Raw genomic sequence first — 121,065 nt, 5'->3', positions numbered from 1 at the left:
GTTTTAATTTGTTCATTTTTATTTTTAGTGCTCTAGACACTGTTATTAGCACATATTAATCATTTAGTTCTGTCAGTCTCTCTTCTCAGGTGTATTGTATAAGGGCGTTTCCTTAGACGTGATGGGAGTGTGTGTGGATTCTTGGAATGAAAGCTCTTCTAGTTTAGTAAATATTAAGCAAACATTCTGAATCTACACATCACACTCAAATTATATCAGTTGTTTTGGTAATGTCCTTTATGGCATTTTTCTGTAGTTCAACATTTAGTCTAGGATCATGTATTATATTTAGTCTCTTAATCTGGAAAGAGTCCTCAGTCCTTATCTTTCACAGCATTAACATTGTAAAATAATACAGGCTAGTTATTTTATAGAATGTTCTCAATTTGGGTTTCTCCAATGTTTCTTCATGGTTATGCATTTTTAACTAGAATACTGCATAAGTAGTAGTGTCATGGTATCACATCTGGAGGTACATGGCATTTTCCCCTTACTGGTGGTATTAATTTTAATTACTTATTAGGGTGCTTTTTAAATTATATCAACCTGGTTATCCTTTTAATTCATAAATAATGTGAGGGGGAGATACTTTTATTATATAAAATATATTGTTCCTTATAAAATATGACATTTTAGATTTACCATCAATTGATGGTTCTTGCCTGAATCCATTTTATTCTTATGGCTGCAAAATGGTGATTTTTTTTTTCTAACTCTTTTCTATATTTGTTGGTATTATATTGTAAGGAAGAGTTTTCCTTGAAGGATGAATGTCTGATAAACAGGTGGGTGCTAAGAAGAGCATAGATCAAGACAGAGAATTATTTATAGAAAGCACAGGGGGTGTTTGAGATGGTGGCAAACAGTTGAGTTTACTTGGTGCATAGTATATATATAGGAGAGTAGGTGGCTGAAAATGTTGAGGTCAGATTATAGAAAGCTTTGAAAACCAATCTGTGGAATTTGGAATTACTTTATGGATTTGTTAGAAGGGAAGGACATCATTACAGTTTTGTGATAACTGTGACAGTGTTATTGATAAAAAATTTCTGTATCTCAGTTTGCATTTAGAGGACTGTGAGAGTAGTAGTATCAAGGGAATGCTGGATCTAGTTAAGGCAAGAACGTGGAAGCAGCCTTGGAGGAAAGGTGGGTTTTATGGAGGAGTTTGTTCTTAAAAGAATGGGAATACACCTTCAAGTTACTAAATGAAACAAAACAAAAAGAATCAAAGACAAATTTTTTTTTTTTGAGATGGAGTTTTGCTCTTGTTGCCCAGGCTGGAGTGCAATGGCACGATCTCGGCTCACCACAACCTCGGCCTCCCGGGTTCAAGCAGTTGTCCTGCCTCAGCCTCCCAAGTAGCTGGGATTACAGGTGTGTGCCACCACGCCTGGCTATAATTTTTTTGTATTTTTAGTAGAGACGGGGTTTCAACAGGCTGGCCAGGCTGGTCTCGAGCTCCTGACCTCGTGATCCACCCACCTCGGACTCCCAAAGTGTTGGGATTACAGACACGAGCCACTGCGCCCCTCTGACAAATGTTATAATAGAAAAATGGGCAAAGGACATGGCTGGTCCTTTTATAAAAGGGGAAACAAGAAAGGTCAATAAATAAAAGAAGACAATGAACCTAACTTGTAATTAGGGAGGTGGCATTCATTTCCATCAGATTAGCAATAATTAATACTCCTGAATAGTGTTGGAGGTGAAGAATAAATTGTTCTTATTTAATTAATTTTTTCATACAGCGCTATTGCCCAGGCTGGAGTACAGCATGATCATGACTCACTACTTCTTTGATCTCCTAGGCTCAAGCAGACCTCCCACCTTAGCCTCCTGAGTAGCTGAGAGTACAGGTGTGTGCCAACACACCTGACTAATGGCTTTTTTTTTTTTTTTTGAGATGGAGTTTTGCTCTTGTTGCCCAGGCTGGGTTCAAGCGATTCTCCTGCCTCAGTCTCCCTAGTAGCTGGGATTACAGGCATGTGCCACCACACCCGGCTAATTTTGTATTTTTAGTAGAGACGGGGTTTCTCCTTATTGGTCAGGCTGGTCTTGAACTCCCGACCTCAGGTGATCCACCTGCCTCGGCCTCCCAAAGTGCTGGGATTAGAGGCATGAGCCACCGCACCCGGCTTACTAATTGTTTTAAAATTCAGTTTTTGTAGAGATGGGGTGTCACTATGTTGCTCAGTCTGGGTCCGGAACTCTTGGGCTCAAATGATCCTCTTGCCTTGGCCTACCAAAATCCTGGGATTATAGACATGAGCCACAATGCCCAGGCCAGCTCTTATTTTAGAGAACATTTTGGCAATATCTAGTAAAGCTGAAGCTGTGTACAACCTGATACCTAGTAAGTCCACCTCTAGACTTAGGTGGTCTTTGACTAGTGTATCACATCTGGAGGTACATGGCATTTGCCCCTTATTGGTGATACTAGTTTTGATTACTTAGGGTGGACCCAGTAAGTCCACATTTAGACTTAGGGGTTTCTCTAGACTAGGAACTCCCACACTATATACAATATTCTGTGCCTTATAAAATTGGACTCCTATAGGTTTAGCGTTAATTGCTGATGATAAATACATAAAAGGTGTTTTTTTTGTTTTTTGTTTTTTGTTTTTGAGACGGAGTCTCGCTCTGTCCCCCTGGCTGGAGTGCAGTGGCGTGATCTCGGCTCACTGCAAGCTCCGCCTCCCGGGTTCCTGCCATTCTCCTGCCTCAGCCTCCCAAGTAGCTGGGACTACAGGCACCCGCCACCGCGCCCGGCTAATTTTTTGTATTTTTAGTAGAGACGGGGTTTCACCGTGGTCTTGATCTCCTGACCTTGTGATCTGCCCGCCTCGGCCTTCCAAAGTGCTGGGATTACAGGCGTGAGCCACCGCGCCCGGCCATAAAAGATGTTAAATACAGCATTCATTACAATGTGAAATACACCATCGTTTCTAATAGAAAAAATCTGAAAACAGCACCTATATATATCTATATCAGGAGGGAAAAGGTTTAATAAATTGTGATATGTTCTTACTGTTGAATTCTACAGCAGTGAAAGTGATTTTTGAGGTTCTTGATGTGTACTCCTATTTAGCAGAACAGATGAACCAGTTCATATTCCAACGAGCAATATATGAAAATGCCAGTCTTACTACACCTCATAGTTCCCAGTCTTCTAATTATTGACAAAAGGTGCCTCATTATTCTCTTAATTTATATATTTAGATATTTAATGCTTTTTCCATATGTTCAAACTGTAGGGAATAATAAAATTATCTGATTTGAATTTGATAAGCCAGATAGTAAATATTTTAGGCTTTCTGGATGTGTAATTTCTGTTGCAGCTACTCTGATGTTGTAGTATGAAAGCAACAACAGACAGTACGTGAATGAATATCACTGTGTGATATTTATTGGAATAAAACTATGGAGAATGAAATTCAGATTTCACATGTCAGGAAATACAGTCAGCCCCCTGTATCTGGGGGCTCAGTATCTGGGGTTCCACACCCACAGATTCAACCAACCACAGATTTCAAGTATTCCAAAGAAAATCCAATAAAAATAATACAATAATGAAAGATAATATAAAGAAAAAACAACAGAGTATAACAATATTTACATTGTATTAGATGTAAGTAACCTAGATATGATGTAAAGTATGCAGATGAAGATGTGCGTATATGCAGATACTACCCATTTTATATGAGAAACTTGAGCATCAGCCAGATTTTGGTATCCTCAGGGGGAAGTCCTGGAACCAAACCCCAGCTGATACTAAGGGATCACTGGATTATTGTTGTGATTTCAGGTTTTTTTCCTCTGAGATGGAGTCTTACTCTGTCACCCAGGCTGGAGTGCAGTGGCACGATCTCGGCTCACTGCAACCTCCGCCTCCCAGGTTCAAGTGATTCTCCTGCCTCAGCATCCTGAGTAGCTGGGATTACAGGTGCACGCCACCACACCCAGCTAATTTTTGTATTTTTAGTAGAGATGGGGTTCCCCATGTTGGCCAGGCTGGTCTCAAACTTCTGACCTCAAGTGATCTGCCTGCCTTGGCCTCCCCAAGTGCTGGGATTACAGGTGTGAGCCACTGCACCTGGCCAATTTCAGTTTTTTACCACTTGTACTTGAATCTAGAAAAGCTACTTTTTATATTCCCATTCTAACTTAAATGATCACTTCATTTGCAAGAGAAGGTCTTAATGAAATGTCAGTTTTTTTGGCTGTTACTTTTTCTTCATAGCAGAGTTGATGAAACAGCATAATATCAAGGAATCAATAAATTTAAATAGTAATCTTTATTCTTCCAAAGATTTTTTTTTTTTTTTTTTTTTGAGACGGAGTCTCGCTGTGTCGCCCAGGCTGGAGTGCAGTGGCGCGATCTCGGCTCACTGCAAGCTCCGCCTCCCGGGTTCACGCCATTCTCCCGCCTCAGCCTCCGAGTAGCTGGGACTACAGGCGCCCGCCACCACGCCCGGCTAGTTTTTTGTATTTTTAGTAGAGACGGGGTTTCACCATGTTAGCCAGGATGGTCTCGATCTCCTGACCTCGTGATCCACCCGCCTCGGCCTCCCAAAGTGCTGGGATTACAGGCTTGAGCCACCGCGCCCGGCCTCTTCCAAAGATTTTTAAAGTAATCCTTATTACTTGTTAGCTGTTTCTTTAAACTTAATACATGAATAATACAAAATTCCCTCGTGAAGCTGTTAAAGATTTTTCAAAGAAAATGATTAGTCACAGCTGAGCATGGTGGCTCACACCTGTAATCCCAGCACTTTGGGAGGCCGAGGTGGGCGGATCCCGAGGTCAGGAGCTCGAGACCAGCCTGGCCAACATGGTGAAACCCCATCTCCACTAAAGATACAAAAAATTAGCTGGGTGTGGTGGTGCGTGCTTGTAAACCCAACTACTCAGGAGTTTGGGGCAGGAGAATCACTTGAACCCATGGGGGCAGAGGTTGCGGTGAGCTGAGATCGTACCACTGCACTCCAACCTGGGTGACAGAGCAAGACTCCATCTCAAAAAAAAAAAAAAAAAAATAGTCACATTCCTTGTCCAAATAAAATCCACATATTTTTTTCACTTATTATTACTTGGTTCTCAGCTAAAACATAGGAAATGAGATGAGTGAACCCAAAATACAGCCCAGCACCCTGTTTAGTGCTTTGTATATGGGAGGTAATTATTTATAAATGATTGTTGTGCCAACTCCAGATGCAATTACTAACAACATAAAGTAGCCTAGGCTTCAAATTAAATGAGTGGTATAATCAATAAATGCTTTAATAGCTGGAGAAGTAGGGTAAATGGATTTTTTTTTTTTTTTTTTTGAGATGGAGCCTTACTCTGTTGCCCAAGCTGGAGTGCAGTGACGCCATCTTGGCTCACTGCAACCTCCGCCTCCCGGGTTCAAGCGATTCTCCTGGCTCAGCCTCCCGAGTAGCTGGGACTACAGGCGCCCACCACCACACCCAGCTAATTTGTATTTTTAGTAGAGGTGGGGTTTCACCATGTTGGCCAGGATGGTCTTGAACTCCTGACCTCAAATGATCCACCACCACTTCGGCTTCCCAAAGTGCTGGGATTACAGGCATGAGGCACGTGCCTTGCCAGTAAATGGATTTTAAGCTGAGTTTCTGAGGGAAGAGTAGGACCTGGACTGAAACAAAAAGGGAGACAGAATTTGTGTGGTTGGGGAGAGGAACCAGATGTAAACGATGGAAAAGTTGGTGTCACTTTGAGAAGGATTTTTTGGAAGGGTTTTGCAATGTCCAGTCTGTATCTTGGGTTAGCACTAATAGATCAAATGGAGAATAATTTGAGTGTCACTCATTCCTACCAATAGAAAAATTTTTAAGTAGCTTGGGCTGGGATTTTCTTTTTCTCATGTGCCATTGTTTAAGTGTCTGCTACTTCATTTAGTTCCCTTTTTAAAAACTGAATTTTTACTAGTTCTGTGCAAAGGTTAAACATTTTTTTAAATAAATAAATAATGGAATGTTTAAGCCTTCCTCAGTAATAAGTATAATCTTATCTCTACATCTGATCAGGTGGGTCAACTATATAGTAACTAAAATAGACTGTAATAGCTGTCTTCGTCACGTTAGTTTTTATTTTCACCATGCCTGTAGAATGCTTTATATTGTAGTCCCTTATGATCTGAGGTTTCATTTTCTGATGTTTCAGTTACCTGTGTTCAACTGTGTCCAAAAATAGGTGACTACGATATATTTTGAGAGAGACCACATTCACATAACTTTTATTATAGTACATTGTTATAATTGTCCTATTTTCATTGTTAATATCTTACTGTGCCTAATTTATAAGTTAAACTTTATCATAGGTATATATGTATAGAAAAAACATAGTGTATACTGTATGGGGTTCAGTATTAGCTGTGGTTTCAGGCATCCTCTGTAGAGGTCTTGGAATATATCCCTTGTCGATAATGGAGGACTACATATTTGAGTGGTTGGTGGACTTAAACTAAGGAGACCTTTTCATGACTCTTGGTGCTAACAAGGTTGACTCGGAAAAGAAAAACAATTTATATCAATAAATCTAAGGTAGGCTTATATGAATGCTGCATACTTTTCATCACTGCAGTGTTACGGAATGAAAAGTAGTTGTATGGGTTTTATACTATACAACATTAAACTCAGTTATTTGGAATATGAGCAACCAGGAAAAGAAAATAACCAGCTATTTGGTTTGCTTTACATAGTAATCTACTTTTAATAGTCATGACAGGATGAGGTATGGCATTTTAAAAAAAGTAATACCTAGTGTATCCTAGGTTTGGTACATACTCGGATTAGGCTACATTTGCAGGAGTACTATACAACAACTGTTCACTTTGATGAATCTGAGGCCTTTGAGGTTCAGAACTGCTTTCCCTATATTAATTGTTTTTTTTTCAAAAAAGGCTTTACAAAAAGATTTAACATTTGAGTATTTAATTTTACATTGTAGGTACTGGAAAATATTTGTTGAAGAAATTAGATTATAATTCCTTAAAACTTTATTATTGAGGCCAGGCGCGGTGGTTTACGCCTGTAATCCCAGCACTTTGGGAGGCCGAGGCGGGTGGATCACGAGGTCAGGAGATCAAGACCATCCTGGCTAACGCGGTGAAACCCCGTCTCTACTAAAAATACAAAAAAAATTAGTCGGGCACGGTGGCGGGCGCCTGTAGTCCCATCTACTCGGGAAGCTGAGGCAGGAGAATGGTGTGAACCTGGGAGGCAGAGCTTACCGTGAGCCGAGATTGCGCCACAGCACTCCAGCCTGGGTCACAGAGCAAGACTCCGTCTCCAAAAAAAAAAAAAAAAACCAAAAAAACTTGACCATTGAGTTAACCAAAACGTTACCAGATCTCAGTTCTTAGCTATTCTGTTGTGAAGAAGTGAGAGGTTTACTACCATTAACAAAGCTGCAGATGTACACTGCTACTGGCAGAACTATCCCTACAGAGTGGCAAAACTTTATACTTCCCAAGGGAACATATCTGTGGGTCATGCTTTGCTTTGGACTGGAGACAGTAGTAACTCTAGGAGGTGAACACAGAACGTTCTACATGTTTAGAAATAGAAAAAGAAACAGCCCTTAACAATTATTCCCACACTCTCACCCTCATTGCCTCTTCATTCTATAGATGCTCTCAAGCTTCTTGTGACTTTTGTCCCAAGATGTTGTGACATGGCATCTGACTTCCTATTGATCAGCAGGGTTAAAATCCTCCTGGGTTTTTCTGTCCACAACGTTCTGTGAATTGCTATATTTAAACCAGCTTTTTTTTCTTTTTTTTTTTTTTTGAGATGGAGTCTTGCTCTGTTGCCCAGGCTGGAGTGCAGTGGCACACTGTACAGTGGCAAATGAAGACATATTTATCCGATCCTCTGATATAAAACCCCCTATTAATAAACACCTTTCTTAAAAGTTCTATATAAAAGTATACTTATAATAGGAATGTTTCCTTTAACTTGTCTATAATTGAATGGGAAATAGAGGAGGCAGGGAGGTTCAAAAAACAAAATAAATGGAAAGGGAAATTGAAGGCATCCAGAGACTTTTTTTTTTTTTTGAGACTGAGTCTCACTCTGTCACCCAGGCTGGAGTGCAATGGTGTGATATCAGCTCACTGCAACCTCCACCTCCCAGGTTCAAGTGATTCTCCTGCCTCAGCCTCCCAAGTAGCTGGGATGACAGGCACCTGCCACCACGCCTGGCTAATTTTTGTATATTTAGTAGAGACGGGATTTCACCATGTTGGCCAGGCTGGTCTCAAACTCCTGACCTCAGGTAATCCACCCGCCTCGGCCTCCCAAAGGGCTGAGATTGTAGGCTGAGCCACCACGCCCTGCCTAAACCAACTTTTGTGACATGGCTTTTTAAGGTAATAGCATGAACCACTTCATTCCTCTGCCAGGGTCTGATTCAACCCTTCAAAAACATGGGTGGACCCTATATAATGTGATTTGATTCCACATTGGATCCCCACAGAGCTAGTCTTGGCTTTTCACTTGGAACATGCCCAATGCTGACACAAAGTAAAGACTCACTATAGATCTTATTGCTATCCATGGTACATTATAAAACTTGTCTAAATATTTAAAGGTTTAAAACAAGCCTGAGCAGTGGGTGTCAACAGTATAAGTCAGGTATATTTCATAGTAAAATTAAAATGCCATTAAAATTTTGTTCTTGTGGGGCTGGGTGTGGTGGCTCATGTCTGTAATCCCAGCACTTTAGGAGGCTAAGGCAGGCAGATCACCTCAAGTCAGGAGTTCAAGACCAGCCTACCCAACGTGGTGAAACCCCCGTCTCTACAAAAAATACAAAAATAAGCCAGGTGCTGTTGGTGGTGCCTCCCAGCTCCTCGGGAGGCTGAGGCAGGAGAATTGCTTGAACCTGGGAGGTGGCGGTTGCAGTGGGCCAAGATCATGCCATTGCACTCCGGCCTGGGTGACAACAGCAAAACTCCATCTTAAATAAATAAATAAATAAATAAATATTGTTCCTGCTTTGTAAATGCTGCTTTCATTTTTTTCATTTTGGAGTGGGGAGCCTTGCTGATAGTCAGTGACTTGTATATTTGTTTACAGGCATTTGATAGGCTGCTCTTCATCTTGCATGAAAAGATAAAGACCTAGCCAGTCTAATCCTACTGGGATTCATATCAGTGGCCTCGGGGGTTGAGATGCTTCAAAGCTGCTGTTTAAAGGGCAAAACTAAGTATCTTACTTGGATAATACTAAAGTATGTCCTTTATGGCTTTATTAGAATCTGAATTGTAAACATTTGGTACCGTGGGTTAAAGTTCCGCTTTAAAATTAATTTCTGAGTATGTGAGATATGCCTTTTCTTTGTGACATTTGCAGTGCAGTGAATTCAGGCTGTTTTTAAAAGGTCAAGTTTTTAAAAGGCAGGGGCATTAGTGCCAGGGCTGCTTGAAGATGAACAGCTATGGAGAAATCCTACAGTGAAAGAGGTTGGTTTTTTGTTTGTTTTGAGGTGTCATTCTAGGATATATATATACATATATATATATCCTAGTTGTTGGCATAACATTAAAATTAGTGACACAATACAGGTTTCTTGTATAGGTTTTGAGAAACTAGCAGTCCTCAACAGACGAAGCAATGTAGTTTTTGCTAATGGCACTTGCTGTGACTCATGATAGGGACTTACTGTTGATGAGCATTCCAACAAAAATAGCTTTAACTTCACCATTTATTAACATGGCTACCTTGTTAAAACATTTTCTGAAACCAAAAGCTAGGGTGATCATTCATAGCATTGTCTTATTAAAAGACTATGTCATACTGTATCATAGAAAAAAACATTCTGGGTGGTAGAATTTGCTTCCTGGTCTATTAGGTTATCTGTTCTCCCCTCTAACTTAAGGTAATGTCTGAAAACAGCGCCATTCAGGTATTGCTTAGGTAACTAAACCAGTGAAACCAGTGAAACTGCCTTTATACTGTTACCAAGAACAGCAGACTCCCATTACAAAAAAAAAATCTCTTATTACCCTACTCAAATTATTCATCTTTAAAAAGGCATAGGGTTTTTTTTTCTCTTGAAAATTTTTGGATTAATTTGAAGATCATTTCAAAATGATCCAGGATAACAATCTATTTTCCCTTTTCCTAAATTATTTCTCAAAACAATGTAATTTCTGTGTGTGATGACCTAACAGTCACTAACAACCTCAGCGCACTTTTTGGTTAGATACTCCACACCCTATAGCTAAAATCAACTGCTTTTGGGATTCTAAAGTTACAGGGTATGAAAATACCAGACACATTAATAAATTAAATTTTGGTGGCCCATTCATGATATGGCTCTTGTATCTCCAGATTCTGAGACTGAAAATGTAACTTGATCAAGCTATTAAATTACTGTAATAAAACAATTACTCCCTTAGAATTTTAATTTAGAATTTTTCTACTTCCAAAAAGGGTTTAAAGCAGTTACTATCAGACTGGCATTAGGTCATTTCAAACGTTACGGAACACAGAGGATCTTCGTGTATTTAGCTTAACAATACAAAAAGATATTTTGCAACTATAAATATTCACTCTTACAACATGGTGGTAAGACTTTTTCTTTGCAGAACAATCTTTGCCCTGTTACCTGCCAGATTCTTCTCTCGTGCTCAGTATGAGACAGTTAAGTAAAAGGGAAAAACACTAAAAGCAACTGATTGGCAAACTTCTCACCCTAACTCAAACTTAGCACACAAAATTACTGTCTACCCAGTAGGGTTTTATGTCCTTTAACTGAAAAGGGCACTAAAAATAATTACTGTGGACTTGAGCTTTTCTCTTTCGGGGGAGGGTGGGGAACCACCTCTCTTACAAAGATAAAAGGCACAGAATTAAAGTCTTTCATCCTTTTTTGTATTGGTGCGATTATGAAATATTATGGCTTATACTTTAGCAAGAAAGTACTGGGAAGGTTATTATTAATCGACAATGAATGCCGTTGATACCTTCATGCTCTTTGAAGACATGATGCTCCGGCTTTGAAGCGCTGCATTTCTACACTGCTAACCTACAGGCACCTATGTTGAGGTGGTCCCACGGAAATACACGACTAACAGTTCATCTATTTCCTCCAGGAACCTTCAGGTTTTACCAAGCATCCTTACCCTAATTATCTAAATCTTTGAGACATAAATTATTTGATGTGGCTAAAAATCCTCCTGCTAGAATTTGAGTCCAATCCTTGTACGTTCTGATACTCGGTTCTTTAACGAAACTGATCATTGAGCTAGGCTGACGCATGTCCGCCCGCCAAAATGTCCGCAGAAACGTTAAGAGAAGCTGTCATAAGGCCAGCTTGAGACACATCATAAATGGCCTTCGCTGTCCTTTGAGCTAATTATCTAACACCCGAAGAGAGTGCCGGTTCTAGTTAGAATCCGCGCGTCAGGTTCTCCAACCGTCAGAAGGGTGTGTGTGAGGGCAGGGAGGATTTTAAACCCCGTTTCAGGCCCCCTCCCTAGGCTGTAGGAAACCACCCAATCTGAAGCCCGGCGGGGGAGGAGTGCTGCAGCCAGCTGCCGAGGGAGCGCTCTGCGGCGAGGCCGTTTCCCTGAGTCACGGAGAGGGCGGGAGGCTGCCCCCGTCTGCCCCCGCCACGTCCTCCTGTAAGGGGCTCAGTCCAAACAGGCAGGGGTCGCAGGGGAAGGAAGCGGCACCCGTCATGCCTCAAGGTGGCCCAACAGCCACTTCACTCCCAGGAGACGCCGCATTTCCTTAAAACGCGCTCTCCATTCTGGCAGCAATCAGCCGACCCTTCCCCATCAGTATCACGTGCACCTGGAAGTACGTGGGTGGGACCTAAAGCGCCCACGGAAGTGACGTCGGTCGCCCCGAGTCGCATGATGTGGCAAAATGCAAAAAAAAAAAAAGTGGGGGTAGAAAAGGAAGATTGGCGAAAGTGATGAGTCTAAAAAAGTAGTCCCTCCGGTTCCTCTGTTGCCCCCCGTGTGGCGTCAGAAGCGAGGCTCCGGGCGCACAGCGCCCGGAATTCCTGCGCCCGCCGCACGCACCGCTCCGTGGAGGGGTACATAAGGCAGAGGGGTGAGGCGACTGGGCGGAGTTCTGTCGCCGGGATCCTTCCGCTGGGCTCAGCCGTTTCCGGAGTCTGCGCTGCGCCCGGTTCCGCCATTGCGGCTCTCCTGGCCCGTGGAGCCTCCGCCCCCGACCCGAGCTCTTTCGTCTGCGTGCCAGTTTCCTGCGTCCCCGGAGAGGATCCTCCTGAGCCCAGCCTCCCCCCTCCCCTTCTCCTCCTCTCCCTCGGAGAGCCCGGGCAGCCACTGCCCCGCAGCCCCAGTGACAGGAGGAGACCATTCCCCCCGACAGCGCCATGGCCCAGATTCTGCCAATTCGTTTTCAGGAGCATCTCCAGGTGCGGCCGGTCCCGGGCTGGTGAGGGCTGTGGAGAAGGTGGTAGGAATAGTGGAAGAAGCTGGAGTCTGGGCCCGAGCAGGATCGGAGCTGGAGGGGTGGGGGGGTTGTCGGTCTTTGGGGTAGATGGAGGAGGGGGCACTATCTTAGAAAGCTTAAACGGTTAAATGATGTGGGGCTTGGATGAAAGGACAGGAGTTGGGGTGCAAAGGGCTGCAAAGACCAAGCCTGGATCCAAAGGCCTCTCGATCTTGCTTCCTCGATGGCCAGAACTGCGCGTACAAACTCCCTCCTCCCCATTTTGTTCAGTTCATTCATTTGGGTAGGGGGAGTGGGAGGGGGGATTCTCTCTTGTTTCTACCAGAGCAAGGATTCATATCCCCTGGGCCAGTGCGGGGCTGTCACCTTCCATTGCTCTCCTCTTTCCCTCTTCGTGTCTGCACCCAGGAGTTGTGGGGCGGGTGGGTTGGGGAGGAGCAACCTTTTTTTTTTCCTCCCTCTGCGGCTCTCAACTGAGAAAGGCACCTTCTCCGGTGGTGGGGGTTGGGGGTGGTGGTGAGGCGGTGGCTTGTCTCTTGCCTTACTTGAGGCAGTAGGGACAGAAGGTCACTGAAAGAACGAAACGAGGGTAGAATGGGAGAACGCATTTCTCAGAGCGATGTCAATCTCAGAGTGTGTGGGGTCGAGCTCCCTAAGGAAACTCGCCTCCCCTCCCCACTTTTTTTTATTTCTTTGGGGATGTTGTGGCTCTTAACCCCTCTTTGGTTCTAGAAGGTAGGAAAGAGTGATACAGAGGTTATCTTCTAGTCTTCTCGAGTAGTAGCAGGTAGTTTTGAATATCTTCCTCAGGATCGCATGGAATTGAACAGAGCCCTGGGGACAGAGCACAGCTGCTCTGAGACCTGCGGGGCTATTTGGTCTGTAACTGGCTTCCCTTTAGTAAGTTCTAGAGTTCTTTCCCATGGTTCCTTATCCTGGAGGCAACATATTGTTGTCTCATCTGGCAGCATGCCAATCGCTGGCCTAGGCAGGTGACCATTGGAAGGCTTCACTGAATTAAACCTCTTCAGAGCTTTTGATTTTCCTGTGTCACCAATCCTGATTTTTACTGTAGCTGAAATAATTTATTCCTATTAATTTGCTTTCTTCCCAAATATCCCCTTAAAGAAACCTGCCTCAGCTCTATCGTCTGAAGGGCTAATTCCATAATGACAGAGAATGCAGTGGTTTGACATGACACTAATACCAGTGACTTATTAGACACTTTACCATTGAAGACCATTTTTATTTACATTCCCCCATTGGTATAACATACATAAAAGAGTCTTGTTAATAAAAGGTTTTAATATTCAGGCTATAAGTGACATAATTTCATATTTCTTTGCAGGTATTACCATGTTTGCACTAGCAAGGACTTATTTTCCTTTAAGGCTTGAAATGTAAAGAATAATAAATCTTTACCCATAAAATGAGTTAAATAATGCACTTTCTTCAGTCATCTGTAATTTTCAAATAACTCATCTGAAGTAATGGAATATACCTTGGCATATCTTGTCATATATATATATATATATATTTATGCCAATAATAAAAACACTTTTACAGAAGGTTAAAAACGTTAAATAACAAAGTGGAATTTTTTTTTAATCAATCCAAGTTTAATTGCTTTAGTTATTTTTGTTAAAGTGGGGTGGCAAATGAATGTGGAGAGTTGAGAAAGTGCTGTTCTTAAGTGTGAGGGGAAAACACGGGCTTGTTTTCATACTAAGCTGCATCTGAAATATCTTTCTGCAGACAAATGTTTATAAACCACACAAAGAATCAAGTACAGCTGCTGTTTATTTTCCATGGCAGATGTATAGCTCACTACTAAATCTTGTGGTGGTTCGAGTAATAGCTTTTCATTTCTTTTAAAGAGGAGACAAGAATTGTTAAATGATGCCAGAGATTGGAACCCAACCTTGTCACTTATTGAAGACAAATTTAATACATGTCTGTTTTGTAACTGGTTCAAAGTTTCAGCAGATACTTGAATGAAGCCATTTTCTTCTCAAATAATTTGAAGATTTTGAATATAAAGCAGATTTGCAAATTGAAAAATTCAGCCCTCTGTGTTTTGGATTGCTATGTCATGCCTAAAGTTAAGCTTGCTTAGCTAATATGACTGTGTGCTCCAGCTGATTAATTGCAGAGCGCAAATAACTACAGCCTCTTCCATGATAATATATCTCCTGACTTCATTATCTCCTACCTTTTGAAAAATTAGTAAGGTTTTTGTTTTTTGAAGAGACAGGGTTTTTGCTGGAGATCAGTGGCACTGTCACAGGTCACTGCAGCCTTGACCTACTGGGCTCAAGCCATCCTCCCACCTCAGCATCCTGAGTAGTTGGGACTACGGCCATGAGCCACCACACCTGGCTAATTTTTGTATTTTTTGTAGAGATGGGGCTTCACTATGTTGCCCAGGCTAGTCTCGAATTCCTGGGCTCAAGCAATCCTTTGCCTTGGCCTCCCAAAGTGCTGGGATAATAGGTGTGAACCACTGAGCCCAACTAATAAGGATTATTTTAATTGGCGTCTTAGGTCTCTGACCTCTGAGCTTCTACCAGTTTGCTAAGTAGCAGAAAACTTTCTGAAACACGTAGGATTAAAAACTGGAAACAAGAAATGAGGAACTTAAGTATGAGTATAGTTAGCTTGTGAAACTGTAAATGAACTTATTTTTATACCCTTTAACTGCATTATCCAACTGAAGGATCTGTTGTCATCAAGGCATGCACCTACAGCAAATGAATGTCAATAAATGAAGATTTTTTTCCTAGACTGTTTAGACTGATAGCGGTTAATAAATGAGTGCCTATTTGAGCAAGATATTGTTGGAATTGCAGATTCTATAAAAATCCTAGGCTACATGTATAAAATATTGCCTGTGATTCTCAATTTTTTGGTGATTCTCAATTTTTTGGCACATTAACTATCTTTAGACCACTTGACACATACCAGTGTATTCCTAGATTCTTTGGGTCTTCAATTAAAAATCTCCCTACCCTGTTCTTTCCCCATTGATGCATAAATGCAGGCATGGAATGTGTTGTTGAGTCAAATGTTAGGGATTCTTGCTATAGTTAGTTTGGGTTGCAAATAGAAATCAATGCTAAGTACTGGGATTTACTACATGCTTAGTTGTACTCGCTGGAAGAGGTAAACTTCCTGAAATTATGCTGCAGCCTCATGGGAATAGCTTCTAAGTCTAAAATGTATCATATTCTTCAGAATTTTCTTGATGGTCAGTTTACTCAGTGTGTGGTTAATTTTAGTGAAAGTGCTTTCACTCTGATTAGGAAATAAGACACAGAATGGTGTGTGTGTAGAACACAGTCCTTTTCATTTGAGTATTTAGGAAAATTCACATTTCTGGAACCTTGGTAGTTGCTCTTGGACAATTGTTTCTTAGCGTAATTGGAATTTGTACCTTGCTTGTAAAAGGTTCCATTTATATCGAGTCCTCAGCTTCTTTGCAGAATTGTTTTTTCCATACATTTGTTTAACTCTATATGTTATTCAAATTATATTTAACAAGATGTTTTTCCTGTCATTGTTAACTGTTGTGGCTTTTTCTCTTTGAGTTATTGTCCAGTAGAACTTTCTTCAATGATGGAACTGTCTGCTAGCTACATAGGGATATTGAGCACTTGAAATGTGGCTGATGACTGAGGAACTAAATTTTTACTTCAATTTCTTTTTAATTAATTTAAATATAAATAGCCACAAGCGACAGCTGACTCTCATTGGACTGCACAATTATAGGCCATGCTGATGTGTTTTGTAAGTTTGAAGATTTATTTCACCACTTATGTTTATGTATTTAGAATATTTCTTTAGCTAAAATTAAAATGCTCGTTCAAAAGTTTTAACTGAATACTGTCTTGGAAAGTGGTGGTGATGAACGATAACTAGCAGCAGACTTCTTGAGACCTTATTATGTGCTGTAAATTTGGCTAGGTACTTTCAGATCTTCACTCAGTCCCCCTAGACACCTTTCTAAAAAGTGAGACTCAAAGTAGTGGGAATGCTGTCCGAATGGGATGTGTACCTGAGTCTTCTGACACAAAATATTTGGCCTTAGAAAGAGAAGTTATACAGTATCCTAGAGTGCTTTTTTTCTGTTGGACTTAGGCCCAGAGAGGTGAGTTCTCTCTACTTGTTTATAGATTAACGATGTGGTATAGTAGACAGAACAGGGCTTTAGGGGTTGTTGAAACTAATGCTGTCCAACAGAAAAATAATGTGAGCCACATACTTTTTTTTTTTTTTTGAGACAGAGTCTCACTCTGTCACCTAGACGGGAGTGCGGTGGTACAATCTCGGCTCACTGCAACCTCCACCTGCCAGGTTCAAGTGATTCTTCTCCTGCCTCAGCCTCCTGAGTAACTGGGATTATAAGTGCCTGCCACCACGCCTGGCTAATTTTTGTATTTTTAGTAGAGATGGGGTTTTACCATGTTGGCCAGACTGGTCGTCAACTCCTGACCTCAAATGATCTGCCCACCTCGGCCTCCCAAAGTGCCGGGATTACAGGCATGAGCTGCTGCTCCTGGCTTCACATAAGTAATTTTAAGTATTCTAGCAGCCATGTTAAAAGTGAAAAAAACAGATGAAATTAATTAATTTTGGGTTTTTTTTGGTAGAGACAGTCTCGCTGTATTGCTCAGGCTGGTCTCAAATTCTTGGGCTGAAGTGATCCCCTCGCCTTGGCCTCCCAAAGTGCTGGGATTACAGGCATGAGTCACCATGCCCTGCCTAGATAAAATTAAATTTAATATATTTTATTTAACTTGGGCTATGCAAAATATTATTTCAATATGTAATCAGTATAAATTTTACTAATGAGATACCTTACATTCTTTTTCATACTAAATTTTCTAAATCTAGTGTGTGTTTTTTTTTTCTTTTTTTGAGACAAAGTCTCGCTCTGTCGCCAGGCTGGAGTGCAGTGGCAGATCTTGGCTTACTGCAACCTCCCCCAACTAGGTTCAGTCTCCTGCCTCAGCCTCCCAAGTAGCTGGGACTACAGATGCGTGCCACCACACCCAGCTATTTTTTTTTTTTTTTTGTATTTTTAGTAGAAATGGGGTTTCACCATGTTGGTCAGGATGGTCTCAATCTCTTGACCTTGTGATCTGCCTGTCGGCCTCCCAAAGTGTTAGGATTACAGGCGTGAGCCACTACGCCTGGCTATATATGTTTTATACTTAGATCACATATCAATTCAGACCCTGTTTTCATTGGAAATCCTGGTCCATATTTAGAGTTCATAAAATTTACAGTTAGAAAGACAGATTTGGGGCTGGGGGTAGTGGCTCATGCCTGTAAACTTAGCACTTTGTGAGCCAAGGTAGGAGCACTGCTTGAGCCCAGGAATTCGAGACCAGCCTAGATAACAGAGTAAGACCTCATCTCTATATTAAATAAACAAAAATGAAGAAAAAGAAAAGCAGATATGCAATACTTCAGTGATCCCAAACATATTTAAGTTTTCCAGTAATTGAATCACTTATTGGTTATTATTTAATTTTAGTTACTTTAAAATTATGGTAATCACATTTCAAGTGCTCATTATCGTATGTGGATTGTGACTTGTGGTTACCATATTGGACAACACAGGTTAGGTCTAACCTCTTGCTTCTTTTTCTCTGGGAAATGGGCATACTATCTCACAAAGTTATTATGAGGATCTGAGATCATGTATGTGAAAGTACTTTATGTAGCACTTTAGGAGCATTAATTATTGACTAAATAATTTTTGTCCAGTACATTTTATTCAGATATCTCAACCAATGACACAATATTCATTTGCAGATCCAGCATTTTATGGTGTATAAGTATTTGGGGTTAGTTCATTTACCTAATATTTGAGTACTTACTGCAGATTAGGAACTGTGTTAGACCTTAGGGACAAGGTGGTAAACAGGATGTACTACACCTTGTATTCATGCTTCCATTGATGAGTTGGCAAAGGCTGTTCACTTGTCATTCCAACCATCGATGTTGTCTACTTGATTGTGGATCTTTTATGTATTTGAACATTTGATATTGTGCACAATTTAATACAAATAATTGATGTGATACAAAGTTGATTACACTCTGAAACTGCCCCCAAAAAACTTTTAAATAAACCTTTTATTATGTCCCATGAGTCTCATTGTGTGCCACTGGTACATGTTAAATTAGGGTTCCTTGATCAGACATATTTGAAAAAAAATCTTAATGAATCATATCGGATAAAATACCCATATGGAGTGCCGGTCAGGCCTTTGTTAGAGTTATTGTATGTGTCCTTTTTTAGGGTGGTAGTGTTGAAGTGAATCTTCTCACTTAGATAAGCAGTAGACTCATAGCTAATATTTTACTCCTGTATATTAGAATGAGGCTGCTGCTTTAAGTTCATGTACGTATATGCCATGCGAAAACTACTTCATGAAATAAACCTGTCTTCTGAGCTACAGCAAAGTTTACAGCTCTGGGTGTCTTGTCTTCGCTTCTTGGTCAAGTGCCCGTGGCTAATGCTCTTAACTCAGGAGATGGCTGTAAGCTTGGACCTAAATGTATTATGCAAAACCCATCTGTCAGACTTTTGTGAGTCTCTTCTTTTGTATTATCTCCTTAAATTAAGATATAATTTAAGATATTTTGTCCTATCTTTTTTTTTTTTTTGAGACAGGGTCTCACTCTGTTACCCAGGCTGGAGTGCAGTGGCATGATCAAGGCCCACTGCAGCCTTGACCTCCCTGGGGTTAGGTGATCCTCCCACCTCAGCACTCCCCAAATAGCTGGGACTACAGGCGTGCACCACCAAACCCAGCTAATTTTTGTATTTTTTTGTAGAGTTGGGGTTTTGCCATGTTTCCCAGGATGGTCTCAAAATCCTGGGCTCAAGCAGTCTGCTGCGTCAACCTCCCAAAGTGCTGGAATTACAAGTGTGAGACACCAAGCCTTGTCCTATTTTTGAGGCAATAACTCTTCAAATCTTAATTGTCCTGATATCTATTCCATAAAATCAAAATACATTGGCCATTATAGCTGTTTGAGCACCTGTTATGTGCCAAGAACTGTATTAAATATTTATGTTTATTATCTCATTTAATTAGCAAGGGAACCCTTGTGCTTAGGTCGGATTAGCCTTATTGTAGAGATTGGGCAACTGAAGTTCATAGCAGGTAACTTTTAGAATCACACAGCTAGTGAGCAGTCAGATTTTTAGTACTTGTTCTTTCATTTGGCTCATTGCCTCATTTGGTAAATGGTCTGTATCATTTGAACTGCAAAATATACCACAATTGTTTGTATCTATGCTTTGATGGTCTTTGATTCTAGTAGTACTGTTGTTTGTTTTTCGGGAAATATTTTTTATATTATGAGAAAAGTAGGAGACAGCAAACTAACATCTGACTTTATGCCTTGAATGATTATTTAGGTATATATTTTTTAAAGACTTTATCCTATTTCCTATTGGAAAATTGTGCAGGATGATTGGGATCCGGTTAACTTGTAACCAGGATTGTCAGAAGACTGAACTTGTCACACTTTCCTGTAGACTTTTTCTTTTTTTTTTTTTTTTTTTTTTTTTTTTTTTTTTTTTTTTGGGACGGAGTCTTGCTCTGTCGCCCAGGCTGGAGTGCAGTGGCCGGATCTCAGCTCACTGCAAGCTCCGCCTCCCGGGTTCACGCCATTCTCCAGCCTCAGCCTCCCGAGTAGCTGGGACTACAGGCGCCCGCCACCTCGCCCGGCTAGTTTTTTGTATTTCTTAGTAGAGACGGGGTTTCACCGTGTTAGCCAGGATGGTCTCGATCTCCTGACCTCGTGATCCACCCGTCTCGGCCTCCCAAAGTGCTGGGATTACAGGCTTGAGCCACTGCGCCCGGCCTCCTGTAGACTTTTTCTTACGGAAAAGAATGAATGTGTTCCAGTCTGAAGCCACTTGTGAAAGGAGGAAGCTTCTGCTTTCTGTTTTACTGTAAATTCATGCTTTTGTGTTTATACCAAAAAATAGAAGCTTGAACTCAAGGAAGGCAATTGTGCATGAAGGGGATAGGAAAGGAAGGTGACAATGGAATATATTTGTTCATTTTGAGTAGCATCATGGCAGAAGGGAAAATGGTTACAGACTTGTAGGGTTGTGCTTTGGAGGCAGACTGCCAGTACTGTTAATACTTCTTGTTCCTAATCCTTAAGTAAATAAGGATTTTAAGTTCTGAAGTAAAACAGTTTTAAAGAGTATTTCTGAAACAATAGGAACCAGATCCACTAAAGCCGTATTTTGTTATGTTAAAAAATTTAAACTCTGCAGTGTGCTATTCTGGAAAATGTCTCAGATGTTTAATCTGGGCTTATCTATTTGATTCTGTCAGGTTTTCAGCTTGTCTCAACTTCCTCATTTATTAAAACAATATTTCCGGTTAATTTTAAAGTTAGACTACAGTATGTGTCTTTATAGTATAATATTTAGCCCTCAACCCTTTACAGACACTCAAATATTAGTTCTTCCCCTCCACCCTGGAAGAGTTTCCCTTTGTCCACTTGAGTTGAATATATGTGCCATACTAAAGGCCAAAAACTACCATCTATCCAGTTATTGAAGCCAAGATCTTGAAGTTACACCAGACTCTCTAATTTCTCATTTTCTGCATCCGTCGATTTCTGGAGTTCCTCAGTGATGCACACTGCGGGGTCTCAGGGTTTAGTTTTTCGTGACCCTGGGTTGAAACTGGGAGTCATAGAAGATGAAAAAACGGGAATTGGATTGGGAGTTGACTCTGTCGTCCAGGCTGGAGTGCAGTGGTGCAATCTTGACTCACTGCAACTTCCGCCTCCCAGGTTCAAGCAATTCTCTTGCCTCAGTCTCCTGAGTAGCCGGGACTACATGTGCCCGCCACCATGCCTGGTGAATTTTTTTTGTATTTTTAGTAGAGATGGGGTTTCACCATGTTGGCCAGGCTGGTCTCAAACTCCTGACCTCAAATAATCTACCCACCTCAGCCTCCCAAAGTGCTGGGATTACAGGCGTGAGCCACCGCGCCTGGCCAACTTGCATTTATTTCTGATTAGCTGCTCATCTGAGAAAGATGGCTTAAAAAAACCACCAGAGTGGACAGACTGAAGCTAAAGACTATCAGTATATATGCTGTGCTTGGCAAACAGCTGACTTTGGATAGATCTCATTATTTAAAGATGAATAATAAGGGGGAAAAGACGAGTAGAGAGAACGTGGTTTACAAAAACTCATCTCTTTCTCCAGTCTCTGCAATACTCTATATTTGGTCATATTGAACTATGAAAATCTAAGGCAGGTTTCTTTTTTGTTTTTTAACCACAAATACCCTCAGGAAAGAGTCTCCTTATGAAAAGCCTTACTGAATCTCCATAGTATTATGTCCTGTCACAGTTGCTTCTATTGTGAGCACCCAAATGCTGTTTGGCAAAGGCTGCTGCAGGCTTGAAATCAACTGGATTAGTGAGAGACAAATTTTACACATCTACAGTTCTCCTGTGTATGACCTCACAGTTGGAACTGTTGGATGTTATAAGCAGATGATTTAAATATCCCTTGAAAAGCAGTCCATTCGGGCATATTTCTAGAGATGATTTTTTTTTTTTTTTTTTTTGAGATGGAGTCTTGCTCTGTCACCCAGGTTGGAGTGCAGTGGTGTGATCTCGGCTCACTGCAACCTCCACCTCCCAGGTTCAAGCGATTCTCCTGCCTCAGGCTCCCGAGTAGCTGGGATTACAGGTGCCGGCCACCATGCCTGGCTAATTTTTGTAATTTTAGTGGAGACGGGATTTCACCATGTTGTCCAGGCTGGTCTCGAACTCCTGACCTTGTGATCTGCCTGCCTCGCCCTCCCAAAGTGCTAGGATTACAGGCATGAGCCACTGCACCCAACCTAGAGATCATAATTTACATAGAAAGATAAGGGGAAAACAACTCTCCTAATATGCAGATAGATTTGATGTTATAAAATTGCATCAGTATGATTGCACTCTAATGGATTTTTGAAAAGCATTGTGAAATGGAGATGACTTTCTAGTGCTGATGTCAAAAATGCATATGAAGAGTTTAAATATAATTTTGTTTGGTGTGTGTTGTTTTGTTTTTTTGAGACAGGGTCTTGCTCTGTCACGAAGGGTGGAGTACAGTGGCGAGATCATGGCTCACCACAGCCTCGACTTCCCAGGTTCCAGCCATCCTCTCATCTCACCTCAGCCTCCCAAGTAGCTGGGACTACAGGCATGTGCCGCCACACCCAGCCAATTTTTGTATTTTTTGTAGAAACAGGGTTTGGCCATGTCACCCAGGCTGGTCTCGAACTCCTGAGCCCAAGCAATCTGCCCGCCTTGGCCTCCCAAAGTGCTGGGATTACAGGCGGGAGCCACTGTGCGTGGCCTGATTTTAAATGTCTGTAAAGTAAGTGAAATGACTAGTTGAATTGTACATTAAATATATCTAATCCCTAAGAGTTTATGATGTAAAGGGATCAAAACTTTTTCAAATAACAAAATTAACCATTTTAAAGTGAACAATTTAGTGGTATTTAGTGTATTCACAGTGTCGTGCAGCCAACACCTGTATCTAGTTCCAAGACATTTTCATCTCCCAAAAAGGAAACCCCATACACGTGAAGCAGTCTCTCTCCCATCTCCCTCCTCCCATCCCCTGGCAACTGCTAATTTGCTTTTTGTCTCTATGGATTTACCTATTCTGGATATTTCGCATAAATGGAATTATACAATAAGTGACCATTTGTTTCTGCCTTCTTTCACTAAGCATAATCTTGGAGATTCTTCCATGTTATAGCATATATCAGACTTCATTCCTTTATGGCTGAATAATACTTCACTGAATGAATATATCAACATTTTATTTGTCCTTTCATCAGTTGGTGGACATTTGAGTTCTTTCTACCTTTTGGCTGTTGTGACTAGTGCTGTTGCAAACATTCATATACAAGTTTTTGTTTGAATGCCTGTTTTCATTTCTTCTAGATATATACTTAGAAGTGGAATTGCTGGGTCATATGGTAATTTCTCTCTTTCAACTTTTTGAGAGACTACGAAACTGTTTTCCACAGTGGTGGCACCATTTGCCATGCCCACTAGCAATATATGAGAGTTCCATTTTCTTCACATCTTCTGACAGCTTTTTGGGGTGTTGGGATGATTAGTCTAACTGGGAAAATAAGTACCTTATTTGGGCCTATATGGTATTTTTAATTCTGTGTCCACTCCTAAACTCTGTAGCGCTGCCCTCCCTTATATTGTGTGTCCTGTTTTAGATTGTTTCCATTTCTTCTGAGACACTGCATATACCCCTACATGTATCTGTGCTAGGCATACATCCCTGTAACTTTATGGCATTGTTGTGATTGCTGTGTAGCTGTTACATATACTGAGTGGAAGGGAGTTTCTCATTTGCTGTAGAACTCTCTGTGCATTAGTGTAGTGTCGGGCACACAGTAGCTGCTCAGGAATTTTTTAAATATATGATAATTGGGAAAACTACAGAGCTAGGGAGAGATCTGAAGAAATACTAGAAATTTTTTTCAGATGGAATCAGAAGAAAACTTTACAAAATTGTTGACATCATCTGTGGCATGCAGCAAAAGTTGATGTAAAAGGAACAGAAAGACCTATGGAGATAATGGGATGTAATAACATAAAACATACTGAAACAATTGGTTTTGAAATCAGTTAAGAGCAGAACTGGAATTCCTACTCTGTGGAATGAATCAGCAATGTGGAAGGAGTAATATTTTTTTTTAAGATTTTGAATTTAGGCTGGGTGCAGTGGCTCACGAGGTAGGTGGATTGCTTCAACCCAGGCATTTGAGACTAGCCTGGACAGCATGGCCAAACCCTATCTCTACAAAAAGTACAAAATTTAGCTGGGTGTGGTGGCATGTGCCTGCAGTCCCATATACTTGGGAGGCTGAGGTGGATGGATCACCTGAGCCTGGAAAGTCGAGGCTGCAGTAGGCTGAAATCATGCCACTGCACTCAAACCTGGCAGACAGAGTGAGACCCTGTCCCAAAAAGAAAAAAATAAAAATTAGAAGTAAATCCCAGAATTAAGTAAAAGTGGTGTGTGACAGAATAGGTTACAAATTTAAGAATTTTAGAAACCAAAATAATTGGAATGGAAACTCTTTTCAATGAAAGAAAACTTTTGTAATTTGAAAGAACCAAAATTAAAAGGGTTTAGTGTTTGGAACAGGCCTCAGGAAGTTGTAATACCATGAATTTAAAAAAACAAAACAAAAGAAACTCAGGAGGCCAAGGCACAAGAATTGCTTGAACCCAGGAGCTGGAGGTTGCATTGAGCCGAGATTGTGCCACTGCATGCCAGCCTGTGCGACAGAGCGAGACTCTGTCTCAAAAACAAAAAAAAATCCCCAAAACTATGAGCATCTAGGGCACATCCTCTTCCTGACCAAAAAAATCAAGGTAATAGTAGTTTTTTAACCCTGAATTTTAGATAGTGAAGCAGTGTCTATAGTTTTTGAGATGGAAAGTGTCTTGTTTTTAGAAGACATGAGTCTCATTTGAACCCCCAAAGAGCCTCTGAGAGCCTAAAACCTGTTTTTTCTCCCCTAGGTTGTTTCCTCACTAGTAATGACAAAGTTACAGTCAGCACAAAAATAAGCAAAGGGGACAGTTTCACACAAAAATCGTACATGAAATATTGAGTTTGTGTTAAGTTGCTAAATAATGGATGCTCAATATGTATTAATTGAAAGCAAATCATAGTGGTTTAATCATTTTAATGTCATTTTGAACTCCCTGAATTTGTTAATATTAAATCATTTTGAGATAATCTGTAACTCCTCATGCTGATTGTTAGTTATTTCATTCACTTATTTGAAAACAGTATTTGTGGCATTTAAGCTCACAGGAAAATACTCCAGGCCGGTTGCAGTGGCTCACTCCTGCAATCCCAATACTTTGGGAGGCTGAGGTGGGTGGATCGCTTGAGATCACGAGTTTGAGACCAGCCTGGCCAACATGGTGAAACCCCGTCTCTACTGAAAAAATACAAAAATTAGTCGGGCGTGATGGTGCATTCCTGTAGTCCCAGCTACTGAGGAGACTGAGGCAGGAGAATGGCTTGAACCTGGGAGGTGGAGGTTGCAGTGAGCTGAAATCGTGCCATTGCACTCCAGCCTGGGCGACAGAGCAAGACTCAATCTCAATAAAAGAAAAGAAAAAAAAGAAAATACTCTAGTGACCCAATTGTAAAATAAAATGGTTCTAGTCTTATAACTTGTAGCACCTAGTAGGCTGAGTGTGCTTTAAATGATTGATCTAACTAGAATAATGTGGGATAGAGCATAATGTCTAATTTCCTGGGGTCCCTCAGTATAGGGTAGAAAGATACATGAATATATATAATTGTGATAGGGTTGATGGAATGTAATACTAGGCTCCCACTTAAATGTATATTTGTGAAGTCACTGGGAAGTTGTGTCATAGAATGAAGTTTCTCAAGGATCTTTATAACTTGAATATTAAGGGGACTGTCCAGACGTTTTATTCTTATCAGGAAACCAAGCCTTTAATGTCTGCCTGGTTACATTCATTTATAACATCCTTTATGCTAAGTCAGCAATAAGTATTATATATATTTTCTGAGACGAGGTCTTGCTCTGTCACCCAGGCTGAATGCAGGGGTGCAATCACAGCTCGCTGCAGCCTCTGCCTCCTGGACTCAAACAATCTTCCCACCTCAGCCTGCCAACTAGCTAGGACTACAGGTACACACCACCACACATGGCCAGTTTTTTTATTTTTTGTAGGGACAGGGTCTTGCCATGTTGCCCAGGCTGGTCTTGAACACCTGGGCTTGAGAGGTCCTCCCACCTTGGCCTGCAAAAGTGCTGGGATTACAGGCATGAGCCATTGTGCCTGGCCTTGAGCCCTCAAAGTAAACCCGTTTCTGGTTCTTCGAATGGTAGGTTCGGATATATTCTGCACAACTTCTTGCCCCTTCCATTGAATGTAGCTATGGTAGCAGCATTTGGTTGTTTTGGGCTGCTGAATTGCATTTACACAGGGGCATAATCTTGGTAAGTCATATCCATCTCCAAGATTTGGGGCATAAAAACTCCTGTATTTCCCTGCAGCTTGGTTAACATTGGCCTAATTGATCTGATATCATGTAATTGTTGGATTACTTTTTTAAGAATGCATTAAATATAAAGTTTTTGAAAATTTCCAATCAGCAGTTGATTACAAGTAGGAAAAATTCTTTGTCTTTGAGCCTCCTGGTAGTTTACCAAAGCTAATAGTCTGACAACCTCTCTCCAACTGTGGGTGCTTCCTGAATATATTGCTTAAATTTGGAGTTTGTGACCAGAATCAAAAATTCTAAGAGACGGTGATTCTCTCAAAGGCTAACGTAGAGTAGGAAAAAACTACATGTTTAAGTGTGGGGACAGCAAGCATTAAAGGCATTTTTATTTGTTGCTTGAAATCTGTGGAGCCTACAGAAAAGAGTGGCTGGTATCCTGTTGATGGAAGAACTAAAGGAATGCTGCATTCTCAGCATTTCTTATTTCCTGTAGAATACAGCAACTGCAGTTTTTATTTGACATTCTGCTAGTTTCCAGGAAGGGCTCAATGAAGTGACTGCTGTCAGCATCTTTTTTCACCGTAATTGATACTAGAGAAGGTAGAGGATGTTTAGGAGCTTTTAAAGGAAATTATGTTTAGTGAAATACTTGGGTTAGGAAGTTAACCAAATCTTTTTTTTTTTTTTTTTTTTTTTTTTTTGAGACGGAGTCTCGCTCTGTCGCCCAGGCTGGAGTGCAGTGGCCGGATCTCAGCTCACTGCAAGCTCCGCCTCCCGGGTTTACGCCATTCTCCTGCCTCAGCCTCCCGAGTAGCTGGGACTACAGGCGCCCGCCACCTCGCCCGGCTAGTTTTTTGTATTTTTAGTAGAGACGGGGTTTCACCGTATTAGCCAGGATGGTCTCGATCTCCTGACCTCGTGATCCGCCCGTCTCGGCCTCCCAAAGTGCTGGGATTACAGGCTTGAGCCACCGCGCCCGGCCAGTTAACCAAATCTTTAAGTACTGACTTAAAAATTCTTGTATTGAGAGATTAATGGTATCAGAATGACATACTAATATCATCAGGTCTCTCAGATTGTTGACCTATTAACTCTATAGTGGTAACACTTCTAAAGTCCTTGGTAAGATACAAAATTCATTTGCAGAAAATTGCTCCATCTGAAATATAGTAGCTCATACATACTTCCTTTACATTTTCCCTATTTAGATGAAACAAGGAGGATCTGGAAAGTGTGAAGCCAAGCAATAATTGTGAAACATAAGTCCTTAGTAATGCTGTCATAAACTGGTTTTCATGTATTTTGATTTTCAGCTGATACAGCTGGTGAATGAGTTATACTACAAGTTTATGAGTCATTCATTAGGAAACAAACTCTTAGGTATACTTATAGAGAAGCCAATTTCCAATGAGTTTATTCTTAACTGATCAAATGTGAGAACTGATGGTTGAAATTAGTATGCTCAAAGCAAATCTATTACTCCTTTAATTATGTGGTGTCTGTAGGCACAAACAGATAGATTGGAATGATTGCTGAGAGTGCGCCTTGGTGCTAATGGAGAGTTGTCTTTAGGTAGTTAAAGAATTAGGCCTTGAAAAAATTATGATTTTATTTGGTCGTACGTTTTAAGCTAGCATTTTCTGCCCTTAATGTATATAGTATTGAATTAAATATATCAATAGGACCATGGCCTCTTTGCTCCTCTTAACAATATTTTCATAGTTTGATCACTAATATATTCTGTTAAGATGCTCATGCAACACCACTAAGTTTCCTGATTCCTTGATGTATCAGGGTTTCCCCATTCTGTCTTTAGGAGCATGTGAACAAAGCAAATTAGCCCAGGTAAGGTTTGAGTATATAACAGTAGCATGATGCCAAAAACAGTCTGTTTAAGAACAGTCTATATCGACTGGGCGCGGTGGCTCATGCCTGCAGTCCCAGCATTTTGGGAGGCCGAGGCGGGCAGATCACCTGAGGTCAGGAGTTTGAGACCAGCCTGACCAACATGGAGAAACCCCGTCTCTCTAAAAATACAAAATTAGCCAGGCATGGTGGCACATGCCTGTAATCCTAACTACTTGGGAGGCTGAGGCAGAATGGCTTGAACCCGGGAGGTGGAGTTTGTTGTGAACCGAGATCGCACCATTGCACTCCAGCCTGGGCAACAAGAGCAAAACTACGAACAGTCTATATTATAATACCATAGTCCCAGAACTAGAAGTTCATCAAATAATAGAGTGCTCTGTGCTCCCACACTAAGAGCTTGATGTGTGTTAAATCACCTTAACCTTTCAGGTAGCACCTAGGCATGCTGCTTTGCTCCCTCTCAAGTAAGGATGGATACTTTTTTCCCTTTCCATTTTCCATATTTACAATCAAATGGAGTATATTTTCAAAACCAAGACAGGAAAAACAAAGTTTAAACCATTAAAAACTGATGAGCATTCAACGTAGATTTCTGAGTCTCATTGCTGATGTGTTTTTTTGTTTGGTTGGTTTTTTTTTTTTTTTTTTTTTTTTTGGGAGACAGTCTTGCTCTGTCGCCCAGGCTGGAGTGCGGTGGCGCAATCTCGGCTCACTGCAACCTCTGCTTCCCTTGTTGCCCAGGCTGGTCTCGAACTGAACTCCAGGCCTCAGGCTAGTCTCCTACCTCAACCTCCAAAGCACTGGGATTACAGGTGTGAACCACCATGCCCAGTCTTATAAATTTGCTTGTCTTTGTTTGTTTTGCTTAAACATTTTAAGTAAATTCAGGCTATCATATTTTACCTGTAAATACTTCAGCTTCCATCTTTAGAAAATAAGGACATTTTCTTTCTTTCTTTTTTTTTTTTTTTTTTTCTCTTGAGATGGAGTTTCACTCTTGTCACCCAGGCTGGAGTGCAATGGCACAATCTTGGCTTACTGCAGCCTTTGCCTTCTGGGTTCAAGCGATTCTCCTGCCTCAGTCTCCCGAGTAGCTGGGATGACATGTGCCCACCACCATGCCTGGCTAATTTTTTTTGTTTGTTTTTGTATTTTTTAGTAGAGATGGGGTTTCACCATGTTGGCCAGGCTGGTCTTGAACTCTGGGCCTCAGGTAATCCGCCCACCTCAGCCTCCCAAAGTGCTGGGATTACAGGAATGAGTTACCACATCTCGCCAGGACATTTTCTTATTATATTATTTATAGCGCCCTGATATTTAAGAACTATCAGAAAACCAGTCCATATTCATATTTTCTCATTGTCCCTAAATATTGTTTGGTTTAAATCAGAATCCAGGAATGATCATGTTACTTTCAGTTACGTCTCTGAAGTTTCTTCTTTTTTTTTTCTTTTGATATGGAGTCTCGTTCTGTCGCCCAGGCTGGAGTGCAGTGGCGCAATCTTGGCTCACTGCAAGCTCCGCCTCCTGGGTTCACGCCATTCTCCTGCCTCTGCCTCCCAAGTAGCTGGAACTACAGGCACCCACCACCACGTCCGGCTAATTTTTTGTATTTTTAGTAGAGACGGGGTTTCACCGTGTTAGCCAGGATGGTCTCGATCTCCTGACCTCATGATCCGCCCGTCTCGGCCTTCCAAAGTGCTGGGATTACAGGCTTGAGCCACCGCACCCAACCTGAAGTTTCTTTAAAAATAAAAAATAAAAAAAAATTTTTTTTTTTTTTGGCCTGGCGCGGTGACTCATGCTTGTAATCCCAGCACTTTGGGAGGCCGAGGCGGGAGGATCCCTTAAGCCCAGGAGTTGGAGACCAGCCTGGGAAACAAAGTGCTACCTTGTCTCTACAAAAAAAAAAAAAAAATTAGCTGGGCATGGTGGCGTATGGGTGGTCCCATCTATTTGGAAGGCTACTATTATCAGTAGTTAAAAGAAATTCACACCCAGAGCTTCAGCCAACCTATGGACAGCTGAATTAAGCAGCCCAGGAGTTTGAAGCTGCAGTGACACGATTGGGCCACTGAATTCCACCCTGGGCCACAACAGAGCAAGACCCTGTATCAGAAAAAAAAAGAATTGGAAGTCCTAAAGTGTAATTTTCTTTTCTCCTCACCTCCCCAACAAAAACAAACTTTAAAAAAAAAAAAAAAAAGCATTTCGTAGTGTCCGAGTCAGTTAAGCAGCCAGAGACCACAAATCTATTATCAGTAGTTAAAAGAAATTCACTCCAGAGTTTCAGCCAACCTATGGACAGCTGAATTAAGCAGATAGTAAAATGCAAATGCAAAAAAGCTAATCTTGAGCTGGCTTAAAGTACTGATACGTTGTATATGTTAATAGTTAATATCAGTGAGCTCTGGATTGCTTGATCCCAGGAGTTTAAGGATACAGTGAGCTATGATCACACCACTGCACTCCAGCTTGGGTGACAGAGTGAGACCCTATCTCAAAAAAACCGAAACAAAAGGCAGTATCTATTGAGCTGTTAGATGTCAGGCATTGTTCTTTGCATTCACATTAAATCTTCACACCTCTGAGATATAAAATGTCATCTCAGATGTTTCAGATGAGGAAACATAAACACAGCCTCTGTTCTCTAGATCAGTGGTCCACAACCTTTTTGGCATCAGGGACCCGTTTTGTCGAAGACAATTTTTCCACTGATTGGGGGTGGAAGTGGGGTGGGAGTGGAGTGGGATGGTCTCAGATGAAATTGTTTCACCTCAGATCACCAGGCATTAGTTAGATTCTCATAAGGAGTGAGCATCCTAGATCCCTCGCCTGCACAGTTCACGATAGGGTTCGCGTGCCTATGAGAATCTAATGCTGCGGCTGAAATGGCAGGAGGTAGAGCTCAGGCAGTGATGCCTGCTCATTGGCTGCTCACCTCCTGCTTTGTGGCCCAGTTGCTAACAGGCAACGGACGGATACTGGTCCGCAGCCTGTGGTTCGGGACCCCTGCTCTAGATTATGGGGAAGCCGAAGTACTATTTTCTCATTATAAAAACAGAATCCTACCTTTTACTTCCCACCTCCTCCTGTTAATGGAAGTTGGAATGGAGAAGGAAGGAGATGCCAGGGAAAGGAAGCATTTTAAAATCATTTGTAACATGTAACTCCAGGGTACTTCAGAGTTTTAAAGAATAAATAGGGAATACATTTGTTTAATTACCTTTTTAGATCCAGGTTTAGGTGCCACTTGCAGGCCAAAATCTAATCTGGAAACCAAATGAGTTACAAAGTTTGGGTGCTTTTCTGTAAAAACAAGGAAGCAGTTTATTTTTGTATACTTTTGTGTCTTGTGCCATTCTGTTGGAAAAGGGCGGAGGAAATACATACTTTCATATGCTACAGGATAGCTCTGAGATGCAAAAGTATCTCTAATTGCTTAGGGGAGAAGGGTATTACTGGAAAGATGGGGTGGGTGACTTTTCGTAGTATAACCTTTGTGAGATTTTAGTGCTTTACTGTATGCACATGATAACTATTCAAAAAAACAAGCCCGTTTTTTGGACCCTAGTTTACTGACTCCATATTCTTGTAACAGCAAAATTAGAATTCTTTTAAGTTAAAAAAAACTTTATCATAGGAATTTCCAAGCATGTCTTAAAATAGGATATCCCCAGCTTCAACACTAATGGCATTTTGCAGATTGAGAGGATAATTAAATGTAGCTGTAGTTTGGATACATGTATCCAAATATACTACATTTTGCAGATTGAGAGGATAATAAAATGTAGCTGTAGTTTGGATACTTCATGTATCCAGATATACTACATGTATTTCAGATATGTCCTCTGAAAATACCTGCAAATTTATAGAGAATGTTGGGTATGTCCTTTGACTTTATCCGTGCTTAGTTCCATAGTCTATAATTCAGTTTCTGATTGGGCACAGTGGTTCATACCTGTAATCCCAACACTGGGAGGTCGAGGTGGGAGGATTGCTTGAGCCCAGGAGTTCGAGACCAGCCTGGGTAACATAGGGAGAACCTGTCTCTAAAAAAAAAAAAATTAGCCAGGCATGGTGGCACCTGTAGTCTCAGGTACTGAGGAGGTTGAAGTAGGAAGATCACTTGATCCTGGAGGGTTGAGGCTTTAGTGGTACCACTGCACTCCAGCCTGGGCAACAAGGCGAGACTGTGTCTCAATAAATAAAGAATAAAAATACAGTTTCTGTGGTATAGTTTATATGCCATCACACCTTTATAACTGACTGAGAATACTTTATGGTTAGTATGTGCTGTTTTGAAAATAAAACCTGTTTTAAAATGTGTTGCATTTTAAAAGTTTTAATCTATATTGATATTACTAGACATAGTTATATAGTTTGGCAACCCTGTTATATGTTCCTATTGTAAGGGTATACCTAAACCAGACTGGCAGTTAATGAGAGTGACTTGTCCTGTTATTGTGTGCTTTGGCATATTTCTCTTTTGAATATATAACAGGAAAATACGGGAAGAATTGCTGAGTGTTCTAAACATTCTCATTTGCAAGGAACATCAGTAAGGAAAACAGTCTTACCTACCTTATTTGAAGAGGTGGAAGCAAATTTAACCTTCTGTTAGCCAGTAGGAATAGGTCTGTACTAAAAATACACAAATTAGCTGGGCATAGTGGTGCACACCTGTAGTCCCAGCTACTTGGGAGGCTGAGGCAGGAGAATCGCTTGAACTGGGGAGATAGAGGTTGCGGCGAGCCAAGATTGCGCCACTGCATTCCAGACTGGTGACAGAATGAGACTCAGTTTCAAAAAAAAAAAAAAAAACTTGAAACTTTAGAATTATGTTCATGTTTGCTGGTGTTTTAACTCAAACAGGGACAGAAATCCTAGGGAAGTAACCCATATCACTGTTTTTCTAATAACTGCATTCATAGTAGAATAACACTACATTCACTAGTAGAGGTTGAGGGACAGAGGAAAAGAAAGAATTACATGTTACAGGATACTTTTCTGTTCTTGTCTAGACTGAGGCTGAGGCGGGTGGACCACGAGGTCGGGAGATCGAGACCATCCTGGCCAACATGGTGAAACCCCATTTCTACTAAAATACAAAAAATTAGCTGGGTGCATTGGCGCACTCCTGTAGTTCCAGCTACTCAGGAGGCTGAGGCAGGAGAATCACTTGAACCCAGGAGGCGGAGATTGCAGTGAGCTGAGATCGAGCCACTGTACTTCAGCCTGGTGACAGAGCAAGACTCCCATCTCAAAAAAAAAAGTTTGTCACTTTTCTCCTGTTTAATTTTGCGTTTTTTGAATAAAGGATTTATGTCTTTTCCACATGGATTATTTTGAGTAGTACCAATACATTCCTGAAGGAGATCAAAAATATATATGCATAGCTCTCTTGGTAGCATGTGTTTGAGAAAGTAATATAAGGATTACATAGATTAGGGTTGCAGGCAGTTCTGTCCCTTTAAAGCCAGATCTTTTATTTACTTATTTTTTTAAAGTTTTTGCAGAGATGGGGTCTCACTATGTTGCCCAGGCTGGTCTCAAACTCCTGGGCTCAAGTGATCCTCTCGTCTCAGCCTCCTGAAGTGCTGAGATTATAGGTGTGAACCAAGGTGCCAGGCCAAATCTTTGGTTTTTTTCCTACAAGTAAAACACCCTGAGGCTGAAGGTAATTGCTAACTGATGCAACGTGTTTTTCTTACTGCTTTTTTTCTGGGGATCTAACAAGGAATTGGAAACACAAGTTTTTGACTTTCGTTTTTCCTCCTCTTTATTTTCTTTTTTTTTTTTTTTTTTTTTGAGACGGAGTCTCGCTCTGTCGCCCAGGCTGGAGTACAGTGGCCGGATCTCAGCTCACTGCAAGCTCCGCCTCCCGGGTTCACGCCATTCTCCTGCCTCAGCCTCCCGAGTAGCTGGGATTACAGGCGCCCGCCACGTCGCCCGGCTAGTTTTTTTTTGTATTTTGTAGTAGAGACGGGGTTTCACCGTGTTAGCCAGGATGGTCTCGATCTCCTGACCTCGTGATCCGCCCGTCTCGGCCTCCCAAAGTGCTGGGATTACAGGCTTGAGCCACCGCGCCCGGCCGAGATGGGGTTTCACCATGTTCGCCAGGATGGTCTCGATCTCCTGACCTCGTGATCCGCCCGTCTCGGCCTCCCAAAGTGCTGGGATTACAGGCTTGAGCCACCGCGCCCGGCCCCTCTTTATTTTCTGATAGTGTTTTCTTAAAGTCATCTTCCACCTGCCTCTGAAGTTGAGGAGTAGGAAGGAATCTGTTAGAATCATTTGGGGTTCAGTTAGTAGTGTCTGTGGTTAACTTTCTTTCGTGGTTTTGAATTTAATTTCACTATTTCACTAACACTATTTTTACTCCGACTTCCTCAAACACTGTGGGACTTAAACTGTGACAGGTGAAACTCAGTGCCTTAGGTGAAGGCTTGGTAGAGACTTAGAAACATAGAATTCTTACAGGGTAGCTTAGGATTCTTACAGGATAACTTAATTGCTTTTAGGTTTATAGCTTTATGAACTTTATGAGCCCACTGGAATATTTTCTCCAATTATTGGAAAGGCTGATTATCAATTAAACTTAACGAGTCTAAGGACCCTCTACTCAGAAAAATAGATGTGAGATCCTGTCTCAAAAGAAAAGTTAAAGTCAGGAAGAAGTTAAAATTAATGGTTTATAAGCCTTTACTATAAGTAAATGTAAGTTACATACTTTGAAGCTATTGTATTTGCCTTGCATTACAGCATATACTTGAGCTTGTAAAGCAGGTTAATCTTCTACTTTATTACGATGTTTGTATTAATGGTTAGACAGTTGTTTGACTCCTTGCCCCTGTATTCAGTAACTGAGTTACTGTAACTACACTTTATAACTGAGTTACAACATTTATAACTCAATACCAGCAGTAATTGAGACAGAAGAGTGAAGAGAAAGTAAAATGTAGCCTTGTAGTCTTATATCTTATTCAGAGCCTGGCCTGGTTATGTTTAAGCACTATTAGCAGAAGAGTTTGACAAAAGAATTTAAATAAAATACAGTTAACTTGGCTGGTTTAGTCCATAAGATAATAGTGACAGTGGTGGTATCTGTGGAGGGAAACTGTATTGCTAGAGGACAAGGGTGACAGAAAGACTTGATTTTTTTTTTCCCATGCTTTTTCTTTTCTGGGGTGTGTGTGTGTGTGTGTGTGTGTGTATTTTGTACCATGTGAATTTATTATATTATCCTTGGAGGAAAGGGGGATAAAACTAGTCTGGCCAAGGCTAATAAAATAAAGCCTCCATTGTAGCTTCTTTTAGTAGGACTTAATCTGTTATACCATAGTTAGTCACCAAGAGTATTAATAACCCACTCTGGTAGAGATTTCCTCCTAGTAACTGGTGACTTTTGTTCTTACATGCTTAATTGGTTTGCAAAGACCTACCGTCTTTAGATCCTCTATATTTGTTTAGCAGATACTTTAGTATTTTCTGAGTACACAAAGCAAATCTAATTCCATTATTTTCCTTGTTAAAATCCTTAAGTAGCTCCCTTTGCCTGTAGAATAAACTCAGGATTCTTACTGAGGTATGTTTAGCTTGTCAGTCTGGCCCTTGCTCATCTCTCTAACCTTAATTCTGTACTCCCTCAAGCCGATAGTGTTAGAAAAGTACTTGTAGTTCCCATAGCCAACCACACTTTTACATCTCTGTGCTTTACCACATGCGCTTTCTATTGAGAATTATCTCGCCTGCCTCCCTTGAACACATTGCTTTAGCTGTGTAGCCTTTGACAAGATCCCTCTTACATATCTTTGTTTTGGCACTTTTTGCACAGAATTAGAACTTGTTTGCTCTTGCTATTCAAGTTCCTTTATTTAGATCAAGAACTCTGTGACATTTTAAATCTTTTTATGCTTGTAACTTAATTTTTCAGATTCTTGAAGCGTGAACAAATAACAGCTACATGTTAAGGGGGGTAAGAGAGGACTGGTCCAATAGTTCCAAGGTCTTAAAATAAATCAAGAAACTCAATTACCTCAAATCGCTTGAACCATGAGTGCTGCCTTGCAGATATTGCTCTTTCTTTAACTTCATCTGTATTTGTTCTACCTCTTATTTGAAACAGTTGAATGCCATGTTTGTTGGAAGAAGAGAAGGTCCAATACTTGGCTATTAATAGTCTCACTTTAATTAACATAATGTAGATGTTATTGTGACCTTGAAGCATTAATGTTAAGTGAGGATTTGTGTTGATGAGCATATATGAATGTCAACTCTTTGGAATACACTTGGTAACATGGTTTATTATTATATTTTCTAGCTCCAGAACCTGGGTATCAACCCAGCAAACATTGGCTTCAGTACCCTGACTATGGAGTCTGACAAATTCATCTGCATTAGAGAAAAAGTAGGAGAGCAGGCCCAGGTGGTAATCATTGATATGAATGACCCAAGTAATCCAATTCGAAGACCAATTTCAGCAGACAGCGCCATCATGAATCCAGCTAGCAAAGTAATTGCACTGAAAGGTATAAAAAATTGTCGGTTTTTCTTAAAACTCTTCCTGTTTGTTTTTTTGTTTGTTTGTTTTTTGTTTTTTTTTTGAGACGGAGTTTTACTCTTGTCGCCCAGGCTGGAGTGCAATGGTGCGATCTTGGCTCACTGCAACCTCCGCCTCCCAGGTTCATGTGATTCTCTTGCCTCAGCCTCCCGAGTAGCTGGAATTACAGATGCCTGCCACCACCACTGGCTAGTTTTTTTGTATTTTTAGTAGAGATGAGGTTTCACTATTTTGGCCAGGCTAGTCTCAAACTCCTGACCTCATGATCTGCCTGCCTCGGCCTCCCAGAGTGCTGAGATTACAGGCATGAGCCACCACGCCCAGGCAACTCTTCCTATGTATTTATGCAAGTGCAATAACTAGAGTTTACGTTTTTAAGTATATTGATTAAATTTGGTTAAAGAAAATTGATCTGCTGATACCGAACTTGATTTAAACCACTTTAATGACTTTTACTTGGAATGTATCTGTGGAATATCTTAACATAGATCTACTTAGAATAATTTTAAGTTTTAGAATAAATGCATTTATATTTTGTATCTGGTATAAGACTGTGCTAAACATATCTCTCTACAGAGGAAACAAATTAGTGATTCATATTCTGGAATAGAACATACTTTACTAATATTAGCACCTAAACATGGCAGAATTTTGTATGATAATAAACTTGCCTTTGATTCTGTGCTTTTTTTTGTACTTCAGGCTTGTGTTTCACTTAGATTATTGGGTTCTAGAAAGGGCTTGAATTTACAGTAATTGTTTAAAGTGTGTTTGTATTTAGGTGGATATTAAAGCTCTTGAGTGAAGCGTATTTGAGTTTATTCAGACTAACTTTTTAATTGTCCCAACACGGGAACTGTGCAGCTTAGAATAAACAGAGTTCAAAGACTCTTAGACTGTCAGGGAGCCTGTATTCCTTTGAACTTTAGGATGAGACTAATTGACCCGTTAAAACAGATGTTTTTAAGAGGGCTCGGTGAAAAACTGACTCTTAAAAAGGCATTTGATTGCCTATTTTTTGCTTTGTTTCTCATTTTGATAGAAGGAAGAAAAGTTCAAGTTCCCAGTAATTTCTTGATAAATTTGTGACTGAGTTGTTAGAGGTGCCGAACTTTGACTTTGCTTTACATGATTTAAACTTTGTATGTAGTAATAATACTAGTTGGAGAGTAAATAGGGTTGGGTAGGACTAGCATATTCAAACACATAAGTCACTATCACATATCTAAGATAGAAGCTCATCTCATCTCGAGGAAAAATCGTCCAGCTTTCACATGGGACCAGATGTTTTGTGACAGTAAGTGTTTTACTTCTGTTACTTCTATTTAGGGTATTAAGCTTCCTTCAGACTCTTTAAAGAATTTAAATTCAGGTCCTTAGCAGTTCCCATACCTCTCTGTTAAAAGGCCATAATTTTAATTTTGCCAAAATTCTTTTCTATTTTTAATGTTATTGTTATCTTATCACATTTCTTAACGCTTTCTTATGTGTGCAGATGGTGAGTTATCTTAAATTAGATTGTGTTAGTTATTGTCCTGTTCTATGAAAAGAATAAATTGAAAATATTTTCGGAGCATTGTACAATAGCATCATAGATTTGTCCCTATATGTCTGCACTATGGAGGCAAGCTGTCATCTCTTGTCCCCCTCCCCAAACCACTACACTTATATTTATACTCCAATCCCGAATAATCGGGGGATTGAGGAAGACAGCAAAGGAAAGTCAGTCAGTCCAAAATCCTGCTTCCCTCTGAAGCCAGTTTTGAACCTCTTGGCTTCTTTTTATAAACAGGACTGTAACTCTCACAATTTTTCAAGTCTGGTTGTGGTTTACATACTGTGTGGGATGGGAATAACATTCTTCATTTTATGAAAGAAATTTTTGCACATGTGGTAAGGAGGGTTGTAGTACAAAGCTGTATGTTTTGCCCCCCTTCTGTGTCGCCCCAGCACCTGAATCTTAAAATTTCGGTCCTTCAGGAGCCAGATTCTCTGTGTCTCAGGAATGGTGTTTTTCTTAGTCTTTAAAGACTAATCTTGATAGTCTAGTGATAGTTGTGGACTTTGGCCTCTATTAATTTATACCAAATCACATTTTGAACTGATGGATTTCAAATTACAAGTACAAGCCTTTGCATCTGACTTGGTGACTCTTAACACTCGAGGCAAATTTCATCCTTTTTTTTAACTAAATCCTTGCTTTCTTAGTTGGATGAAGCTTGAACTTTGTTCTTACCTCCAGTATATTAACAGCATCTGAATCTATCCTCTTCCTTTGTCTCCCTTTCCTTTCCTCCAGCACCTCTACCTTCCCTTTGTTATCTTAAGCCAGTTAAATGTAGCATGCACTTCTTTTATGTGCTAGTGGCAACAAGACAGAATTGAAGCAGATCCTCTTTGTAAAAAGCAGTTTCCACAAGATTTATTTGGATGAGAGATGACTGCTTTTAAAAAAGTACATTTTCTTTCCCCTACGTGTTTGTTATCAGAGTTGCTTTGTCTTGTGTCGATGCAACTAAGTTTATGTGTAAACATGCTTAATTACAAGTATGAAGTTAACGGCTTTGTTTTCAATTATTGTTAAGAAAACTATTCATTAGACTTACTTTAAGTTGGGATTTAGAATTCCATGGAAGTCATACTATCTGTTTAAAGTGTGTTTATTAGAGGTAATACAGTTTTTGCTTAAAATGTAGATGTAGATTGCTTAGTCTTAGCTGTTACCTCTTTAATGGTTGCTGCTGTATTGATGCAACTCCTGTAGTTATTAGTCTCGTAATAGAAATATTTTTGTTTGGAAGTTACAGAGCTAGTCTAGGTAGGTATTCATTCTAAACTTTACGCTTTTAATGATTTATAATTCTTGATTTTGTTTTTAGCTGGGAAAACTCTTCAGATTTTTAACATTGAAATGAAAAGTAAAATGAAGGCTCATACTATGACTGATGATGTCACCTTTTGGAAATGGATCTCTTTGAATACGGTTGCTCTTGTTACGGATAATGCAGTTTATCACTGGAGTATGGAAGGAGAGTCTCAGCCAGTGAAAATGTTTGATCGCCATTCTAGCCTTGCAGGGTGCCAGATTATCAATTACCGTACAGATGCAAAACAAAAGTGGTTACTTCTGACTGGTATATCTGCACAGGTAACATTTTAACTAGTTTTTTTATAAAGAAGAGGTTTAGAAAACTGTGGTGCCCAGAATGCAGTTTTATTTTGAGATTAGGTCTTTCTATACTCAATCCTGTTGAATTTCACTTATTTTGGAAGACCTTTTTTTTCCTCCCTCACACCCCTTCTCTTCTCCTTCCTCCCTCCTTCCCTCCTTTCTTCCTTCCTCGCTCCCTTGCTATACTGACATATAATTTCAGAATACTCTTATCAAGCGTTTTGAGCTCTTCTGTGGAGATTGAGTAGAAATTGAGTTTCTGTAAGAATGATTTGGGATTTATTATGGAGTATTTACTGCAAAATGAATGCTTCTGTACCTTTTTGTTTAAGACGTATATGAGGCACATTTTAAACATTAATGTTAAGCTTTAACAAGATAATGTTTGGGGCTGATTTTAAGTTAAGAAGTGTCAAATCTATATTGAGAGATGAAGTCACAAATAATTATGAATCCTGCTAAAGATGACAAAGCATTCTAGTTATTTCATTACTTGATGAATCTGAGAGTTTTTGGTTTATGGGTCTCCAAACATTATTCTCTTTGATCCTTTATAGCAAAATCGTGTGGTGGGAGCTATGCAGCTATATTCTGTAGATAGGAAAGTGTCTCAGCCCATTGAAGGACATGCAGCTAGCTTCGCACAGTTTAAGATGGAAGGAAATGCAGAAGAATCAACATTATTTTGTTTTGCAGTACGGGGCCAAGCTGGAGGGAAGGTAAGTTTTGACTTTGGTAATTATTTTAATGAGAACTTGTATTTGACTTTCTGCTATGAATTAGTCATCTAATTTCAAAATAGCCTTCTCCTTTCCTAAGTAATTTATTTTTAGTATTCACATTTGTGGTGACTTAATTTGTTCAAATTTTGCATCTAGTGATACTTGTCTAAAATGAATAATGTTCTTTCACAACTCGTTCTATTGGCTGTTTATATTCTTTATTTTGATTGCCAAAGTGCACATTTATATGCTGTACATCTAGAGAGTTTGATTTAGTAGGTGGTGCCCATAGTGTTTTTTTGTTTATTTTTTGCTTTTTGAGACAGGGTGTCACTCTGCTGCCTAGGCTGGAGTGCAGTAGCGCAGTCATGGGCTCACTGCAGCCTCGACCTTCTGGGCTCAAGTGATACCTCTGTCTCAGCCTCCCAAGTAGCTGGGACTACAGGCACGTGCCACCATGCCTGGCTAAATTTGGTGTTTTTGTAGAGACAGGGTCTCACTATATTGCCCAGGCTGGTCTCAAACCTCTGGGTCCAAGTGATCCTCCCACCTTGGTCTCCTAGTATAATCTGCATTTTAAATACCCTATATGGCTTGATATAGAGGTAATGTAGACTATAGTTGAATAACATTGCCATAAGTTAGTGGTTTTCAGCGGTGGCTACACATTGCAATCACCTGGACAAATTGTAGTACTTTGTGTATTAGACTTAGTTGCAGGTAATAGAAACAAGGTCTGGTTGATTGGAGCAATGGTCTATTTAGTGAAGGATATTGGATAGTTTACAACAGCTAGAGAGGCTGTAAAACCAAGACTAGGAAATGAGGAGAAATAATGGAAAATTAGCAGTGGTCAGGGTCTCAGCCAACAACTATTCCATGGAACTCTGAGGACACTTCTGGATCCATGATTGCATTGCTGGATGCTTGGAAATTCGATTTGACTGCCATTTCCACTACCAGAGTAGAATCTCTGAAATCCCAATACCTTTGTGTTCCTAGCTCCCTGTTCGAAGTCCAGTTATAGGCAAGATCAGATGCCCACATCTTACGTCTGAGAGGTTTGGAAATAATTATTTGGTGTTTGGTGCTCCTAAAACAGAAGGCTGGTTCTACCACCAACAAAACTTGTAAAGAGTATCTTCCCTCTTGTTGTCCCATCAGGAAGAGGGTTTAGATTCTAGGCAGACCAAAAAATTTGAACTTCACTTTCGTTAGGACATGTGTCTCTTTTTCTTGGTAAGTAAGCAGTTTTTAAAAATTGAAATAGAGATTGCTTAAATATGATCATCTGTAGCCTGTCAGGAGAGAGGAAATAGTAAGTAATGAGATACAATTCTGCTTAAAATTTCACATAGCCCCTGAATTGAGGAATAATGCTGCCAATACCTCAATGTGACAAGGGTAGAAAGCACTGATATTTAGATCTGAATTGATGGAATTTAAACAGAAAAAAACACATAGTTTTAGAAATTAGATATTATCCTTAAAACATAAGGCCAGGATATTTATTGAAAAGTTCTACTAGAAAAAAGTTTCAATGTCATTTTGAACAGTATCTAGAAACCTGTTTATAGGTTATTGAGCCTGTTATTTATTACATGGTGCTATCCTGTCTGCCACGGCTTTTGAAGGAAGATACCAATTTTTTTCAGTGTGGCTAGTCATCCTAATGAAGGATGATGAGACCCTATAACATTCATATGGTATGTGTCTTGGATACTGAATTATTTTTTGTCTGAGTTCATTTCTGACATGACTAAGGAAAATATATAGTACTTTTTCATTGAGATTATTTACTTTTCTCTTGCCTGGCTTACGTGCAGCATTGGATATTTTAAACCAAAATGTTCTCATTTAGTTTATGGGATGTTTGTGATTAGAGAGACAACTCAAATTAGGTATATACATTCCTTCTGTTTTAGTGTATATGTATAGGTAGAGAAGAATTAAACAACTTACATTTCTATTTGGAAATACTAAATTAAAATTGAAAGCTAGGAGAAAAATACCTTTGTAGGTAATGTATTACCCTTCTATACCATTTATTTCAGGTAGATTATTTGAGGTATGATTATTTCAGATATTCAGCTGACTTTTTTTTTTGAGATGGAGTCTTGCTGTGTTGCCCAGGCTGGAATGCAGTGGCACAATCCCGGCTTCCTGCAACCTCCGCCTCCCGGGTTCAAGCGATTCTCCTGCCTCAGCCTCCTGAGTATCAGCTGACTTTAAAAAATGTATTTATCTTAAAATAATACAGATTATAGGAAGCTGCAAAGACAGTACAGAGCAGTCCCCTGTGTTCTTTATCCAGTTTCTCCCGATGGCTACATCTTACACAGCTGTAGTACAGTAGAAAAACCAGGAAATTGACATTGGTACAATTGTATGATTCTGTGTCATTTTATCATGAGTAGATAACTGTTTTATCACCACAGTGATTTCCCTTATGACTGTAGAGTCCCACCCACTCCCCCTCTCTCACACCATCCCTAGCTCCTGGCAACCACTAATTTATTCTCCATCTCTATAATGTTGTCACACTAGGAATGTTACATAAATGGAATCATACAGTATGTGACCTTTTAAGATTGGCTTCTTTTTTTTACTCACCATAATGTTCATGAAAGTTTGTTCCTTTTTATTACCAAGTATTCCATGGTATGGATGTAACCAAAACCATTTAACATTGATCTTCTGTAGAACATGTTGGTTGTTTCCATTTGGGGGCTACATATAAAGCTTCTGTGATCAACTGCTAATGTGTAGGTTTATATACATTTTGATTTTCTTTTGAACAGTTACATATTATTGAAGTTGGCACACCACCTACAGGGAACCAGCCCTTTCCAAAGAAGGCAGTGGATGTTTTCTTTCCTCCAGAAGCACAAAATGATTTTCCTGTTGCAATGCAGGTATTTTAAGCAAAATAAATAACTTTTTAAAAATCTCTCCTCTTAAAAGAAATTAACCCAAAGACTATTCATGGTAGATATAATTTAAGTGATGCTTAAAAGAATACTCTTACAAAGTTTATTAATGAAGCTTTGTAGAATAATACCTTGGCCTTTCATGTACAGGCCTACCTTGGGCATATTATGAGGTTTGGTTCCAGACGACCACAATAAATTAAATACCACAACAAAGTGAGTCGTAAGAATTATTTGGTTTCCCATTGCAGATCAAAGTTACACTTACACTATGCTATAGTCTACTGTAAAGTGTGAAATAGCATATCTCTAGAAAAACCGTATACATACTGTAATTTAAAAATACTTTATTGCTAAAAAATGTTAATGATTATTTGAGCCTTTAGTGAGTTTTAATCTTTTTGCTTGTGGAAAGTCTTGTCTCAGTGTCAGTGACTGCTGAATAATCAGAGTGGTTGAGGTGGCTGTGGCAGTTTCTTAAAATAAGACAGCAGAGAAGTTTGCTGCATCAGTTGACTCTTTCACAAAAGATTTCTCTATGCAATGCTGTTTGATAGCATTTTACCCACAGTAGATCTTCTTTCAAAATTGGAGTCAGTTCTTTCAAACCCTGCCAGTGCTTTACTAGCTAAGTTTCTGTAATAATCTTAATGCTTTGTTGTCATTCAGCAATGTTCACAGCACCTTCACCAGCAGTAGATTTTATCTCAAGAAACCACTTTTCTTTGCTCATCCTTAAGAAACAGCTCCTTTACTAGGAGATACAGTAATTCAGTCACATTTTTAGGCTCTATTTCTAATTCTGGTTTTCTTGCTATTTCTACCACATCTGCCTGTATGTGCTGCACTGAAGTCTTGAACCCCTCAATCATCCATGAAGGTTGGAATCAGCCTCTTCCAAACTCCTTATAATGTTGATATTTTGACTTCCTCCCATGAATCATGAATGTTGTTAATGACATCTAGAATGATGAATCCTTTCCAGATTCACCATTACTTAAAAGTACTGTGGTGAATCCTTTCCAGATTCACTTAAATTTACTTTGCCCAGATCCATCAGACGAATCACTATCCAGGGCAGCTGTGGTCTTATGAAATATATTTCTTAAATAAGAAGACTTGTAAGTCAAAATTGCTTCTTTGATTCATAGGCTTCAGAATGGATGCTGTCTTAGCAGACATGAAAGCAATATTAATCTCCTTGTATATCTCCATCAGAGCTCTTGGATGACTATGTGCATTGTCGATGAGCAGTAATATTTTGAAAGGAATCTTTTTTTTTCTGAGCAGTAGGTCTGAACAGCAGGCATAAAATATTTAGTAAACCATGCTGTAAACAGATGTGCTGTCATCAGGGCTTTGCTGTTCCATTTCTATAGCATAGGCAAAGTAGATTTAGCATAATTCTTGAAGGTCCTAGGATTTTTGGAATAGCAGATGAGCATTGGCTTCAACTTAAAGTCACCAGCGTCATTAGTTCTTAATAAGAGAGTCAGCCTGTCCATTAAAGCCAGGCATTGACTTCTCTGTAGAGAAAATCTGTTGTTTAGTGTGACCGCCTTCAATGATCTTTGCTAGATCTTCCATATAACTTGCTGCAGCTTCTACATCAGTACTCGGTTTTCACCTTACACTTTTATATTGTACAGATAGTTTATTTGCTTAAACCTCACGAATCAACTTCTGCTACCTTCAAATTTTTCTTCTGTTGTTTTCTCACCTCTCTGAGCCTTCACAGAATTGAGGAAAGTTAGGGCCTTACACTAGATTAGGTTTTGGCTTAAGAGAATGCTGTAGCTGGTTAGAATTTTTTTTTTTTTTTTTTTTTTTGAGACGGAGTCTCCTTCTGTTGCCCAGGCTGGAGTGCAGTGGCAGGATCTCGGCTCACTGCAAGCTCCACCTCCTGGGTTCATGCCATTCTCCTGCCTCAGCCTCATGAGTAGCTGGGACTACAGGCGCCCACCACCATGCCCGGCTAATTTTTTTGTATTTTTTCAAAATACAAAATACGGGGTTTCACTGTGTTAGCCAGGATGGTGTCAATCTCCTGACCTCGTGATCCGCCTGCCTCAGCCTCCCGAAGTGCGCGGGATTACAGGCCTGAGCCACCGCGCCTGGCCTTTTTTCGTTCCTTTCCCTTTCCCTTTCCCTTCCTTTCCTCCTCTTCTCTTCTTTTCTTTTTCTTTTTCCTTTTTTTTTTTTTGAGACGGAGTCTCACTCTGTGCCCAGGCTGGAGTGCAGTGGCACCATCTCGGCTCACTGCAACCTCCGCCTCCAGGGTCAAGCAGTTCTCCTGTTTCAGCCTCCCCGGTAGCTGGGACTACAGGTGCATGCTGCCATGCCTAGCTAATTTCTTTTGTATTTTAGTAGAGACGGAATTTCACTGTGTTGCCCAGGCTGGTCTCAAACTCCTGAGCTCAGGCAGTCCACCCACCTTGGCCTCCCAAAGTGCTAGGATTACAGGCATGAGCCACTGCACCTGGCCTATAACATTTTAAAAGAGAAAAAAAAACTGCTCATATATATAGTTACATAAATTCAAAAGTAGAATCGTTTTATTTCTCTTTGGCCTGCAAAACATTACCTCAATGTGGCAAGTACTAGAGTTTGACTTTGTCTGTGGTCGTTTTCTTAGATGTGAGAAAATGAGACTAGGATTACATTTGTAAGCCACTGCACCAGTGCGCTTTCTCCATATCAGCAAGAAAAGCTGTTAGGTTTTCTTATCATTCATGTGTTCACTGCAGTAGCACTTTTAATTTCCTTCAAGAACTTTTGCTTTGTATTCACAACTTGGCTGGGTCAAAAAGCCCACCATTCAGCCTGTCTTGGCTTTGGACGTGTCTTTCTCACTGAACTTAAAATTACTTCTAGCTTTTGATTTAAAATGAGATGTAGAACATGTAGAGGCAATTGTAGGGTTATTAATTGGCCTAATTTCATTATTGTTGTGTCTCGGAATAGGGAGGCCCAAGGAAAGAGAAAGAAATGGGAGAACAGCTGGTTGCTGGAGCAGTCAGAACACACACAATATTTATCGGTTAAGTTTGCTGTCTTATGTGGGTGCGATTCATCGCACCCTAAAATAATTACAATAGTAACATCAAAGATCACTGGTCACAGATCAACATAACAGATATAATAATGAAAAGGTTTGAAATATTGTGAGAATTAATGAAAACGTGACACAGAGACACCGAAGAGAGCACATGCTGTTGGAAAATAGTGCCCATAGGCTTGCTCGATGCAGGGTTGCCATAAACCTTCCATTCGTAAAGATTCATCTGCATTGCAAAGTGCGGTAAAATGAGGTATGCCTGTAATACATAAACTGTGCTATCCTAAGTTTTGAATTGTCTTTCCTTTTATCAGTTTCATTCATATTCTTGTGTTATATAAGAGCTTGGAATATCCATATTTAAATGTGCTATAAAAATGAAGGAAACTTTAAATATTAGCTTATAATTTTTCAAATAATCCTCTTGTTCTAGAATTCTACCATCTCTGAAATGGAATTAGACTGAATGTTTTTATTTTCTGTTTATAGATTCATTATTTCACTGAAGTGTTGATTTTCTTTCTATAGATCAGTGAAAAGCATGATGTGGTATTCTTGATAACCAAGTATGGTTATATCCACCTCTATGATCTTGAGACTGGTACCTGCATCTACATGAATAGAATCAGTGGAGAAACGATTTTTGTTACTGCACCTCATGAAGCCACAGCTGGAATAATTGGAGTAAACAGAAAGGGACAAGTAAGGAAACCTTGAAACTTAAGCAATAAAATAAGATAACCTGATGAGTTGGGAACAATCCTGTACTTTTGAGAAATTACTCCCAAAAATAATAAAATAGAAAATAAACACATTACTGTTAGTTTTTTCCCAAAAAGTAAATGGTAACTTTGGATATTAGAAAATAATATATATCAAAGCATGATGTAAGCTGATACAAAAGGAAAATAATATATACCTAAAAATAGAGATGTGTATGAATACAAAGTGTGTCTTTAATCCTGTTTCAGAGAAACTGGTTTATAGCCATCTTGGACTGTATAGATTCATTACTGTCAAAAGAAGTGATTATCCATGGAAAAAAACAATTTAGGGTCATATTTGACAGACTATTCTTTTTAAGTAGTTTTCTGTTATCTCTCCAAGGCAGAGCGATTATCAACTACAGGGAAAAGAATTCTACCTACATCCCTTTTCCTAGCTCTTTAATTAAGCATTACTATTACATGTTAGAAGGTGATATGTTTCAATACCTCTTGTGGGATGCCTGGAAAGTTAATCAATTTGGTAGGAAAAATATTATCCATTCTAAATTTGTCATTTTTGAAAAACCTGTTAATACCATCTAGCAAGCAGTTCTTTCTCTGTCATCATAATTTCTTTTTTTTTTTTTTTTTTTGTCTTGAGACGGAGTCTCGCTCTGTCACCCAGGTTAGAGTGCAGTGGCATGATCTCAGCTCACTACAACCTCCACTTCCCGGGGTTAAGCAATTCTCCTGCCTCAGCCTTCCGAGTAACTACGATTACAGGTGTGAGTCACCGCACCCAGCTAATTTCTGTATTTTGAGTGGAGACGGGGTTTCACCATGTTGGCCAGGCGGGTCTCAAACTCCTGACCTTGTGATCCACCCGCCTCGGCCTACCAAAGTGCTGGGATTACAGGCGTGAGTCACAGCACACGGCCTATTTTAATATGAATAAGAATATTTCACCAGGAGGTATCTTAATTTTCTGAAAAGTGGCTAAAAATTTTAAAACTTAATACTGTTACTGGTCTTGCCTTTTGGTCTTGCCTTTTACTCGTTTTCTTCCAAATTAGTATTTTTCCCAGATAATAAGCAAAGGAAGTAGATGGGTTTTGTTTCTCCTTCATTCAGTTAATTTTTGAAAAATGTTACGTATATGAAGAGACAGTCCCTCTAGGGAAAGGGAGTCCATCCCTACCTACCCATGCCCCACCTTAACTCCAGACCTGGTTAGGTGCTTCTGCTCTGTACTCCTAGAACTTAATTTACGGCTTTCTTCTCATAACACTTAACATACTTACTAAAATTGCCTGCTTAGCTGTCACAGTCACTATTCTTCATTAGAAAAACGGATTGTCTTTAGTAAATTATATTTCTAGCACCAGTCAGTGTCTGGGACAAAAGCAGTTTTAAAAATTCAGTAGCTTTCAAGTATTTAGTTGTGAGTCTCTCTCTTAGAAAAATCAAGAATAAGGCTAGGCGCAGTGGCTCACACCTGTAATCCCAGCCCTTTGGGAGGGCGACGTGGGCAGATTGCCTGAGCTCAGGAGTTCGAGACCAGCCTGGCCAACATGGTGAAAACCCGTCTCTACTAAAATACAAAAACTTAACTGGCTATGATGGTGCATATCTGTAATCCTAGCTACTTGGGAGGCAGAGGTTACAAAAAATGAGCCAAGATCATGCCACTGTACTCCAGCCTGGACGACAGAGCAAGACTCTGTCTCAAAAAAGAAATTAAAAAGGAAAATCAAGAATATATTGGCCTTTTTTGGTGAATTAGATTAGTGATAATTTAATAATCATGAAGTTGTGAAGCCAGGGACCTTTTTTTAAAAAAATTCTTAATTAAAAAAAAAAAAAAAAAAAAAAGACGGGCTGGGCACAGTATCTCACGCCTGTAATCCCAGTACTTTGGGAGGCCAAGATGGGTGGATCACCTGGGGTCAGGAGTTTGAGACGAGCCTGACCAATATGGTGAAACCTGTCTCTTTAAGTACGAAAAAAAATTAGCCGGGCGTGGTGGAAGGTACATGTAGTCCCAGCTACTTGGGAGACTGAGACAGGAGAATTGCTTGAAGCCAGGAGGCAGAGGTTGCTGTGAGCCAAGATCGTGCCACTGTACTCCAGCCTGGGCGACAGAGCAAGACTCCGTCTCAAAAAGCAAGACTTTGTCTCAAAAAAAGAGAGAGAGAGAGAGAGACAGGGTCTTGCTATGTTGCCCAGGCTGGTCTTGAACTCCTGGGCTCAAGCGATGCTCCTGCCTTGGCCTCCCAAAGTGCTAGGATTACAGGCATGAGCCACCACGCCTGGCCCCTTTTTGTTTCTGCTGTTGTGCTGTTTTAAGATAATGCTTAACCTAAAGTACCTTAAACAATTTCATGATACATTCTTGGTGTTCATAACTCTAATTCTGGGAACTTGTTGATTGTTACTTTCCCTTCCTCCCAAATTTTATGTGCCAGCTACTTTGAGTAAAGAGGTATTTACAGTAACATTAGGGCTTTCTTTTAGTCTTCGCTAAAGTGTACTAACTTGGCATATTCCCTGAAGGGATGAGTATGTGGCTTCTATCGGTTGAAAAAGCAAAATCAAGTAAAGTGATGTTATAGTCAACATCTGACTTAAATTCTGAATTTGATAGAACTGAGTACTTTAGAAGACACTGGAACCTGGAACCTTTTCTGTTCCCTGTAGGAGATCTTATTAAGTACTGGTTGCTAGAAATCTGCTAAAACAGTCTTTATGATAAGGATGAAACTGTGGATTCAGTATTTGGGGAAACCTAAGGCAGCAATCAATAGGAAGCTTCAGAAAATGTAATTGGAACTGGATTTTCTGTTTATCTTTCTCATTCTTTATAGGAGGTAAGATTTAAGTTAAGGTTGGGGCTCAGAAATGCAAATAACTATAAAGAAAGTAATTATTACTTCTTTTAAATAAGCCTTGAGGATGGAGGTCGGACCTATAGAAATAAAATCTTGGAGGTTAAAATTTCTTAATTTTTCCTGAAAGGAGTAGTAGAATAGGCAGGGCAGACTGTTACCTATCTATTTGGTTCACTGAGTTCTCAAGTATTTTTCAATTCTTATTGATTTGGGGACAGCCATTTCCTATATTCATTTATTCAACAAATTAAATGTGTTTTATGCTACACTAATTGCATATTGCTAGTAATACAGTTAAACAAAGAGAAGCCCCTTTTCCTCATGTGAACAGTGACTGAGAAACAATTATACAATTATATTAGGTTGAGAAGTGCTGTTATGGGTAATATGAGTAGTTTATAAGCTAGGGCATATGACTAGTTCTGCACTGGGGAAAGGGATGGATGGGTAGAGAAGGACTCCCTTTCTCTGTGGCAGTTGACAGTCGTTCAGCTTTTGGGGCAAGCCAGAAAGTATTCTGCGGCATTGAGTGTTAAGGAAGTTTGAGGGTAGGTAACTTTTGCAAACAAGCAATTAGAAATTGGCCTTTACTGATATTATTATTTTTATTTATTTATTTATTTTGAGACTCCCTCTGTTGCCCAGGCTGGAGTACAGTGGCGCCATCTTGACTTACTGAAACCTCCGCCTCCTAGGTTCAAGTGATTCTCCTGCCTCAGCCTCCCTAGTAGGTGGGACTACAGGCGCATGCCACCACGCCCGGCTATTTTTTGTATTTTTATTAGTAGAGGTGGGGTTTCACCATGTTGGCCAGGCTGGTCTTAAACTCCTGACCTTGTGATCCACCTGCCTCGGCCTCCCAAAGTGCTGGGATTACAGGCGTGAGCCCCTGTACCTGGCCTGTTTTTCAAGCACCTACCATATTCCTTGCATTATGTTAGCTGCTTGAGGATTCAGTGGTCCCTCCCTTCATTGAGTATATAATCTGGTCTCTAGGAATGAAAATGTAATTAACAAAAATTACTGTAAAGTTCTTGTAAAAAAATCCTAAAATTAGAAAGAATATACCTTAAACAACTTGCAAGTGAACCTTAAATGTCATTTAGATATCATAGCTTCTTCAATGTCATTTTCTGTAGGTTATCAAGATTGATGTCCTCAGGAAGTTTTAAATTATGTGGAGTTGTCTTTCAGAGCTCAATTAAGTGGGAATGTTAATCTTTGATACTGACTATGTTAAGAATGAATAGATGGTATCAAAGCAGTTAGTTTGGACAATGAAGAAAGAAGTTATTTAGATTATAGAATAGCCATATTTTAGGAACCACATAATGGCCTAGCACCCTGTGATACTTGTTTTCAAATCTCCTTAATTTTTTTTCTCCTTGTCTTCCTTCCTTCCTTTCTTTTATTATTTTTTAATGGCAGCAAGAAAACAGCTGTCACAATTTCATTACCTTTGTGACTCAGTATTAACCTGTTCTAAATAGACTTGGTATCATTTGTATCAAAATGAACACATTGCAGCTATATTTTATTCTTTAAATTGCAGGTTCTGTCAGTGTGTGTGGAAGAAGAAAACATAATTCCTTACATCACCAATGTTCTACAAAATCCTGATTTGGCTCTGAGAATGGCTGTACGTAACAACTTAGCCGGTGCTGAAGAACTCTTTGCCCGGAAATTTAATGCTCTTTTTGCCCAGGGAAATTACTCAGAGGCAGCAAAGGTGGCTGCTAATGCACCAAAGGTAAAGCGTTATGAAAATGAAGTTGTCATGACATTAATTCATTGTTAATATTCTGTTTCTCATATTGCTAGAAAAGGAACCAGCTTTCTAGAGAGAAACTGTTTTTAGATTACATTTGGGTTACATTTTCCTTTAGTAGAATTCCTTGTCAGTGCCTCTAGATTTGGTTAATTTTCTCTGGATTTGATTAGTTTTTTAAAACCCAGATTGTTAGAAGGATATGTAGTTCTAGCAAGCTTTTGATTTACATAGATGTAATAATGTTTAGTTATTTAGGTGTAATACTATTTGACCTCATAGATGATGGTTACTGATTTTATTTCCATAAGTTGGACATGAAATAAATACTGTCCAATTTTTTGGTGGGTAGAGCTGTCAAAATTAGGCTGAATTTATTATCACTTTTGAGGTTGGTTTATGGTGGACTGAATTAACACCTTATATTCCTGACCAATATTCATTATGAAATTTGTACTTAATTTAATATGAACTTGGGATAATACCTAGATATAACTATGTTATGATTATAACTATTCTCTTACACATTGACATTGTAATTTAAGTTGATCTATTTTTGATTCTGGATAATCTTATAACATTGAACCAGGAGTATGAAAGATAGTGACTAAATATTTACTCTAGATGGAGAAGGTTTGAAACTTCATATTAATAGATGGATTCATTCCTTTAAGATTGACCTAAGAGATTGATCTCTGTGGGGTGATTAGTGTGATGTTTGGATCACTTTTGAAGTGTGTTTAACATTTCTTCTTCTTAAAGGGTATTCTTCGTACTCCAGACACTATCCGTCGGTTCCAGAGTGTCCCAGCCCAGCCAGGTCAAACTTCTCCTCTACTTCAGTACTTTGGTATCCTTTTGGACCAGGGACAGCTCAACAAATACGAATCCTTAGAGCTTTGTAGGCCTGTACTTCAGCAAGGGCGAAAACAGCTTTTGGAGAAATGGTTAAAAGAAGATAAGGTACTTTAAATTGTGTTGACATAATCTTGCTTTGATTGCATTAAATATGATATTAGCAAGTTAAAATCATTTAGGCTGCACCAAAATGTCTCCATTACTGCTGGTAGAAACAGAACAAAAACATACATTGCATAAGATGGGTTCACTTATTTCCTTTTGAAAATATATTTATTTTTTCACTGGGCGTGGTGGCTCACGCCTGTAATACCAGCGCTTTGGGAGGCCGAGGCAGGCGGATCACCTGAGGTTGGGAGTTTGAGACCAGCCTTACCACCATGGAGAAACCCCGTCTTTACTAAAAATACAAAAATTGGCCGGACGTGGTGGCAGCACCTGTAATCCCAGCTACTCGGGAGGCTGAGGCAGGAGAATCACTTGAACCCGGGAGGTGGAGGTTGCAGTGAGCTGAGATTGCTTCACTGCACTGTAGCCGGGGCTATAGAATGAGACTCAGTCTTAAAAAAAAAAAAAAAAAAAAGTTGGATCTTAATAAGATAGGATGGCTGTCTAATTAGCAATGAGATACTGTTTCCCAGTGATTTCACAGAATGTTAGTTGGTGTTACATGGAAAAATATTTAACTTGGTTTCTTGAAATTTATTTAAATATGAACCTTTTCTAAATGTTAACTAGCTTTCTTTACTGTAGGTCTTTTCAATGCCTTTTATATTCACTCAGTACTTACTCATTTCTCTCTACAGAGAGCATATAATGGTAGTACGTTTTCCTGAGCACATTATTCCTAATGTGGAATAGTGACTGAGAAACAGCCAAAGGGCGTTTTTTGTTTCTAAGATAACAGACAAGTTTTAGCTGTCCATTAGTGTTAATTCCTTTCACACCACCATATAAAAAAACCTTTCTCCTCAAAGTTGTAGTATGGAATTGCCATTGTCAAGAACTGAAGTAGTATTGTTTAAAGCACTCTGAATAGTGAATAATATTTAATGTTGTTATTCTTTGAGCATTAGTATATATTAGTACTGTTTTTATATTATTAATTCTAAGTCCTTGTTTCTTGATCCAGTTTCTGGCAATCTTGTAAGATACTAGAGAATAGTTTATCAGATTTGGGATGCTTGGACAGGAGTCTCTGATGAAGAACAGCCACACTAGCGAGTATCTGAAGTCCATCCTAATTGATTAAGATAAGGCAGGGCTGAGTTCGGTGGCTCACACCTGTAATCCCACTACTTTGGGAGGCCGAGGCAAAAGGATCACAAGGATCACTTGATGCAAGGAGTTTGACACCAGCCTAGGCAACACAGAGAGACCCTATTAAATAAATACACACCATTTTTTAAGAAGATAAGGGAGGATGAGAACAGCCAAGGTAACTGAGTTAACCTATGTAACAGGGTGAAAGCTTTTTAGGTATCATTACCCTTTTCTGTGAACAGTCAAATGGGACCATTTGTGGTATTAATAAAAGAGACATCAACTATTCATTAGCATGTTCAGTTAAGATTATAGACTCTGATACAACTTTCTATTTTTGGCATTAAATATCATTTATAAGAGTCTCCAAAGTAGAAAGTCAACTTTGGTATATAAACTGGAACTCTTAGGAAATGAATTTCCAGATTGGGCAGCTCAATGAGTAAGGCAGACTGAATAACACAGAAGACGGTATTTGCTTGTATACTACCTAAAAATTCTTAAGAGTGTCCTTCTTGCCCTGTAAGCTTAAATCCAAGTCAAGAAGATAGTGGTACTTAGATTCTTCAGACATATATAGGTTACACTGTGATTTAATAACTGACCTTATGGTAAACCTCATCTGGCTCCTTCAATATCAAATTTTCAGTTGATAACATTACATTAAAAGTTGCTTTTTGCCAGGCACGGTGGCTCATGCCTGTAGTCCGAGCACTTTGGGAGGCCGAGACGGGCGGATCATGAAGTCAGGAGATCGAGGCCATCCTGGCTAACATTGTGAAACCCCATCTCTACTAAAAAATACAAAACAAAATTAGCTGGGCGTGGTGGCGGGCGCCTGTAGTCCCAGCTACTCAGGAGGCTGAGGCAGGAGAATGCCGTGAACCCGGGAGGCAGAGCTTGCAGAGAGCCGAGATCGCACCACTGCACTCCAGCCTGGGCGACAGAGTGAGACTCTGTCTCAGAAAAAAAAAACCAAAAAAAAAGTTGCTTTTTGTTTTTGAAAAATTGGAGCCATGTGATGTGAGTCTGATATCTGAATATTCTTAGTAGTTAGGAGTATAAGAGGTAGAAGATTCTGCTTTAAAGTACTTAAATCCCTAACAAGGTAGTTGATAATATCTATAAGATTGCAGTCTAGGTGAGCTTTTTATCTTTAAATAAGATTTGTGGAGAATTCTACTGAGACATTGCTGTGAATACAAGATTAAGAGTCTACCAGCCACAACCCCTGCATATTTATAGTATATTCTGTGAAACTAAGTACTTCTCATACTAATTATTATAGTGGATATAGTGTCAACTGCTCATTTCTAAAACAGTTGATCGATCACTAAACAATCTCTTTTTCCTTTGGACAGCTGGAATGTTCTGAAGAACTGGGTGATCTTGTGAAATCTGTGGACCCTACATTGGCACTTAGTGTGTACCTAAGGGCTAACGTCCCAAATAAAGTCATTCAGTGCTTTGCAGAAACAGGTCAAGTCCAGAAGATTGTTTTATATGCTAAAAAAGTGAGTTCAATGAAACAGATTCTCAGCATGAATTCATCGAAGCATGGACAGAGAAATTAGCCTGTATTAACTCTTGGTTACTTTAATAGTGAATTTCCTTTCATTTTGATTTACTTTGAAATATATAAAAATTCTCTTACCCCTCATATCAAATTCATACTTGTTAAATTGAGACAATTACTCTTGCATGGCTTATCAGAATTTAAGATAGCAGACATGTTTAACATGTTAGAACAAACTTTTGAAATACTCATTTATTGAAAATGGATAAGCCAGGCCAGGCGTGGTAGCTTGCGCCTGTAATCCCAGCACTTTCGGAGGCCAAGGTGGGCAGATCACTTGAGCTCAGGAGTTTGAGACCAGTCTGGGCAACATGGTGAAACCCTGTTTTTACTAAAAATACAAAAAAGTAGCCAGGCGTGGTGGTGTGTGCCTATGGTCCTAGCTACTCAGGAAGCCAAGGTGGGAGGATCACTTGAGCCCAAGGGGCAGAGGTTTCAGTGAACCGAGATTGCACCTCTGCACTCCAGCTTGGATGACAAAGCAAGACCCTGTCTCAAAAAAAAAAAAAAAGAAGAAAATGGATAAGCCAGTTATAAAAATTGACAGGTGTTTATTCAAATATGTCATCATCAGGGTCTAACTGGGCACTTTAAATCGAAAATGAATTTGTGCTTTCACGAGTAGTTCTATATTAGCAAGATTTTATAGTAGAAAAAGTCTTTAAATGCTATGAAATTGAAACTTAGAAGCAGCGTTTAAGTCTTTGTTTGTTTATAGGTTGGATACACTCCAGATTGGATATTTCTGCTGAGAAATGTAATGCGAATCAGTCCAGATCAGGGACAGCAGTTTGCCCAAATGTTAGTTCAAGATGAAGAGCCTCTTGCTGACATCACACAGGTAATGTGATTACAATATATTTTGTAGAAGCTGATTGAAATGGAGAGTGGGGGCCAGCCGTGGTGGTTCACGCTTGTAGTCCCAGTACTTTGGGAGACCAAGGTGGGAGGATTGCTTGAGGCCAAGAATTCAAGACCAGTCTGGGCAACATGTGAGACCCTGTAACTACAAAAAATTTAAAAATCAGCTGGGTGTGGTGGCACATGCCTGTCGTCCCAGCTACTCAGGTGGCTGAAGTGGAGGGACAGCTTGAGCCTGGAGGTCCAGGTTGCAGTGAGCTGTGATCATGCCATTGCACTCCAACCTGGGCAACAGAGTGAGACTCTCTTAAAAAGAAAAAAAAAAAAAAAAAAAGAAACTTAAGAGTTTGTAGAAATTAAAGCTTTGTCACTCTATATGGATAAACCTCAAATGCCTTGCAAAAAAAAAGCAAGTTGCAAAAGAATGGATAATATGAAACCATCTGCATGTAGTTTTAATACATGCAAAACAAACATCTTATTTAGAGATGTATATGTATTAAAAATATGAAAAATACATGGGGATGATAAAACAGGATAGTAGTTGCCACTGGGTATGGGGAGAGGGAAGAGATGCATTTGGAAGTGTGAGTCAGAGTCCTTCATATTGTTTATGCTGTTGTTTTTCAAAAGTTTATAAAAATAAAGGTCAGTCTGGGCATGGTGGCTCATGCCTGTAATCCCAGCACTTTGGGAGGCTGAGGTGGGCGGATCACCTGAGGTCAGGAGTTTGAGACCAGCCTAGCCAATATAGCAAAACCCTGTCTCTACTAAAAATAACAAATTATCCAGGTGTGGTGGCAGATGCTTGTAATGCCAGCTGCTTGGGAGCAGAGGCAGGAGAATCGCCTGAACCTGGGAGGCGGAGGTTGCAGTGAGCTGGGATTGTGCCATTGCACTCCAGCCTGGGCAACAAGAGCAAAACTCCGCCTCAAAAAAATAAAATAAATAAAATAATAAAATAAAGGTCTATTGGTTCAATTGTATTCTGCTATTATGTAATATCTTGAAATATTTTGTAGTTTTTATCAGAACTGAAAATAACTGTGTTCTCTAGAGGACAAAAATTTGTTCTTAAAGTGTTCATATTGTCCAAATAAAATTCTCAGGTAAAGAAAGAGCTCGTGCATAATTTTGTCTACATACTCTCCATAGTATCTTAAAACAATTTCTTTTAAATCTATTTTTTTTTGTAGATTGTAGATGTCTTTATGGAATACAATCTAATTCAGCAATGTACAGCATTCTTGCTTGATGCTCTGAAGAATAATCGCCCATCTGAAGGTCCTTTACAGACGCGGTTACTTGAGATGAACCTTATGCATGCGCCTCAAGTATGTGTTTTAATGCTTTTTAGGCATGTTTCCAACATTGTTTTAGTAGTTGTGCAGAGCATCTCAGATTGTCATGCAAAGCTACTGAGGTGCCTACTCCTTATACAAGAAAATTTAGCTATTATAATATTCTTTTGTACTTTCTTTAACAGTTTACTATTAAACCTTAATCTGTAATGGATGTTGAATTACTCATATAAATGGAGTGGACAATTAACTTTCCTTGTTTGTGGTTTTACAGGTTGCAGATGCTATTCTAGGCAATCAGATGTTCACACATTATGACCGGGCTCACATTGCTCAACTGTGTGAAAAGGCTGGCCTACTGCAGCGTGCATTAGAACACTTCACTGATTTATATGATATAAAACGTGCAGTGGTTCACACCCATCTTCTTAACCCTGAGGTATTTCAGTTTCTTACCTGATAGATGGTGTTAGTTGTGATTAATAGGTACACTGAAAATGTGTTTGTGGTACTAAATATTAATGATTTCGTACCACCATGAGGTTCAACGTTATTTCATTTATTCATTCATTCATTTTTGTCTTGTAGTGGTTAGTCAACTACTTTGGTTCCTTATCAGTAGAAGACTCCCTAGAATGTCTCAGAGCCATGCTGTCTGCCAACATTCGTCAGAATCTGCAGATCTGTGTTCAAGTGGCTTCTAAATATCATGAACAACTGTCAACTCAGTCTCTGATTGAACTTTTTGAATCTTTCAAGAGTTTTGAAGGTAAGTAGGAGTTTTTGAGTTTTTTAAAAAAGTACTTAAGATAGCCAAGAAGAGGTATGCTTATGATCAGGCTATTGGAAATTTTGTCTTTCTTTCTTTTTTTTTTTTTTTTTTTTTTTTGAGACGGAGTCTCGCTCTGTTGCCCAGGCTGGAGTGCAGTGGCCGGATCTCGGCTCACTGCAACCTCTGCCTCCCGGGTTTACGCCATTCTCCTGCCTCAGCCTCCCGAGTAGCTGAGACTACAGGCACCTGCCACCTCGCCTGGCTAGTTTTTTTTGTATTTTTTTAGTAGAGACGGGGTTTCACCATATTAGCCAGGATGGTCTCGATCTCCTGACCTCGTGATCCGCCCGTCTCGGCCTCCCAAAGTGCTGGGATTACAGGCCTGAGCCACCGCGCCCAGCCTGGAAATCTTGTCTTTCTAAAAATTTGTTCTATGGGACATTTTAATTTTTATTCAATAAATGTTGTCAAGGCCCTTTTATGTTGGATCCTAAGGATATGCAGTGAACAAGACCATCTGTTTGGATATTTTATAGATGAATGAAAGGTAGAATTTTAAGAGAAAAATATGTAGTGGTGTTGAAATCGTATAAAATGAAAATACAGGTTGAGTGTCCCTAATCTGAAAATCCAAAATGCACCAAAGCCTGAAACTTTTTGAGCACCAACATAATGCTCAAAGGAAATGCTTGTTGGAGCATTTCAGAAATTGGATTTTCAGATTAGGGATGCTGATCAGGTAATTATAAAGCGAATATTCCAAAGTTGAAAATTTGAAACATGTCTGGTCTCAAGTATTTTGGATAGGGGATACTCAATCTGTACTAATGATCGGGTATAATAACATTTTATGCTTATATGTCTGACTCTTACAATAGCAGGTGATTCTCGCCAAGGGCATTTTGTGATTTGCTATTTAGCAGAATTTCTTAACCTTAGTACTATAGACATTTAAGGCTGGATAATCATTGTAGAGGGGTATTCCTGTAGATGTAGAATATTTAGTGGAATATTTAGCAGCATTCCTGGTTTCTACCCACTAGATGCCAGTAGCGTCAGCTCCACCAGTTGTGACAACCAAAAATGTCTTCAGACATTGCCAGTGTCACCTGTGAGGAAAATCACCTCAGTTGAGAACCACTGCTATGCAGGGAACTAACGTAATTACTGTTGGGTGGCTAAGTTCTGGTCCTCAATTGCCTTTCTCTCCTCTTTGTAGTAGTAGTGCTCTATTGAGAAGGGGTAAGAGAGTCTACTAGTTTTCTTAATGTTTTCTTAATTTTCACAGTTTTACACTGTTTAGTACAGCGGTCACTAGCCACATATAGCAGCTATTTACATCGAAAGTTATTAAAATTAAATAAAATTTAATATTTAGTTATTCAGTCACTCTAGCCACATTTCAAGTGCTTAATAGCCACGTGTGGTTAGTGGCTATTACATCGGGGGGCAAAGATAAGATTTTCATCATTGCAGAAAGTTCTTCTGGACAATACTGCACTAAATTCTTCCCAAATTATTTTGTATGTTTCCTATAAACTGCATATTGAAAAACACCAGGTATTGGGGTCTTCATTTAAAATTTCCCATATAGGGGCACAGTGGTATATGCCTTTAATAATCCCAGTGCTTTGGGAGGCCAAGGCAGGAGGATTGCTTGAGGCCACAAATTCAAGACCAGCCTGGGTAACACAGCAAGACCCCATCTCTACAAAAATTTTCTTAAAAATTAGCCTGGCATAGTGGCATGCACCTACCTACTTAGGAGGTTGAGGTAGGAGGATTGCTTGATCCCAGGAGTTTGAGGCTGCAGTGAGCTATGATCGTGCCACTGCACTCCAGCCTGGATGACAGAGACTTGCCTCAATAAAAAAGAAAAAAAGGAAACATTGGGTTGAATTGTCTGTTCTTTAGAATTAAAGTGCAAATCCATTTTACTGATCTGATTAATGGAATAATTAGTATTTTTATCGAGCTTTTTAAGCAACCAACTTATATTTGGGAGTATTCAATGTAACAGTATTTTAATTGCATAAATGCTTTTCAGTCATTCTCAAAAGTGTGCCTATGCTTAATTGTAATTACTTGTTTCTTTAAGGTCTCTTTTATTTTCTGGGATCCATTGTTAACTTTAGTCAGGACCCAGATGTGCACTTTAAATACATTCAGGCAGCTTGCAAGACTGGGCAAATCAAAGAAGTAGAAAGAATCTGTAGAGAAAGCAACTGCTATGATCCTGAGCGAGTCAAGAATTTTCTTAAGGTAAGTGGTTTTGAGTAACGTGTTTTCTGGTTGGATTCCAGTTTAGCAGTTCTACAAGGGTTTGGTCGTAGTTCAAAAATATTTTTTCCCTAAATGTGAAATTGTTAGCATTCTTAAGTTGTGTGCTGGATTATTTCTTCCAAACATAATACTCTGTGGTTTCCTTTGAAATACGGAAGGAAATCGGTGAGTAAGAATGACCATCTGTTTAAAAGAAGAAAAAAAATAGCATTATTTCAAAGGAATTTCCTTTATTTTAATTTTGGATGGAAAAATTTAGAAAAGTGGTTATATACTTTCAGAGTCATTTGAGAATCATTTAGGCTTTTGAATATTAACATCAGCTTGCTCTTCATACCATTTTGAGGAGCCTCTATGGTAGGCAAAGGGATCTGTTATCTAAGGAATGTATAGGCTTACCTCTTTCATCAAGTTTGCCCAACTCTAGAAACTAAAATATTATTCATATATAATTCATAAATTAAAGATAAGATCAAACAAAATGCTCAGCTTTGTGATACATGAAATGAGTTATAGAGAAGTAAGGACCACCTGTGTTGCAGGGAGGAGTAATGGTGGAGACATTCTGAACTCTAGAAGATCCCTAAGGGCAGTTAATTTTGTTTAATGTTTAACTTAGCTTTAGCTTTATTCTACCAGTTACTTTGTGAGGGAAATAAAACTTTAAAGTTGATAGCTATCTCTAAAAGATCAGGAAAACTACAGAACACTTAGATTACTGCTCTCTCACTGCCTATTATGTGTGTGTGTGTATTTTATATATATATATATAAAATGATTCCTGAGACTTTATAGAAAGTGCTGAAGTATGTTTTGTCTTGGAAGAATTTTAAATTACAAGTGAAACCAAAATGTTTATTGTAGAATACAGTACAAAAAGTAGGCTTTTCCTGCTCCCAGACCATCATCATTTGTGCCTGTGGTTGCACTGGCAGATTGTTCTTTTGAAGAATTTACTACCTGGGCTCTAGATGAAATAGCAAAACCCTTAGGGATTTTAGTGTAATGAGGTAGTCAAAATGTTGAAATTGCTCTACATTTTAGATTAAAAGATACACTTTTCAAAAAAGTGTAGCTTTATAATGTCTTTGGCCATCATGAATATTCTGGGTAACCTAGCTAGTATGCTATGTTTGGACCAAAACTTTCTGGTATCAAAAAACCCCTCCAGATGAGAAAGATTTGATACTCTGTGCTTGACTAGTGTACCCATACTACTGATTCACTTCCTTCTGTGAGTATCATTACTATTTCCTTCAAAAAAAAAAAAAAAACAAAAAGCTGCTACCAGATTCTTTTGGGGGCAGGGGGTGTTGGGGGTTTTTTGTTGTTTTTCTTTTTAAGCTTTGAAGTTCAGGGGGGTGCATGGGCAGGTTTGTTATATAGGTAAACTTGTGTCATGGGGGTTTGTTGTACAGATTGTTTCGTCACCCAGCTATTAAGCCTACAACCCATTAGTTTTTTTCCTGATCCTCTCCCTCCTCCCATCCTCCACCCTTGAGTAGGCCCCGTGTCTGTTGTTCCTCTCTGTGTCCATGTGTTCTCATCATTTATCTCCCACTTACTAGTGAGAACATGCAGTATTTGGTTTTCTGTTCCTGTGTTAATACTACCAGATTCTTACATGATTTTTGTTTTTATTGAGCCCTCAGCTTTTATGCTTAAATTGTAACTTCTTTAGCTTTGGATTTTAATATTTGAGTTACATATATATGGAAGGCAAAATGAAGTTAACTGCTATCATTTAATTATCACATTCTTGAGCTTTAAAAAAATCCTCTAGTAAAGACATAAAAAATAATCCTCTGGGTACTAGGATGGTACTGCCTTAGGTTTGCATATCCCATGGGATCTAATCAGATGAAGATTTCCCCTCCACACTTGTGAATTAGGTGCAAGCCTGATATACTAGGGGTGTGGATGTGGATTATGAGCTTTTGAGTCAGTCAGACCTGTTTCAAATTCTACTTAGCCACTGTTTGTTCATTCAGTATATGTCTAGCCGTTACCTCAGGCAAGTTAATGAATGTGCCTCAGCCTCAGTTTCTTCAACCATAAGCTATGTTTATTTATCAAGTACCTTGTATACTATAGATGTTGAGGTAGTAACTATTACTGATAAGTGATAAGCCTTGGAAAAAGGTGGAGTCAGCTTAAATGGGATTTCTGTCAGGCAGGTATTTATTTCTCTTTGATATCAATTTGTACCTGACTCTTTGAAGGAATTTACTTCCGGCCAGGATTAGAGGTGAATTTAGTGTCTTATGTCTACATAATTTGACATGGGAGCTCAATACTAAGATGCAACTATCACATTTATCCTCTGATGCCAGTGTTGAGGATGAACATAATAGATTCCTTGTTAACCTATAGTACATGGTTACGATGCCTCTTACCACTGTCATTAAACTTAATTTTAGAGGTACTAGCTACATGATAATTTACTGGTGTTGTAAGTAAACCCTGTGTCATAAGAAAAATACCGTTGACTCTGATCTTGAATATTCGAGTGCCAATTGTGTGTTAGCCACCAGGAATAAAGAGATTGGTAGAACATAACTTCTCCTTTAAGGTACCCTGTGAGCAGGATAAAGTTGTGTCATTAGCATCACATGGCTTATGCCCTAAGTTTGTAGAACTGTAAACTCTCTGTAGAAAGCATGTAACTGTTCATCAGACCCATGATCTGCTCCTTGCTACCTCTGATCTTATTTTCTACCTTTCTTTTTTTCTTCTTTCCTGGTTTATCTTCAACCACACTGGCCTGCTTGCTATTCCTGGAACTCCCCCAACCCTGTCCTGCCCAAGGGCCTTTGCTTGTGCCCTGTACTACTTATTCTCTCATGACCTTCCCCTTCTTTGGGTTTCTGATTGAATGTCATAAGAGAGGATGTCTCAGGTTGCCCTGTTAAAATAGAACCCATTCCTACCCCATTTTGCTTGTTTTTCTTTATAACACCACTGTGTACGTCTCCTCCCACTAGAATGTAAGTTCCTTGATAGAATGGACTCTGCTTCCTTTGTTCCCTGCTGTATCTCCAGTAACTAAGAACAGAGTCTGATACTTGGGTACTCATAAATATTTGTTAAATGAACAAATTTATGTTGAAGAAAACCTCTATGTTAATATAATTTCAAGTTTGATCTTAAAATCTTTAACCATTATAACTGGCGGTTAATTAAACATTTAGTAGGTAATTTAGTATTATTAAAGTGTTAATAACATTTCTACCATGTATAAAATCATGTGCAAATTTTAGCAATCAAGAAAATAACCTAGATTTTGTCTTTTTAAATCTGAAATTTTCTTTTGGAATACAGTTAGTATTCCACAAAAGTGGAATTATTTGCCACAGAAGTTTAAACACCTATGCATGAAAATAAAGTAATCCTAGATTATTTGTAAGTGATAAAGTTAACAAAAATATTTTATATGTGTGTAGGTAAGATGACTAGTGTGTTGATCCATACTTTTTTGATGTTCATTTAGTAGGAAAAACATAACATACTAAAATTTTTGCATAGATAGATGCAGACAGATTCTAGAAATGATTGTAACAGCTATTAGTGCAGAGTTTCCATGGTGTTAAACAATACTTGCTTTAGAAAACCTTCCTTAATGTCGAAAATGTGCAGCTTTACAGACATTTTTATTTTTTAATGTAGGATGGCTAAATTAAAATTAAGATTTACCTTGGTGTTCTTGGAACACTTCATAGACTAGTCTTTGTATTATTTATAATTGAGTAACTAATATCCCCTAGTCTCAGGAGCCATTTTATTCTAACCTTGAAAATAATGTTCTTAGTGGCCATCACTGGGGAAAGTTCTACCCTACTTAGTTCTGCTTCCCTAGTAGACTATGTTAGAGGAATCATTTATTGAAGAATGTTTCACTGTGTATAAATGAATTCCTGATGGAAACTGTTGTTTTTTGTGCTCTACCTTATGTCTGTGGAATGTAACAGGACATGTATCAGGTAAATGCCCAGTACAGGTTTTACTTACCTGTCTGTAACATCTTCTATGTCAATCTATAAGTAGGATTGTAGTTTGGTATCTGTAATGGAATGGTAAAAGCAGTTGGCAATTTAAAGAGGTCTTTTCTTTAAATGCTGTTTTTTTTGGGGGGGTGGGGGGCAGTTCTTATGGCCACATGTAGTCACCATCATGCTGCTCCTTGTAGGCTTTGTTATAATAGAGTATTAGAGACTGGTTGTCTAGATTGGATGTGGGGAGGGATAGAAAATCATTAGTTTGAAACAAATGTGAGCCATTTATGCCATATGTTTGACAATGTGACTATAGTTATTAAGTTGATTTCAAATACAATGGAAGTGTGACTACCAATGAAAGTCCCAGTGTGGTGACTCTCAGATGAGTGGCTCTCATCTGAGAGCCACTGCTGGCTCAGGTATCTTAATTTGTTACTCTTGTTTTCTGATAAAGGGTGTGTATGGGAAGGACCTGGTATCTTGCTGTGTGAATCCAAGTATTGCTTAGTAAAAATTTACTGAAACTGGGATGTACACACTCAACTATTGGGACGTTCTTTCTTTAACAGAAGAGCCATGCTTGTGTGAGCCTCTCTTGTTAGTGTAGAACAGATTCTCATATTTTACATAGATTCGATACCTCATAGAAGGAGAAAGTTAAAGCTTCCTTTTGTTTGTCTTTTTTTCAGGAAGCGAAACTAACAGATCAGCTACCACTTATCATTGTATGTGATCGATTTGACTTTGTCCATGATTTGGTGCTCTATTTATATAGAAATAATCTTCAAAAGTATATAGAGATATATGTACAGAAGGTAAGTATGTAGGGTAATGTAAAGGTATAATCTTACTGTAGATTTTATTTCTCATATTCTGGAAATCCTTTTGAAACTCTGCTCAATAAGAGTGGTCTGCAGCTTTTAACGTGGGTTTTTTTGTTTTTGTTTTCGAGACAGGGTCTTGCTCTGTCACCCATGCTGGAATACAGTGGCACAATCATAGCTCACTCTAACCTTAAACTCCTGGGCTCAAGCAATCCTCCTGCCTTAGCCTCCCAAGTATCTGGGACTGCAGGTGCATACTACCATGCCCAGCTGCTTTTAATACTTTTTTCCCCATAAAATTCTACATGCTTTCCTAGCAAGCCGACTCAGGGAAGGGGAAAAGAAATGCTTGCCAAGTGTGTAAAATATAAGAATAGAACTGCTATTGTTGAAAAAGTTGGGTGGCCTACGGCCCTACTAACTTGATAGGCCTTGAGGTATCCATGTAGAAGCCCTAGACTCTAAAGCGGAGTTTTCAAACCATCTTAAATACAGCTATTAGATACTTCACCTTCTAACTGTAGAAACAGGCAGTATTGCTATTATGGGAGCCTTTTAATTAGATAGTCTTACATAGTCATCTTTGACTGTAGTTTCTTTGGACTTATTTATCATATGGAACAATGCTTGGGTAACTAATAGAGAATATAGTATATGTGCTTTCAATACTTATTAAACCATGAAGTCTTGCTTTTAGCCGGACCTCCTGCTGAATTCCTCTATCTAGTTGCAAATTTAGACCCTCAGTTTATTACTGAATTTAAAAACTGAACTTAAAGAAAAACTGAGCTTAAAAGTGATAGAGATAAATGGTTTTATTTTTTCTAATTCCTCTTTGCTTTTAATAACAGTGACATTCTTCTACTTTTTTTAACCACAGGTGAATCCAAGTCGACTTCCTGTGGTTATTGGAGGATTACTTGATGTTGACTGTTCTGAAGATGTCATAAAAAACTTGATTCTTGTTGTAAGAGGTCAATTCTCTACTGATGAGCTTGTTGCTGAGGTTGAAAAAAGAAACAGGTGTAGTACCATTTTAACGGGGATAAGTTACTCTTTCTTAGCATGGCAATAGATAAAAATATAGGTAGTCAGTTGTTCCAAAACTACTCAACACCACGTGGAGAATAATTTCCTGAAGACACCTCACGTAGAGGTGATAAGCTAGCTAATAGTGCCCAAAAAAAATCTGTTTTCTGAAACATTATAGCTGTCATAGCATATCTGTTAACCTGGTTGATCCTTTTTTTTGGCATGTTTATAATTACAGCTATGTAGTTTCACTTTATGTGTTTTTAATATAAACTATGTACTAAGTCTCCTGTTTAGTTAGGTGTGATACCTATGTATTTAACAACTAATTATTTACTGATCAATAGTGTGGTGTTTCCAACCTGAGAAAGCTGCTTAATAAAAACAAATAGCGTGGTGTTTATTTAAGTATGAGGCAAAAGAGTTCCCTGTGCAACTCTTGAATTCAACTGATGTTTAATTTATAGTACCTTAACATGATAATACATGATCATATGGATTTCCAATAGAATATAGTGTAAGTGCTTCTAAAACTTACAGACTGTGAAGTCTTTTTTTAGCTGGAACATTCTGAGGAACTAGTGTTTAGGAAGTACTGATGTAAATGAGGGTGGTGAGGTGGTATGCTAGTGGGAAGTTCTGCTGTTTATATAAGAAGAAATTAAGAAAGTCTGTGGGATTTCATTTTAACCTGAGTTGGTATAGGTGATCTACTAATTATATTCTTAGAATTTATATTAGAATGTTTCAAACATGGAAAAATTTTGCATTTAAGGGTAATACAGATATACAGTTAATACTGACTTAAAGGTTTGAGCCTAGTTTCAAGTAATTTCATGTCATAACAATTTAACATTTAATAAGAGGTTCAGTTGAGTCTTAAATCTATTACCTGAAAATAATCTTATTGCATATTCCAAGCAAATGGCAGTTACAGTTAGATAATTTAGTCTTTAAGTGACAAATTATATTGTGACAAATTATATTGTGAAAAGCTAGATTCACCTCTAAGTCACTAGTCTAGACATGCCTTAGCTAATTTTTATTCCTTAGGTTGACATGGCACATCTCGGATTGCGCGTGTTTTTAGGAGCTGGATATTCGCCTCTATTTATTAAAATTGTCTTCTCCCTAATGGGACCTCTGCCTAGGAAAGCTAGGTATTGTCCAAGGTTTATCCCCATGTGATAGGATGAAACAATGTTGCTAAAAAGTTTATCTCAAGGCACAGGATTTTCCTTTGAACTTATTCATATCACAGAGGTTTTTGTTCTTATGTCTTACTGCTAATTTCCTCCCTAAAAATGATCCTATTGTCCTGCCACTCCCCTGTCTTTAAGATGGTAAAGATAATTATCAATAAATACTAAGGGAACTCAGAGACCGGTGCCGGCGTGGGTCCTCTGTAAGCTGAGCGCCGGTCCCCTGGGCCCCCGCTTTTCTTTCTCTATACTTTGTCTCTGTGTCTTATTTCTTTTCTCAAGTCTCTCGTTCCACCTTACGAGAAACACCCACAGGTGTGGAGGGGCAGGCCACCCCTTCAGGGTTTGGCTGTAGGTAATGCTGTAAGTTAACTGTGTTAAGAGCTGAAAGAACTCTCAGATAATCTGGCCTATATAATATCACCTCCCCATTCTATCCATAAACAAAATTTCCTAAGGTCTAGATATTTTGCATGTTATAAAGAAAGGACACTGTGTGACTCTCTAATCTTTTATTCAGATGTAAGCAGGTAGGTATATCATATAGCAGATAAATCTGGGAGAGTGAAAATAGCTTTATATACCTTCTTTTTATTCTTGGGCAACTCAATCATCTTTTGAGTCCAAGGATCACTTGAGCCCAAAGCTGTAGTGTACAATGATTATGGCTGGAATAGCCACTGCACTTCAGTCTGGGCAATGTAGCAGTACTCAAGGGGAAAAAAAGTATGTGAAAGTGAAAGCACGTTGTAGACCATAAGGTATTTACATAGTTAGCATGTCAAGAGTGTGTTATTTATAATGCAGTATGTGTGTGTGAGGTTTTTTTCCCATTTTTCCTAGATTGAAACTGCTTCTGCCTTGGCTAGAGGCCAGAATTCATGAGGGCTGTGAGGAGCCTGCTACTCACAATGCCTTAGCCAAAATCTACATAGACAGTAATAACAACCCGGAGAGATTTCTTCGTGAAAATCCCTACTATGACAGTCGCGTTGTTGGAAAGTATTGTGAGAAGAGAGATCCACATCTGGCCTGTGTTGCTTATGAACGTGGCCAGTGTGATCTGGAACTTATTAATGTGAGTACTGCTAGCTGAATATGTAAAAAAGCTGCATTTTAAAAAACCTGTTATATGAGAGGTTCAGGGTGATTTTAGGTAATATGGGACATTTGGGGACAGTGGGTGCTTTTTAAAAACTTTATTTGCTAATAATTGTGAATCTGAAAGTGCCCAAATAGTGGATAAAGTCTATATACCCTTTATTCTGATTGACTTGTTAATGTTTTAACCCCATTAGCCTTACCATTTGTGTTCTCACACTCTTACACGCAGGCACACCATTCATACGTATGTGTTACACACATCTATTATTTTTTAACCACGTGGGAATAAGTTGAATGCATCATGGCCTTGTACCCCTTCAGAGTGTATGGCTTAAGAATAAGGATATTCTATTTCATTAACCACATGAAATGTACCAGCTTCAGTCAGTTTGACATTGACAGGATACCTTTAAAAATCTGTTCTATTCTAGTTGTGTCAATTAACCAATGACGTCCTTTGTAGCAGTTTTTTCCCCTCTAGTCTAAGGTTATATATGACATGTAGTTTTCATGTCTCTTTAGTCTCCTGTACTCTGGAATGATTCTTCAGTCTTTTGTTTTTTATGACACTGATATTTTTGTAAACAGATAGTTGCTTTTTCTATTTGTAACTATTTTATATAGGTGAAATTTAAAGCAACATCAAATTAACCATTTTAAAGTGAACAATTCAGTGAAATTCAGTACATTTACAATGTTATATAATCACCTTTATCTAGTTCCAATTTTTCATCACTTCAAAAGGAAACCCTGTATTCCTTAAACAGTTCCTCCACATACCCCCTCCTCCCAGCCCCTGACAACCACCAGACTGTACTCTGTCTCTAAGGATTCGCCTATTCTCTATATTTCATTTAAATGTAAAGTCTCTTTTTAAAAAATAGAATGTGTCTCATTTTGATTCCTCTGATGGTTCCTGAAGGTTAGATTTAGATTATACATTTCCACCCAGAATACTGCTTCAGTGGTGGTTTGTTTTTCTCATGGTATTATATCCAGAAGCACGCAGTGTTCATTTGTCCCCTTTGTCAGTTTTTATCAAGTTGTAACATTTCTTTATTATATAATTATTACCCTCTTGCAGATATTAAACAGTCTATAAGTAGACACTTAAGACCATGCAAATATCCTCTTACCCCCTCCCTTAATTTAGCATCTGTTGATTCTTGCTTAAAACATTCTTAATGTGTTGGTTGCAAAATGAAAATTTTTCAAACTCTAGCAGTTTCTCCACATTTGTCAGTTAACACTCATGCATTCATGAACTCTTGGATTTTATTCGATGGGGTGCAATCCATTACTTTTTTTTTTTTTTTTTTTTTTTTTGAGACGGAATCTTGCTCTGCCGCCCAGGCTAGAGTACAGTGGCCGGATCTCAGCTCACTGCAAGCTCCGCCTCCTGGGTTCACGCCATTCTCCTGCCTCAGCCTCCCGAGTAGCTGGGACTACAGGCGCCTGCCACCTCGCCCGGCTAGTTTTTTGTATTTTTAGTAGAGACGGGGTTTCACCGTGTTAGCCGGGATGGTCTCGATCTCCTGACCTCGTGATCCGCCCATCTCGGCCTCCCAAAGTGCTGGGATTACAGGCTTGAGCCACCGCGCCCGGCCCATTACTATTTATTTTGATGCTCAAATTGTCCCAGCTGGTGAGAACATCTTCAGTCTGTGTCTTTGTGTCATGGGCTCATTGTTCTTTGAGCATTTTAACTTATTTTCTGGCACACAATACACCAAGCTCATTTTGTACCTTCTGCAGCCCTGGAGTCAGTCATTTCTCTAGGGAACCTTTTACTGGGGCATGGTATTAGAAATCAAGATCTGGGCCAGGTGAGTGGCTCACTCCTAGAATCCCAGCACTTTGGGAGGCTGAGGCAGGAGGATCACTTGAGCCCAGGAGTTGAAACCAGCCTGGGCAACATAGCGAGCCCGTCTCTACAAAAAATTACATAATTAGCTGGGGGAGGTACCATGCACTTGGTTCGAAGCTACCCAGAAGGCTGAGATAGGAGGATCACTTGAGCCCAGGAGGTCAAGGTTGCAGTGAATTACGATCGCAACACTGCACTCCAGCCTGGACAACAGAACAAGACTCTTATTTCCTGAAAATATTAGAAGTCAAGATCTGAGCTTAGGTATATTTGCTTCTAAGATCTTTCAGTGGTCAGAGCTAGGAAATAGTTATATTTATGTACATACATATGCTCACTTATGTACATACATGTGCATATACACATGGAAAAATAAACACACAAGAACAGCTAGTAAAACACTGAAAAATGTAAAAGTGGACTAGTCCTACCAGATGTTAAATTGTATATTACAAAGCCTGTATAATTAAAACAGTATATTACTGGTACGTGAATCAAAGTCCAAAAGTAGATCCAATATCAGTAAGATTATCAATAAACAGGGTTTAAACAATAGGAAATAACCTCTAAAATGCTATAAAAAGTCTTTTACTTTTTACCTTGAAATTGATCTGTCATATCTTCTTTAGGTTTGCAATGAGAATTCCCTCTTCAAAAGTCTTTCTCGCTACCTGGTACGTCGAAAGGATCCAGAATTGTGGGGCAGCGTGCTGCTGGAAAGCAATCCTTACAGGAGACCCCTAATTGACCAGGTAACATTGGCAAACATATTTATGACTGTCAGTAAAAATTATACATTTTTAACTGTGGATACAATCCCCTCATCATATACTCAAATGGATCATATTTAACTAGGAGAGAAAGCAATACAAAGTAGAAGGAAATTAAAATTTATATACATTCAATTTACATTCATTTGTATATAATGAATGTAAATTGATTATATACGTTATATATAAATTAATGTAAATTTATATAAGTATAAATATGTATATAACATACATTAAGAAAAATAAGCAGGCCGGGCGCGGTGGCTCAAGCCTGTAATCCCAGCACTTTGGGAGGTCGAGGCGGGTGGATCACGAGGTCAGGAGATCGAGACCATCCTGGCTAACATGGTGAAACCCTGTCTCTACTAAAAATACAAAAAACTAGCCGGGTGCGGTGGCGGGCGCCTGTAGTCCCAGCTACTCGGAGGCTGAGGCGGGAGAATGGCATGAACCCGGGAAGCGGAGCTTGCAGTGAGCCGAGATCGCGCCACTGCACTCCAGCCTGGGTGACAGAGTGAGACTCCGTCTCAAAAAAAAAAAGAAAAAAAGAAAAATAAGCTGCGTGCAGTGGCTCACGCCTGTAATCCCAGCACTTTGGGAGGCTGAGGTGGGCGGATTGCCTGAGGTCAGGAGTTCGAGACCAGTCTGGCCAACGTGGTGAAACCCCGTCTCTACTAAAAATACAAAAATTAGCCAGGCATGGTGGCACGCGCCTGTAATCCCAGCTACTCGGGAGGCTGAGGCAGGAAAATCGCTTGAACCTGGGAGGCGGAGGTTGCAGTGAGCTGAGATCACGCCATTGCACTCCAGCCTGGGTGACAAGCGAGACTGTATCAAAAAAAAAGAAAACACATCCTAAAAGACATGACTTAATTACATAACACTCTCTCGGTTCATCATAGTTTAAAAGGAAAATAACAAACTAAACAGTAAGGATTGCTATTAATGCCTAAGAAGTGGCTAAATTGATTGGAAACTTCAAGACAATGATAAGTCAGCAAAAGATAAGAGAAAATACAAAAGACCAAGTGCATCTGTTATATCTTACTAACAAGAAGTATAGAACTGCACATGAGATGGGCTTTTATACCTAAATAAAATAGACAACATATTTTAAAAGCTCTAAAAATTGAAGGGTTGTTAATAATGAGTCTTAAAATTCTCCTGAAATAAGTATAAATACAACATTTTGGAAACAAATAGGTTGAAGGCTATTAATATTTCATTCCTTTCCTAGGAAGCATTTCTAAGGAACATTCCAACTAGTTACAAAGCTTCCTAGGGAAAGGATGTGGAGGGGGTGGTTGGAAATCATTGCAGCATCTAGAAAGCCATGCAAATAGGCAAAACTAGAAGAATTACTGATACTATAGTTCCACATCTGTGTAGTTGAATTTTGAATTATGTGTAGCCACTAAAGTGATAATGATGATTGCTAGCCTGGATAATGTTTTAATCAGGGAAAAGATAGAAATTATATAATTAGAGTAATTTTTCAAGAGAGTAGAATTACACATATTGTATAGATTTGTGTAGAAAGACCTCTGTGTGTAAATTTAAAGGTCTTTTTCCTACTTCATTCTTTTCTGCCTATTTCAAGTTTTCTAATGAGAGGCCAACTTATCCTTATTTAAAACCAACTTGATTCTCAATACTTATGTCCCATATATCCTCTGTAGGTTGTACAAACAGCTTTGTCTGAGACTCAGGACCCTGAAGAAGTGTCAGTAACTGTCAAGGCTTTCATGACTGCAGACCTTCCTAATGAACTGATTGAACTGCTGGAGAAAATTGTCCTTGATAACTCTGTATTCAGTGAACACAGGTATGCTCTCAGAGGGATCCATTGGCTGTTTATTGTCAGTCTTTAATAATGGCCCATCAGTTTTGGGAAGGAACAAAAAGATCAGAGAAAGTTGCCTGAATTCTCACTCTTCTAATATCCCCCGTCCTTCACTCTATCTCTTGAGACAAAAACCTCTCTATTAGTTACAGTGGGTTTTTTTTTTATGTCTGATAAACTTAAAATATTGCATTTAAAATATTCTTTTGTTTCTTAAAGGAATCTGCAAAACCTCCTTATCCTCACCGCAATTAAAGCTGACCGTACACGTGTTATGGAGTATATTAACCGCTTGGATAATTATGATGCCCCAGATATTGCCAATATCGCCATCAGCAATGAGCTGTTTGAAGAAGCATTTGCCATTTTCCGGAAATTTGATGTCAATACTTCAGCAGTTCAGGTAAATCTTTAGATTACCTAAGTTGAATTACTAAATGTAATGTCTTCTACTCATTCAGTGTATGCACTGTCCTGTGAGGGTGGGCCTAATTGGTTCCTATGGCAATAGAAGAGCAATAAAATACTAACAGCTTAAATGTAATTGCTCTGGGTAGGATTGATTTTACTCTAACCCCAATTTCAAACTTGGGTATTTAGGTCTTAATTGAACATATTGGAAACTTGGATCGGGCATATGAGTTTGCTGAACGTTGCAATGAACCTGCGGTCTGGAGTCAACTTGCAAAAGCCCAGTTGCAGAAAGGAATGGTGAAAGAAGCCATTGATTCTTATATCAAAGCAGACGATCCTTCCTCCTACATGGAAGTTGTTCAGGCTGCCAATACTAGTGGTATGACTTCTTACCTTATGTATTGAGACCTCACAAAACGATTAAGCTAAGCATTAAGATATCTGTCTGTTCTGAATTGTAGAAGAGTTGGATACTGCATGGTTTCCTGTGAAAACTTTTAGTACTCCATCTTAGTCCAGATAAAAAGAGGCTGTATTTTGTGAATTTGTAAGTTCACAAAACTTACAAGTGGGGAAGATAAACTTTCTGTTTTTGAAGTCTCATAAAATCCTGATAATGCTCTAATCTTACAACTTTAAGGAAAAAGAGAATTCTTCTATTCATTTGGTCTTTGATAATACAGAAGTGAAATATTGCACAGTTTACATTTGTCATTATCCATGTTTCCTTGAAAAGGAAATGAGCAATTTTCATTTACTTGGGTGAAAGATAAACTGGGATGTTAGTGTTTGGATATATTTTTTCTTTTTCTATACTTAGGAAACTGGGAAGAACTGGTGAAGTACTTGCAGATGGCCCGTAAGAAGGCTCGAGAGTCCTATGTGGAGACAGAATTGATATTTGCGCTGGCTAAAACAAACCGCCTTGCAGAGTTAGAAGAATTTATCAATGGACCAAATAATGCTCATATCCAACAAGTGGGTTTCCTTTTCAGATTTAAGAAAAACTAGTTGGGCTACTTGATTAGCTTGGTAGGATCAAAACATCATAACTGAAGAATTCCAAGGAAAAATCTACAGGAAAACAAATTATTTCTCAGTGTGAAGGTATGAATATGAAAAGAGGATTAAGCTCACACTAATATCTTACTGAATATGCGTTACCTTTTTTTTTCCAGGTTGGTGACCGTTGTTATGATGAAAAAATGTATGATGCTGCTAAGTTGTTGTACAATAATGTTTCCAATTTTGGACGTTTGGCATCTACCCTGGTTCACCTGGGTGAATATCAGGCAGCTGTTGATGGGGCTAGGAAAGCTAACAGTACTCGAACCTGGAAAGAGGTAATCTAAACCCAAGTTTGAGTGAAGAATTAAAGAAACGCTCTGTAAACATTAGTTTAAACAACTAGCCATGTTTACATTTGAGTTCACAGAAAGGAAATGTTTATTCTAGGTCTGCTTCGCCTGTGTAGATGGGAAAGAATTCCGTCTTGCTCAGATGTGTGGACTTCATATTGTTGTACACGCAGATGAATTAGAAGAACTTATCAACTACTATCAGGTAACTAACAAGAAACTTTTATATGACCTGAGATCTTTTACCATAGATACTCTTTATCTTTAACTGCACATTTCTCTTGTTCAGGATCGTGGCTATTTTGAAGAGCTGATTACCATGTTGGAAGCAGCACTGGGACTTGAGCGAGCTCACATGGGAATGTTTACTGAATTAGCTATTCTATACTCTAAATTTAAGCCTCAGAAAATGAGGGAGCACCTGGAGCTGTTCTGGTCTAGAGTGAATATTCCCAAGGTAACCAGTCATTGTAACACAGTGAAGCAACTGTGTAGTTAAAACTAATACTTCAAAATATCTTATTCTTTTTAAGGCTGTTAGCTAGACTCATATCTAAAGCAATTAAGTCTTTCTTATGCAGGTGCTAAGAGCTGCAGAACAAGCTCATCTTTGGGCAGAACTGGTGTTTTTGTATGACAAGTATGAAGAATATGATAATGCCATAATTACCATGATGAATCATCCAACTGATGCCTGGAAAGAAGGGCAGTTCAAAGATATCATTACCAAGGTGTGTACTTTCTTCAGAAGATAAAGGATTCAGAAGGAGAAAGCTCATTAGGAAGTAACTGACTTATATATGGATTTTCCCATTATAGGTTGCCAATGTGGAACTATACTACAGAGCAATACAGTTCTATTTAGAATTCAAGCCTCTGTTGTTAAATGATTTGCTGATGGTGCTGTCTCCACGGTTGGATCACACTCGTGCAGTCAATTATTTCAGCAAGGTAAAGTAATAATTTTAAACCAAAGCTTCATAGCAAGGAATTAGGACATATTAGGATAACTTTTGTCCCTGGGACTTCAATAATGTGCTATATTTGTAACAAACTCTTTATTTTAAAGGTTAAACAGCTACCACTGGTGAAACCATATTTGCGTTCAGTTCAGAACCATAACAACAAATCTGTGAATGAATCATTGAACAACCTCTTTATTACAGAAGAAGATTATCAGGTAAAACCCTTTGATTCTTGCACATAATCTTAAGACTCATAAAGTTACATTTTCCCATTTTTCAAAAACGCCATTATCATTTAGGATTGTAAACAGTAGTTGCTTGCATTCCTAGGATCTAAATTTAGTAAGGTTTCAGGATTGATAAATCTTACTTCTAATTAAGTGCCAAGTTTTCAGAATTTTGCTCAGATCTTGTATAAGATACTGCTTTTGAAAAAAGATATTACTTTATCTCTAACATCTAGATTATAGGTAGAGTCAAAAATGTCTTTGATCACTTAACTAGTTCATAAAATTTATTTGATATTAACTATATTCACCATTTTTCTTGCCTACTGTTTTATTAGTATTTGTATAAACTTTATCTTACGAAGGCTTTCGCATAAGCAAAAGTCAAGTAGAGTGAAGCTTAAGCTCCTTGCCTTTTTTTCTCTCTCTTGATTTTCTTTGAGGCTCCGTGCATGCAGATCTTCCTGCTGCCATGCTGAGTTTTATCAGAAGTTTCTCTAGGGAATAAAATCTTGCCCTCCAGGCCAGGCGCGGTGGCTCACGCCTGTAATCCCAGCACTTTGGGAAGCCGAGGCGGGCAGATCATGATGTCAGGAGATCGAGACCATCCTGGCTAACACACTGAAACCCCGTCTCTACTAAAATACAAAAAAAATTAGCCGGGTGTGGTGGCACGTGCCTGTAGTCCCAGCTACCTGGCAGGCTGAGGCAGGAGAATCGCTTGAATGCTAGAGGCAGGTTGCAGTGAGCCATGATTGTGTCATCACTGCACTCCAGCCTGGGCAACAGAGGGAGACTCCATCTCAAAAAAAAAAAAAAAAAAAAACTTGCCCTCCAAATTAGAAATCTCGTCAGTTTCATAGCCGTATGTTAGTCCTTGATACTGAAATATCTTGGAGAAAATGTTATCTTTAGGTAAGGTGAAAAAACACCTTTTGATGCTTGAATCTAGGTGTCATACTACATGTTACCATCTAAGGGGCTCATTGATCGAGGACGGAATATAATGTTAAACAAAATACTGATCTGGCATTTGGATGACTTTTTTTTTTTTAAGGCTCTGCGAACATCAATAGATGCTTATGACAACTTCGACAATATCTCGCTTGCTCAGCGTTTGGAAAAACACGAACTCATTGAGTTCAGGAGAATTGCTGCTTATCTCTTCAAAGGCAACAATCGCTGGAAACAGAGTGTAGAGCTGTGCAAGAAAGACAGCCTTTACAAGGTTGATAAAGTTGCGGGGCGGGGGCTGTTAAACCAGGCCTAAAATGATGTTACAAGTGATTATTTCTATAAATAAAAGTATTGGTTTAGTGAATATGAGAACTGACTTTAAGGCAGTTTAAGTTAATGGATTTCTTGATTCTAGGGGCTCTCTTATGTTAAGGTCAAACTTGTTTGGGGGGAAAAAAAGGCCTTTAGCTTATCTGTTCTTTGAAAATTTTAATTTAAATGATACAACTAGGAGGCTTTTTTCCCCCTTGCAAAACCAGATTTATATTGGAAAGGTTCCATTGTTTTTCTTGGTTTACTAGTTTAGTATGTTGGGTCTAATGTTTTTTGACTTTCACTATTTTCTTTGAATAGGATGCAATGCAGTATGCTTCTGAATCTAAAGATACTGAGTTGGCTGAAGAACTCCTGCAGTGGTTTTTGCAGGAAGAAAAAAGAGAGTGCTTTGGAGCTTGTCTGTTTACCTGTTACGATCTTTTAAGGCCAGATGTTGTTCTAGAAACTGCATGGAGGCACAATATCATGGATTTTGCCATGCCCTATTTCATCCAGGTCATGAAGGAATACTTGACAAAGGTAATGTCTCTTCTAAGTGTATTCAGAAGTAGTTTTCTTGCAGATATGTAAAATTCTACATGCACATTAATTTTTTTAATTTTTTTTATTTAGTAGAAGTCAGTCATTTAGTCAATCATAAAATATTCCTGTTCTTTTGAAAAATTTTTAATAGCTGATAAATGACACTGATTGGAAGGGGAACTCAAATGTAGCTGTTTACCCTCAGTGTATTTATGATTGTGAAAATAATCTATATTTTGTTTTTTTATTTTAAAAACTATTCGATAAATTTTATTTCAAAGTCGCATTTTTCTCAAACTCAGTTCTTGTAACTCAAATAATCATAACTAGTATTGTAGATTCCCTTTTATTTGGTTGGCTCCTGACTTTAGTGATGTCTATGCCTGTTTCCCCTGGGGAAGCTGCATGTTTATTCTTAACATCCTTTTAATCTTCACAATTTTTTTTGATAGTTTAACCCCTGATTTAAAAATATCATAGGAGGTGAACACATTAAACAAGCTGGGGGTCTAATTGCCTTGTAAAATTCACTATTCATCTTAGTGTCCCTTTTTGATGTAAGAATTTACTCACTCTGTCTTCAGCAGTTACTAGCTTTCTCTCTGTAGAACATTTTTAAATGGTTTTAGAGGATCCTTTTTGTCAAAGCAAAAAACATGATTAAAATCAGAGTCTCCCAACTGATTCCTTCAGCCTGCCTGAGTTAAGGCGGGGGTAGGGGGAGTGGGAGCACTACCAACAACCCCTACTACACTGAATTTTTCCTCAGGATATCATTTAATTAGATACCATTATGTCTGTTTCAAGTTTTTAAAGAATTAACATTTTCTGTATTCAATGTAAGAAAAAACATGTTGCCTTGTCTTAGCCAACATGTTTTAGCCATAGATGAGAATAGCTTCTTAAACATAATGCCAACTTGTGAGACCTGTCTCTAAGCTGCTGTTAACCTAAGTGCTGTAAATTTTACTAGTGATTAAGCTGCTTTCTTTCATACTGTAGCATAAATTCTTCTGCAGTAAGCTTTGAAGTTACAGAAAAATCTAAATTTTGCTTCCAGTATGCCCTTTATTTTCACTTCTCTCATACCTTTTTAGTGGTTAGATGTTTCTTCCCTAAACCTTTGTTGCTGATTCTACCTTTTTATGCTCAATATGGAATTTGATTTTTTTTCTAAGCTGCACCTTCTGAATTCCTTTGCAGGTTGATGCAATAAAGGAAAAGGTGAAAGTTGATTCTTTTCCATCTTTAAGTCTGGAGAACTAAGTCTAAGGAATTTGCATGATTTTTTTCCTTCCTTTTCTACACTGCTGCTGCTGCTGTTTCCCCCCAATAAATTTTCACTAAAGCCTCTGCAAGTCCCTTGAAACATAACTTTAATAGAACTGTAGGACATTAGTAGACGTTTGCTACTAATCGGCTAATAGGCTTTAGGAAGGGCAGGAGGCTAATCAGTAGTTGGTTCACAGTCTCTCTTAAATATATTATGAAAAACTGAGTATGGTGAGTTTCCATATTAATTCCAAAGTAACAGGAAATTTCTCTTCCCTGTCAGGGTATCTGGACCCTAATAGGACTATCATAATACTTGAAGTAAATTAAAACAGCCTCTGGTTTTACTTTGTGAGCTTGCCTGACAGTTGTTGAATTTATATATGTATATACATGCCCTAAAAGGCTTTTTGGGGTTTTTTTTTTTTTGGTATTGAAGGACTGTGATCCAGTTTCTGATCTCTTGATTCTTACTAATTTTTTGCTGAAAGTAGATACAAGAGATACTAGCTGCTTCCGAAGAGACTTTCCTCATGTTTCTCCAGGTGTCCAGTTCTTATGGTGCTAGTCCATTTTTAAGAGGAATCAAAACCTTTTTAATCACGAGAGCCAAGCTTGCTATAATTGTTGCTAAGCAACATGAATTACTTTTAACAAAGTATTAACTTCTACTTTCTGTAATAAGGCATACCACTGAAGCTACCTAAAATTTGCTCTCCTGTTTATCAGTTGGCTTGTCCAAGGAGGTCAAATTCAGGCACCTTTTGGTTGCTGCTTCCTTCATTGGCTTGTCTCCATCCCAATATGAATGAAACAAACTTACGTCTGTTATCAAATTGTGGTTAGAAAAGGGTGGGAAGGTAAAGGAGAGTTGAAACAAATTGAAAAGAATTTGGGTGGGGGACAATGCCTTGGGATTATGTTGAACCAAACTGGAGTCACCACTGGAACTTAGGGCAAACCTGAGTAAAATGCATTGTGTGTGAGACCCTTCAGCAGCTAGTAAGCAAGGCAGTTAGAAAGCGTGTGTGTGAAAAACAGGTAATTGAACTGCAGTGTTATGCATTGTTTTAAATGGAGCATGTACAACAGTCATTGCAATTACATCATACTATTTTTGAAACTCTTATAGCATTGCTGTGGGCTGTGTGTGTTTCTTGAGAGCCTGTATAGCAAGTCATCTTCAGATCTCACTTCTTGCTTCAGTACTTTTGCCTTTTTTTCATGCACACATACACCAAAATAACTGACTGCATGTTACTTTTCCTCTGCAGCATATTGCAGTCTTTGTGGAAAAGCCTTTTACATTTTAGTGAATTTTCAGTAGTACAGATGGAACTGAATTCATTGACATGCTTACCTGTAATTTTTCTTTTTAAATCCAAGGATCAGAAACTTTTGTTACAGCTCTTAACAAAAGCTTGTGTTCTTAAAAGCCTTCTATGCTTTTTTTTTTTTTTTTTTTTGAGCAATCTAAATTGGATCAGTGGAAACAAAAATTGAAAGTCCCTGTGCCAGAGGCTGTCCCATCATATAGAAGAATCAGAATTTTTTGCTTAGCTTGATGCTATTCCTTCAGAATTCTTCCCCCTATGCCCAGACTTCCTATGTGTACGCCAGGGCATTGTGATATTGCCAGCTCTTCTAAGTCTTCCATGTGCTTCTCTAATAGGACTTCTGTGTTCAACATCTGATTCAGACCTTAACTTTTAAACACATGTTCACTTCAGATTCTTTTCCTCGAAAGTCAGGAAATGTATTATGCAGTGGTGGCTTTTTGGTTGTTTCATTTTTCTTCTTAGAAGTTACTAATGTACAGACATCCGTGTATTTTTCTTTATAACTTCTATAGCTCATTCTTGAATACTGGTTAGTTAGCAAAACCCCATCTGACCCTTGATGGCACAGAGCTGTGCTTTAAGTTCTATAAATGTAATAATTTTTGTTCTAAGTGTGGATGCCAAAAAATGGGCATTTCATCTGGTACTTATACTACATAATAGTCTTTAATTTGGTATTAGGGTAATTTGTAACACATCATTTAGACTATAAAATAGGATAATAGTGTATAGAAGTAAACTAATCCATCTTCCTAGGCTAGAAAAACCACATTGCATCTGAAGGAGCCTACTTAGGCTTACTTTTCTCAAACTTTCAGTTCCCTAACAAATTAAGATGGATTAGACTCATATTTGTGGTATTTAATATGAAACAATTAAATGTAAAACAGTGCCCTAACCTTAATGGCCTATGCAAAGACTGAAAGATACTTTTTTAATAGTCTCAAATAGAAATGAGGCGCTGCCTGAATCTTTTTAGGACCTGGCTTTTACAAACTTTTCCACTGAAGTTTTTTTTTTTTGAAGTGATTTTTCACAATTTGCCTTTTTGAAGAACATGCGGTGAACATTCAGAAAGTGTTCCCCCCTGCACTTTGGTCCCCCTATCTCATCCAGCACATTTATGACCTTGAAAACCACCAGTAATAGATAACATTGAGGTTTGAAATTTAGTTTTACTTAGCTATAATGACAGACCAAGTATAAGGCTTTGGTTGAGAGACCAGCTTTTAAATATTGAAAGACAAATATAGTGTAAAAGGCAATGGAATTTGTATAGTGAAGGAGATTCTCTAGTCCCAGTGTTGTAATGTCACTTCTCTCTATTTCATTACAGAATTACAGAAACAAATCATGTTAGGCCTAGAAGAAACTGCAGATCATTTTGTTCAACCTTCTCATTATATAGAGAAGGAAATTTGAGGGCCAATGCAATGATTTGCCAAGGTCACACAACTAGTCAGTGGAAGGATCTAGGCATTCTAATTCCTTTCTTTCACTAATACATTTGGACTGCTCTACAGAATTACTTCTGATACTATCCACTTTGAAGAGTAGTTAGCATATAGTAGCCATTTACTTTTGGCTTAATTAGAAGCGAACATTTTTGGGACAAAATCAGGCTTTACTGATTACTTCTTAGATAACAGAGCACACACAGTATTAAACATGCAGCCTTTCTTTATACAAAAAGATTGAATATGGAGCCACTTGAATCTTAAACTTCAGTCTGCAGCTATAACCAATATCATCAGAAGCTATACACAACTGGCAAAAAAAAAAAACAGCTTATTGTGCACAAGTACTTGTCCAGTCACTAGGCTCATTTAACTTTTTTGAATACCATTTCCTCTGGGGAGGGAAGTATTGCCAGACCATGAGTTCATTATTACCTCTGATCAGTTATAAACTTCATTTGAAAAGTGGTTCCTTCTCGTTTTCTCCCTCCCTCAGGCTGCATCCTAGCATGCCCAGTTTTAGTCTGGCGTGAGCTTTTATGGCATTTATAAATCCCTCCTTCCTGAGGGTTTATAATGACAGTGCTGAAAACCACCTGGACTGAAGTATGAACATTGCCATTGAATTTGAGGGGGCCTGAGAATGTTCTTTCTAGTCTGTTTTATTTTGACAGAATTTAACATACTAAGGCTTTTCCACTTTCTGCCATAAACCTAGGTTTATAATACTTTTGGGGTGCTAATTAACATGATGTGTTTTTCTCCAGGTGGATAAATTAGATGCTTCAGAATCACTGAGAAAAGAAGAAGAACAAGCTACAGAGACACAACCCATTGTTTATGGTAATCTCTCTCTGTAACCTCAAAAAATTCATTAGATAAGTATTTAATTATTTAGAGACTGTGCCTCAAGATAGAATACAACAAGCTTCTAAAGTGCAGAAGGCTTGCTAAGAAATACTGCTTTCTATAATTTTTTTTTCTGAGAAGTCGTAAAGCAGGTGTTGATATTATTCACTAAAATAATCCTAAATACAAGAAAACTCAAAAACAGTCATTTAAGATCATAACATGAATCTTTCCTATCATCTGGTCCCTCATTCATTACCTGCTCATAAATTAGTGAAAAAGAAATACTGATGAATTCCATTTTCAAAAGAGCAAAAGATGAGAGAATATGCCCAGGCTGTCTTTAGTATGCTTTACATAAAGAATACATCCTCATTTTAAATTCTAACTGGGGCAGATAACTGGGTAGTTTCCATTTGAGAACTTCCCAGAGAGATAGGATCTTCAAACTCTCAAGTGAATATTTAAGACAGTTTCATGTCTTCTTAAACCTATATGTCTGAATTACTGCCCCTTTCCATTTCATAGTTGGTGAACAGATTCATTTGAACAATCACTTTGAAGAGTATAGGTAGAAGCACAGTAACCAGGTGAGGGAACATAAAAATATGACCATTATGGCTGGGCGCGGTGGCTCACGCCTGTAATCCCAGCACTTTGGAAGGTTGAGGCGGGCAGATCACAAGGTCAGGAGATCGAGACCATCCTGGCTAACACGGTGAAACCCCGTTTCTACTAAAAATACAAAAGATTAGCCAGGCGTGGTGGCACATGCCTGCAGTCCCAGCTACTTGGGAGGCTGAGGCAGGAGAATTGCTTGAACCTCGGAGGCAAAGGCTGCAGTGAGCTGAAATGGCACCACTGCACTCCAGCCTGGGCGACAGAGTGTGACTCAGTCTCAAAAAATAATAATAAAATAAAATAAATAAAATTGGTTTCCAAAATTAATTTGTTTGCTAAATACAGCTTTAGTTGTTAACCACAAAAAGCAAAGACATGAAGTCCTTTGTGTAGGAGAAATCTTGATCTAGGTTTACACTGTAGTGGGAGGTTAAGAATATTTGTTTTGTAGGGGTAGAGAAGTGTTACTTGCTTTCCATCTCTAAGCCAAGTTCTCTACAGGTCATGTTTTCTGTATATGACCAACGATTTAAACTTTGTAAGAAAGAATGTCAACATAGTATTTGATAGAGGGTGTATGTTCTAATGTATTTCACACCTAAAGAATGTCTGAATGTGTCTTTTTTTCCGCCCCCCCCCCAAGACAGCGTCTTGCTCTGTCACCCAGGCTGGAGTGCAGTGGCGTTATCTCGGCTCACTGCAACCTCCTGGGTTCAAGTGAGTCTCCTGCCTCAGCGTGCTGAGTAGCTGGGATTATAGGCGCACACCACCACGTCCAGCTAATTTTTGTATTTTTAGTAGAGACGGGGTTTCACCTATTGGCCAGACTGGTGTGGAACTCCTGACCTCATGATCCACCCCTCTGCCTCCCAAAGTGCTGGCATTACAGGCATGAGCCACTGCGCCTGGGCCAAATGTGTCTTAGTTTTAATTGCTGTCTCTAAATTAGTACTGGATCATCTATAAATGAATTTGGTTTCATTGCCATTTAGACATGTTTAAATCAGAAATTTACCTGTAAAAGTTATGTTAATAACATGTCATTTAGGCCAAGCATGGTGGCTTACACCTATAATCCCAGCACTTTGGGAGGGCAAGGGGGGCTAATCACTTGAGCAGCCTGGCCAACGTGGCAAAACCCCGTCTCTACTAAAAATACAAAAATTAGCTGGACATGGTGGCACACACCCGTAATCCCAGCTACTCGGGAGGCTGAGGCACGAGAATTGCTTGAACCCAGGAGGCGGAGGTTGCAGTGAGCCGAGATTGCACAACTGCACTCCAGCCTGGGCAACACAGCAAGATTCTGTCTTTGGAAAAAAAAAAGTCTTTTTAAAAACTAAGTTTTCTTGTGCTGATTTTATTGTGTCATTTAGTGTAATATGCATGTAGGTATGTGTCAAGTATACAGTGTCAGGCATATTGTGTTCAGTCATAAGCAGTTCTGGCCTTTGGCCCTGCACTATTTGTTGGCTTTTTAGGTAGGAACCTTCTTAGAGTAAGACTGTCCTCCCAAAATTGTAGCAATCAAATGTGCCCCCCATACACAACTCATTCGAGGGTGAGATTATGTTGCTAGAGTGGAGGAGATTGGGGTGTTCTAAATGCTAACAGTCTGTCCTGCCTCCTCACCCTGCCCCTGCTCCTTTTCATTTTCTTCTACTTTAGGTCAGCCCCAGTTGATGCTGACAGCAGGACCCAGTGTTGCCGTCCCTCCCCAGGCACCTTTTGGTTATGGTTATACTGCACCACCGTATGGACAGCCACAGCCTGGCTTTGGGTACAGCATGTGAGATGAAAAGCTGATCCTGTAGTCACCTATTTTCGTACTGAAACATCGTCTCTACCCACTTCTCTGTTTATAATGGGGGAAACAGGCAACGTGTTCTTGTAACCTTTATTTCATGAAGGACTCCTTTTTGTTTCTAACTATAAACTTGGATCACCTATGTTAAAACCTTATTTCACATTCCACATCATTTTAGAATTTATTTTCGAAGGGGAATAGTTTCAATGTTTTATTCACTTGGGCTTTTTTTCTTCCCCCTCATTCTTTAAAGAACTGCTTAATATTTAATCTGTTGTGAAGAATCTGATTTGCACTCTGTAGTGTTTAAAGAAACAAAGAAACTCTAATATTGAATCTCTTAAATTTAGTGTATGTAAACAGCTTACAAATATGTATTGTCTAAATGCATTTAAATCTGTTTTATTCAAAGAAAAGCTAAAGCAAAAAAAATGGCATATGACCATGCAAGACTGTCAATGCCAACAAAGACAACACTAATCAGCACATCCTACACTGGATTGCAGTGCTTTCCAGATTATTTGAAAAATGTTACAGACAACTTGCCTGATTTTTAAATGAGCATAAAAGGCCCTCTAACCTATGCAGGTTTCCCCATTATGCATATAGAAAATGCTAGTATGTTTTGCTCACTTCATATGTAACAGGTGCCCTTATGTTGTGCTGTATCCCGTGCTTTTTCTGTGGGACCATTCCATTCAGGAGCAAAGAGCACCATGATTCCAATCTTGTGTGTGTTTACTAACCCTTCCCTGAGGTTTGTGTATGTTGGATATTGTGGTGTTTTAGATCACTGAGTGTACAGAAGAGAGAAATTCAAACAAAATATTGCTGTTATTCAGTTTTGTTTCTGGAATTTGAAATTACTCAAGTTTAAAATAAATTACTGGACTGTGGAAATAACATAGATTTGAAGTTTTAATTAAATACCACTCAAACCAAAAGAACTTAATTAAATACCACTCAAACCAAAAGAACAGTAGTTTTCGTAGTCTTATATTGGATACTGAGGCATTACAGGGAGGCATGAAAGGAAGAGGAATGAGGATTGAGACATGTGAAGACATTATGCATTTTATCAATGTGCATTCCTGTATTTCAGTAAGGTACATGCAGTAGTCTAAAGAACCAGAGTCATTACTCTAGTGGCTTACATTTACTGTCTCCAACATTTTAGCCAAGTGACACTTGAGGTTTTTATCTAGGCATTTCACTTAAATGAACAAATCATGGCTGTTATATTAACTTGAAATAAAATATATTTAAACATGTAGTTAACATGCGCTTTCTCATCATGAATTATAAAGGTGCCCAAATTATGGGTATCTTAAGTTGATTTTTTTTTGAAAAATTGGTTGTGTGAATCCAGCTCTTGCTTATGGCTGAGAATGTTCCTAAAGTTCATTTCACTATCCCTTAATCCTCAATAGCTACACATAGCCCCTCGCCTAGTGTTGCACTGCTTTACAGCTCTTAGGCAAATTACCTACCATAAGCTCCACAGAAGAGTTTTTTAAAACTTAAAATCCCTGTCCCACCAGCTGTGGTGACTCACGCCTTTAATCCCAGCACTTTGGGAGGTTGAGGCGGGCAGATTGCTTGAGGCCAGGAGTTCGAGACAAGCCTGACCAACATGGTGAAACTCCATCTCTACTAAAAATAAAATACCAGCCAGGCATGCTCTACTAAAAATAAAAAATCAGCCAGGTGTGAAGGTACACGCCTGTAAGATCCCAGCTACTACTCAGGAGGCAGGAGGCTGAGGCATGAGAATCACTTGAACCTGGGAGGCAAAGGTTGTAGTGAGCCGAGATCACATCATTGCACTCCAGCCTGGGTGACAGAACGAGACTCTTGTCTCAAAAAATAAAAAAACCTATTTAGTTTCATCCAGGACATTAAGTGAAAGTGTTTAATGTGAGTGCAGGTCAGTGAAGAATACAATGGTGCCCCTGCTTTGATATGTGGGAGGTGCCATCAGTTTTCCCCACCACTGCTTTTGTACCATCAGTGCAAATAACACAGAGAAAAAAAAAGTAATAGTATTATGAAAAGATTTTTGACTCTGTGGAGACCCCATGGGTTCTGCAGAGTATACTTTGAAGACTATAAGATTATGAGTTCTATAAAATACTAAGTACAGATGAATTAGAAAACAAGCATATATCCACAATTACCAGAATTTTCATAATGTTCCTTTTAGTAGATATGCCATCACTGATCAGTTACTTAGCCACTCCATGCCATCCTGTTGGGAATGCTACTATCTTTGAATTTGGAGCCATCAGTCTATCTGAGGCAAACCTCAGAAATTACCTGAGCCAGAATCATGCACTTAGCACTGAGTTCAACTCAGTCCTAACGTTGCATTTTGTTGCATCACTTCTGGAGCCAGTAAACATTCTGTTTAGAAATAGTTGCTATTGTGGCATCATTCACAGTTGCAATTTTTCTCCTGTGCTGTCGCATGCCTGTGCGAAGTGTATGAAATGAATCAAATATTAGAACTTTCAAGACTGTCTTTAGTGTTCTGCCCACAATATTCCACCAATGACCTTAGACCTTGAGATTGTGCTATAATGCTGCTTATATTGCAGTTAACCATAGAGAGGTACAGCCACTTAAAATGGGCCTATTATCAAAATTCTCCCTGATATCAGTACCGTTCTTGGGGATACACTGATTTTAGAAATTACTGTCAGTATCCTCCTAAAAGAAGGCTTTAAAGAAAAATAGTTTCTAACAAGATGACTATCAGGAAGCTCTGTGGCTTGGGGAGTTGGGACCCTCTGCCTCATATTCTAGGTAACTGGTATAACAGTAATTATTAGGATTGTATCAAGTATATCTAAAGATTAAAAGGTAAAAAAGGCACCCTTAACTGTCTAGTTCTTTAAGTTCTAGGAAAAAAAAAAAACTAGCAGGGATGACAAACTACATTCACTTTACAGTTACCATAAATTCTTACTCGGGCCCACCCATTTCCATCTGTAAGGTCGATAAGGTTACTCCACAAGTTTCAATGGCTTCATTGTTACAAGAAAGGGGGGAAATGAGAACCTTTAATAGGCTGTGATTTAGAACCACTGCTGATAACCTTTGGCCAGTGTGAGTCAGGGAAGGTGAATATGAAACACTGCACAGCAGGTTGTACCAATGCTATAAAACCTCAACCTTTAGACAAAAATTCAAACAGGTTATAAACCATGGGACTCCATTGAGGATGACCGTATCTATTAATAAAGTAGGCTATCAGTCACCCAAAAAGTGACAGCAGGGGAACAAACTGCAGCTTGCCTCTAGTGGGAATACCCTTGAACCTCGACCTCCAGGGGGACATAGTCTCGGGGAAGGGCTACCAACACACAAAGGGACCTAACCATGTATAGGGGAATGCTGTTTCCTCCCTTTTTTTTTTTTTTTTTTTTTTTTTTGAGACGGAGTCTCACTCTGTCGCCCAGGCTGGAGTGCAGTGGCCAGATCTCAGCTCACTGCAAGCTCTGCCTCCCGGGTTTACACCATTCTCCTGCCTCAGCCTCCGAGTAGTAGCTGGGATTACAGGCGCCCGCCACCTCGCCCGGCTAGTTTTTTGTATTTTTTAGTAGAGACGGGGTTTCACCGTGTTTGCCAGGATGGTCTCGATCTCCTGACCTTGTGATCCACCCGTCTCGGCCTCCCAAAGTGCTGGGATTACAGGCTTGAGCCACCGCGCCCAGCCTGTTTCCTCCCTTTTAATCCAATTGTATTGACCTGTTTCTCTCATCTTAAATATTTGTTTCAGCCTCTCACTTGAACCACCAAGACCATTTAACCAACTACTCTTTTTAAGCCCAAGATGACAACTGCCAACCATAGAACATGGGAATAGGTTTTATTTTCATCTTAAGAACATTTAAATTGGGTGAAGAAATTCAGCTTTTGTTAGAATCTGACAGGCTTCAAACACCTGTGATGGAAGGGTTACTGTCATATCAAAGTCCACCTAGTAAAGTTTTAGGTGGCCAGTGACTTTGTCAATTAGGTCTGCTGGTCCTGGCCCAATCCCTAGGACAGTTTGAGAGCCTGGTGCAATCTGAGTACGTCCAGCATCTTGAATTAAACTTACAGTCAATCCCAGCATTTTCGCATGGGCCAATAATGCAATCAGGGTTTCTTCATCAGGAGCTTTGACCACCACCTTGGGCTGGCCACAGTATTCCCATTGCTTGAGCATTTCAGGATTTCTTCTTTGAATCTGCTTGTAGGCTGAAACAGCAGCATGAGAGCACTGGGCAGCCACTTTCCCTTTCCCCATCTTTAAGTCATTTCGAACCACAAGAATCATCTTGTACTCCCCACTCTCTCCCAAGATGCTTGCTTCAGTTTCAGTATCTGTGTGTGTCTTTCTCGTCTTGCTTTTGGGGAGCATCCCAAAGCGTACTCGGAGGCTCCAGCCCAGACACACGCCACAAGCAACTCCAATAGCCAAGCCGAGTGCACTGGGATGAGCCAAATATTCCATAACCAAGGATTTGGAGGGCATCTTAAGGGAAAGGAAAACAGTTATCACTATCCGGCAGTAACAACTTACAGAGGTATAGGCTTATCAGAGAAACATTTTGACTATACACTTAATGAGGTCATCTAGAAAAAAAGGCAAAACACATCTTGGATCTTATGCCTGTGCCCTGTTTCCAACACCCCCTTGCCCACCACCAGTGTACTAGAAAAGATTCAAGCATCCACATGAAACAGTTTAGGTCATTTTGAAACTTGATGTAAACAAAGTTGCATAAAGTTCAAAAACTGTATTCCTCAGTCTTCCCTTAGTCTTGTGGAGATGTTCTGTTTTACCAAGATGCCTAAGATTTAAAGAAACCAAAAATAACTCACCCCTTTCCTGGAATATAGTGCTAATCTGTGTTTTCACAATGCTCTGGGTTCTCAATGGAGATGGTATCAAATAAGTTACCCTCAGAAGAACCTCACTGTCACATTAATGGGCCTGGAGTGAGATGCTGAAATTTACTAAGCCTGAGCAAGGATGCTAAAAATCTTACAAAAGGAAAAGTTGTCCCATTGGACATTAGTGCAGCTGAAAAACTTAATAGATGAGAACTCAACATCATTTTACATAAGAACACAAAATATTTTTTGCATAGTTTTACTATGTATAGGTGCTCCTCAATTTCCCATGGGGTTATATCCCAATTAATTGAAAATATCGTAAGCCAAAAATGCATTTAATACACCTACAGAACATCATGACTTAGCCTAGCCTACCTTAAATGTGCTCAGAACACTTACATAAGCCTACAGTTGGACAAAAGTCATCTAACACAAGACTATGTTATAATAGTGTTGAATATCTCCTGTAATTTATTGAATACTGTACTGAAAGTGGAAAACAGAATGGTTGTATGGGTACTCACCATTAATGTACACAGCTGAAAGCACAGTGGTCCTGAAAAATGTTTGAAGCACTGAAATGAATTAATTGCTGGATGATGGGGATGTAATAGGGTCCTCAATTTCTCTCTCTTCTGATGAACATCGAGAATAGGTGGTAGAAGGCATTGGGACATCAACACTAGTTGACGGTTTAGCAAGCATAGTGTTGTTCTTCAGGAAGACACCAAGTTTTGACTGTACAGCTTGTTTCTTTTCATTATATATTTCTCTGTAGCAAGCAAGAGCATCCTGTATCTGCCTGTCAACTGTGGCGAATCTCTCATAATTTGACGTCCATTTCTTCTAACATCTGTAGGCCGCTGCTGATAGCAGCAAATGCCTCTGCCAGTTTCTTTGCTGTGAACTTTCTAGGTGCCATGGGTATAACTTCTTCCACTGCCTCAACTCCTTTACTTCTTTCTTCCTCCAGTGCAATCAGCTCCTTATTGCAAAGATCTTCAGCCACAATTATCCCATGCAGCTGTTCCTTAAAAGCTATGGCACCTTCATTACCAGCACGTGTTGCCTCACCACTGATCTTTACATTGTGAAAATTATGACGCCTTTTGAAGCGCTGGAACCATCCATGACTTGCTTTAAATATTTATGTATATGTAGGATCATTGGCACGGTCTTTTAGCATATTAAAAAGACTTCTTGCCTTAGCCTGGATCATCAGTAGGCTGAGTGGTATGCGCTTCTGTACCTGGTCTTCCATCCACATAACAAGTAATTTTTCCATATCATCAATCGGTCCAGCCCTTTTCTTTGTGATGACAGTGGATTTAACTGATGCTGACAATTTCGCTGCATCACTGATTCGCTTCTTATCCTTTAAGATGGTTGAAATCGTGGATTGCGAAAGTCCTAACTCACATGCAATGGCCATTACTGGCTTGCCACCTTCATGCTGGGCAATTATCTTGAGTTTCGTTTCAAGAGTAATTGCCTTCCTCTTCTTTATCTCCCAGAAACAGGAGACACTGATGGACATTTTGTAGACATGATGGAATGTGAAAACACAAAACACAATATCCAAAAAAGCTGACAACACAGTACACAGTAGAGGATGGGTTGTTCACTCCCGTGATCACATGGGTGACTGGGAGCTGTGGCTCGCTGCCACTGCCCAGCATCACAAGAGTGTACTGTACCACATTATCACTAGGCCAGGAAAAGATCAAAATGCAAAACCTTAAGTACAGTTTCTACTGAATGGGTATCGCTTTCACACCATCCTAAAGTCGAAAATTCTTTTTTTTTTTTTTTTTTTTTGAGACGGAGTCTCGCTCTGTCACCCCGGCTGGAGTGCAATGGCCGGATCTCAGCTCACTGCAAGCTCCGCCTCCCGGGCTTACGCCATTCTCCTGCCTCAGCCTCCCGAGTAGCTGGGACTGCAGGCGCCCGCCACCTCACCCGGCTAGTTTTTTGCATTTTTTAGTAGAGACGGGGTTTCACCGTATTAGCCAGGATGGTCTCGATCTTCTGACCTCGTGATCCGCCCGTCTCGGCCTCCCAAAGTGCTGGGATTACAGGCTTGAGCCACCGCGCCCGGCCAAGTCGAAAATTCTTAAGTCGGAGACTGTCCATACTGAATTTTCCAGAAGTGTAACCATCATAAAACAAAGGAATGACATTCTTTATTATTTTAGAAAATGCTGCTACTTCGGCAAAGCTGTTCATAATATTTGAGTCACCAATAAAACACTTGCATCAGTCTACAAATGAGGCTGCTGGATTCACAGTGCTTCTATGTAGAGGTGCAAGCAACTATCAGTTTCTTTTTCTAGTGGACTATTATCTAAGCATTTATAAACATGGGGCCACTATATTTGTAATGAACTGTATTTGTAATGTAAAGTGGTGCCCTTGGAATTGTGCAGTGCATGCATGACTGACACGGCATAGATGACAGCCCTGGAAGTACTTATAAATTTCCTTTATGTTCTTTAAAGTGAGGGCATTATATTAACATTCTTTCCACTAATTTTAACATAAAAGGGGTTATTGTCTTTGGTGGGGCAAAAATTCGTTTGAGGTGGGGTCAAGAGAGAGCAAAAAGAAAAACCAATGGATATAAGGTGACAAAGAAAAGCAATTTTTTTTTTCTCCTAAGAAGAAAGGATGAGCATATTTAAATGTTAATGGGATGGAGCCAGAAGGCAGGCAGGTAAATGCTCAAGATAGAGAAAGCCTTTATAAAGGGATTTGGCCTTGGAAAGGAAAAAGGACACCTTTCCCAATTTGAGTTTTAAATCAGGTAGGTCCATGGATTTGAAGGCAGGAAAGTATTCTCCCGGAGGGAAGGTGCTCAGACAGAAGTTCAAATGGAGTAGAGAAGAGAAAGGCTGAAATAAAAGGTGTGGCAAAATATGGCAGGATTGCAGAGGAATATTGAAAGCATGGTTAAGATAAATGATGACTTTTTAATAGCAACATACTATTTGTGATTTTCTCCAGCAGTACTTAGAAGCCAAAAGACTAATAATCACTTCCTCCAAACATACAAACTAACTCCATCCACACTCATCCTTTGCTCTCCCCTCCTACTGGAATGGTAGTTGGATGTATCTGAGTTTAAATTATGCCAGGAGCAAGCCCCAAGACACAATGGTACAAGGGAATTTAGGATGAGGGTAAGAAAGAATGTTTGACATGATAGACCATGCAATCTGTGTTATTACATTTTTCTCTTTTGGCCTACCTGATAAAAAGCAACCTGTATTATCAAAGACTGATTTATGGACAACAAAGTGATGGATGCTATTTATCTAGACATGTTGTTGAAGAACAGGCGTGATGAAAGTAAGCTGGAAAGACTTAGAGCGATGCATGGGGTTTTGATTTTGGAGATGAATGATTACAAAGAGATACAAAGCCCAGAGCATAGCTATAGGAATGGGTATCTGAAATAGAAGTGTGACTACTTTCTACTTTCTCAATTCTTTTAGTTTTATGATATACTGCTTCCCTTCCACAAATACTGATTGACCTTGTTCTAGGGTCTAAGGGATACAGGAGTGCACAAAGCAGAAAAAGTCCATTCCTTAATGAAGCTTACACTTTAGCAATAGTTTTGAAATGGTCCAATCCCAATTTTGAATTTCTTTCATTCTGTTTTAAAACTGTGGTTTTTGTTTGTTTGTTTTTGAGACAAAGTCTTGCTCTGTCGCCCAGGCTAGAGTGCAGTGGCGCAATCTCAGCTCATTGCCAGCTCCGCCTCCCAGGTTCACGCCATTCTCCTGCCTCAGCCTCCCAAGTAGCTGGGACTACAGGCGCCCGCCACCACACCCAGCTAATTTTAATTTTTTTTTGTACTTTTAGTAGAGACGGGGTTTCACCATGTCAGCCAGGATGGTCTCAATCTCCTGACCTCGTGATCCGCCCGCCTCAGCCTCCCAAAGTGCTGGGATTACAGGCGTGAGCCACCGGGCCTGGCCAAAACTTTGCTTTTATAGCTCAAAATTTCCACAATACTTTGACATGTATTGTGTTATTTGTTCCACTGAGAAGTGAGGATTACTGCCATATCAAAAATGAAGAAATTCAGACCAAGAGAAGTTAAGTTCAATAAAACAAATGTTTACTGGCTATCTATGTGCCAGCCATGCACCTTGTTAAGCTGAGGATATAGTGATGAATACGGGCCACTGTCAGCTGTTCACAGATGAGTAGTGAAGACAAATACTTCCAAGACTGGTAAATGTTACAAAAAGGTGTTCGATAGTCCCATCAGGGGTGAGATGGGAGGCAGTGACATCATCAGACATTAGATTCTCATAAGAAGTACACAACTGAGATCTCTCACATGGGCAGTTCACAACAGGGTTCACACTCACATGAGAATCTAATGCTGTCGCTAATCAGATGGAACTCAGGAGGTAATGTGAACAATGAGGAGCGGCTGCAAATACAGATAAAACTTCACTCACTTGCCCACCGCTCACCTCCTGCTGTGCGGCCCAGTTCCTAACAGGCCACAGGGATGCCTGTTCTAAAAGATACCTGCCTTCAATGTAAAGAATGAACTAGAAGCTGGCAATAAATACAGGGAGATCATTTCAGAGGCTGCTATAATGTAGTAATAGTTAACATTTATTAAGTGTTTTGCTACACACTGGCTAAACACTCTATAGCAATTGTCTTCTTTAATGCACCCAACAGCACTTCAAGGTAAACAGAGCTGGTCATGGACTTACTATAGTTTCGCTTAAGCTTTCTGACTTTACAATGGTTCAAAAGCAATACATATTCAGTAGAAACTTCACCCATACAAACATTCTGTTTTTCACCTTCAGTACAGTATTTAATGAATTACATGAAATATTCAACATTTGTAGACCTTATGTTAGATGATTGTGCCCTATTGTACGCTAATAAATTAAGTGTTCTGAGCATGTTTAAGGTAGGTTAGGCTAAACTACCATGTTTGGTAGGTTTGGTGTATTACATTTATTTCCAACGTATATTTCGTTTTCTAAGAGACAGGGTTTCACTCTTTTGTCCAAGCTGGAATACAGTGAAGTGATCATAGCTCACTGCAACCTCGAACTCCTGAGCTCAAGCAATCCTCCCACTTCAACCTCCCCAGTAGCTGGGACTACAAGCACATACCAGCACACCCTGCTAATTAAAAAAAAAATTTTTTTTTAAGAGACAGAGGTTTCATTATGTTGCCCAAGCTGGTCTTGAACTCTTGGCCTCATATGATCCTCCCACCTCAGCCTCCCATGTAGCTGGGTTTACAGGCATGAGCCATTGTGCCTGGCTCTCAATTTATGGTACTTTCAATTTATGATGGGTTTATCAGGATATAACCCCACCCTAAGTTGAGGAGCATCTATATATATAATTATGATCCCCATTTTTCAGATGTAGAAAAATTGAGGTACACAAGTTATAGCTTGCCTAGCTCATAAGTGGTCGCCTTAATACAGAGCCCTTGTTTTTTCTTTTTGAGACAGAGTCTTGTTCTTGTCGCCCAAGCTGGAGTACAATGGCACCATCTCGGCTCACTACAACCTCCGCCTCCCGGGTTCAAGCGATTCTCCTGCCTCAGCCTCCCAAATAGCTGGGATTACAGACACCCGCCACCACGCTCAGTTAATTGTTTGTATTTTTAGTAGAGATGGGGTTTCACCATGTTGGCCAGGCTGGTCTCAAACTCCTGATCTCAGGAGATCCACCCACCTCGGCCTCCCAAAGTGCTGGGATTACAGGTGTGAGCCACCGTGCCCTGCAGAGCCCTTGTTCTTTTTTTTTTTTTCTTTTTTTGGAGATGGAGTCTCGCTCTGTTGCCAGGCTGGAGTGCAGTGGTGCAATCTTGGTTCACTGCAACCTTCGCCTCTGGGGTTCAAGCGATTCTCCTGCCTCAGCCTCCCAAGTAGCTGAGAACTTCAGGTGCGTGCCACTAGGCCCGGCTAATTTTTGTATTTTTAGTAGAGATGGGGTTTCACCATGTTGGCCAGGCTAGTCTTGAGCTCCTGACCTCAGATGATCCACCCACCTCAACCTCCCAAAGTGCTGGGATTACAGGCGTGAGCCACCATGCCCTGCCGAGCCCTTGTTCTTAACATTACTATATCAGGCCTCTCCCAGCAGTCTAGATGAGATGATGGTCATTTAGACAACAGTAGTGAGAATGAGAAAGAAAAAAGTGTCTAAGGTACACCAGTCTGATTCAGTGACTGACTGAAGTCTGGTGATAAAAGAAAGGGAGAAGTTAATGACACTTAGATGTGAACAAATAGAGAATTTTGGTGAAATACCAGGTTTGAATGGAAAAGATATTGAATTAGTTTTGCTCCGAACAAAAGACATCTCAGAGATATCTAGAAAGAAGAATTAAAAAAAGATGTATCAGCTTAAAGGGCCTAGGATACATAGTTTAAAGTCAGAAAGGTCTGGGCTGGAAATATAGATTGGAGAGACCTTACCATATAATTGAAATTACTGAAGAGATGGAAGAGTATGAGGCCACTGGACAAATATGTAGAATGAAGAAAGGACTAAAACATAATCCTGAGGAAATAAACATTAGAAATCAAAGGAGACTGACATGGCATGACCAACAGTAGGAGGGTCACATAGGGTAAACTGTAGAGCACCTAGTTTCAGTGCTCTTCCACTCAAGTGCCTAAATATGGTTCCAGTGCCTGTACAGCCCTCACCTCACAAAACAGAGAGAATTCTTTCTTTTTTTTTGAGACGGCATCTCACTTCGTCACCCAGGCTAGAGTGCAGTGGCGCCATCTCAGCTCACTGCAACCTCTGCCTCCGGGTTCAAGCAATTCTCCTGCCTCAGCCTCCCAAGTAGATGGGATTACAGGTGCCCGCGACCACACCTGGCTAATTTTTGTATTTTTAGTAGAGACAGGGTTTCACCATGTTGGCCAGGCTGGTCTCAAACTCCTGACCTCAAGTGACCCGCCTGCCTCAGCCTCTCAAAGTGGTAGGATTACAGGCATGAGCCACCACACCTGGCCAAGTTTCTATTTGATGCTTACATATCAGCAGGACTTTTCTTTGATAATCTAACAACCAGACTCCAAACTGAACAAATATTCAATTATTTCTAAAAAGGTATAGTAACCTCTATGTCAACAATTAAGATTCTCTGCAATAATTTCTAGGTTGCAAAGCAACCAAATATCCTATACACAGATTCAGGTACTGTCTAGAGAAGGAACTGCTCTATATAGAAAAGCTATTATGTGTTAGATAACACACTAAATCCTTTATATCCATTACCTCATTTATTGTTGCTATGAACACATAAAAAGGAAAATATATTGGCCGGGCGTGGTGGCTCATGCCTGTAATCCCAGCACTTTGGGAGGCCGAGGTGGGCAGATCACAAGGTCAGGAGAGCGAGACCATCCTGGCTAACAGGGTGAAACCCCGTCTCTACTAAAAATACAAAAAATTAGGCGGGCGTGGCGGCAGGTGCCTGTAGTCCCAGCTCCTTGGGAGGCTGAGGCAGGAGAATGGCATGAACCTGGGAGGCGGAGCTTGCAGTGAGCCAATATCCTACCACTGCACTCCAGCCTGGGTGACAGAGCGAGACTCCATCTCAAAAAAAAAAAAAAAAAAAAAAAGGAAGATATATTAGCCTCATTTTAAAGATGAGAAATATGAGGATCAAACAGAGAAGTTGCCTTTTTCTTTCTTTTTTTTTTTTTAAGAGAAGGGGTCTCCCTCTGTCACCCAGGCTAGAGTTCAGGGGCATGATGAGTGAGTTCAGAGGCTCACTACAGCCTCAAACTCCTGGGCTCAAGCAATTCTCCCACCTCGGCCTTCCAAGTAGCTGGGACTACAGGCGCATGCCGCCACACCCTCCTAATTTTTAAAAAAATTTTTATTTTTGTATGGACTTGGTCTGCTATGTTGCCCAGGCTGGTCTGGAACTCCTGGCCTCAAGGAGTTGCTTGAGGTCGAGGCAGCAGCATCTCTTGAGTCCAGTTCTAAACCAATCTGGGCAACATAGTGAGACCTCATCTTTACAAAAAATTTAAATGATTAGCCAGATGTGGTGGCACATGCCCATACTCTCAACTACTCAGGGGATAAGATGGGAGGGCGCCTCAGGCTGGAAAGTGGAAGTTGCAGTGAGCCATGATCGTGCCACTGCACCCCAGGCTGGGCAACAAAGCAAGACCCCATCTCCAAAAAAATAAAAAGTAAAAAAAATACACGAATAAGATAAAAAACAGAGAACAGTCAGTGAAAGATCCAAAAGTTAACAAGTGTATTTATTGTTTATGTCCCATATCTCAATGGCATGTCTAATCATAAAAATGCTAAAATTAACACAGATTTTTGTTCTTTAGGATGTTCTAATCTCATATTACTCTGATCAGATTATCATCGAACTCCTCTAAAAGAACATGTCTGTCTCTTTTTCTGTATACTTACTACAAGCGTATCAATAAGCTCAGTGCCTGAGACTAAGGTAAAACAAATAACCATTCGTGGTCTCATAAATAATTCTGGGCAATGAGAGCAGAACAAAATAAGTACATCCTATAAAATCCTCCTCTTGGTGCCTTCTAATTCCCCTGCCTCAGTAAACCCATTTCAGTAGTGCTGTTGATCCCATTACCTCCTCCTGTACCATGCTCCACCTGATAATCTTTTTTTTAAGACACAGGGTCTCACTACGTGGCCCAAGCTGTTCTCAAACTCCTGGACTCAAGCAATCCTCCTGTATCAGCCTCCCAAAGTGTTGGGATTACAGGCGTGAGCCACTGCGCCAGTCTGCAGTTTACAACCTAAAAAAAACAAATAAACAAACAAATCTTTCCCAAATCTTCTCTGACCCTTAAGCCACTGTCTCACTTTCCCTGCACAGCATATTCCCTGAGTCTAGTACAGGGTCTGGGGTATGTTAGTAAGGATTAATACCTCTCTAGGCAATCTCTTTGTGTGATAAGCGGGGTAATTATTCTTTTTTTTTTTTTCTGAGACGAAGTCTCTCACTCTGTCGCCCAGGCTAGAGAGCAATGAAGCGATCTCAGCTCACTGCAACCTCCGCCTCCCGAGTTCAAGTGATTCACCCGCCTCAGCCTCCCGAGTAGCTGGGATTAAATGCACGCGCCACCACGCCTGGCTAATTTTTGTATTTTTAGTATAGATGGGTTTTCGCCATGTTGGCCAGGATGGTCTCGAACTCCTGATCTCAGGTGATCCGCCCACATCAGCCTCCCAAACTGCTGAGATTACAGGCGTGAGCCACCGCGCCCGGCCCCAAATTTTCGACTATATTCTTAGAAACCTTTTCTTTCCAAGCAGAGTCCGACAGCTCGAAACGCTGGGGATATTCGTAAGTGCCCAGTTGAGGGTGTGAGGCCTGCTCGCCATTTTATCAATTTCAGAGAGACAGCATCGATACTGCCTACATGGCGGCTTTGCTGGGAACTAGAAATTCTGAGTCCTGCCCTCCCCAGCAGTCCGCTCCTTTCTTCCCAAGGACGGTTCGCAGAACAGGAACAGAGGGCTCAGCGGCCCCTGGGCAAAGACAGTTTATAAAGGAGAAAATGAAGACGGTAGGTAATGAAATGAAGTGAAAAGAAACGTTCCTGCTGGAGAAAGAATTAATAATGATATTGGTTTCCTTCGCCCTGTAAGGAGCCAACCAACCTACCTACAGTACCTCTTTTCCTCACTCGCGCCTTCACTTCTGGAGAGCGAACACGTTTCTATCACTTGAGCTACCTCTTCCGGGGTTCCTGGGTAACAAGTTCCGGATCAAGAATCGCAAAGCGAGCAGTCATTCTTCCTCTTGCTACACCCACAGGGTCCGCACTAAGAGCCGAACTGAAATCCCGCGAGGATCAACCGAGCTCGACGAAAGCAGGGAGGAACGTTTCCCTTCTGGAGGCGGTCTCCGGGGGCAGAGGGACCGGACCGGAAGTGACGTGAGCGGGTTCCGGTTGGCCGGAGCCCAGCGGCGGGTGTGAGAGTCGGTCAGGAGCAGCTTCCAGGATCCTGAGATCCGGAGAAGCCGGGGTCGGAGCGGGTAGGTAAACTAACTCAGGGAATTGGGGACCGAAGCCTGAGGCTGTCCTCAGAGCTTGGCGTCTTCCGGAACTCTCCTACTTAGGCATTGCAGATCTGGGGCGCCGTGATTCCGACTTCCAGCAGTGTTTTAGGACGCTGCTGACTGGATGTCTCACCCTGGCGGTAGCCAGGTTATTTGGGACACCTCCTCATGGCTGGTCACCCGGACATTGAACCCAGACACAGGACTCCCGGCTGTTCGTTCTCCTCTCCGCGGACTTGGAAGCCTTGCTAGGCTTCTTTAGAGAACATCTTAGTCCCGGGATGTCCAGGACCTTGGAGTAAGTGGAGAAGGTCTTCCCTGCTGATGACTGAGCTGTTTCTCAGGATCTGTCAGTTTGGTTTTTGCTCTCCCGAACCTCTAGCGCATGATGCTAGATGTATTCGCTTCTAAACGAAATCCAGGCGTGCAAGTGCCATCTAAAGCGCTGGTGGTACAGGGTAGCCAAGGGAATGGGCCTTCGCTCCGCAGAGCCCTGGGAGAGGAACTTCTCATTTTCACTGCTTTCATGAAAAAGAGTTGTCTGCCTTTCCAAACCCCTGGTCCCCGACCCCTATATTTTATTACAGTGGAGGTATTTGCAGTAAAACGTGAAGGTCGACTTAATCTCTAAAATTCCAGAAACCATATGTGGCCCTGTGTCACACTGCTAGATTACTAATAACCTCCAGAAGATTTTACACAATCATCTTTTATTTACCTGCAACTCCATGTAAAAATCTAATAATACACGTAGACTGGCCACTGTTGACGTATTTTGGCAGCATCGCTCCTTGTCCTAATGTTAACGTCTTTCATTTCTACTTTGGGGCTTGTCAGAGATTTTTGTGGACAGATTGCATTGATCATTTGAGGAAGCTTGTACAAGTGTTTCTAGTGTTGTCATGATAGAGAATTTAATATTCTAATTGCTACTACCTACTAATTGTATTGTCATTGGTTCTGATATTAGTTGTGTGTTGTTAGCATAAATGATGAAAGGAAGAAACTTATTTACTAGGCATCATTGTATGCATTGTAGCTTATGTTTTTACTGTGGAAGAGGGATGGTGGTACTGAGACAAATGTGACTGATTTGTGTAGGTATGAAGTGACTCTCTCAAGTAGAAATTTTTTATTTTACTACTTTGCCTACATTATCTTAATTTTTTTTTTTTTTTTTTTTTTGAGACGGAGTCTCGCTCTGTCGCCCAGGCTGGAGTGCAGTGGCCAGATCTCAGCTCACTGCAAGCTCCGCCTCACGGGTTCACGCCCTTCTCCTGCCTCAGCCCCGAGTGGCTGGGATTACAGGCGCCCGCCACCTCGCCCGGCTAGTTTTTTTGTATTTTGTAGTAGAGACGGGGTTTCACCGTCTTAGCCAGGATGGTCTCGATCTCCTGACCTCGTGATCCGCCCGTCTCGGCCTCCCAAAGTGCTGGGATTACAGGCTTGAGCCACCGCGCCCGGCCTGCCTACATTATCTTAAAGCACTGAAGGTTGCTTTTTTCTTTTGAGGGATATATCCTACTTGATTACAATTGATTAATACAGTTTAATTTCTGTGAGTCACATTCCAGAAGAAAATATACATAGAACCATGTTTTGATGCCTTTTACCAGTTTACCTATAACTAGTTTAATCAGTTTGTCAGTTTACATATTTTTCTTATTTTGAGTTTGAAAATTTGTTCACGCTTGGCTTTGAAACAAGGTGACGAAATTTGAGATATGGAATTACGATAGTTAGATGTATCATTAGTTTAACATTCGATAAATTTGCTTCTTGATTATATAACTGCCAAATCTGATCTTATATTCTTTATGTTCAATTGAAGGACTGACTATCCAGTTTTTCTCCCTTTTCCAACTTCTTGCTTTTGGCTTGAATCACCACTTTTTAGGATTTTGGTGACTGTTAAACTTTAAATCAGAAGATCTGGATTGAAGTCTGGGCTCCAACATTTGTTAATGGCTAATAAGTTACCTAACATTCTGAGCTGGTCTAGATTGTGTTGATGAAAATTCTGCTCACTTTCTTTCATACAACTGTCACAAAGATTAAATGAGATAGTAAACATGAAATTATTATATAAATGGAAATATGTTATCACTTCACTCTTAGAACTGGAGATATGTCAGTGTAGAATACTATTTCTTTGCATCATTATCTGAAAATATTATCACATACTTTTCTAAGATGATCTTTGAACACAGTAAAGTTAGCAAAGAATAGTTTGATACTGTGATCCATTGAATTAGTCACCATGGTTAATAAATAGGTGCCTGGAAAATGAGTATAGTTTTGCATTTGGGAGTTTAAATCTGATCCTTTTTGGTTGTCATGTATTGTCACTTGAGAATTTCCAAGTGCAGAAAAAGCTGAAGTTTTTTGCTGATGTATAGTTAACTAAAGAGTAGAAGTAGTCCTATCTTACGTTAAATAAGAAACATTATTATTGAGCCGGGCGCAGTGTCTCAGGCTTGTAATCCCAGCACTTTGGGAGGCCGAGGCCGGCGGATCACGAGGTCAGGAGATGGAGACACTACTGGCTAATACGGTGAAACCCCGTCTCTAATAAAAATACAAACAATTAGCTGGGCATGGTGGCAGGCGCCTGTAATCCCAGCTACTCGGGAGGCTGAGCCTGGAGAATGGCGTGAACCCAGGAGGCGGAGCTTGCAGTGAGCCGAGATTGCGCCACTGCACTCCAGCCTGGGAGACAGCCAGACTCCGTCTCAAAAAAAAAAAAAAAAAAGAAAGAAAGAAAAGAAACCTTATTATTTCGCTGAAACCAGGATTTAGAATTAGAAGGAATCTCTGTGAACGTATAAATAGATTCCTATTTCACAGAGGAGAAAATTAAGGCTCAGAAACAATCAGTAATTAGTAATTGGCTTGTTTGCAGTCATCTGGTTTAGGTAGTGCTAAAACCTGAACTGTAAGGTCTGAAGTGTTCTTTCTGTTCTAACAGGGTTGTATCCAGGCATCTCATTATGGTTTGGTAATATTTCCTGGTTCACATGAAAATAATTACTCTTAGGTATTAAAGGGATCTATCCACATATACACATGAATATACACATAGACACTTAAACCTTATTTACAGACCTTTTTTCCCTCTTTAGCTAGTTTAGTCTTATAAATTGTAGCATAACAAAAACTGTACTTGGCTAGATTTGAAGTGTAATAGTTAAGGAAAGAAAATCAGTTATATTCTTCAGAATAGTTTGTCCACGTTCATGCTTCATGACTGTCATGTGTTGAGTTATCTTCTTTCTGGCAAGTGGAAATGACAGAGGATCCTTGTAACACGTGTCTGCCGTGAATGTTGTTGCTAAAGAGTAGGAGAGAACTGGTCAGGCGACGTGGCCCGCGCCTGTAATCCCAGCACTTTGAGAGGCCCAGATGGGGAGATCACCTGAGATGGAGTTTGAGACCAGCCTGTCTAACATGGTGAAACCTGGTGTCTACAAAAAATACAAAAAAAAAAAAAAAAAAAAAAAAAAAAGCTGGGTGTGGTGGCAGACACCTATAATCCCAGCTACTCAGGAGGCTGAGGCACAAGAATAGCTTGAACCCAAGAGGCGGAGGTTGCAGTGAGCCAAGATCGCGCCACTGCACTCCAGCCTGGACAACAGAGGAGACTCCATCTCAGGGAAAAAAAAAAAAAAGGAAAAGCAGTAGGAGAGCACTGTATTATTTGCTCGTACTAAAAAACAAATAAACAAAAAAAAACCAAACCCTCTGCAAGCTGTTTGTAATTTTAATATTTTGTTATGTTAATTATCTATTATATATAGAGCCATTTCTCTAGTTATTTAATTCCGGGTAAATAGTCATTGTAGAAGAGTTAATTCTTTGCATTGTTGGGTACTCTTTTTTTTGGTTCCATTGATTTCACAAACTTTTTAGTCTCTTTATTCTTTCTCGAAGATGATGGTGCTAGGTGCTACTGTCATTCCTGTTTTGTCCAAGTGCCCTTGGTGTGTCTCCCATTTTGGTGTGGAAATGAACTCTAGATTAGAGAATCCTAATAAACAGGACAAATTGAAGTGATAACTTTATTGTGGTTTTGTAAATTGTTAATCGGCTTTCACAAAGCCTTGCAAATATTTTGGGGAGTAGTAAATTGTTAAGAGCATATTGCCTCAAGAAATTCCTTATTTTGTATGGGAAAGCAGCTTTGGATAGAGTTTGCTGAACTGAAGTTAGGTATTATGTAGACCCTTATATAAAGCTCATTTTAAAATATGCTCCTTGGTTTGCAGAATCAAGGAAATTTGAATAGGAGATAATTTTCTGTGTCAGATAAAAGGTGATACTTAAAGATTAAGGCATATTTAAATTAAGCAAGGGCAATCCATTGAGTAATTATATCACAGCTAATATACCTATAATTGCTCAAGAGTTTGTTCGTATTCTTGACTACTTAATATTTTCAGTAGTTCATGGGAGTATTTTCTCTTGTCCTTAAGTTTTTTGATGATGACTTTGTTTTTTATAGATTATCTGGAAGGACTAGGCAGGTAGTGTTAAAAGCCAGGGCTATAAAGCTAGACTTTTTCAAATTCCAACTCTATTACTATGCGACCCTTGGATTATTTACTTCTTACTTCTTGCTATCTCAGTTTCCTCCTAGACAATGAGGTCAATACCTTTCTTGTTAGGATTAAATGAATAGGTTTAAATAAAGCATTTAGAACAGTGTCTGTAGTATGTAGTTAACCATGATTGTGATCATTATCATCATGTGGCCCCCTAAGCTATTGCCAAGAACTTTTTCCCAGACCTCTTTTAAAAGCATAGCTTTATGTTCGTGCTTATTTGTTGTTTGCTCATTATTAATGAAGTTCCAGTAAATAAATATCTGAGTATACACTTCATTTTGTGTATATTTTACAACATATGTGAGATTCCTAACCAAATGAGGCATTCTTTTGGGCCATTCTGTTAACCTTTTGGTATTAACAGACTACATTATCTGTGTAAGCAATAACACAGAATTTGGCAATTTAAACTTTTGATGTTTAATGATGTCTTTTAGCACTTTCTTGGAATGGAAAAATCATTTTCCGGTGACATCTATTGCCTTATCTGTTCATTATCCAGTCAGTAAACAAACATCTTGTGTCCCAGGCCTTACACCAGGTTCTGGGGAAAACAATGGGAAATAAGAATTGTTAGGAAGGCAGCAGATGAGGGTCTAAGAGAGAGTTAACAATGTGGATATATGCTTCTTTGAGGCTGGAGCATAATAGACTTGGAATACATTGACATGAGATGATATGGGAAATATATACAGGATCCAGGTCATGTAGAATTTTGCAGGCCGAGGGAATGAGTTTGAATTTGATTTTGAGTGCAGTAGGAAATCATTCTGCAATTTTAAGTAGAGGAGTAATAGGATTTATAAAAAGTTGATTGTTGCTCATGTGTGAACGATGAATTGAAGGGGGCAAGAATAGAAATGGAGAGAGAAGTTGAGAGTCCACTGCAGTAGTCTAAGTAGAAGACGAAGATGGTCTGGACTAGAAGGGTAGCAAAGAAAATGGACAGTAGTGTGTGGATACCAGATATATTTGGTATAGGACTTGGTCCTGGATTAGATGAGTGGTAAGGCAAAGGGAAGAGTCAGGGATGACTAAGCTTCTGGATTTAGTGACTGGGTGGGTGGTTGTGCCAGGTACTGGGAGAAGGGAGATTTGGAGAAGACCAGGTTTGTTTGTTACAAGAAGGTGAGTAGGTGTAGGGAGAAAAGGACATGTTAATTTTGAGACACTTAAGAATCATCCAAGTCGTGCACATTTACATATATAAATCTAGAGGTCAAAACCAGAAATACAAATATGGGATAGTATTTTAAACCATGGACCAGATGAGTCACTTGGGGAGATAGGAAGAGGAGAGGGCCGAGGTCAGGTAAAAGAAAGATCTAGCCTGGGTGCAGTGGCTCATGCCTGTAATCCCAGAACTTTGGGAGGCTGAGTTGGGTGGATCGCTTGAGTCCAGGAGTTTGAGACCAGCCTGTACAACATAGCAAAACCCCGTCTTTATTTTTTTTTTTAATTAAAAAAAATTAATGATGTCTTTTAGCACTTTCTTGGAAAATCATTTTCCAGTGACATCTATTGCCTTATCTGTTCATTATCCAGTCAGTGAACAAACATCTTGTGTTCCAGGCCTTACACCAGGTTCTGGGGAAAACAATGGGAAATAAAAATTGTTAGGAAGGCAGCAGATAAGGGTCTAAGAGAGAGTTAATTTAAAAAAAAAAAAAAAAAAGATCTGGCAAAGGAGACTGAGAAGGTGTCTTATGGCCAGGCACTGTGCCCTGATTACAGTGTTGTGAGCCACCTGTAATCCCAACACTTTGAGAGGCCAAGGTACACAGATCACTTGACGTCAAGAGTTCAAGACCAGCCTGGCCAACATGGTAAAACCCCATCTCTACTAAAAATACAAAAATTAGCTGGGCGTGGTGGTGGGCACCTGTAATCCCCACTGCTAGGGAGGCTGAGGCAGGATAATCGCTTGACCCCGGGAGGCAGAGGTTGCAGTGAGCCAAGATCATGCCACTGCACTCCAACCTGGGCGACTGAGCGAGACTCTGTCTCACAAGGAAAAAAAAAAAAAGAGAAGGTGTCTTAGTCCATTTTCTGTTGCTTATACCAGAATACCTGAAACTGGGTAATTTATAAAGAAAAGGAATTTAATTTTTATAGTTGTGGAAGCTGAAAAGTTCAAGATCAAATGGCCACATTGGGTAAGGGCCTTCTTGCAGGTGGGACTGCAGAGTTGCCGAGAATATCACATGGAGGCGGAGGTGAGTGTGCAAGCTCAGTTCTCTTTTTCTCTGCTTATAAAGCAACCAGTCCTACCCCCATGATAACCCATCAATCCATTCACTTATGAATGGATTAATTCATTCATAAGGGCTGAGCCTCCATGACCCTCTTAAAGGCCCTGCCTCTCTAGACTGCCACATTAGGGGTTAAATTTTAACATGAGTTTCGGAGGGGACACATACTCAAACCATAACAGGAGTCTTTGAAAAAAGAAAGGTCAGATACACAAAACTAATAAAAATGGTTACATCTAGCAGGGAGAGTGGGGAGCAAGGTTTTTCACTTTTTTCAAAAGTATATATATAATTATTTTAAAGCACATGAAAGTTGTTCTTGGGTTTTTTTTGGGGGGTGGGAGCGGTGCGGGGAGAGGGCCTTAAGCCAGGATCTCTGTCACCCAGGCTAGATTGTTAGATTGCAGTGGCACGATCACGGCTCTCTGCAGCCTTGACCTCCTAGGCTCAAGCAATCCTCCCACCTCAGCCTCCTGAGTATCTGGGACCACAGATACCATGAGGTGCATGCCACCACACAGGAGTAATTTTTTAAATTTTTTGGTAGGGATGGGGTCTTATTATGTTGCCCAGGCTGGTCTTGAACTCTGGGACTCAGATGATCCTCTCACCTGGCATCCCGATGTGCCAGGATTACAAGCATGAACCACTGTGCCCAGCCTATTTCTGTATTCTCTATTGTTTTCCATTGGCTTCTAACTATCCTTTTACCAATACCATACTGTCATGATTACTGTAGATTTATAGTAATTGTTGACATCAGTTAGTGCAAGTCCTTCAACTTTGTTCTTCATCCCAATTGTTTTCGCTACTTTAAGTTTTTGCATTTCTGTAAAAATTTGAATTGCTTTTTTAATAAAACTTGCTTGAATTTGATTGATCTTCATTAAGGCTATACATTACTTTGGGGGATGTATTAGTGTGTTTTCACAGTGCTATGAAGATACTACCTGAGACTGGGTAATTTGTAAAGGAGAGAGGTTTAATTGACTCACAGTTCTGTGTGGCTGAGAAGGCCTCAGGAAACTTACAATCATGGTGGAAGGGGGAAACAGGAACCTTCTTCACAAGGCAGCAGAAGAGAGAAGAGTGTGAAGGAGGAACTGTCAAACGCATAACCATCAGATCTCATGAGAACTCACTCACTGTCATGAGAACAGCATAGGGGAAACCGCCCCCATGATCCAATCACCTCCCTCCCTCCACATGCGGGGATTACAGGACCCTCCCTGGGCACATCGGTATTACAATTTAGGCAGAGACACAGAGCCAAACCATATCGGGGAAATTGACATGATAACAATATTGAGTCTTCCAAACAATCAACAAAACATGCTAATCATTTATTTAGGCTCTGTATAATTTATTCTTTCTTTATTTCTTTTTAGATTTTGCTTATATTTTGTTAAATTTGTCTCTAAATATTTTATATTTTCAGATGTTACTGAACCTGAAATTTCAAAAAATTATTCCAAGTATATAATAGTCCAGTTTTTATTCCAAGTATGTAGCAGAAAGTATTAGTTGTAATCTTTTATCCTGTGACCTTGCTAAATTCACTTTCTTCTAGTAGTTCTGAGCATTTTAAAATTTTCTTTTATTTTGACCTATGTTATTTAGGACTGTGTGCATTAACTTCTAACTACCTAGAAATTTTTTATTTCTTTTTTTTGTGTGTGTACTAAAGATTGACATAATTTCTGGCTTATCAGAGATTGTCATTTATAATGCCCATTCTTAGCAATTTTTTGAGACTTGTTTCTTAGCTTAATCATAAGTGTGGCTCATGAAAAAGTTCCGTATTCCTACAGTGGTGTTGCTTTAGAATAGAAAGAATAGAGGATATAAATGTCAGAGCAGATGTTCACCCAGGCTTTTCCAAGTCCAAATTCGGTAGTTCTTCTACTTTACTGTACACAACAGTCCAGTGAGAGTATTTTCACCCCAGTTACACAAGTATAAATGTCCCAGGTATTTAAGGACAGTAAAGTAGGGAGTTTCATAGATATTATCTGAGTTTCATAGTCAGTTAGTTTAAGTGTTAACTGACTTGTTAAGAACACTCATCCCTAAGAATCAATAGGGATGAGTGTTCTGTTAATTCTAGTAATGGGAAACATTTGAAAATACTAGGACAAGCTAAACTTCTGGGACTATTTTTTTATCTTGTGTACATATGTGTGTGACTCTAGAATTCCTCAGTGACCACTGAAAATCCTCTCAGTGGGCTGTTTTGTATAGTAGAAGAACTGTGGAATTTGGACTTGGACAAGCAAGATTGAACTCCTGCTTTGACATTTATATGCTGCCGACTTGCTATTTGGGGCCCTTGGAGCACTCAGTTTCTCATTTGTAAAAAAGCAAGGATAAAAATAACTGTCCCTTACAAACGGCTGTTAGCATTATGTTTGTTAACTATTTTTAAACTATAAATCGCTATACACAAGTAGTTATTATTACATACATCCAAAACTCTACCCTTGTGCTAGTTGGACTTTTTTTTACAATTAGAAAGGAAATTATGGCACTCATTTACTCCGTGTGTCTAATAATTGAATGAGGAAAAAGAGAATCAGGCATGTGAAGTGACAATGCCAAGGTCTCACAGTTAGCCAAATCTCCCAACTCTAGTCTGGTATTCCTTCATTATCTTAATTCTTGACCTTACTGTTAGTCCCCCATCTTTTTGATGAAAATGTTTTGCTAAGATTGCATTGGTAATGAAAAACTGCATGAACATTTAGAAGTAGATTAACAAAAATGAGAAATGGGATTTTTCTTTTTCTAATCTCTTTATTTATTTATTTGACAGACTCTTGCTCTGTCACCCAGGCAGGAGCACAGTGGCGCCAGCTGTGCTTACTGCAACCTCCACCTCCCAGGCTCAAGTGGTTCTTGTGCCTCAGCCTCCCAAGAAGCAGGGACTACAGGCCTGTACCACCACTACCGGCTAACTTTTTAATACGGACAGGGTTCCACAATGTTGGCCAGTCTGGTCTCGAACTCCTGGCCCCAAACGATCCTCCTACCTCCCACCTCTGGCACAGTGGCTCATGCCTGTAATCCCAACACTTTGGGAGGCCAAGGCAGGCAGATCACCTGAGGTTAGGCATTTGATAACAGCCTGGCCAACATGGAGAAACCCTGTCTCTACTAAAAATACAAAAATTAACGGGCATGGTGGCACATGCCTGTAATCCCAACTACTCCAGAGGCTGAAACAGGAGAATTACTTGAACCTGGGAGGTGGAGGTTGTGGTAAGCCGAGATGGCACCACTGCACTCCAGCCTGGGTGACAGAGCAGAGCAAGACTTTGTTTTTTTTTTTTGTTTTTTTTTTTTTTGAGATGGAGTCTCACTCTGTCGCCCAGGCTGGAGTGCAGTGGCCAGATCTCAGCTCACTGCAAGCTCCGCCTCCCGGGTTTACGCCATTCTCCTGCCTCAGCCTCCCGAGTAGCTGGGACTACAGGCGCCCGCCACCTCGCCCGGCTAGTTTTTTGTATTTTTAGTAGAGACGGGATTTCACCGTGTTAGCCAGGATGGTCTCGATCTCCTGACCTTGTGATCCGCCCGTCTCGGCCTCCCGAAGTGCTGGGATTACAGGCTTGAGCCACCGCGCCCGGCCTAGACTTTGTTTTTAAAAGGAAAAAAAAAAAAAATTAGACCCAGGACAGTTTCTAATTTTTCAGCAATTAGAAACCTGTGATGAGTTGAGTGTATTTTATACATCACTAGATTTAAGTTGAGGAACTTTTTACTCCAGAAATACGTACCCTCATAACCTGCTGATCCATTATTGGGAGATTTATGGAGATTCTGAATGCTTTTAAATTGTATCCTAATTTGGCATTTTATTTTATTTTATTTTATTTTGTTTTATTTTATTTTATTTTATTTTTTGAGACGGAGTCTGGCTCTGTTGCCCAGGCTGGAGTGCAGTGGCCGGATCTCAGCTCACTGCAAGCTCCGCCTCCCAGGTTCACGCCATTCTCCTGCCTCAGCCTCCCGAGTAGCTGGGAGTACAGGCGCCCGCCACCTCGCCCGGCTAATTTTTTTTGTATTTTAGTAGAGACGGGGTTTCACCGTGTTAGCCAGGATGGTCTCGATCTCCTGAACTCGTGATCCGCCCGTCTCGGCCTCCCAAAGTGCTGGGATTACAGGCTTGAGCCACCGCGCCCGGCCAAATTTGGCATTTTAATTTGTCTAATTCCCCAAGACTGACTGACTTCCTTCCTTGCTTCCCTTCCTCCCTCACTTCCTCCCTCCCTCCTTTCTTTTCTTTTCTTTTCTTTTCTTTTAACACGGTCTATCGCCCAGGTTGAGGTGCAGTGCCACAATCATAGCTCACTGCAACCTCAAACTTCTGGACTCAGGCAGTCCTCTGGCCTCAGCCTCCCAAGTACCTGGGACTATACGCACATACCACCACACCTGGCTAATTGTTTTTTTGTTTTGTTTTGTTTTGTTTTTCTTTTAAGAGATGGGGTCTCACTATGTTTCCCAGGCTGGTCTGGACCTCCTGGCCTCAAATGATCTTCCTGTCTCGGCCTCCCAAAACGATAGGATTATTACAGGTGTGAGCCATCATGCCTAGCCCTTCCCAAGACCTTAGAAAGTTGAAAAAGATTCAATAAATTTTTTTCATATATTCCCATTCACATCATTATGAATTTTCAGAGTACATGTTGTTTAACTGGAACAACCACATGGTAGATACTGTTATCTGATTCAGAGTGTCAGATGATCTGATATTGTGCGTTCTATTTGAATTATCTTTGGCTTTATACCCCTGCACAAGTGGAAAACTATCAAAGCCTCATTTGTCAAGATATATTACTCAGATTATTTTGTTTCCAAGAGTAAGTCACAGTTCCTTAATCTTAACAGTTTTAGGGAAATCTACAGCTATTTTGGAGTAGTCTAATCCAATTAAGAAAAGATACTTCTGGCGGTTGAGGCCAGAGCATCGCTTGAGCCCGAGTTCCAGCCTGTGGTGACCTGTGACCGTGCTACTGCACTCTGGGTGACAGAGGAAGACCCTGTCACAAAACAAACAAACAACAAAAAATATAGATACTTCTGAAAGCAAGAAAGGTTACTGAGAAGCGTAGTACTTATTGGCTGTCTTTGTGTGCCTTGTATGAAGAACAATGTGTTTTATTGAGCACACTGACATGATTTTTTACTTGAGAAAGTAAAATTCATCTGGATAGATGATTTTTTTTAAAGGAAGTATGTTCGTTTTATTTTGGAATTATGTTGCTAAGAAAATGAAAATCAATGGTTCTGTTACTCTCACTTTCTTTTCCTTTTCTACCTTGTTAACTTTTCCAATAACTCTTATATTACTCAGGGAGATGCTTTTATCATGTTATCCATAAATGTTTTTTGTTTTGCTTGGGGGGGACTCTCAGTAATTTACTTGCACATTGTTTTTGTATTACAAGTGTGGCTAATGTTTAAAATGAATGGAGTATTATAGTCTTAGCACTGGATATACAGCCTACAAAGAACCTTTGTGAGCTGATTTTTTCTAAGCACTTCTGCAGGAAACAAACATAAAAAACCCCACATTTAATGTTAACTCTGTTTTAAATGCTTCAGCTTCAGTTAAGGTCTGTTACACTCTTAATGCATTTCTTGTATCTATGTAAGTGTTCAAAATGAAAATTATTTGATGTTTGCGTTATGCTTCTGCCCGGTTTCTGTCTTCTCAACCCCATCCACAGACCTATAAGATTTGTTTCAGCAACCTCATTCTTACAAACAAAACTAACTTACAAACGTGCACTCGGTGCAAAGTAGATGCCACTGAAGGTCAAGAATATGTGTTAGATTTCTGTTTGAGGACATTTCAACATTTTAAACAGACTAGGAATACTTGGATTTACTCCTACATCTAGGAATCTCACTGACATTCTGTCATCACAGATTTCAAAAATTAGTGCTATTCGATTGAATTTTGAAAAGTGGCTCTCCTTAAAAATGATTATTTCATCTTACTTTAGCTATGTGGATAGACTAGAACCCTTTTACCTCATAATAATTTTTGATGGATTATCCTTGTAGTACATTTCAAGATGTTTAGATTGATGAAGAATAATTCATTTTTGTTATACAACACAAGCTAAGATTGTTCTAAATCTGTGGCTACTTCTGTTATGTAGTCTGTGGAAACCAGTTACATAGGCTTTTATATAGCATACTAATATGGAAAGGAAGTACCTGTAAGTGAATACTCAGGGCAGCATTTACCATGATTTTTTTGGAAAATTGTGACATTCAAGAAGCATGGAGATTAATGGGTATGATACTCCATTAAAAATATTAAAGAGCATGGAGAAACATTAAGTGACTACTATGTGCCAGTCACTGTGTGGTGTACTTATATATAATTTATCTTGGCTGGGCGTGATGGCTCACACCTGTAATCCCAGCACTTTGGGAGGCTGAGGCGGGTGGATCACCTGAGAGGTCAGGAGTTCCAGACCAGCCTGACCAACATGGTGAAACCCCATCTCTACTAAATACAAAAAATTAGCCGGGCGTGGTGGCAGACGTCTGTAATCCCAGCTACTTGGGAGGCTGAGACAGGAGAATCACTTGAATCCAGGAAGCAGAGGTTGCAGTGAGCCGAAATTGTGCCATTGCACTCAAGCCTGGGCAACAAGAGCGAAACTCCATCTCAAAGAAAAAAGTTATCTTAAAGTAGAGAAACTAACTTGTTGAGAATCCCCCAAAACAAAACAAAAACATTTAAGGGTGACATAAAAATAGGGATGGGGGCTGGGCGCAATGGCTCACACCTGTAATCCCAGCACTTTGGGAGGCCAAGGTGGGTAGATCACCTAAGGTCAAGAGTTTGAGACCCGCCTGGCCAACATGGTGAAACCCTGTCTCTACTAAAAATACAAAAAATAACTGGGTGTGGTGGCACGCATCTGTAATTCCAGCTACTCGGGAGGCTGAGGCAGGAGAATCGCTTGAACTCAGGAGGCGGAGGTTGCAGTGAGCCATGATCACGCCATTGCACTCCAGCCTGGGCAACAAGAGCAAAACTCCATCTCAAAAAAGAAAAATAAGGATGGAGATATTTTACAAATATGCACAAATGCAAATTATTTAACCTAAAGTCGTATAACTAGTAAGTCAGGACATATTGGCAGCTTTCAGCCACCAAGTTTTCCCTTTTCCCTATAAAATGGGTCATGATGAAGATGATAATAAGTAAGATTAACAGGGTATGTTGATGCTAGATTAGTCACTGTTGCAGTTTGAAGACACATGCAGTAAAACACATCAGGTTTTTCTGGAAAAAAGGTAGTCTAGCTAGACAAGATGGCTCTCACCTGTAATCCTAGCACTTTGGGAGGCCGAGACAGGAGGATCACTTGGTACCCAGAAGATCACTCTGGGTAACATAGTGAGACTCTGTCTCTACAAAAAAACAAAACAAAACAAACAAAACTATTCTGCAATCTGGATACCCTTATTTATACTAATCATCATTGTATTGCTCTGCTAGGGTTGTCATGACAGAATACCACAGACCGGATGGTTTAAACAACAGAAATTGTTTTTCTCCCAGTTTTGTAGGCTGCAAGTCCAAGATCAAGGTGCCAGCAGGGTTTATTTCTGGTGAGGACTCTCTTCCCGGCTTACAGACAGCCACCTTCTCTCTGTGTCCTTACGTAGTCTTTCCTCTGTGTCCAGGTAGAAGAGAAAACTGTCTGGTACTTCTTCCAATAAGGACGTGAGTCCTTATTAGGGTACCACCCTTATTACCTCATTTAACCTAAATTAGCTTCTTAAAGGCAGTATCTCCAAATTATAGTCACATGAGTATTAGGACTTCACCATATGAATTTGAGGGGGCACAATTCAACCCATTACAAGCATATACTCTCCTTATAGCCAGTTGGCATGAGAAGTCAGATTATACACAAAATACTATTTGGGAGCATGAATTCAAAGATGGATGGTGAGATGATCAAAGGCCTTGATAATCATGCTGTGTGCCCCAATAGATACGAGGTTTATAGGCTAGCACTGTGCTGGAGATAGAGTTACCATTTTGTTTTGTTTAACTTCTCTTTTATCATAAAACCAGTCCCCTTAAATTATTTTTTTCAGGCAGTTTAGTTAATAATTTTATGGTTATGAATCCAGCCTAATAATGCCCCCCAGTGTAACATAAAAAACTTACAGCAACCTGTACTCCCATTTTGATTAGATTTGAGTCTTAGGCCGGGCACAGTTGGTTATGCCTGTAACCCCAACACTTTGGGAGACCGAGGCTAGCGGATCGCCTGAGGTCAGGAGTTCAAGACCAGCATGGCCAACATGGTGAAACCCCATCTCTACTAAAAAATACAAAAAAATTGGCCGGGCATGGGGGCCCGTGCCTGTAATCCCAGCTACTGGGTAGACTGAGGCAGGAGAATGGCTTGAACCTGGAAGGCAGATGTTGCAGTGAGCTCTGATTGCTCCACTGAAGGTGGAGGTTGCAGTGAGCTGTGATTGCTCCACTGCACGCCAGCCTGGGTGACAGAGAAAGACGATCTCAAGAAAAAAGATTTGAGTCTTTAACTCCTAAATCACATTTTGGGGCCAGCTCTTATGTTACCTCACTTTTCTAAATTGAGCTTGTCCCTTTCAATATTCTCAGAAAAATAATCTTTGGTTAGTTTGGAGCGTGGGGTTGTCCTTCCCAATAGGTCAGTGTACTCCTAAGATGACCGTTGTATCTGGGTCCTGCCTCCAGGTTTGTCACTAGCTTGTTCTGTGACATTACACAAGTCACTTACCTCTGAGATGTTTATCTGTGAATAAGTAGAATAGGCTTGATACTCTCTAAGGTTCCTTCTGTGATTCTAATTATTCTTACAGCATATTCATAAAGCACTTTCATAAAGCAGTATCACAACATCATTTTGCCTTTGAAAGAAAGAATTGTCAGTATGTAGAGGGTATTTAAGGCTGAGTGAATAGATGACATCATTAGGGAGAGAGTATAAAGGGAATACAAAAAGGAATCTAGGATCAGGCTTTGAAGAACCCCAGGACGTAGAGCAGGGGGAACCGTCAGAGAAATAGGAAGAAAAATGAAAGTATTTCAAGAAATAGAGAGTGGATACTTGTGTTCAGTGAAGGTAAGAGGTTCAGTAAGATGTGTCCTTTGGATTTGGCAAATGGAGGCAATCAGTAATCTTCACAAAAGCAATTTATTTTTATTTGTCGGGGCAGAAGTCATACCACAATGAATCAGGCAGAAATATAGTGATGAGTAAGTGGAGACTGTATGTAGGCAACTCTTTTGAGAACTGTTTATGAAGGAGGAATGAAAAATGGGAAATACTGAATAATGCTTATTTTCTAGTGAGAATAAAGGGGTAAAGATTGATTACACAGTGAGAACAGAAGGAGTCAAGTCCCTGAGAAGGAGGAAGGGAATGATATATATATTGACATAATGGCCTTTGGTAAGTAGAGGACACTGCCGAGTCATAAAGAGAGAAAGAATGCTGACATGGGTGAAGTGTAAATATTTTAGTAGGCTTAGTAGTAGTGGGATTGGCGAATTCTCTCACTGCTTTTATTATTTTAAAAAACGTGACAGAGCTGGACACGGTTCATACCTGTAATCCCAGCACTTTGGGAGGCCAAGGCTGGGGGATCACTTGAGCCCAGGAGTTCAAGACCAGCCTGGGCAACATGAGGAAACCCAGTCTCTACAAAAAAAATACAAAAATTAGCTTGACATGGTGGCATGTTCCTGTAGTTCCAGCTGCTCGGGAGGCTGAAGTGGGAGGATCACTTGAACCCAGGAGGTCGAGGGAGCAGTAAGCCATTATTGCACCACTGCACTGCAGCCCAGGGGACAGAGTGAGACCCTGTCTAAAAAAAAAAGTCAGCGTCTGAAAATAAGAAAGGAAAAAAGAGAGTAAAACATTTTAGGAGCAAGAACAAAGAATGAAATATTGTCAAAGTAAAAAAAAAAGATTATTAGCAGGAATCATCAATTTTAGGTTTGAGATTTGGCATCTTAATAACTGGGCTGGGCACAGTGGCTCAAGCCTTTAATCCTAGTACTTTGGGAGGCTGAGATGGGCGGATCACTTGAGCCCAGGAGTTTGAGACCAGCCTGGACAACATGGCGAAACCCCATCTCTATAAAAATTAGCCTGTCATGGTGGTGCACACATGTAGTCCCAGCTACTTAGAAAGCTGAGGCAGTAGGATTGTTTGAACCCGGGAGGCGGAGGTTGCAGTGAGCCAATATTGTGCTATGCACACCAGCCTGCAAAACAGAGTGAGACTCTGTCTCAAAAATAATAATAGGCGGGACACGGTGGCTCACGCCTGTAATCCCAGCACTTTGGGAGGCCGAGGTGGGTTGATCACAAGGTCAGGAGTTTAAGACCAGCCTGGCCAACATAGTAAAACCCCATCTTTACTAACAATACAAAAATTAGCTGGGCGTGGTGGTGGGTGCTTGTAGTCCCAGCTACTTGGGAGGCTGAGACAGGAGAATCACTTGAACCTAGGAAGCAGAGGTTGCAGTGAACTGAGATCATGCCACTGCACTCCAGCCTGGGCAACACAGTGAGACTGTCTTAAAATAATAATGATAATAATAATAATTGGCACATAATGGACCATTGATACATATTTGTTGAATTAAGAATTTGAAGTGGCTGTGTAATTGTGTGATTTTCTTCAGTTATGTTCAGCTGCTTAGACAGATCATAAGAATGCAGAGGATTCTGGAGGCATTGCAGTTTTGCAAAGTTTTACAGTATGTATGATTGGGGGAAGAAGAGGCAAAGTAATTGAGGATGTTTTCAAGGGAATTTTGAAAGGCAAGGAAAAATGTAAAATCCTTTACAAAATGGTTAAAATACAGAAAAGCTTTGAAGTTTTTATAAGCTTAACTATTTAGAACACTAGTGGTTGTTTTATTTTGATTGTTTCATACTTGGGATGGTTTTAAATCATCCTAAATGGTCAAAATGCAAAAAAAAAACAAAAACAAAAACAAAAAAAAAACACGGGTTTGATTCTTTTTAAGCTTAACTGTTTAAAACCTCAGTGGCCCTCTTGTTTGGCCTTACGCTATATTTCCTTCTTTTGGGAATGACAAAAAGGTTTTGAAAAGTTGTTTCTTAAACTGCGAATTTATTTTGTTCATGAAGAAATAGACTGATGAAAATAACTTCATTCCCTGGGTTATTTCTTACAAAACAAAATTTGAGACTATTATGTTTTCTAAACAGAATTTTGGAGAAGAAAATGTCAGTATGCTCTTCTTTTTTAGCACATTGTGTAAGAACACATTATTTGCTCAAATGAAAACCACTATTGCAATAGCTTAAAAACAAAACGTTCAAATAATTGTGCAATACCATTGTTATAAGTACACACTCATAGATCCAAAATGTTTTGAGTAAAACAATGACACTGTGGGAAAGAGTAAATAGGGGCAAATGAGTTCAATTGTCAGTGTTTTGTAGGGAAAGGTTTTAGAATGTTATTTGTAAAGCAAACCCTTTTGCGCCCTGTTTATCTTTTCATCACAGATTCAATAAATTTTACTTACTGTGATAGAGGTGAATGGCAGGCTTTAAAATATCTTAAATATCCTTAAATATCTTATATGCAAGTATCATATATTTAGATATTTACAAATGTTTAAATATCTTTAAAATATTTTTAAAAGATATTGCCTATAAGATTTGGTTGAATATGAAAACACATAGGTTTTTTTTTTTTTTTTTGCTTGAGATGGAGTCCTGCTCTGTTGCCCAGGCTGGAGTGCAGTGGTGCGATCTTGGCTCACTGCAACCTCCACCTCCTGGGTTCAAGTGATTCTCCTGCCTCAGCCTCCCGAAAAGCTGGGATTACAGGCGCAAGCCACCACAGCCAGCTAATTTATGTATTTTTAGTAGAGATGGGGTTTTGCCATGTTGGCCAGGCTGGTCTTGAACTCCTGACCTCAGGTGATCTGCCCGCCTCAGCCTCCCAAAGTGCTGGAATTACAGGCATGAGCCACCACAACCAGCCAAACTCACATAGTTTTAAGTATTTGCAGAACTTAAGTATAGTTTCAAGTTAAATGGCAGGTGGAAAATCATTAACCTTTTTATATGGTTCCATTTCAAACATCCTCAGTTGATTTTTTTATTAATAAAATTCAGATTTGTGAAATAGATTTCCATTTTGTAATCCTATTCTGATGCTCTAACATCTTTGGTTTTTGTTGTTGTTGTTTTGTAATTGCTTGAGCTACATTATCTTTTTTGCTGAATCTTCACACAAGTATGACTTAAGTTTACAAAGTTAAACTTTCAGCGTCTATGAACTCGTCTGAATATATCGTCCTCTGAGCTCCCATAGTATTTTCTACTTCATGGTCTTCATCATAGCTAGTATATGTTGAGGTCACATGAAAGGTGAGGCAATATGTTAGTATTTTATGTACATTACCTTGTTTAATTCTCAACCCTCTGATGTGTGTCATATTATCTCTGTTTTACAAACTAAGAAAAACTGATGTTTAGATAGATTTACAAATTTCTCCAGTCTTTTAGACTCTTTTTTCTTTTTTTTGCTTGCTCTGTCGTCCAGGCTGGAGTGCAGTGGTGCGATCTCGGCTCACTGCAAGCTCCGCCTCGTGGGTTCATGCCATTCTCCTGCCTCAGCCTCCCAAGTAGTTGGGACTACAGGCACCCACCACCGCGCCCGGATATTTTTTTGTATTTTTAGTAGAGACGGGGTTTCGCCATGTTAGCCAGGATGGTCTCGATCTCCTGACCTTGTGATCCGCCCACCTGGGCCTCCCAAAGTGTTGGGATTACAGGCATGAGCCATCGTGCCTGGCCCTGTTAGACTCTTAAGACCCGACTAAAACATTGTCTTTTCATCTAATTTTATTTAAATGCCTATTTCATCCCATTCTGTTATAATTGATTTCTTGTGTTCATTTGGCTTCTTTACCAGACTGTGATCCTCTTGAGGACAGGGACCTCCTTATCCTATTCATATTTGTATCCTCAGTGCCTATTGGCGACCCAAGAACTTTTAAAATGAGAGCTGAACGAACAACACTGGCATCACTGATACGGTAACAATGAGGCATGTGCCGTGAAGTTGTTTTTCTAGTTTAGGCATTTTGTAGGTTTATTACCTCCTACCCTTTTGATGTATTGGCATTTATAGTCACACATGCATGCATATCAACAAACATATATATACATACATAGATTATTTCATCTACACATCAATCATTTGAAAGCGGCAATTATTGTCCTCATTTTGTGAATCCAAAAAATCACGGCCTAAAGA

General features: G+C 39.7%; 2 protein-coding genes across 5 annotated transcripts; one reads left to right on the top strand and one right to left on the bottom strand.

Annotated features, from left to right (window-relative positions):
• The first annotated feature begins 10,888 nt into the window (after positions 1 to 10,888).
• On the top strand, positions 10,889 to 86,833 carry CLTC (clathrin heavy chain). 3 transcript variants are annotated; one of them, XM_025363340.1, is made up of 34 exons: positions 10,889 to 12,420; positions 36,734 to 36,941; positions 38,469 to 38,471; positions 39,853 to 40,121; positions 40,703 to 40,864; positions 43,669 to 43,782; positions 47,384 to 47,557; positions 52,003 to 52,200; positions 52,981 to 53,181; positions 55,701 to 55,853; positions 56,634 to 56,756; positions 57,973 to 58,110; positions 58,352 to 58,516; positions 58,666 to 58,846; positions 60,948 to 61,111; positions 65,817 to 65,942; positions 66,832 to 66,974; positions 69,029 to 69,263; positions 71,786 to 71,908; positions 73,606 to 73,751; positions 73,989 to 74,172; positions 74,370 to 74,562; positions 75,004 to 75,161; positions 75,362 to 75,526; positions 75,639 to 75,746; positions 75,831 to 75,998; positions 76,123 to 76,272; positions 76,361 to 76,492; positions 76,611 to 76,721; positions 77,791 to 77,961; positions 78,324 to 78,545; positions 79,752 to 79,772; positions 83,385 to 83,460; positions 85,756 to 86,833. In XM_025363340.1, exons 1-34 carry the CDS (start codon positions 12,379 to 12,381, stop codon positions 85,878 to 85,880), a joined length of 5,052 nt encoding a protein of 1,683 aa, XP_025219125.1. In that variant the 5' UTR covers positions 10,889 to 12,378; the 3' UTR covers positions 85,881 to 86,833. The 3 variants fall into 3 exon arrangements, with proteins under 3 accessions (XP_025219125.1, XP_025219127.1, XP_025219126.1); XM_025363342.1 differs by lacking the exons at positions 38,469 to 38,471; positions 79,752 to 79,772 and having other exon boundaries at positions 85,756 to 86,720; XM_025363341.1 differs by lacking the exons at positions 38,469 to 38,471; positions 79,752 to 79,772 and having other exon boundaries at positions 12,171 to 12,420; positions 36,734 to 36,953.
• A 2,913-nt stretch (positions 86,834 to 89,746) lies between these two features.
• On the bottom strand, positions 89,747 to 100,689 carry PTRH2 (peptidyl-tRNA hydrolase 2). 2 transcript variants are annotated; one of them, XM_025363366.1, is made up of 2 exons: positions 100,467 to 100,689; positions 89,747 to 90,416 (listed from the first exon to the last, which is right to left on the bottom strand). In XM_025363366.1, the coding sequence occupies exon 2, from the start codon at positions 90,414 to 90,416 to the stop codon at positions 89,877 to 89,879; it is 540 nt and encodes a 179-aa protein (XP_025219151.1). In that variant the 5' UTR covers positions 100,467 to 100,689; the 3' UTR covers positions 89,747 to 89,876. The 2 variants fall into 2 exon arrangements, with proteins under 2 accessions (XP_025219151.1, XP_025219150.1); XM_025363365.1 differs by lacking the exon at positions 100,467 to 100,689 and adding an exon at positions 91,306 to 91,386.
• Between the last annotated feature and the right edge of the window lie 20,376 nt (positions 100,690 to 121,065).

The sequence above is a fragment of the Theropithecus gelada genome, chromosome 16, assembly GCF_003255815.1.
Source record: "Theropithecus gelada isolate Dixy chromosome 16, Tgel_1.0, whole genome shotgun sequence".
Lineage (NCBI taxonomy): Eukaryota > Metazoa > Chordata > Mammalia > Primates > Cercopithecidae > Theropithecus > Theropithecus gelada.
Note: the sequence above shows the minus strand (reverse complement) of the source record. Positions and strands in the feature narration are given on the sequence as shown.

Bases quoted from the DNA above. Each gene is read 5' to 3' on its own strand.
- CLTC (XM_025363340.1), top strand. From the start codon at position 12,379: ATGGCCCAGATTCTGCCAATTCGTTTTCAGGAGCATCTCCAG. The intron at 43,783-47,383 runs GTATTTTAAGCA...TTCTTTCTATAG, and splicing joins ATTTTCCTGTTGCAATGCAG to ATCAGTGAAAAGCATGATGT. The intron at 47,558-52,002 runs GTAAGGAAACCT...TTTAAATTGCAG, and splicing joins GAGTAAACAGAAAGGGACAA to GTTCTGTCAGTGTGTGTGGA.